The sequence below is a fragment of the Coptis chinensis genome, chromosome 7, assembly GCF_015680905.1.
Source record: "Coptis chinensis isolate HL-2020 chromosome 7, ASM1568090v1, whole genome shotgun sequence".
Classification (NCBI taxonomy): Eukaryota; Viridiplantae; Streptophyta; class Magnoliopsida; order Ranunculales; family Ranunculaceae; genus Coptis; species Coptis chinensis.
In genome coordinates this window covers 25,635,610-25,779,788 of record NC_141462.1, presented here as the reverse complement: position 1 = coordinate 25,779,788, position 144,179 = coordinate 25,635,610, and the positions used below count along the sequence as shown (strand labels likewise).

The window sequence follows — 144,179 nt, the reverse complement described above, 5'->3', positions numbered from 1 at the left end:
CAAATTGTTATGGCATAGCAGGATGCAAAGGAACCTCACTTCCTTATAGAAGAGGAGGACAATGCTTAAATGATAGATATGAGATAAGTTTTACTTTTTGTTAGTGTCTACTTATGTCCCAAGCAAATTAATTTTTTGTTATTCCCATAATGGATGAAACTCATATAGAGTTGTATCTGTTTTCCTTTTCCTATATTAGTATGTTCGAAATTTGTTTTGCAGGTGTTCTTAAATTTTTACGCGTTCCCATGGTATTTTCTATCCTTCTTATTTCTATACTTTAAGGACAAAAGATATTTTTGTTTGGGGGTGGCATAGAAACACACGTAATTTAAAGCACCTATTAGGATATATATATATATATACACACACACATACACACACATGTATACCATGGGTGTGTGTATAATATGCACCTGCTTTATAGTAAAAAAATTAAAAAAATAATAAAAAGTATTTATATTATGCACTTAGGAATATTGGTATTGTTTCTTTCTCCATGATGATATTAGAATAGAAGTTTCACATTAGCTTTTAAATTAGAATAGTTTTTAGAAATTTAGGTTAATATGTAGGTAATAGTCATTGCATCTTTCCATAAATATATTGCATGAGCATCTATGTTTGTATTGGCAGTAAATTTCTAAAATCTAGGCTAGAGTACTTATTCTACAAATCCAGCCTGCGAGAATATAGCCTAATTAAAGTCTTATATGAGTGAAATATTTGAGTAATGACATAAGGGAGAAGTAAATTCCAAATAGAGAAATTATACATCCACTTGCTTGATTATTATACTATATCCTAAGCGAGAATTTAGGCCCTTTTTGGATCGATATAGTCATAAATTCAAACCTATATGATATTATTTTCCGCTAGTCACCCCTCTGAGCTTTTCTTTAGCCTTTTCATAAACCACAAATCATTTACCCTTTTATAAGAAACAAAACAAAGTAAAAATTAGCCTACCCACTTTTGAATGAGTTTGAGAATAGAGATGAAATGAAAAGAAAAGAGAAAGACTTGTGGAAAACCAAGAATTTGTTAGTTGCTTCAAATAAGAAAATAAAAGAAAGTTTCCATCCAAAGAAAAAAAAAAAAAATAAATAAATAAATAAAATAAAAGTTAGAACTCCAAAAACAGAATCAAAGGAGTCAAAAGCCAAAAGAAAAAGAAAAAAATGGCTAAGGATGGAAACAAAGTGTAGAAGCAAAGTAAGACCAATGTTTTCTCTAGCTACATATTTTGAAGACTCTATTATCTCAAACTTATCCTTTCGAATATCCATTTCCTTCATTCTTAAACCATCACCTAATCCACGTAACACATAATAAAGACATCTAGCTCAATTAGGAATATGTTAGTGTGATAATAAGTGGCAGATGTGTTTAATCGACTTTGGCTTCCTTATACGTCATTTAGTTTGTAAGGTAAAGTGTGCCCACTGCGCACTGGAGTGAGCGAAACTTGAGTGGAAAAATCAGAGTGTTTTTGTCTTGACATATTTGTGAGGACTTACTTAATGACGCTATTCCAAAGTTTTAGAAATGGACCTGTTATTGCATTTTATAGCATAGTTCATTATATATATGTTTATCCGTAGATGATTGATTATTATGCATGTATTAGCTTAGGTTTCCAATTGATTATTATGTATTCATTGCTAGTGAGATGCATAGATATCTGAGAATAAATAAAGAAACAGTAATTTTATTTCTTAGTCGTTGTAGTATAGATGAAGTTTTTTGAGTACCTTCTCTCGAAAACTCTCATGAGGTTATAACTCATCCACTAGGAAATTCCTAGTGGTTTAAGGTTTTATTGCATATGGTCAATGCAATCGTACTTAGCGAAACAAGATTAGTTTGAACTCCATTTTTGGTCATTTATTTTAATTTATCATATTTGCTTGAGGACAAGCAAAATGTTGTTTGGGGGTGGTTTGATAAAAGTCGAACACTGTAGTTTTAACCCCTTAATAATATTACATTTAGACCAATTATGTTTATAATAAATAAGAGTTAGTACTATTTACGTGCTTTTGTGTATTTCAGGTATTGGAGTCAAATATGTGAAGAAATATATCACTTTTGCAAGAGAAAGGAGCAAAGGTTGGTTGCTAAGAAGTTCTATGGGTAAAGCTCAAGTTTCAAGGAGAAAAAGTCATTTTAAAGACAAGTCAAAGTCAACGCGGGCAGAAATAGAGCATAAAAGACAATAGAACTTCCGAAGGCCGTATCTTTGGAGTTAGACCTCGGAATTGGGCCTACTATATGTCAAAACGACCGGTTCGGAAAGAGCTTTCTAATGGTTCAAAGCTTGACTCAATCAGATGATGAAACGTGCACAAAACGGCTATTATAGTAATTTCCATCAGAAAAACCTTTTTTGGACTTAAGTAATTAGGTTTTGGGTTTGATTTAATAGCTCAAAACATAGCTCCAAGCCCATGAACGAAATTGTAAACCTAGCCCTCTCCTATATAAAGAGGACTAAGGAAAAACTCTCTCACTCTCCCTATTACTTAGAATAAGAACCCATTAGATAATAAATTAGTTTTCTTCTTTAGTTTTAAACCCTAGTTATTGTTTTATTAGCCTAGCCACCATTAATTCAAGTAAAGTTATCTTTAATAAAGTAGTTCTTCATTATGTCTTATTCTTATTCTTTTAATTATGATAGTCTAATGAATCATAGTTAAACCTCTATTAGAAGGGTTTGATTGAAGCTTTGATGAAGATTTGATGTGTTAGTGTAGAATAGTTGTAGTAAAATATTCCACTCTAAAAGGTAATTAATTCACCATGAGAATGAGTTTAAATTGCCTCACATGCTAATTATTAGTTGGTAGAGATGCCATGAATAATTAGGGATTAAAAAGACCTAACCTTGTGAAAACATAAAGATTAAGATTACAACAAATCTATGCTAGCATATTAAGAATTAATCAAGGTGGAATCAAATCCCGTTAATCTCTTCTTCTTATTCACATCTTCTCATTAAATTGCCATAGTATAGTCTAGAACATCTTAATTAGTTATTTCCACATATTAGTTTTATTAAACCATTGCTCCTCATTGATATTATAGAATTGTTTAACAGTCGAGAAATTGTTACGTTTAAGCAACTAGGAGTGGAACAAATTCTGACTCCCGTTATTGCATGATAATTGAGAGTAGAACTTTGATAACCATAGTGTAATCTAGTAGATTTCTTATTCCTAGCATAAATAATTATTCATAGGGTAAGAAACTTTCTTTTTACGTTTGTCACCTATCGCCGTCAATGCCTCTGAATAGTGATTATCCAGAGAGAGTATGGTCAAGCAGATATATTGATTATGGATACTGGAGGGTATTTGGGTGCATAGAATTTGTTCATATTCACAAGGATGAGAGATCCAAGCTTGATGACAAAGCCAAGCAGTGCATTTTTATGGGTATGGGGATGAGAAGTTTGGCTACAAACTCTATGATCCGATTAACAAGAAGGTAATCCGAAGTCGAGATGTTGTGTTCTTAGAAGACCAAACCATAGCAGACTTTGAGGATAGTGAGAAACTAGAAGCTTTCGCTAATTATCTTGTTGATTCAGAACCAAAAGTTCCTACTGTAGAACGTGTAGAAGGCATTGAGAATGCAGAGAACCATGGGTTTGAAGCTCATAATGATGATCCTATTGCTCATGATAGGATAGAACCTATTGATACAGAAAAATGTAGATGAAGTGCATGAACCACCACCTGAGCAAGCAGAAGTGCATCCTCCTGAGGCACAAGAAAATGGGGCAAGGAGGTCCGACAAAGATAGACAAGCTTCAACTAGGTATCCACCACATACATATGTTTTACTATCTGATGGTGGAGAACGTATGTACTATCAAGAGGCTCTTGAAGGTACAAACAAGAGAAGTGGTTGAAGGCCATGCACGATGAGATTGATTCTTTGCATAAGAATCACACTTATGAGTTAGTTGAGAAACCGAAAGGAAGAAAAATTCTCAATAATAAGTGGATCTACAAAGTAAAGCGTGAAGAGAATAAATAATCTACACCCAAGGCACAAAGCTCACCTTGTTGTGAAGGGTTTCGGTCAAAGGAAAGGTATTGACTTTGATAAAATTTTCTCTCCTGTAGTTAATATGACTTCTATCAGGGTGGTATTGGGTCTGACCGCAATTATGAACCTAGAGATTGAGCAACTAGATTTCAAGACAACTTTTCTTCATGGAGACCTTGAAGAAGATGTCTACATGGACCAACCATAGGGGTTTGAGATCAAAGGCAAGGAGCACCTAGTATGCAAGCTGATAAAGAGTTTGTATGGGTTGAAGCAAGCACCGAGACATTGGTACATAAAGTTTGATTCTTTTATGGTGAAGCAAGAATATAAGAAGTCTACTTCCGATCATTGTGTGTTTGTTCAGAAATTTCAGACGGGGATTTCATAGTGCTCTTGTTGTATGTAGATGATATGTTAATAGTTGGCTGAACATCAACAAGATATCAATTGAAGAAAGACTTGAGTAAGTCTTTTTAAGATGAAGGATTTGGGTCAAGCAAAGTAGATACTTGGGATGTGGATCACCGTGATGATTTCTTAAAAGAGTGGGAAGTTGTCGCTCTCTCAAGAAAGCTACATTGAGAAGGTGTTGAAGAGATTCAACATGGATCAAGCGAAGCCAGTCAGTTGTCCGCTTGGTGGCCAGTTTCGCATGACCAAAGATATATGTCTAAAGGGTGAGCATGAGCAAAGTCAAATGGAAAAGATTTCTTATATATCCGCAGTTGGCAACTTTATGTATGTAATGGTGTGCACAAGATCAGATATTGCTTTCGTCGTTGGTGTTGTAAGCCGATTTCTGTCAAATCTGGGTAAGGAACATCAGGAAGGGGTTAAGTGGATATTGAGATATCTCAAGGGCACTTCCAAGGCGTGTTTGTGTTTTGGTGGAAATAAGACCTTGCTTGAAGGCTACACTAATGCAGACATGGCAGGTGATGTTGACTCTATGAAGTCCACCTCCGGTTATCTATTTACTTTTGCAGGAGGAGCAGCTTCTTGGCAATCTAAGTTGCAAAAGTGTGTTGCCCTCTCCACTATAGAAGCCGAGTATATTGCAACCACTGAGTGTTACAAAGAGAGGCTATGGATGAAGAGGTTCTTCAATAAACTAGGGCAAAAGCAGAAACAGTTTGTAGTTCTATGTGACAGTCAGACCGCCATCCATTTGAGCAAGAATCCAAGTTTTCATTCTAGATCCAAACACATACGTGTGCGTTATCATTGGATTAGAGAAGTTCGAAGACAAGCATTTGTGCATTGAGAAGATCCATACCGACAAGAACGGGTCGGATATGATAACCAAAGTCTTTTCGGAAGGTAAGTTTGATATTTGTTGTGCCACCGCCGAAATGGTAGCACACTCCTCTTGTTGATTTAAGAATGCATGGAGGTATCCCCCCTCACTGTTCAGGATAGGGAGATTGTTGGAGTTATCCCTCACATGAGGATGAGGAAGAAGCTGGAGGAATAGGTACTGTTCGTTTAAAGAAGTCAGAGCGCGCATTCGACTTAGCCTTGCTCAAGGCACGCCATTGTCGTGAAAAAAGACTTATTTTTTTCATGATAGGTATTTTACTGGAATTGGAGTTCGAGGAAAATAAGAGAGCGCGCACGAGCTTGATTTTGCCTTACCGAGAGCGCGCCCGCGCTCATTCCTAAACTGGTCAGTTTCTATTTCTATAGTAACCACAAAAATCCCATAGTTCAACAATTTGCAAAACCAAAACCAAATTGCAAGTTTAGTATAGTAAGTTAGGTTTTGGAAAACCAAGGCTTGAATAGAAACCCAATTTTGAGTGCAATCAAAATTGAGAGAAAACCCTTGGAAAGAGAAAAGCTTGTAAGGAGAGGGGAGTGAACTAATAAGGTGGAAAGACTTGAGAGGAGTGATTGTAATCTTCTTTCCCATACTTATAGAAGGATTAGCTCTTTTGGAAGTAGGCATCATTGTTTTGACTTTGAACCTATCGTTACATCTTGTGTTGTGGTATGCTTTATTTTTCTTTGCATTATTATTATTTGTTTGTGATAATTGTTGATTGCTTGGAAGGTTGGGTTTGTTGTTGGTTGTAGTGAAAGTTTAGATTTTTGTCTGGAGTAGTAGTTTGTCCAAGTGTAAGTTATCTTAGTGGGGATCGATTGGTATCGTTGTCCTCAACATCACCAATGTGCTATTAACAAGCAATGTCAGAGCTCTTAGAGAAGTGGAATGATACTTTGTGCAAGAAACAGGTTTAGATAAGAATACAGGGGTGTATATCAGAAGCAGAACAGTTGCATGTTTTAACTGTTGATATTGGAAGTTTAGTAAAGGTAATGTAATGAACAAAGGTAAACTATCTATCCTGTCGTCCAGTCCCATTTCATGTCAATCTGGCATAATTTCAATCTAGATTGTCTCTGTGTTCGAGTCCTTGAGGTTTACTCTTTGTACTGATAGACCCACCTGACTCTCCACCCCCACCTAACCATTTCATGCAACCGGACATCCCCTAGAGCCTGTGCAAGGTAGCGCAATACACCTATGGACGGGCGTTACTGGTTGTTGTTGAATGCATCATTTTCTTAGAACAGTTTCATCACAGTGAAATCCCCCAAGTCTTTGTATTTTTTTCCTGATAAATGAGAGCTTTATCTTGGGTGCATTTAGAAGACGAAGTCTGCATGATGGAAGGCATACATGCAATCCACATAAACAAGAATAACCCATTGCATGCGTCGTCAAAGTGCCACACTGGTCAATGGTTCTGCACTCACTCAAATTACGTACTGAAAATTTTATGGCTGATTCTCTTTGCCAAATTGGGAAATACCACCACACTATACAGAACCATTCAACACAAGTTTGTGCCAATTGCTTATTCCCGAATGAAAGAAGAAATCATTCAGCATTCAATCATATACTCAATCAGGATAACAGGATTCAAACCCTCATCGTGGCAATTATTCACTACTTAAAAACTTAACAATCAAAAATTAGAAAATAGTTTGTGGTAGACCAGTAGTACAAGTCTACATGAAAAAAAAAAAGATCATTATGAAAAAAAAAAGTTAATGTCGTTTACATGTTTCCTGTTACACACCTTCGTATATGACACCACATTAAAGATTCAAAGAACTAAACATTCAGAACACAGTATTATTCAAAGACCACCCCTCAATGCAAGCACAAGATGGAGAACAGAACCCCCCTCAATTTTGTATTCCTTAGCGGTTTTGTCATCTGCAAGCTGCTTACCACCAAAGATAAGTCTTTGTTGCACTGACGGGATTCCTTCGTTCTCCTCAATCCGTTCCTTGATCCGATCAATGGGATCATCTGGTTCGATATCGATTTCAATTTCCTTTCCAGTAAGAGTCTTCACCTTGATCATAGTACCACCTCTAAGACGCAAAACCAAGTGAAGGGTCGACTCCTTTTGGATGTTGTAATCTGCAAGGGTACGTCCGTCTTCCAATTGTTTCCCAGCAAAAATCAGTCTTTGTTGATCAGTGGGAATGCCTTCCTTGTCTTGAATCTTTGCTTTGATGTTGTTGATGGTGTTACTGCTTTCGACCTCAAGAGTAATGGTTTTCCCAGTTAGAGTTTTCACGAATATCTGCATCATCTTTTTCTCCTCTTCTTCTTCTTTCCAAGTCTTCTTAAACAAACAAACAGATGGTAATGAGATGGTATAGATGGTAATGAGAGGGCTTGTTTTCAGAGTATATATAGAGCAGTGGACGACCAAATCCGAAGCGGTCTTTCTAAACCAATTGTAAATAGAAGTCGGTCTCCGATTAGTTGCCTAAACTGATAACCCTTGGACGGCAAACAAATATCGGAGTTACGAAATCTCTTAGAAATCTCGTTTTGAAATATCGGAGTTATGAAACAAGTACGGAGCTTGCTTGGAGCCCAAGTAAAAGAATCATGGAAGGCAAGAAAAAGCCTTTGTTCTCCGATACCAACTTGAAATTTAAATGATTTTTTTTTTCTTGATCAACGTAAATATGTTTGATTTTATCTCTAGGATATATGTGACTAGTATATAGCCCGTGCCACGACACTTTCAAATTATGCCCAAAAGAACCCCAACCAACCGAATGATAAAAGCCCAGCTCACAAAGCAGCCATTGTTGACCAAATCAACAATAATCTCGTACTCTTTCAAATTTACATTTTCAACTGTATATATCCTATAAGACCTTAGATCTGCCATATCATAACTTGTGAGAAACATTTGTAGCTGCCGGATAGAGCCGCAGGGCCCTATCATATCCAATGGTTGTCATTATTTTTTTAGCAAGTTGTGACATGGCAAAAAGAACGAGTCCCACCTGGTATGCTATTTTCATCCATAATGTCTGGATCCATGAGATCAAATCTTCTTTTCTAATCTTTCTTCCAACATCTGCCCTAACCGCCGCATCACTCCCACCCACTCCCACCCCTTTTCTCATCTTGTCAAGAAACCGCGACTGAAGAGGGTATTCGACAAGTTGCATAGATATCCGGAGGATAGTTGTGTGGATTCATTGGCATTCGACAGGTATTCGACAAAAGAAATGAGCATTTTTTGGAATCTGGAGGAAAATTGTACGGGTTCGTTGGTTGTCGGTGAGGTATTGAAGTAAACCTTGAAGGAACCCATAAGTTTAAGGAGCTAAACAAAAAAGTCTCCTCCCAAAAAGATTAAGGAGCTAAGGGGGCTTCACTCTTTTACTAAAAGTGAGTTGTAAAGAGAGGTTCACCCCCATAAAAGTAAGTTCCATGAACTATATGTTTGTTATGGCTGCTGAACTATATGTGGTCCTTTATGTTACTACTTCCATCTGATTCAAGGGGGGCTAAATGAATGAGTTGTCATCATGCAAGTCCACTCACATTTTCAGTCCTGTTGCTTATAGAGGTTCACGATGATCAGAGACTCCTCACTTTCTCCGTGTGTATAGTGTATTAACCTAACATGTTGAAGGCTAATGGAACAATTTTCACAGCCCTTGTAAAAGGTTTCGGTGATTAATTGTGCTCTCTTAGGCCTATACACTGTTAAGCTCTCAAGACCCTTGCACATATCACTTCTCTAAAGTGTCTGTCTCAAGCGTCTGAAGATGACACGTTTGCCATACATGGAAGTTTTTGGGTTGCTAATATTTCCTGATCTTATTGTTTCTTCAGACTGTAGTATAAGAGTATCTTTTGATCTTATTTTCTTTGTGAAGTTTTGGTTAAGAGAGTTTTGGTTAAGATAGAGTTTTGGTTAAGACTGTAACAAGTATATGACTTTACATCAGCACCACCCTAAAGAAAATGACTATGGTCTCAAAAAGTGTAGTAGATGTCCAAGTAGGGCACACTTGGTGGTCTGATTTACTGCTGTTTGCTACCGTCTAATTTTTTTTTCCCTATGTTTTATTTAATCCCGCGTGATACATATTTCGAAGTCAATGTCAACCAACATTTTTCCCTTTCCTTTATGTTTTATACGTGCTCCACTACCCCCAATGTCTTTATTATTTTTACTGTGAAAAAGGACAGTAGTGTTGTCGGTCTTCAATATGTTTTCGACTAATTATTGTTACTTTGTAAATGTTTTAGACGCGTTTTCTTGTTGTGAAGTGCGCTTTCTTCTAATTTTTTCAATTCCTTTTGTTTTATTTACTACCACCTAATTTTTATCTGTGTTTATGCCTAATTACTACTACCTTTACATACAAAATAATCATTGCTGCTACTACAAGAAAATAGGGCTTTAGCCACGGATGACCAGGAACGTTTGCCATGGGCCAAAGCTGTCGGATAATTAGCCACGGTTGTTCTCCATTGGTATTGTAATAGTTGTTGTAGCATGGATTGACGATATTTTACAACCTTTCTCCACGGTCAGTACGCGTAGGTGTTCCCACGGTTTGGACCGTTGGATCAGATCCTTGACATTATCTATTCTCTCCCACGGCTATACGGCGCCGTCATAGATCCAAAATTGCTCCAAAATTTTGGGCGCGCACCAAAATTTCCAGCCCACAAAAACTCAAAATATTCAGAGAAATTTAGAAACTAATCTCACCTCTAGATTCCACCGCCTCTGTCACTATCTCTCTCATCTTCTTCCCTTTCAGTTCGTCCACCACCACCACCTCGCTAACAGTTCGTCACTACCGCTTCTCTCACGATTTCTCTCATTAAACATCAAAGGTAATACTTACAACTATTTAATTTTTAAGTGTTTATTTTATTAAAGGTTTCCCTTTTTTTTTGTTTTGGATGGAAATTGAGTAAAGGGTGTTTTTTTTGTTGTTATTCTTGGCAACTCAAAGGATAACAATAAAAAAACAACTGGATGGAAAAAAGACAGATACCTGTATATAAACATAAAGATTAAAACTATACCTTGGTCCTGGAACAATGAGAGTACACACACAAGTGAGGGGAGCCGTTATGAGTAGCCCGAAGAACATTCTTCTCCATTATTGATAAGGGAAGAAAGAGGTATTAGGAATCAAAAAAGCAACAGTAGATATCTTATATGCAAATGACTGGATTAAGACAAGATTTCACTTATTACTTGGAAAAAAAAGACAAGGTTTCACTCCAATGAGGCAATGACATACTTATAGTAATCTGGGTTGGGGACAAAGTTTGTAGTATTCAGCAGACCATAGTTTCCGCCAATTAACGACTGTCTGCAGAAGGTCTTGTGATTGAAAGTTAATGTCATACCAAGTTGATCTAAATACACAAAATCAAACTCTTGGTCTTCATTGCCTTCAACTTTATCTTCAAACTATCGGTAAGCAAAACTCCTCTTTTCCATCTCAACTTACATACGATTTTCACATTGGAATTAAGTGCGTTGTACGTACCACCAACAAACTGATTGAAGTTGTAGTTTAATATTTGACGTACGTTAGATTAAAGTTAGTATTTTTTTAAGTTGGGGTTTTTTTTTTCACTGTTAGTTAATTGGGTTTCATTTATTTGATTTATTTATATGTGGATGTTGTTGTTCTCATTGGTTTAGTTCGGTTTGAGATTTGAGTGCTTGATCTGTTTGCTTATTTTAACTTGTATGATTGATGGTTTGCTGATAATTAAAGATAGTACTGTTAGTTTGTGATGAAAATAAGGTTAAAGTTGTAGGAACCGTTATTCCGAATGCAATATTTCTACAAACCACGAGAACCACGCGCAAAGAATTAATGGGTTCTCACGATTTGTGATTGGAAAACATACCTTTGAATCCGATTTAGATAATTCTGAGAATCCAAGCTTTATGAAATCCGAAATCAACAATCAACCTCTTGATCTTCTGTTGTATTCCTTTAGAATAGATTGGACGTTGTGTGGACAACGATCTACCAATCCCCTTCTTTCTCTCAAGATCAGAAACGAATTCAGATCTACTTTTCTTGCCTCTTTTTCAGAATCAGTGAATAGTGAATTTCGGCCAGAGAGAAAGAGTATTCTATTTATAGGCTACAACAGGGACCATGAGGAGAAATTAGGGTTGGGCCTCCTGACGGGCTTGGGCTTCCCATGTTCGCCCCAAACACACGACCCAAGTCCATCAACAAATGGCTTATTCCACTAAAGGTCATTGTTGCACTACCGCCCTAATCCCAAATTACGTGTCAGCGTGTATGGGCTCCATATTATATGCTCGTTGATCTCCCTGTGTTTAAGATATCGAATATCCGTTGATTAAGACAAGTTACTGACAACTATATTAATTAACTTCTTATGTCCTTGAGTAGTACCACTCAACCTCATTGTCATGTCGGAATAAATCCACCTGCAGGGTTTACATGACAATTTTTTTGAGATCCTCAAGGGGACATCATCAACCCGACTTCTTGCGGGACACGGATTTCTTCTATAATCAACAGCACACCTTACATATAATGTCATTACCCAATCCATCGAGTTTGTTGATTCACAAATGAATCTCACTCATTGATGATTTAAAGTAATGTACAATGCATATAAGTGCCCGTTATTATATCCGGATTAGGAGGATAAGCATCCATAATAACAGAGGCGTTTGTTCTCTTATATAGTCAGTATAAGGAGAAACAACCTCACTTGGTCATGTTCAATACGCGCAAAGTGTACTAGTGTAATCCTATAGTCAAGATAGACTAATACCAAATTATACTACAACCGCACCAATGGTTTGTCCAAATCCATCTAGGTTGTGAACGATTACTTATACTTTATAAGGTACTGATGATATAATCTTCTGTGTGTTCACACTATATCATCTACAACATAAAGTATTAGACACATGCATATAACTAATAATATATATAATATGCATAACATTTGCCCATATGATTCTCATTCAAAATATAAAGAATTAGATTTAATACAAAAGTAATGCTTTTAGTATATAACCCTATCAAAAGTTTGTAAAGTTTTGATCATGTTACTGCTATGTTACTGCTTTTGAGTGTTTTTCCTTGACTATTTGTTTCATGGATGTTTTTTCAGAGAATAATTTTTCTTTTCTAACTATATATAGCATTAATATATAACTATTAAATTACTGATTCTTTGTTGGTTTGAAACATATAGATAGAAACATATTTAATTGTTACGCATTTTTTTCAGCTCAAGAAGGTACGCCTCAGTGCTTACAGGGTTCTCTTATAGCGTTTTACTTACTACGGAGGTGAGATGTCAAACTATTAAATGTATTTTGTTATTGGTTGTATGAGTGAATAAAACAACTATGTGAAATGGGTTTATTTAAATTTCAATTTAGTTCATTTGGATATGCTCTCTTAATATATATATTTTTTTCTAATCAATGTGACCTCCTTAGATGGCCGAGTTTTAGTTTTCTTAGTTTGAGCATATTGCACACATTTATTTATTTCAAAAATGGATTTACATTGATATTTGTTTGGTTACTGTCTCTTTTGCTTTATTTGTTACATTTTTTTTTTCATTACAAATTGCTTAGGTTTTAAATACATATTTATGTGATTTTTGCTAGTCTGGTAAAAATAATTCATTTTTAGATATTTTGTTAATTTAGTTAAACATTTTTTGCTTGAGATGAGGGTTTGGGATAGGTTTATTCATGAATGGATCATGCTATTTATCTTGTATATAGTTTGAAGTTTTGAACTTGTGTGATTCTTGTTTATTTGTAGATACGTCAAGGAGGCTTTTTCTCCAACTTATAGAAGTACTTGGGTCAATTTAGACTGCCATGACACCCGCTTTATAAATGGGGTAAACTATTTTATGGACTTTGTGGTAAAAAACTACTGTAACAAGCTCTTAATGTCATGTCCTTGTCGTGTGTGTAAAAATGGAGGGAAAGCAAAAACCTACGAACTCGTGAGGTATCACATCTATAAAAACCGATTCGATCCAACTTATTTACACTAGATATTTCATGGTGAAGAAAGACATGATCCGAATGTGGAGTCCCATGGGAACTCTAATCTGCATGAGATGAATATAAATGATGCATTTACTACCGTGGTTGAAGAATTTGGTGGTGAAGAGTTAGATTCATTTATTGGAGGTCTCGGAGTTGATAATGGAGAGGCACCGGGCATTGATGATGCTGAATCAATATTGTCAGATAAGAACTTTGAAGAGGCCATGAGTGCTTTGTATCCTGGTTGCAAGAATTTCACTGTCTTAAGGTTTGTCATAAAGCTGTTTAGAATCAAAGTTACACGTAGGTGGTCTGACATAAGTTTTACCGAGTTGCTTCAGTTACTTAAGGCAGCGTTACCGGCGGATAATAAAGTTCCAAAAGACACATATCGATCTGAAAAATTAGTTAAGGAGTTGGGGCTAACTTATGAGAAGATCGATGCATGCCCAAATGATTGTATTTTATATTGGGGGAAGAAAAATGAATTGTTGCAAGAATGTCCTACTTGTAAGGTGTCGAGATATAAAATTGAAACAATTGAGGAGAGGAAAAAAAACCCGTGTAAGACTACCTGCGAAGCAGTTGCGGTACTTTCCAATTGGGGATGGGTTGAAGAGAATGTACGGTGTCAGTTGGGTAGCCAAGGCTATGTGTTGCCATTCCACAAATAGATTGGGGGATGGTGAGTTGGGTCACCCAGTTGACTCATCATCTTGGAAACACATTGATAAGACATACCCAAGCTTTTCTTCTGAGCCACGTAATGTTCGATTGGGCCTTGCCACTAATGGGTTCAACCCCTTTGGAATGCAAAGCACATCGTATAGTTCTTGGCCAGTGATGTGTGTCACATATGACCTCCCTCCTTGGCTATGTATGAAACCGCAATTCACTATGGTAGCACTGCTCATTGAGGGACGACGACAACCTGGTAATGATATAGATATTTATTTAAAGCCGTTGGTCCATGAATTGCAATCCTTGTGGGATAAAGGAGTGTTAGTCAAAGATGTTAATAGGGGTGATGTCTTCAATATGCGTGCAGTTCTCTTATGGACAATTCACGACTTCCCAGCTTTTGGGAACATCTCTGGATGTAGGACTAAGGGGAGATATGCTTGTCCCCCTTGTGGTCTAAATACATCTACTGTGAGACTTGTTCATGAGAGAAAAAATGTTTACCTTGGTCATAGAAGATTTTTGCCGCAATTAGATCCAAATAGACTTGATGTGAGAGAATCTACTTTCAACAAGGAAGAAGAGCTCAGGTCACAACCCCTGCGTTTGTCTGGGGAGAAGGTTAAAGAGTTAACTCATAATCTCAAAGTGAAATGGGGAAAGTTAAAGAAAAGGAAACGGGGAGGTGGTGACTCCGAGGATGAGGAAGATGTGGACAGTGATTCTAGTTTTTTTGAAGCAGTCAATATTTTCTAAACTTCTTCCATATTGGGAAGAACTCCCCATTCCTCATAACATTGATGTGATGCACACTGAGAAGAACGTATGTGAAATTCTTATTGCTTTGATATTGGACACGAAAAAAACCAAAGATGATCTCAATGCACGCAAAGACTTGAAACTTTTGGGGATAAAGAAGAAATATTGGGTGACAGACAATAATCGTAAAAAGCGTGAAGTGTTCTGTCTTACACTTGCTGAAAAGTCTTTGTTTTTTACCACCTTAAGAAACATGCACGTACCTGTTGGTTTTAGTAGCAATTGGAAGATTATTGTCAAGGAGGGGTCCATGGAACTCAAAGGGATGAAGTCTCATGACTATCACATTCTAATGCAACATTTGCTTCCTGTATTGATCCAACACGCATATAAAGATCGGAAGGAGGCCCGGGCTGTTATATTGAGTTTTTGTACTTTTTTTCGTGCTTTATGCTCGAGGAGAATTGATGTTGATTCTTTGGTTATACTTGAGATGGGTATGTCCAGAATCTTATGTGAGCTTGAGAAGATGTGTCCTCCGTCGCTTTTTGTCATAATGATGCATCTTCCCATTCATTTAGCCAATGAGGCCCGTGTGTTAGGACCAGTGTTCTATTGATGGATGTATGTCTTTGAAAGGTATACTTAGATCAAAAACTTTTCACATGATTATTTGGTTTTATTTCTCATACTTTCTATTTAAGTTTTGTTATATATTTAAAGGTTAATGAAGCAGTACAAGGATTATGTTACGAATAAAGCACGCCCAGAAGGTTGTATTGCTGAGCAATACTTGAAGGAGGAGACAATGATATAATGTGGAGGATATGAAGGAGGGAGTGGCCTCCTTCAAAAGCTAGAAGAGTGCACAGAGGGTTTTGAGGTAACAATGCCTCCTGGTTTGCTCGATGAAGTTGATGAAATAGGTCCTATTGGTCCAAGTAAACGTTACCTTTTAGAGGGTGTTGAGTGGGAGCAAGCACATAAGTGGATATTGAAAAGTCATCCAAAGTATGAAATGTGGGAGAAGTAAGTCTATTGCAGTTTACATGTATGTATTTTTCAATTACCAAATAGACATTTTTATATTATTTATTGTGCTTTTATTAATGATATTGAACAGAGAGTACAATCACTTCCTCGAGGTCTGCAAGAGAAACACAGGAAGAAAGTCTGGCCAATTCAAAGTACCTGAAAAAGACGAGTTCATGCCATGGTTAAGGAGACAACTTGATGTTCAAAACCCGAAAGATGACGAGCTTATAGAAATAGCAAGGGGACCAGCACGTTTTGCTATAACATATGAGAAGTATGCAGTCAATGGTTTTTTATTTGTCACCAAAGATTATGAGTTGACTAGAAGAAACCAAAACAGTGGAGTTTGTACCAAGTGCCTAACTACCTTTCGCCGAAAGTGCTAAGGATAAAAATCCTATAGAAGCATCGTTGAATACTACACGTGTGTTCTTAGGAAAATTGTTCAATCGAGTACCCAAATACGATTACAAACCAGTGTTATTCAAGTGTGATTGGGTTAAGCTCCCAAACTGTGTAAAGGTGGATAACGAGTCAAAAATGTTGTTGGTCAATCTATCCAATGTGCTTGGTTCATCTCAAATGAATGACGAGCCATTCATTCTTACTGAGCATGTATCCCAGGTCTTTTACTCTAAAGACCCAGTCAATCTTGAATGGCATGTGGTTATTGAGGTTCCAAGAAAGGTTTACTCTGATATGGACTCAACAGGAGTAGTGTCAGAAAATATAGTTGTGGATGAATCGTTCGCGAGGCCTATCATTCTAGAACGTATGGAGGATGAGTTGATCTTTAATGAACAGAATATGGTTGCTGCTATTGAGGTTATCAACCGAAGAAAAAGACCTAGAAAGAAATGAGATGTTATTTTATTATATAAAGTCTTTTGTTTCAAGAATTATATATTTAAACCTGTTTTGCTCGGAAGGTGTTTGACAAAATTCCTAAGAGAAGATTTGAGTTTAAATAATTTGTAGAGATGGACCATTTAGTGAACACTCACATGATTAGTCTGAATAGAGCGAACTACACTATTTGGAAGGCCAAGATGGAAGACTTGCTCTATTGTAAGGACTTGGCACAACCCATTGAAAATGGAGGAGAAAAACCAGAAATGATTGCTGCAACTAAGTGGAGCAAGCTTGACAGAAAAGCTATTGGGTACATTCGACAGTAGATTGACGACAGTGTCTTCTACCATGTATCCCAAGAGACTACAACTTTTGGCTTGTGGAAGAAATTCAAAGACCTCTATGAGAGGAAGTCGGCCGGAAACAAAGTGTTGCTCACTAAGAAGTTTGCCAACACGGAGCACAAAGAAGGTTCTTCAATGTCTGAGCATCTTAATGAAGTATAGGATGCCATCAATCAGTTACACTTGATGAAGATTGATATGAGTGACGAAGTTGAGGCTTTGTTACTATTAAACTCTCTACCCGACAGTTGAGAGATTTTAGCAGTTTTTCTTAACAGAGCCGCTAAGGATGGAGTTATTTCCATGGAGATGGCTACTGGGGCATTATTGAATGGGGAGACAAGAAGGGATGAAGCAGCTCCTCTCACTTAGAGATACTTATCACAGAGAAGCAGGGGAGAGGTAAAAGCAGAAAACCATCTCATTCTAGAGGTGATGACAGAAGCAAATCTAGGGGTGAAGCTAGAACTCCTAAAGCAGAGAGACAATGTTACTATTGTGCCACCAAGGGTCACTTCAGGTATGAGTGCAGAACACTGTAGAGGGATGAGAAAAATAACTATGGGCATAGATACTATCGCACTAGTCAACGATGGTCTAGTGGGAATTGTGTCAGAATGTGGTATGTGCTGTCTTAGTACCTCATGCCAGAATATAGAGTGGGTGATAGATACAAGAGCATCCTATCACGTCACACCGCACAGGGGATTCTTCACTACCTACAGTTGTGGTGAATTTGGTGAGGTAAAGATGGGTAACAGTGGAGTCTCAAAGATTGTAGGCATTGGTAATGTTCATGTAGAAACCAATGTCGAATATACCTTGACACTCAAGGATGTAAGACATGTCCCTAACATTCGACTAAGCCTAATTTCCGCTGGGAAGTTAGATGATGATGGTTTTCTAAACTCGTTTGGTAATGGGGTATGGAAACTGAGCAGAGGTTCCATTGTATTAGCCAAAGGGAAGAAAAATTTCTCTCTTTACAAGACATAAGCTAGTTTATGTAAAGCAGAAGTAAATACAACAGAAGAAGAAGCTTATTCCGAACTATGGCACAAGAGACTGTGTCATATGGGAGAAAAAAACATGGAAGTTCTTGCCAAGCGAAAAGGCTTTCATCAAAGGGGATTTAAAAATGCAGTCATTGTTTGGTGGCAAAGTGTCTTTCCAAAGATTCAAAAACATGGGACAATGTCCTTGAGCTAGTTCACACTGACTTATGTAGTCCTATAAAAGTAAAGTCCCACGGGAGAGCTTTGTACTTCTTGACTTTCATTGATGATGCATCAAGAAAGATATGGACATATAGTCTGAATACCAAGGATGAAGTACTTGGCGTGTTCAAGATTTTCCATAGCATGGTGGAAAGAGACATAGGGAAGCCTTTGAAGTGTATTCGCTCAGATAATGGGGGTGAGTACATAGGGCCGTTTGAAAAGTATTGCAAGAGTCATGGGATTCGTCATGAGCAGACCGTTCCCAAGACACTGTAACAAAATGGTATAGCTGAGAGGATGAATCGTACAATTGTAAAGAGGATGAGGTGCATGATGTCTCACTCTAAGCTACCTAGAAGTTACTGGGTAGAAGCAATGCGTACCTCCGTGCATGTGATCAACTTATTGATCAACGTTCTCTAAGTGACCTCTGTGAGGCTATCCAAACTAGGCAAGGTACAATTCTCCGTAACCAAGATAAGCTTCAGTCTAATATGGAGTTGCTAGGTGACAGTCACGAGGATCTCCAAGCTAACATGGAGACTCTAGCTCGTACTCATACGGAGCGTTGGGAAGCCATAGTAGAAGTTCTACGATGCCTGCCACCTCATGAGAGTTCTTCTTCTGCTAACTCTGGAAGGCATGAGCGTCGCCGACGTAGGACGGATGGCTCTGGCCCATCCTCATCTCGTGGCTAGTTTGTTGATTGGATTATTGTTGTTTTAGGAAATTTCCCTGTTTTTAGTAGAATTTGATTCCTAGTTATTTAGTTAAGTAGCTAATATTGGATTATGTATTTGGTTGTTATTTAAATTTCAAGTTAGTTTAAGTTTTGTCCGAGCATGCTATCTATTTTTCATGAATCCCACCATCCCAATTTGTTTGGGGGTGGCATTATTTGTTTAGCATTGTATTTTATCCTATCCACTTGTTTTTGGGATTAACATTGCAAGGTTTTAGAAATATGGTTTATGTGAGCATGTTGCTAATGTGGCATAGCTAGAATTAGCTATTGTTGTTTGGTACAACATAAAAGAATAAAGGAATTGAGATTGCTATTTTGATAGGCTGTTAAAACCATCTAGAATTGCTACTGAACATGTGCTCTCAGCAGTTTCTATTTTGGTTTTTAGAAACCTTTTCTTATTCCATCTCTTTCCTTATCAATTTGGGCACCTGCTTATTGGGGACCTTTGTTTGAGAAACTAGTGCTTTATAAATACATGGCACCCCATACACTTCACACCATACCTCACTTTCACCTCTCACTTCATACCACAAACAGCACTCGAAGCGCGCATGCCCTCTCTGTTGCCTTATAACAGAGCGCACTCACACCCAAATACCTAGAACGCAGAGTCATAGTTGAGCGCGCCCGCACCCTTCCATAGGCTATTCTGAGCGCGCACGCACCCTGACCTCAACACACCTCTAGTTCGGTTTTTTTGGGGTTTGCTGCACTCACTTCTAGGAGTTTAGTAGTGTATTTGGTTGCTATGAAATCTCCTCAAATTATACCGGAGCAGTCCTTCAAAGAATTGCTCGAGAACGACACCTATGGATACTGGTTCCGCAACTTGATTGTGCAGGCAGGAGGGCAACCTCTAATGGTAAATGCTGATGAAACATATTCTCCTGCACTTACTGCTTATTTCTATGATCATTGTAAGTTCTTTTATCGTTTGGATGGGGAACAAGTGTTCTCTGTGACCATTGATGATGTAACAATGGACTTAACCAAGTTTTTGTTAGCCTTTGCTATTAGACTGTCTATGCCTGCTGAAATCCAAAACTCATGGGGCTATATGGCTGATAATATATATATCTACAACTATGAGTATTTGCATGAGACCTATAGGGTGGGGATTTTTCGTATAGAGGACCAAGGGAAATATAACGTAGCCCTTGGTAGCCTGCCCCTTAACATGGGTACTATTATGTTCTTTATCATGCTGAATATCTTAGGGAAATGGTGTTTTTCTTCTGCGAATAACGCAACTTGTGACGTCTTTCTTGCTCTAGCTGAGGGATATATGCTCTATGACCTTCCTCAGACCTTAGTGTCTAGGTTAACAAGATCGAGCACATAGTATAAAGCATAAGTACCTTCTTATGCCTATTTTGGTTTGCCGCATAATGCTATTTTTCTTTCCTAAGCTCTGTACCCATTTCACAGATTAGGTTAGGGTTGACATTGTAAGACCCACCAATTGCATTATACGCTCTTTCCTTACGATGATTTGGCCAGGGTGGAGGCTACAACCTAATTGGGTTGCCCTTTACACCCCATCCAACCAAGTGGCGCTTAACATGTTAGCAATGGTAGATGACAAATGGCGTGAGACCTGGCAAATTGTTATGGCGTGGCAGGATGCAAAGGAACCTCACTTCCTTATAGAATAGGAGGACAATGCTTAAATGATAGATATGAGATAAGTTTTACTTTTTGTTAGTGTCTGCTTATGTCCCAAGCAAATTAATTTTTTGTTATTCCCATAATGGATGAAACTCATATAGAGTTGTGTCTGTTTTCCTTTTCCTATATTAGTATGTTCGAAATTTGTTTTGCAGGTGTTCTTAAATTTTTACGCGTTCCCATGGTATTTTCTATCCTTCTTATTTCTATACTTTAAGGACAAAAGATGTTTTTGTTTGGGGGTGGCATAGAAATACACGTAATTTAAGGCACCTATTAGGATATATATACCATGGGTGTGTGTATAATATGCACTTGCTTTATAGTAAAAAAATTAAAAAAATAATAAAAAGTATTTATATTATGCACTTAGGAATATTGGTATTGTTTCTTTCTCCATGATGATATTAGAATAGAAGTTTCACATTAGCTTTTAAATTAGAATAGTTTTTAGAAATTTAGGTTAATATGTAGGTAATAGTCATTGCATCTTTCCATAAATATATTGCATGAGCATCTATGTTTGTATTGGCAGTAAATTTCTAAAATCTAGGCTAGAGTACTTATTCTACACATCCAGCCTGTGAGAATATAGCCTAATTAAAGTCTTATATGAGTGAAATATTTGAGTAATGACATAAGGGAGAAGTAAATTCCAAATAGAGAAATTATACATCCACTTGCTTGATCATTATACTATATCCTAAGCGAGAATTTAGGCCCTTTTTGGATCGATATAGTCATAAATTCAAACCTATATGATATTATTTTCCGCTAGTCACCCCTCTGAGCTTTTCTTTAGCCTTTTCATAAACCACAAATCATTTACCCTTTTATAATAAACAAAACAAAATAAAAATTAGCCTACCCACTTTTGAATGAGTTTGAGAATAGAGATGAAATGAAAAGAAAAGAGAAAGACCTGTAGAAAACCAAGAATTTGTTAGTTGCTTCAAATAAGAAAATAAAAGAAAGTTTCCATCCAAAGAAAAGAAAATAAATAAATAAATAAAATAAAAGTTAGAACTCCAAAAACAGAATCAAATGAGTCAAATGCCAAAAGAAAAAGAAAAAAAATGGCTAAGGATGGAAACAAAGTGTAGAAGCAAAATAAGACCAATGTTTTCTCTAGCTACATATTTTGAAGACTCTATTATCTCAAATTTATCCTTTCGAATATCCATTTCTTTCATTCTTAAACCATCACCTAATCCACGTAACACCTAATAAAGACATCTAGCTCAATTAGGAATATGTTAGTGTGATAGTAAGTGGCAGATGTGTTTAATTGACTTTGGCTTCTTTATACGTCATTGAGTTTGTAAGGTAAAGTGTGCCCACTGCGCACTGGAGTGAGCGAAACTTGAGTGGAAAAATCAGAGTGTTTTTGTCTTGACATATTTGTGAGGACTTACTTAAGGACGATATTCCAAAGTTTTAGAAACGGACCTGTTATTGCATTTTATAGCATAGTTCATTATATATATGTTTATCCGTAGATGATTGATTATTATGCATGTATTAGCTTAGGTTTCCAATTGATTATTATGTATTCATTGCTAGTGAGATGCATAGATATCTGAGAATAAATAAAGAAACAATAATTTTATTTCTTAGTCGTTGTAGTATAGATAAAGTTTTTTGAGTACCTTCTCTCGAAAACTCTCATGAGGTTATAACTCATCCACTAGGAAATTCCTAGTGGTTTAAGGTTTTATTGCATATGGTCAATGCAATCGCACTTGGTGAAACAAGATTAGTTTGAACTCCATTTTTGGTCATTTATTTTAATTTCTCATATTTGCTTGAGGATAAGCAAAATGCTGTTTGGGGGCGGTTTGATAAAAGTCGAACACTGTAGTTTTAACCCCTTAATAATATTACATTTTGACCAATTATGTTTATAATAAATAAGAGTTAGTACTATTTACGTGTTTTTGTGTATTTCAGGTATTGGAGTCAAATATGTGAAGAAATATATCACTTTTGTAAGATAAAGGAGCAAAGGTTGGTTGCTAAGAAGTTCTATGGGTAAAGCCCAAGTTTCAAGGAGAAAAAGTCATTTTAAAGACAAGTCAAAGTCAACGCGGGCAGAAATAGAACATAAAAGACAATAGAACTTCCGAAGGCCGTATCTTTGGAGTTAGACCTCGGAATTGGGCCTACTATATGTCAAAACGACCGGTTCGGAAAGAGCTTTCTAATGGTCCAAAGCTTAACTCAATCAGATGATGAAACGTGCACAAAACGGCTATTGTAGTAATTTCCATCAGAAAAACCCTTTTTGGACTTAAGCAATTAGGTTTTGGGTTTGATTTAATAGCTCAAAACATAGCTCCAAGCCCATGAACGAAATTGTAAACCTAGCCCTCTCCTATATAAAGAGGACTAAGGAAAAACTCTCTCACTCTCCCTATTACTTAGAATAAGAACCCATTAGATAATAAATTAGTTTTCTTCTTTAGTTTTAAACCCTAGTTATTGTTTTATTAGCCTAGCCACCATTAATTCAAGTCAAGTTATCTTTAATAAAGTAGTTCTTCATTATGTCTTATTCTTATTCTTTTAATTATGATAGTCTAATGAATCATAGTTAAACCTCTATTAAAAGGGTTTGATTGAAGCTTTGATGAAGATTTGATGTGTTAGTGTAGAATAGTTGTAGTAAAATATTCCACTCTAAAAGGTAGTTAATTCACCATGAGAATGAGTTTAAATTGCCTCACATGCTAATTATTAGTTGGTAGAGATGCTGTAACGCCCGTATTTTTAAAATACGTTTTTATTTATTTATTAATTAATTAAATAATTTATTTTAAAAAAAAAATTGGTTAGATTGGACTCGGGACATGTGGGCCTGGTTTTGGGCTCGAGTCTGTGTTGGGCTTGGGTTTCGAACCCAAGTATATAAACACATTGTTCTGGAAAATAGGGTTCAGAGAAAAATAAAATATTAAAAATGGAGGCAGAGCTTGAAGCTTGTTTGCTGGAGGTTGGAGCGCGACGAATCGGGCTAGGAGGATTCGTCGAGCTGTTAATAAAGGTGAGTAGCTATTTTGCTATTTCACCGGATTTGTAGTTTACATATATCGGCGTATACTGTTTCGGTTTTTTTTATATTGCTCATTATCCTGTTGTATTGGACTTCGTGCCATTTGTTTTATTAAATTTTGTTAAATTTTGGATTTGTAATTAAACTGTTGAACTGTGATACTCTGAACTTAAACTGTCAAAAGCTCGACAGAGCGTTAATGGCGGCGTGGGCTTTGAACTTAAATACTATTGTAGTTGTTGTTTTGAACTGTTGTAGCTATGTTCACGCTCTGAACAGGCGCTAATGGCGTCGCGAGGAAGCGCCCAGTCTTTGTTTTGAAACCGTACTGTTGATGGCGGCCGGCAGTAAATCGCCCATTTTTATTCAAACCTTATTGTTTGTGTTGGGTTGTGGACTGATGAGGGTCGAGTGCGGGCAGTGAAGCCTCGAGGGAGGCTTTAATGGCACCGAACGCCACATTACTGTGATACTGATGGTTTTGGATTTGTGATTTTTTTTCGTTGCTTAAATTATTTGATATTGTTGTGGGTTGTTTGATAATGTTTGGTGGTAGTGGGGATGGTTGGGGGCTGTCGAGTGGAGGTGGAAGAACCTTTAATGGCAGCCGAAAATTTGTAGATCTAGGTTGAGAAGAGTTTTGATTTACTAACATTGGGGGTTTTCGTTTTCATTAAAGTGGTATGGGTTTCTATGAGGAGCAAAACCGCAGGGTTGTATTGGGTGGTCGAGTGGAGGTCGACGGTGGTCGACTTGGTGCTGGTGGTGGAGAAGAGAAGAAGATGAACAGTAACTGATTTCGGGCTTGGGCTTGGTTCTTTGGGCCGAAATTGGTTTGTTTTGTATGTTGGGCCAAAGTTCTATTATTTTGTTTGGGCCAGTTTCATTTGTTTTGATTGGGCCCGGTTTTGTTTTAATTTGTGGACCAGTTTAATTTAAAGTTTTGGGCTGAATCTAATTATGTTTTGGGCCAGGTCAGTATAAGTTTTTGGGCCCGGTTCTAATATTACTTGGGGCCAGTCCATAGGACTTAAAATAGATCTTTTTGGGTCTTTCTATGTTTAGACTTTCGGGTTCTAAGGTTTGGGCTTGTCCAGTTGGGTCCGAACTATTACCTTGGTCGTGAGCCCATGAGCCATGCACATTGACCTTAGCCATGAACCCTGGCTATGACCTTGGACCTGTTGAACATAGAAACGCCAGTTTGACTTTGACCATGCCAGTTTGACTTTGATCATGACAGTTTGACTTTGACCATGCCAGTTTGACTTTGATCATGATAGTTTGACTTTGACCATGATAGTTTGACTTTGACCGTTGACATTTGACTTTGACGTTGACCTTTGACTTTGACCATGACATGTTGACTTTGACCTTTGACCGTTGACTATGAAATGTTGACTTTTCCAGTTTTTCATACTTTTGATTATATGGACAAATGTAGTAATAAAATGTTGTCGGATATTGTATAACTTTGTTTCTCATTATCTAATTAAGATTTGACGTAAGTAGTGTATAGTGCAATATAATATTGGCACCTAACTAGAGGGGAATTTTGATAATAAGAATTAAATATATATATTTTTATGAGTATTAAATTATATACGGACTTAGATTTATAGACTTTAGTATTGGGCCTTGATTGTGGACTTTTGACTGTTTAATTGTGCTACGTTTTATATTGTATATTCTATGGACAAATCCAATGCTAAAATGCTATGGAAGCTTGTATAAATTGGTTAGTCCTTATTTAAAAAAGATTTGACATTGATGTTGTGTATTTTTGACACGTGCTGAGATAGAAACTGTAGGAGATATATTATTCCCAAAACGTTATAAAAATATATGCGATACGTTTGAAGCAATTGTGATATCATATGATATATTGGGATGTATATATTAAATGCAATAGTTTTGGAGAAATAAATGTATCACCGCTCCCTTATTATATATGTGAGATGCTACTATGAGGTAGTATATTATTGATGAATATTTGCCCACGGGAGTGTGGTGTAGTGCAATAATATATTGGCACGTGAAAGAATGAAAGTGGTTATGAGATATAATTAAGATATTTCTAAATATTGTGGCTTAGTGCAATAAGGTAATTGACCTGCATGTGATATAGTGGAATGATTGTGAGTCATTAATGTATGACACCTGAATAAATTACGTAACGAAAATCCTAGAACCTGACTACCATAACTCATGTGATCTGCCCTGTGTGGGCGTATTTGATATATAAGATGTTGTATATATAAGATGTTGATTGACCCATGTGTTGGGCAATCGTAGCCGAATAGTGACTTGATTATTCCGTTCGCAAAATAGAACGAGACGCGCGATATTTTATGCCGAATAGTGGCATTACTTATATAATGGCTTCCGTGTGAGGATTTACCTGGTGTGCGGCATCCCACTCAGGGTGGTTATGCACGGAGTGGTACATTATATAAGGAGAGGCATGTGGATGTACATGTTCGGCGTTGGGTAGCGATTGTGGTAGCCAGGGAAACTAGGTAAGACATAGATACGACGTGATTTTAGGGACACACAAAGAAAGTCTAAACTAATATAATTATGGTAATATGTTAGTAAATGATATATCTCTAGATAGATGATTGTATATGTTTGGCTGGTTAGTAGTTTAGTTAGAACCTAAGGCGCCTCGTGGAGGAACTAAATGTCTTTTTATTATGCGTATGGTATGTTGTATTAGTTGTTGGAAGTTAAGGCGCCTCAGTGGAGGAACTACCTGCCTAGATTATTGTACTTAAGGATGTTGTATTAGTTGTTGAAACTTAAGGTGCCTCGGTAGAGGAACTAACTGCCGTATGGATGGTGTATATATATGTATAATTATATGTTATATTTTATGGCTACTCACACCAGCATTTTTATAATGCTGACCCGATTTGCATGTTTGCTTATCGGGTGTGTTCATTAAATGAACACAGTTGATAAGTCTTGACAGGTTTAGTGTTGAAGAAGATTGGTTGCTGCTTGTGGTTTGCGTTAGCGTTGCATCTCAGGATATGTTTTGTTTTCCCTCGAGGTGATATAGAGTTTCAGTTGAGACAAAGTTATTTGTATTTTCATTTGTAAATTTTTGTAATGAAGAAGACTTTTGTTTAAGTTAAAATTTGTATTGGTTTTTATTATCCGCATATTTAAACTGTTTATGGGTTTTTGGGAGTTGAGAGTGCGTCACACCTCGGAGATCGAAGAGTCGGGAACAAATAATGTTTTTCCGAATTCTGTCGAAATTCGGGGTGTGACAGATGCCATGAATAATTAGGGATTAAAAAGACCTAACCTTGTGAAAACATAAAGATTAATATTACAACAAATCTATGCTAGCATATTAAGAATTAATCAAGGTGGAATCAAATCCCGCTAATCTCTTCTTCTTATTCACATCTTCTCATTAAATTGTCATAGTATAGTCTAGAACATCTTAATTAGTTATTTCTACATATTAGTTTTATTAAACCATTGCTCCTCATTGATATTATAGAATTGTTTAACAGTCGAGAAATTGTTACCTTTAAGCAACTAGGAGTGGAACAAATTCTGACTCCCGTTATTGCATGATAATTGAGAGTAGAACTTTGATAACCATAGTGTAATCCAGTAGATTTCTTATTCCTAGCATAAATAATTATTCATAGGGTAAGAAACTTTCTTTTTACGTTTGTCACCTATCGCCGTCAATGCCTCTGAATAGTGATTATCCAGAGAGAGTATGGTCAAGCAGAGATATTGATTATGGATACTGGAGGGTATTTGGGTGCATAGAATTTGTTCATATTCACAAGGATGAGAGATCCAAGCTTGATGACAAAGCCAAGCAGTGCATTTTTATGGGTATGGGGATAAGAAGTTTGGCTACAAACTCTATGATCCGATTAACAAGAAGGTAATCCGAAGTCGAGATGTTGTGTTCTTAGAAGACCAAACCATAGCAGACTTTGAGGATGGTGAGAAACTAAAAGCTTTCGCTAATTATCTTGTTGATTCAGAACCAGAAGTTCCTACTGTAGAACGTGCAGAAGGCATTGAGAATGCAGAGAACCATGGGTTTGAAGCTCATAATGATGATCCTATTGCTCATGATATGATGGAACCTATTGATACAGAAAAATGTAGATGAAGTGCATGAACCACCACCTGAGCAAGCAGAAGTGCATCCTCCTGAGGCACAAGAAAATGGGGCAAGGAGGTCCGACAGAGATAGACAAGCTTCAACCAGGTATCCACCACATACATATGTTTTACTATCTGATGGTGGAGAACGTATGTACTATCAAGAGGCTCTTGAAGGTACAAACAAGAGAAGTGGTTGAAGGCCATGCACGATGAGATTGATTCTTTGCATAAGAATCACACTTATGAGTTAGTTGAGAAACCGAAAGAAAGAAAAATTCTCAATAATAAGTGGATCTACAAAGTCAAGCGTGAAGAGAATAAATAATCTACACCCAAGGCACAAAGCTCACTTTGTTGTGAAGGGTTTCGGTCAAAGGAAAGGTATTGACTTTGATAAAATTTTCTCTCCTGTAGTTAATATGACTTCTATCAGGGTGGTATTGGGTCTGACCGCAAGTATGAACCTAGAGGTTGAGCAACTAGATTTCAAGACAACTTTTCTTCATGGAGACCTTGAAGAAGATGTCTACATGGACCAACCATAGGGGTTTGAGATCAAAGGCAAGGAGCACCTAGTATGCAAGCTGATAAAGAGTTTGTATGGGTTGAAGCAAGCACCGAGACATTGGTACATAAAGTTTGATTCTTTTATGGTGAAGCAAGAATATAAGAAGTCTACTTCCGATCATTGTGTGTTTGTTCAGAAATTTCCAGACGGGGATTTCATAGTGCTCTTGTTGTATGTAGATGATATGTTAATAGTTGGCCTGAACATCAACAAAATATCCAAGCTAAAGAAAGACTTGAGTAAGTCTTTTAAGATGAAGGATTTGGGTCAAGCAAAACAGATACTTGGGATGCGGATCACTCGTGACAGAAAGAGTGGGAAGTTGTCGCTCTCTCAAGAAAGCTACATTGAGAAGGTGTTGAAGAGATTCAACATGGATCAAGCGAAGCCAGTCAGTTGTCAGCTTGGTGGCCATTTTCGCATGACCAAAGATATATGTCTTAAGGGTGAGCATGAGCAGAGTCAAATGGAAAAGATTTCTTATACATCCGCAGTCGGCAACTTGATGTATGTAATGGTGTGCACAAGATCAGATATTGCTTTCGTAGTTGGTGTTGTAAGCCGATTTCTGTCAAATCTGGGTAAGGAACATTAGGAAGGGGTTAAGTGGATATTGAGATATCTCAAGGGCACTTCCAAGGTGTGTTTGTGTTTTGGTGGAAATAAGACCTTGCTTGAAGGCTACATTGATGCAGACATTGTAGGTGATGTTGACTCTATGAAGTCCACCTCCGGTTATCTATTTACTTTTGCAGGAGGAGCAGCTTCTTGGCAATCTAAGTTGCAAAAGTGTGTTGCCCTCTCCACTATAGAAGCCAAGTATATTGCAACCACTGAGTGTTACAAAGAGAGGCTATGGATGAAGAGGTTCTTCAATGAACTAGGGCAAAAGCAGAAACAGTTTGTAGTTCTATGTGACAGTCAGACCGCCATCCATTTGAGCAAGAATCCAAGTTTTCATTCTAGATCCAAGCACATACGTGTGCGTTATCATTGGATTAGAGAAGTTCTCGAAGACAAGCATTTGTGCATTGAGAAGATCCATACCGACAAGAACGGGTCGGATATGATGACCAAAGTCTTACCGGAAGGTAAGTTTGATATTTGTTGTGCCCCCGCCGAAATGGTAGCACACTCCTTCTGTTGATTTAAGAATGCATGGAGGTATCCCCCTTCACTGTTCGGGAGGGGGAGATTGTTGGAGTTATCCCTCACATGAGGATGAGGAAAAAGCTGGAGGAACAGGTATTGTTCGTCTGAAGAAGTCAGAGCGCGCATGCGCTCGACTTAGCCTTGCTCAAGGCGCGCCATTGCCGTGAAAAAAAGACTTATTTTTTTCACGATAGGTGTTTTACTGGAATTGGAGTTCGAGGAAAATAAGAGAGCGCGCACGAGCTTGATTTTGCCTTACCAAGAGCGCGCCCGCGCTCATTCCTAAACTTGTCAGTTTCTATTTCTATAGTAACCACGAAATTGCAAGTTTAGTATAAAAACAGAAGTTAGGTTTTGGAAAACCAAGTCTTGAATAGAAACCCAATTTTGAGTGCAATCAAAATTGAGAGAAAACCCTTGCAAAGAGAAAAGCTTGTAAGGAGAGGGGAGTGATCTAGTAAGGTGGAAAGACTTGAGAGGAGTGATTGTAATCTTCTTTCCCATACTTATAGAAGGATTAGCTCTTGTGGAAGTAGGCATCATTGGCCGAACCACGTTACATCTTGTGTTGCGGTATGCTTTATTTTTCTTTGCATTATTATTATTTGTTTGTGATAATTGTTAATTGCTTGGAAGGTTGGGTTTGTTGTTGGTTGTAGTGAAAGTTTAGATTTTTGTCTGGAGTAGTAGTTTGTCCAAGTGTAAGTTATCTTAGTGGGGATCGATTGGTATCGTTGTCCTCAACATCACCAATGTGCTACTAACAAGCAATGTCAGAGCTCTTACAGAAGTGGAATGATACTTTGTGCAAGAAACAGGTTTAGATAAGAATACAGGGGTGTATATCAGAAGCAGAACAGTTGCATGTTTTAACTGTTGATATTGGAAGTTTAGTAAAGGTAATGTAATGAACAAAGGTAAACTATCTATCCTGTCGTCCAGTCCCATTTCATGTCAATCTGGCATAATTTCAATCTAGATTGTCTCTGTGTTCGAGTCCTTGAGGTTTACTCTTTGTACTGATAGACCCACCTTACACTCCACCCCCACCTAACCATTTCATGCAACCGGACATCCCCTAGAGCCTGTGCAAGGTAGCGCAGTACAAGGATCAACGAAGGCGAGCAACGGTGGCACGGTGTGTTGTCAAAGAAGCAAAGGCCAAGGTAGCAGTGCCCAAGGGAGAAAAACCGGACATGTGAGTATGTGACCTATGGATGGGCGTTACAGGTTGTTGTTGAATGCATCATTTTCTTAGAACAGTTTCATCACAGTGAAATCCCCCAAGTCTTTGTATTTTTTTCCTGATAAATGAGAGCTTTATCTTGGGTGCATTTAGAAGACGAAGTCTGCATGATGGAAGGCATACATGCAATCCACATAAACAAGAATAACCCATTGCATGCGTCGTCAAAGTGCCACACTGGTCAATGGTTCTGCACTCACTCAAATTACGTACTGAAAATTTTATGGCTGATTCTCTTTGCCAAATTGGGAAATACCACCACACTATACAGAACCATTCAACACAAGTTTGTGCCAATTGCTTATTCCCGAATGAAAGAAGAAATCATTCAGCATTCAATCATATACTCAATCAGGATAACAGGATTCAAACCGTCATCGTGGCAATTATTCACTACTTAAAAACTTAACAATCAAAAATTAGAAAATAGTTTGTGGTAGACCAGTAGTACAAGTCTACATGAAAAAAAAAAGATCATTATGAAAAAAAAAAGTTAATGTCGTTTACAGAATATGTTTCCTGTTACACACCTTTGTATATGACACCACATTAAAGATTCAAAGAACTAAACATTCAGAACACAGTATTATTCAAAGACCACCCCTCAATGCAAGCACAAGATGGAGAACAGAACCCCCCTCAATTTTGTATTCCTTAGCGGTTTTGTCATCTGCAAGCTGCTTACCACCAAAGATAAGTCTTTGTTGCACTGACGGGATTCCTTCGTTCTCCTCAATCCGTTCCTTGATCCGATCAATGGGATCATCTGGTTCGATATCGATTTCAATTTCCTTTCCAGTAAGAGTCTTCACCTTGATCATGGTACCACCTCTAAGACGCAAAACCAAGTGAAGGGTCGACTCCTTTTGGATGTTGTAATCTGCAAGGGTACGTCCGTCTTCCAATTGTTTCCCAGCAAAAATCAGTCTTTGTTGATCAGGGGGAATGCCTTCCTTGTCTTGAATCTTTGCTTTGATGTTGTTGATGGTGTTACTGCTTTCGACCTCAAGAGTAATGGTTTTCCCAGTTAGAGTTTTCACGAATATCTGCATCATCTTTTTCCTCTTCTTCTTCTTTCCAAGTCTTCTTAAACAAACAAACAGATGGTAATGAGATGGTATAGATGGTAATGAGAGGGCTTGTTTTCAGAGTATATATAGAGCAGTGGACGACCAAATCCGAAGCGGTCTTTCTAAACCAATTGTAAATAGAAGTCGGTCTCCGATTAGTTGCCTAAACTGATAACCCTTGGACGGCAAACAAATATCGGAGTTACGAAATCTCTTAGAAATCTCGTTTTGAAATATCGGTGTTATGAAACAAGTACGGAGCTTGCTTGGAGCCCAAGTAAAAGAATCATGGAAGGCAAGAAAAAGCCTTTGTTCTCCGATACCAACTTGAAATTTAAATGAATTTTTTTTTCTTGATCAACGTAAATATGTTTGATTTTATCTCTAGGATATATGTGACTAGTATATAACCCGTGCCACGACACTTTCAAATTAAGCCCAAAAGAACCCCAACCAACCGAATGATAAAAGCCCAGCTCACAAAGCAGCCATTGTTGACCAAATCAACAATAATCTCGTACTCTTTCAAATTTACATTTTCAACTGTATATATCCTATAAGACCTTAGATCTTCCATATCATAACTTGTGAGAAATATTTGTAGCTGCCGGATGGAGCCGCAGGGCCCCATCATATCCAATGGTTGTCATTATTTTTTTAGCAAGTTGTGACATGGCAAAAAGAACGAGTCCCACCTGGTATGCTATTTCCATCCATAACGTCTGGATCCATGAGATCAAATCTTCTTTTCTAATCTTTCTTCCAACATCTGCCCTAACCGCCGCATCACTCCCACCTCTTTTCTCATCTTGTCAAGAAACCGCGACTGAAGAGGGTATTCGACAAGTTGCATAGATATCCGGAGGATAATTGTGTGGGTTCGTTGGCATTCGACAGGTATTCGACAAAAGAAATGAGCATTTTTTGGAATCTGGAGGAAAATTGTATGGGTTCGTTGGTTGTCGGTGAGGTATTGAAGTAAACCTTGAAGGAACCCATAAGTTTAAGGAGCTAAACAAAAAAGTCTCCTCCCAAAAAGATTAAGGAGCTAAGGGGGCTTCACTCTTTTACTAAAAGTGAGTTGTAAAGAGAGGTTCATCCCATAAAAGTAAGTTCCATGATTCCCCACCCCCATCTGTTTTACTGTATTGCATTAAGTTTGTTATGGCTGCTGAACTATATGTGGTTCTTTATGTTACTACTTCCATCTGATTCAAGGGGGGCTAAATGAATGAGTTGTCATCACGCAAGTCCACTCACATTTTCAGTCCTGTTGCTTATAGAGGTTCACGATGATCAGAAACTCCTCACTTTCTCCGTGTGTATAGTGTATTAACCTAACATGTTGAAGGCTAATGGAACAATTTTCACAGCCCTTGTAAAAGGTTTCGGTGATTAATTGTGCTCTCTTAGGCCTATGCACTGTTAAGCTCTCAAGACCCTTGCACATATCACTTCTCTAAAGTGTCTGTCTCAAGCGTCTGAAGATGACACGTTTGCCATACATGGAAGTTTTTGGGTTGCTAATATTTCCTGATCTTATTGTTTCTTCAGACTGTAGTATAAGAGTATCTTTTGACCTTATTTTCTTTGTGAAGTTTTGGTTAAGAGAGTTTTGGTTAAGACTGTAACAAGTATATGACTTTACTTCAGTACCACCCTAAAGAAAATGACTATGGTCTCACAAAGTGTAGTAGATGTCCAAGTAGGGCACACTTGGTGGTCTGATTTACTGCCATTTGCTACCGTCTGATTTTTTTTTCCCTATGTTTTATTTAATCCCGCCTGATACATATTTCGAAGTCAATGTCAACCAACATTTTTCCCTTTCCTTTATGTTTTATATGTGCTCCACTACCCCCAATGTCTTTATTATTTTTACTGTGAAAAAGGACAGTAGTGTTGTCGGTCTTCAATATGTTTTCGACTAATTATTGTTACTTTGTAAATGTTTTAGACACGCTTTCTTGTTGTGAAGTGCGCTTTCTTCTAATTTTTTCAATTCCCTTTGTTTTATTTACTACCACCTAATTTTTATCTGTGTTTATGCCTAATTACTACTACCTTTACATACAAAATAATCATTGCTGCTACTACAAGAAAATAGGGCTTTAGCCACGGATGACCAGGAACGTTTGCCATGGGCCAAAGCTGTCGGATAATTAGCCACGGTTGTTCTCCATTGGTATTGTAATAGTTGTTGTAGCATGGATTGACGATATTTTACAACCTTTCTCCACGGTCAAGATGCAGCGAGGGTGTTCCCACGGTTTGGACCGTTGGATCAGATCCTTGACATTATCTATTCTCTCCCACGGCTATACGGCGCCGTCATAGATCCAAAATTGCTCCAAAATTTTGGGCGCGCACCAAAATTTCCAGCCCACAAAAACTCAAAATATTCAGAGAAATTTAGAAACTAATCTCACCTCTAGATTCCACCGCCTCTGTCACTATCTCTCTCATCTTCTTCCCTTTCAGTTCGTCCACCACCACCACTCTCGCTAACAGTTCGTCACTACCGCTTCTCTCACGATTTCTCTCATTAAACATCAAAGGTAATACTTACAACTATTTAATTTTTAAGTGTTTATTTTATTAAAGGTTTCTCCTTTTTTTTGTTTTGGATGGAAATTGAGTAAAGGGTGTTTTTTTTGTTGTTATTCTTGGCAACTCAAAGGATAACAATAAAAAAACAACTGGATGGAAAAAAGACAGATACCTGTATATAAACATAAAGATTAAAACTATACCTTGGTCCTGGAACAATGAGAGTACACACACAAGTGAGGGGAGCCGTTATGAGTAGCCCGAAGAACATTCTTCTCCATTATTGATAAGGGAAGAAAGAGGTATTAGGAATCAAAAAAGCAACAGTAGATATCTTATATGCAAATGACTGGATTAAGACAAGATTTCACTTATTACCGAAAAAAAAAAAAAGACAAGGTTTCACTCCAATGAGGCAATGACATACTTATAGTAATCTGGGTTGGGGACAAAGTTTGTAGTATTCAGCAGATCATAGTTTCCGCCAATTAACGACTGTTTGCAGAAGGTCTTGTGATTGAAAGTTGATGTCATACCAAGTTGATCTAAATACACAAAATCAAACTCTTGGTTTTCATTGCCTTCAACTTTATCTTCAAACTATCGGTAATCAAAACTCCTCTTTTCCATCTCAACTTACATACGATTTTCACTTTGGAATTAAGTCGTTATGCATTACCACCAACAAAACCGATTGAAGTTGTAGTTTGATATTTGACGTACGTTAGATTAAAGTTAGTATTTTTTTAAGTTGGGGTTTTTTTTTTTCACTGTTAGTTAATTGGGTTTCATTTATTTGATTTATTTATATGTGGATGTTGCTGTTCTCACTGGTTTAGTTCGGTTTGAGATTTGAGTGCTTGATTTGTTTGCTTATTTTAACTTGTATGATTGATGGTTTGCTGATAATTAAAGATAGTACTATTAGTTTGTGATGAAAATAAGTTTAAAGTTGTAGGAACCGTTATTCAGAATGCAATATTTCTACAAACTGCAAGAACCACGCACAACGGAATTAATGGGTTCTCATGATTTGTGATTGGAAAACATACCTTTGAATCCGATTTAGATAACTCTGAGAATCCAAACTTTATCAAATCCGAAATCAACAATCAACCTCTTGATCTTCTGTTGTATTCCTTTAGAATAGATTGGACGTTGTGTGGACAACGATCTACCAATCCCCTTCTTTCTCTCAAGATCAGAAACGAATTCAGATCTACTTTTCTTGCCTCTTTTTCAGAATCAGTGAATAGTGAATTTTGGCCAGAGAGAAAGAGTATTCTATTTATAGGCTATAACAGGGACCATGAGAAGAAATTAGGGTTGGGCCTCCTGACGGGCTTGGGATTCCCATGTTCGCTCCAAACACACGGCCCAAGTCCATCAACAAATGGCTTATTCCACTAAAGGTCATTGTTGCACTACCGCCCTAATCCCAAATTACGTGTCAGCGTGTATGGGCTCCATATTTTATGCTCATTGATCTCCCCGTGTTTAAGATATTGAATATCCGTTGATTAAGTCAAGTTACTGACAACTACATTAATTAATTTCTTATGTCCTTGAGTAGTACCACTCAACCTCATTGTCATATCGGAATAAATCCACCTGCAGGGTTTACATGACAATCTTTTTGAGCTCCTCAAGGGGACATCATCAACCCGACTTCTTGCGGGACACGGATTCCTTCTATAATCAACAGCACACCTTACATACAATGTCATTACCCAATCCATTGAGTTTGTTGATTAACAAATGAATCTCACTCATTGATGATTTAAAGTAATATACAATGCACGTAAGTGCCCGTTATTATATCCGGATTAGGAGGACAAGCATCCATAATAACAGAGGCGTTTGTTCTCTTATATAGTCAGTATAAGGAGAAACAACCTCACTTGGTCCTGTTCAATACACACAAAGTGTACTAGTGTAATCATATAGTCAAGATAGACTAATACCAGATTATACTACAACCGTACCAATGGTTTGTCCAAATCCATCTAGATTGTGAACGATTACTTTTACTTTATAAGGTACTGATGATATGATTTTATGTGTGTTCACACCATATCATCTACAACATAAAGTATTAGACACATGCATATAACTAATAACATATACAATATGCATAACATTTGCCCATATGATTCTCGTTCAAAATATAAAGAATTAGAGTTAATACAAAAGTAATGCTTTTAGTATATAACCTTATCAAAAGTTTGTAAAGTTTTGATCATGTTACTGCTATGTTACTGCTTTTGAGTGTTTTTCCTTGACTGTTTGTTTCATCAATGTTTTTTCAGAGAACAATTTTTTTTTTCTAACTATATATAGTATTAATATATAACTATTAAATTAATGATTCTTTGTTGGTTTGAAACATATAGATAGAAACATATTTAATTGTTACGCATTTTTTTCAGCTCAAGAAGGTACGCCTCAGTGCTTACAGGGTTCTCTTATAGCGTTTTACTTACTACGGAGGTGAGATGTCAAACTATTAAATGTATTTTGTTATTGGTTGTATGAGTGAATAAAACAACTATGTGAAATGGGTTTATTTAATTTTCAATTTAGCTCATTTGGATATGCTCTCTTTAATATATTTTTTTTTCTAATCAATGTGAACTCCCTAGACGGCCGAGTTTTAGTTTGAGCATATTGCACACATTTATTTATTTCAAAAATGGATTTACATTGATATTTGTTTGGTTATTGTCTCTTTTTGCTTTATCTGTTACAAATATTTTTTTTTCATTACAAATTGCTTAGGTTTTAAATACATATTTATGTGATTTTTGCTAGTCTGGTAAAAATAATTCATTTTTAGAGATTTTGTTAATTTAGTTAGACATTTTTTGCTTGAGATGAGGGTTTGGGATATGTTTATTCATGAATGGATCATGCTATTTATCTTGCATATAGTTTGAAGTTTTGAACTTGTGTGATTCTTGTTTATTTGTAGATACGTCATGGAGGCTTTTTCTCCAACTGATAGAAGTACTTGGGTCAATTTAGACTGCCATGACACTCGCTTTATAAATGGGGTAAACTATTTTATGGACTTTGTGGTAAAAAACTACCGTAACAAGCTCTTAATGTCGTGTCCTTGTCGTGTGTGTAAAAATGGAGGGAAAGCAAAAACCTACGAACTCGTGAGGTATCACATCTATAAAAACCGATTCGACCCAACATAATTACACTAGATATTTCATGGTGAAGAAAGACATGATCTGAATGTGGAGTCCCATGGGAACTCTAATCTGCATGAGATGAATATAAATGATGCATTTACTTCCGTGGTTGAAGAATTTGGTGGTGAAGAGTTAGATTCATTTCTTGGAGGTCTTGGAGTTGATAATGGAGAGGTACCGGGCATTGATGATGCTGAATCAATATTGTCAGATAAGAACTTTGAAGAGGCCTTGAGTGCTTTGTATCCTGGTTGCAAGAATTTCACTGTCTTAAGGTTTGTCATAAAGCTGTTTAGAATCAAAGTTACACGTAGGTGGTCTGACATAAGTTTTACCGAGTTGCTTCCAGATTTTAAAGGCAAGTTACGGGCGGATAATAAAGTTCAAAAAGACACATATCGATCTGAAAAATTAGTTAAGGAGTTGGGGCTAACTTATGAGAAGATCGATGCATGCCCAAATGATTGTATTTTATATTGGGGGAAGAAAAATGAATTGTTGCAAGAATGTCCTACTTGTAAGGTGTCGAGATATAAAATTGCAACAATTGAGGAGAGAGAAAAAACCCGTGTAAGACTACCTGCGAAGCAGTTGCGGTACTTTCCAATTGGGGATAGGTTGAAGAGAATGTACGGTGCCAGTTGGGTAGCCAAAGCTATGTGTTGGCATTCCACAAATAGATTGGGGGATGGTGAGTTGGGTCACCCAGTTGACTCATCATCTTGGAAACACATTGATTGGACATACCCAAGCTTTTCTTCCGAGCCACGTAATGTTCGATTGGGCCTTGCCACTGATGGGTTCAACCCCTTTGGAATGCAAAGCACATCGTATAGTTCTTGGCCAATGATGTGTGTCACATATAACCTCCCTCCTTGGCTATGTATGAAACCGCAATTCACTATGCTAGTACTGCTTATTGAGGGACAACGACAACCTGGTAATGATATAGATATTTATTTACAGCCGTTGGGCCATGAATTGCAATCCTTGTGGGATAAAGGAGTATTAGTCAAAGATGCTAATAGGGGTGATGTCTTCAATATGAGTGTAGTTCTCTTATGGACAATTCACGACTTCCCAGCTTTTGGGAACATCTCTGGATGTAGGACTAAGGGGAGATATGCTTGTCCCCCTTGTGGTTTAAATCCATCTACTGTGAGACTTGTTCATGAGAGAAAAAAATGTTTACCTTGGTCATAGACGATTTTTGCCACAATTAGATCCAAATAGACTTGATGTGAGAGAATCTACTTTCAACAAGGAAGAAGAGCTCAGGTCACAACCACTACGTTTGTCTGGGGAGAAGGTTAATGAGTTAACTCAGAATCTCAAAGTGAAATGGGGAAAGTTAAAGAAAAGGAAACGGGGAGGTGGTGACTCCGAGGATGAGGAAGATGTGGACAGTGATTCTAGTTTTTTTGAAGCAGTCAATATTTTCTAAACTTCTTCCATATTGGGAAAAACTCCCTGTTCCTCATAACGTTGATGTGATGCACACTGAGAAGAACGTATGTGAAATTCTTATTGCTTTGATATTGGACACGAAAAAAACCAAAGATGATCTCAATGCATGAAAAGACTTGAAACTTTTGGGGATAAAGAAGAAGTATTGGGTGACAGACAATAATCGTAAAAAGCGTGAAGTGTTCTGTCGTACACCTGCTGAGAAGTCTTTGTTTTTTACCACCTTAAGAAACATGCACGTACCTGTTGGTTTTAGTAGCAATTGGAGGATTATTGTCAAGGAGGGGTCCATGGAACTCAAAGGGATGAAGTCTCATGACTATCACATTCTAATGCAACATTTGCTTCCTGTATTGATTCAACACGCATATAAAGATCGGAAGGAGTCCCGGGCTGTTATATTGAGTTTTTGTACTTTTTTTCGTGTTTTATGCTCGAGGAGAATTGATGTTGATTCTTTGGTTATACTTGAGATGGGTATGTCCAGAATCTTATGTGAGCTTGAGAAGATGTGTCCTCCGTTGCTTTTTGTCATAATGATGCATCTTCCCATTCATTTAGCCAATGAGTCCCGCGTGTTAGGACCAGTGTTCTATCGATGGATGTATGTCTTTGAAAGGTATACTTAGATCAAAAACTTTTCACATGATTATTTGGTTTTATTTCTCATATTTTCTATTTAAGTTTTGTTATATATTTAAAGGTTAATGAAGTAGTACAAGGATTATGTTACGAATAAAGCACGCCCAGAAGGTTGCATTGCTGAGCGATACTTGAAGGAGGAGACAATGATATATTGTGGAGGATACGAAGGAGGGGGTGGCCTCCTTCAAAAGCTAGAAGAGTGCACCGAGGGTTTTGAGGTAACAATGCCTCCTGGTTTGCTCGATGAAGTTGATGAAGTAGGTCCTCTTGGTCCAAGTAAACGTTACCTTTTAGAGGGTGTTGAGTGGGAGCAGGCACGTAAGTGGATATTGAAAAGTCATCCAAAGTATGAAATGTGGGAGAAGTAAGTCTATTGCAGTTTACGTGTATGTATTTTTCAATTACCAAATAGACATTTTTATATTATTTATTGTGCTTTTATTAATGATATTGAACATAGAGTACAATAACTTCCTCGAGGTCTACAAGAGAAACACAGGAAGAAAGTCTGGCCAATTCAAAGTACCGAAAAAACGAAGTTCATGCCATGGTTAAGGAGACAACTTGATGTTCAAAACCGAAAAGATGGCGAGCTTATAGAAATAGCAAGGGGACCAAAGACGTTTTGCTATAACATATGAGAAGTATGCAGTCAATGGTTTTTTATTTGTCACCAAAGATTATGAGTTGACTAGAAGAAACCAAAACAGTGGAGTTTGTACCAAGTGCCTAACTACCTTTCGCTCGAGTGCTAAGGATAAAAAATTCTATATAAGCATCTGCTGAATACTACGGTGTTCTTAGGAAAATTGTTCAATTGGAGTACCCAAATACTGATTACAAACCAGTGTTATTCAAGCGTGATTGGGTTAAGCTCCCAAACTGTGTAAAGGTGGATAACGTGTCAAAATTGTTGTTGGTCAATCTATCCAATGTGCTTGGTTCATCTCAAATGAATGACGAGCCATTCATTCTTACTGAGCATGTATCCCAGGTCTTTTACTCTAAAGACCCAGTCAATCTTGAATGGCATGTGGTTATTGAGGTTCCAAGAAAGGTTTACTCTGATATGGACTCAACAAGAGTAGTGTCAGAAAATATAGTTGTGGATGAATCGTTTGTGAGGCCTATCATTCTAGAACGTATGGAGGATGAGTTGATCTTTAATGAAGAGAATATGGTTGTTGCTGTTGAGGTTATCAACCGAAGAAAAAAACCTAGAAAGAAATGAGATGTTATTTTATTATATGAAGTCTTTTGTTTCGAGAATTACATATTTAAACCTGTTTTGCTGCTTTTTCTGAATTCATATTTAAATTAGTGTTTCACATTTTGACTAATTTTTTAATTCATTTTTTGTTATTTGTACATTGATCCTTATTGTATTGATCATTAACTTAATTGTATATGCAAGTGCTTGTTTAATTTGCAAAGTTTAGTTGTCGCTTTGTACTATGGCTAGTAGCATGATAAGAGCCAAAAACTGTAGTTTTAACCTCTTAACAATAATACTTTAGACCAATTATGCGAGTAATAAATAAGAGTTAATGCTGATTACGTGCTTTTATGTATTACAGGCATTGAAGTCAACTATGTGCATAAATGTGCCACTTTGGCGAGATAAAGGAGCAAGGGTTAGTTGCTAAGAAGTTCTGTGATTAAAGGCCAAGATTCAAGGAGAAAAAGCCTTTGTAAAGCCCGGTCAAAAGCTGAAAAGTCAAAGTCAATGCGGGCAGAAACATCACATAAAAGTCAGTAGAACTTCCAAAGACCGTATCTTTGGACTCATACCTCGGAATTATGCCTACCTTATGTCAAAACGACCGGCTCGAAAAGAGCTTTCCAATGGTCTAAACCTTGACCCAATCAGAGGAGTAAAAGTTGACAAAAAACCTGCTGAAGTCAGATATAACTGAAGAGGGCCCTATAGACTGAAGAGATTGGGTTTTTGGCTCGATTTTCCGGCCCAAAATATGGCTCCTCAGCCCATGCACGAAAATGTGGATCTGGTCTCCTCCATTTCAACACACAAGACTTAACTCTTAAGATAGAATTAGGTTAAGTAGCAAGTAGCCATTAGAGATAGTTATAGATCTTGTTTTCATTCCATTAATTAGTTTCATACCTTGTTTTAATTTAGTAGTTTGAATCAATTGTTATTTATTCATTAGATTAATACATATCACCCTGATCAACTTCTTCCACCGACACACCTTGTTCCTTTGCAATTTTACGGTGATAAACTTGTGCTGGTGTCCTCCCCCCACAGTTTGGTTCAATTTGCATTGCACGGTTCTAAATATTTCTAGCTCGCACTTAATGCCTACATAACATACACAAATTAAGTTACAGTTTGCTTTGCATCTTATAAGTTAGTAAGGACAGTGCATATCGTATAGTATATCGTTAGAATGTCTAAGACAATACCTTAAATTCATCTGAATGACAATGATTCACAAAAGCTTTCCAATCCTCCAAAGGGATTCCATTTGGTGCCTTCATTTTCACAATTTTTGGATCCTTACTAGCAACATATTTCTTTTTCAGTTCACCCTTGTGGCTCCTCCATGCGGCCATGACTTTTTTTCGAACATACTTATAGTCTACCCCCTTGTCTTCATTGTTACCATTAACAAATACAAAAGTGTCGTTCAAGCTTTTAATGATTATGTTATAGTGAGTTCCTTTACTGAGTTTCATCATAGTTGGCCAATCCTTATAGAAGCATGGGATCTCACAGTCCGCAAGGCGAGTAGCTTCACTAGATAGCCTGCTGACACCTTCTTTAGGAAATCAGGCTAGTTATAGATATTAAGCCAAAGTTCAATTCTCTGCCCCTCTTCCAAATGATCGGATATAGGTAGAGTAGGACCTCTAGTGTTATCTGAGCGCGGTCGTGAAGTAGAAGACCTACCTGATAATGCAAAAACTGATGATGTTATACAAAGATGAAATGGAAATAATTAACTTAGTCAGATAATCATGAATTATTAACTAATTACCAATGTTAGTGTTGGGGGAGTCCTCTAGTGGGTGAGCTGAATTTGGGGATGTGATATGATAGCCATAAAAATGAATAATTCTACTCACGAACAGAATGATAAAATTCCAACGAAAGTAAAACTACAACTATACGAAGACTATATTTATCAAAGATTTCTACTCTCGAATCTATCGAATAGAGTGGAGTCAAAGATTCGTTCCACTCCTAGTTTTTTAGCATTCAATGTTTTCTAATATTATCAGTCCTAGCCAAAGTTAATGAGAGTAATGGTGGGAATTTATACTATGATGCAAATTATACTAACAAGATACGCTAATTCAAACTACGGAATTTCTAAATTGATCGACTATATGATAAGGAATTAGGGGAGATTGATTCCACCTTAACTCGACTTAATCAACTAACAAAGATTCGTCGTGATCCAAATTTCAATGCTCTCGCATATCAAAATTGTATTTCTAATCCCTAATTATACATGGCAATCTCTACCAATTAATAACTAGCATGTGAAGCAACCAAACCCATTCTCATGGTGAACTAATTACTTTCTAGAATTGAATAGATTATCACGATGATTTCTAAGTTAACAAAGATCAAGCTTCATCAAGGCTTCTTCAACCCCCTCTAATGGAGGTTTAGCCTAGAATCATTATGCTATCATTTCCCAATGAAATTAAACAAGACATCAATAAAAGATTGTGAATTTACTTATTTCAATTCAAATGGAAATCTAATTATGCAAGAATCGATTGAAACTAACAATGATAATAACTAAATCTAGGAATCGAAACTACAATGATTAATGAAATGAAACTATATTATCAAGAACTACGTAGAAATGCACACACTTAAAAAAACTGGTACACCCCAACGACAGAGTTTGGCAGTAAGTCTTTATTTTATATGTTTTTTTCTTGGATGCTTAGTCAATGCATCATTTATATATATACACACTATTTAAAAGTGTATGCTTAGTCAGTGATACATCTGTGTTATCTATATGATTTTAGATTTTTTTTTATGTTTTCCATTGAATAGGATAAGATTTCTCAACGTTCCCCTTTAAACTCTAACACGACCTCCAACTCCGACTTTGAAGCATGCGACAATGATGTTGTGACAGAGGTATGAATTTATACTTTGCTCAATTTTATTTTTATTCCTCGAATTAAAATCTCCAAGTACACAGGTTGTTGGTAAAGACTCAAGAGGGCGCATGCGGGTCATGGGTTCTGGTGTCTCTAAGTCTTCATTTAAGCATTCGACTCCTTATAGGAAGAGATATCAAAAACAGATTAAGGTCATTGAGGAGTTAAAAAAATCAGTTTGAAAAGAAAATTGATGAGCTGAAGGACTCATTTGATGGAAAAGTAAATCAAATTAATGAAACGGTGCAGAATCTTGTCCGCCAGATGCCACCCACATGTAATTCCCTTGTTGGACCCTCTTCTTCTAGATCACATGATATATTCTCTCATGTACGAATACGTATGACTTTATTTTATTCTCATAGTAATAGTAAAATTTAATGGTTTGTGTATTTGAAATTTTAACTAATGTTATTTTATTTTATTTTTTTATCTATTTTTGAAGGGACCCGATTACATGAATGTTGACGTCAATGTGAGAGCCTTTTGGCCTTTGAGAAAGGTTGCATCTGGGAGGGTGAAACAAGGTGATCCAGCATTTAAGATTGGAGATAGAACTTTGGGGGATGTAAAATTCTTAGTTTACATTAAGGCGATTACTGTAGGTTCTTGCGAATTGCCTGAGCCCTATAATCACTTTCGTACCCTTGGTCAAGTTGGGCAGGGACATGTTATTTGGCATAAGGAATTTCTGCAGTTTCTCCCCCCTCGTTGTTAAAGGCCATTTCCCCTCTTTTAGTAGACACATAGTGTCATTTTCATCTTGGACTTGGAAGTATTTTATTTTGTATTAGTCAAGTCAGGATTTTGGACATGTTACATTGCTTTCTGGATACATTGTTTTGTTATGGATACTTCCAATGTGTTATTTTGTTTTATGGATATTTTGGTTGTGTTATATGTTGGATGAGCTTGTTTTATAGATATTTTGGTTGTGCTATATGTGGTACTTGCAATTGTGTGGTTGTTTGTTTACTTTTTAAGGTGGCAGGATTCGTTATACTAATCTAACCCCTTTTTAGCTCCGCCAACGCAAACTAGATATTTGTGTTGCTGGTCCCAAGCCCAGATAAAGGAGGAGGGAAAAGGTGGAACTGATTGGTTTTTGCATGTTATGAAGTGAAAGCAACCTCACCTGTCCCTTGAAGCATAAGAATATGCAGATTTAGTTCCCGAGTTTAATAAGAAAGTGTCTACAATTCAAGTGTTTGGTAAGTATTATGTATAGCCGTGTTACTTTGATAATTATCCATTTTTTTTCTTCCAACGAACACTGAATCTCTTGATAGTTTCTTGAAGGTGAGAATTTTTCATAGCCTGAGAGGTTTGAATTTTCTGGAGGTTCTTCTTGGAATCCAGAAAATTCCAACCAAATCCGTGATGTGGAGATGGGAATTTTTCTGCGGGCCGGTCCTTTGTAAGTACATCTACATTGATAGTGCATTAGTGCCCGCTACGTCATTAACAATAATTTTTTCTCATTCAACCTCTTTTGTTCGCTTACATCATGATTACTATGCAAGGAGGCTATGGGAGGAGCAGCAAAAACATCACAATCAAAATAAGCAACATGTGGATATGGAATCAGTACCAAGCCTGCAGAAAGAATCAGTAGCAAGTCTGCAGAAGATGACCCATGAAAAGCCGTGGTAGAATTTTAGGTGAGAAAACTTTGGAGAGAAGTTACAAAGATTCCAGCCCATTCATTGCTTCTGTAGATGCCATTCAATTTCAGTTTAATCTTTTAGATACATTTACAAAACATGCATCACTTGTGAGTGGCGCATCTCTTCTGTATGTTTTTCCTTTGAAATTTACCTTAAAGTAGTAACTTTGTGGGCAAGTTCCTTTGTCTGCTCGGATGCAATCACCATATTTTTTAGATATATATTCTCGTGGGTTCATTCTTCGGAAAGTTGAATTTGGGATTTAACACTTTCTAATTTTCCCCATGGCATATGTATAGAATGATACTCGAGCGTGTAAAACCTTTCAAAGCTGATCCCGCAAAGCAAGAAAGGTTTGAGCAGTTTCTTAAGGAGAAGTACCAAGGAGGATTTTCGCTCTACCGAGTCCGGAGGAAATAGTAAGATGTCGAGAATCGCTCGTGCGCGTGAGAGACTGGACTTTGAGGCTGCTGGTGAGGCAATTGAGAAAGGAAAGGGGATTCATCAAATGTATTATTTCCTAACCAACAGTTGGCGGAGATGTCAGCATCTGCAAGTCATGATCTGCAATTCACTTCTGGTGGTCTAGAGGTAGGTATTTTGTTATAGGTGTACATTTTACAAAGTCATGATCTGCAAGTCCAGACTTTGGATCTTCATTCACTTTTTATCAAAAATGATTGTATGCAGGAAGCAAAAGTTTCTAAAGTTGAGGAACATATACGAAGGGAAAATACATTGTTATACATTCCTCCATTTCTGTCTTTTCAATTATGTAGTTGAATCTCGTCTAAGCTCAGCTATATATTGGAGGGAAAATGGAGAGATAGGGTTGGCACTCATAAACTTCCCTTCAAACTAACAATAATTATGGTTTCATTTACAATTCTAACTTGCTTTCTATGCTTTTAGATTTTGTGTGTTGATAAGAGCCCAAAACTGTAGTTTTAACCCCTTAATAATCATACTTTTAGACTAATTATGTGAATAATAAGTAAGAGTTAATACTGATTACGTGTTTTTATGCATTTCAGGCTTCAAAGTCCATTATGTGCAGAAATGTGCCACTTTAGCTAGATAAAGGAGCAATGGTTGGTTGCTAAGGAGTTCTGTGATTAAAGGCCAAGATTCAAGAAGACAAAGCCTTTCTAAAGCCCGGTCAAAGCTGAAAAGTCAAAGTCAACGCGGGCAGAAACAGGACACAAAGTTAGCAGAACTTCCGAAGACCATATCTTTGGACTCAGACCTCGGAATTGGGCCTACCTTATGTCAAAACGACCGGCTCGGAAAGAGATTTCCAATGGTTCAAGCCTTGACCCAATCAGAGGAGCAGAAGTGGACAAAACATCTGTCGAAGCCAACTGCAGCTGTAGAGCCCTTTTTGGACTGAAAGAATTGGGTTTTGGGCCTGATTCTCTGGCCCAAAACATGGCTCCAAGCCCATGCACGATTTTTGAATCTGAATGTATAAAAACTAAAGCTTCACTCTTTGTTAATGGTAGATAGTTAGACCTAGATTAAAGATTAGATTAGTAGCCTCCATTAATTAATTCTAGATCTAGTTTTCCTTAGATTTAATTAGTTTAATTTAATTAGTTTCATATCTTGTTTTTATTTAATTCCTTGAATGATTGTTCGTCATTTAATTAGATAAATAAAATAGTTATTATTATTCAATTTTGATTTTTGTCATTTACAATTTATTAGATCTAATTTCAGTTCTTGTTATCATTCAATTCTTAGTTATTAATTAGATTTCGATTATTGTTTAGTTAAATTTCATAAAGTTAGAATCTTTGTAATATGTTGTATTCAATTTCAATGGGAAATGATGGTTTGATGAATCAAGGCTAAAACCTCCATTAGAGGGGTTGATGAAGCCTTGATGAAAACTTAGTTGTATAGTGTAGAAGCGTTGTAGAGTCTATTCCATTCTAGAAGGTCGTGTTTCGCCATGAGAATGGGTGGACGACCTCACATGCTAGTTATAATTGGTAGAAATGCCATGTTAATTAGGGATTAGAACAAGCAATTCTTACCGTAGTAAGAACGTAAGAATTGGATTACAACGATCTATTCTAGGTGATTAAGTTGGATTCGAGGTGGATTCAATTCCCCTAATTCTTTATCTAGATTCAAGAACATTAGTATTTCCATATATTTCGTAGTGACATTCAACATATTGCTTTTCATATTGCATCGTAGTATAATTCCCCTTCGTAAAGCTCTCATTAGACTTAAGACCGATTAGTTAACTATGAAATCATTCCATGCTAGAGAACTAGGAGTGGAACGAATTTGTTACTCCACGCTATTTCGATAGAATTGAGAGTAGAAATCTTTGATAATATAGGCATCATAATTTAGTTTTAGTTTACTTACGTTTTGAGTTCATCGTTCATTTCGTAGGTAGACTATCATTTTGCCGTTTATCAAATGGCGCCGCTGCCATCTTAGTTGCACTTTAGCATTGTTTTCATAGTAGAATTAGTCATTTTTAAGTCCCATTAAACCCACCCACCCTTGTTTGATTCATACTGTGGTTGTCCATTTCAGCGTTGAAAAAGTTCCGCAAAAATATACACTGAGCGCGACCGCGCCTATAAGGAGCGCGCCTGCGCCCTATAGCCTGGAACACGAGCGCGCCCGCGCCTTCCTTGAGCGACCACCCTATAGTTCTTGGACCACCAGCGACCCCGCTAAGTAAGACTGGAACAAAGGAGCTAAGTCACTGGAACAAGGAGCCAGCGCCCTATCTTGGCGGACCAGCTAAGCAAAAAATTTCGGATTTCTGAGGGTTTGTTTTGAACCCGATTTTTAAGTTTTTCAGTGTTCTAACTTGTTATTTACACTAATCACGCCGTAAACAAGACGCTATTATTCATAAATCGAAGCAAGGGACGCTTATCAGGTATTCCTTTCTTCTACACCTCGCGATCTCTCGGTTAGAGGTTTCTACTAGTATATCGAGAATTGTTTGGAGTGTTGCATGTTTAGTTAAGTTCGACTTAGTCTTGCATGAGATTAAGGTCCGGTGAAGAAAAACAACTAACGTAATTACACGGCAACGCGTCAACAAACAAGTCTATCTAGTTTCCCACCCACTACACCTCTAGCTACTATTTCACACACACACCACCGATATTATGGTGAAGAAAGAGAGACTCCTCTCTCGACTTTTATAAAGTCTTGGCGATAGCCCTAAATCTTGTATCGTTCTAGCAAACCCGATTGGGGATTTCCGCATCCCCCAAATATATTTAATTTGTTACCCGTTTTCATGGTTTAGACCATGAAAAACCTTATCGGCTATCGTAGAATTGAACAAGTCCTTACAACATTCCACCATCCTACGGTTGGTGCGGAACAAATTAAATTGAGGGTATTCCCTTTCACCTTAGGCTGATAAAGGCGTCTTGGTTAACTGCCCAAAGCGCTTTAATGCAATGGACTCGTGGGCCAAACTTGTTCATTTGTTTATAGAACATTTTTACCCACCCCTAAAGGCGGATGAAATGCTTTCCAAGATTCACTTCTTTTCGTGAGAATCCTCATGAATCATTTTCAAAGGCTTGGAATCGTTTCACCGATCTCCTTATAGAGTGTCCACACCATCACCTAGCAAAAGACACGTTAGTTCGTGCTTTTTCAAAGGACTTCTACACCACCATAAAGAAGTCCTAGACATAATGAGTGGGGGTAGTTTCCTAAGTAAAGGAGCCTCGAGAGGCATATAAATTTTTGGAAGATCGGACTAAAGTAATAATAATGGGGGGGTAGTGGACGATTACTCTGCTCCGCTAGTTCTTCTTCAACGATTAAGGCTACCGGTATGTTTGAGGTTAAATCAGATCCCGAGCTTAAAACTCTAATTGAATCCCTCACAAAAAGGTAGAGGCTATTTACGTACAACAAAAGCCTATCCCGTCATGAATGTAAATTCAAATCCATGTAGTTTCATTTGGAGTCCCGAGCATCCCGACTCAACGTCCTATAGCCTATGAACATTCTTGTTCCATTAATAGTGAACCTAACACCCCTTGGAGACAAAATCCCAACTTAGGTTGGAGAAATAACCAACAAGTCACACCTCTGGGGGCTACAATAATCAATATGTTAGGCCAACGACGGTTATAACCAAGCTCCACCACAACAAGGACAGGATCAGGGTAATTATAATAATTATAACAACCAAGTGCAACCTCGACAAAGTCAAGCACAAGGTCAATGTAGTTATAATAATTATAATGCTAATAGAGGTATCGTTCAGGTAAATAATAACTATCATAATCCGCCCATAAATAATCAACGAGATAGTTCGATCCACACCACCCCGTGACTACTTCACCCACACAACCGGATCGTCTTGACACCTTCATACAAGTGAGCCAACAACTTTTCCAAACCATGGCTCAATCTAACCAACACATTCTACAATCCGTTAATAATTTAAACCAACAGTTAGCCCAAGAGAAAGCCCAACCAAAAGGCGTGTTTCCAGGCCAAGCGATACCCAACCATAGAACAACAAACATAGCCTTTGAGGTAGACGGTAATACTAGTATGGAAACTACATCCGTAGGTCAGCTAAATGCCATCACCACTCTCCGTTCTGGAAGAGTGGTTGATAACAAAGTAACTATGCCTATAGTTACCCCATCGATACTCCACTACACCGGATATCGAACTAGATCTTGAAATAGAAACTGAAGAACCTACCCTTTGTAGAGGTACCCGGTTAAACCACAACCTAAGAAACAGAAAGCCAAGGTTACACATCAAGTCGAGCCAAACGCTAAATATAGAGCGAAACCACCGTTCCCTCGAAATTAGCCATGCTAACCGGGGATACTAACTTTGAGGAGATTAGGAAGCGTTTTCAAAAATCTAACGATAAACCTTCCTTTTCTTGAAGCTATAAAAAGCTACCTAACCACGCTAAGTTTCTTAAGGAGTTGTGCACTACTAGGCGTAAAACCAACATACCTAAAACGCCTTTCTAACTGAGCAGTTCCCAACTTTATCCGAAAATAATGGAATTGTTAAGTACAAGGACCCCGGTCAGATCCCCATCTAATGCACCTTAGGAGATTCTCACACGACGACGACCGGTATTTACTAGACACGGGGGCTAGTGTTAACTTACTCCCGTTTTATTTGTATAAACAAATAGGTCTAGAGGAGATGCAACCTACTAAAATGACATTGCAATTAGTCGATCGGTTAATTAAGTATCCTAAGGGTGTGGTTGAAAACGTCTTTGGTTAAAGTCCAAAATTTTTACTACCCGGCCGACCGTTATCCTCGACGACGAAGTCACTAATGACTCTGTACCTATCATTTTAGGGCGTCCCTTCTTGGCTCTTTGCCGGCGCTCATAAACTGCCGCGATGGTTCGATGTCCTTGTCCTTTGGCCATCTTTCTGTTGAGGTAAATGTTTTCAAAACGAGGACACAATATCCCGAATCATCTACAAATGGAGAGGTTAGCATGATCGAGAGCTTAGCTCAAGATTACTTCAAAAACATGTTTCCGGAGAAACAGATTAACAAATTCCTTTCCTTCGAAAATTCCGACTTTAATAATGACTCCCTGGTAGTAGACGAAATCGAAGAAGAATTCCTGCAACTCTTTTGCACCGCTTCTTTACCACTTCGCGAGTCCCCCTTTGCCAACAACCATTCATCCCTTAATGCTATGAAGGAAGATAAATTTTTCAATCTCTATCCCAGTGATCCTTTTGACCCACCTATTGAGGAATGTCTTGCATATATCAAGATTTCGATGATATGGACTTGAGAGCTCTAGCTGAGAATCATTCACCTTCCATCACCAATATTCCCCACCTCCACCTTTTCAAAGGAACCTCGAGTTTGCACTTTCGATCCTTTAGTTTCTCCCGTGCTTCATGATTTTTAAATCCACCTAGTAAACAAATACTTGCCAAGGATAAACCACTTGACACCTTCATTTTTCAGACTTGAGACGGTCCCTAACTACACCATGAATGAGTTTTGTGCTAAACCCACATCCTCATTTTTTCCATGATTTCCCTCTAAAACTTATCCCAATCCACCATATTTTCCACAACCATTGACTTTTCCACACTTATTCACTAGGACACCCTCTAGTTCAAAGATGAAACATAAGGTGCATGCTCGGTTATGTTATAGGTCTATCCGACTTAGCTTTCATTCCACTAGGAATTTGCGTGAGTAGGAAATCTTGGTGCTTGATTGTGTTTGGATATGTTTTCTGTGATATTTATTTATGGAACGATCCACAACTATTTTGGTTGTTGATATATGATAAACTGCATATTCATACATATGTTTAGATAAGTCTAGGGAATCGACTTTAAAAACCCAAGTTTTAGATACAATACCAACTTTCGGAGTATAGGCCAAACAAAATTTTCAAACTTAAAAAGAGTTTTCCAATTTTGTTGGGGGGGTGGCATATTTTGGTATCCATTTCAAATCATGTTGCCACCCTAAGCATGTAATGTTTACTCCAAGTAGAGTTTGTGTTAGTTAGCATGCGATACCGGTTTAATTGTGCTTCATATTATCGTTATCATCTTTACAATATTTACATTGCAGTCGCGCCAATTTTGCCACGTTTCTATGGTAAATTCTTTCCTTATCTCTTTACACTTTGAGGACAAAGCGTTGATTGTTTGGGGGTGGGATAGAAACATTTGCAAAAATTAGACACTTTTAGGATGTAAATTATGCACTTTTATTTATAAAATGTTAAAAATTATAAAAATTAGTTAGTTACATAATTTAATTGTGCTATTGAATTGTTTCATGAACCCCCTTCTCCCAAATTGTTTGGGGGTGGTATAGAAACACGATGTAAATGTTAAGCACATATTAGGTTGTATATTACGTATTATTTGTCTTAAAAAAATAAAAATAAAAATAAAAAGTTTATGCTATACACTTAGGAATATTGGTATTGTTTCTTTCTCTATGCTCTTAATAATCTAGAAGTCTCACGTAGCTTTTGCATTAGAATAGTTTTTAGAAACTTAGGTTAATATGTAGATAATAATCATTGCATCTATCTATAAATATATTACATAAGTATCTATGATTGTTTGGCAGTAAGTTTATGAAATCTAGGCTAGAGTACTTATTCTACAAATCCTGTGAGAATATAGCCTAAAGCCTTATATGAGTGAAACATTTGAGAAATGACACAAGGGAGAAGTATATTCCGAATAGAGAAATCACACGTCCACTTGCTTGACCACTATACCATGTCCTAAGAGAGAATTTAGGCCCTTTTTGGATCGATATAGCTAGAAATTCCGACCTAAGTATATTTTCCGCTAGTCGCCCCACTGAGTCTTTTATTAGCCCTTTCATAAACCACAAATCATTTACCCTGTTACAAAACAAAACAAAATAAAAAAAATTCAACCTACCCAATTTAGATAAGTCTGAGAATAGAATAAAGAAGAAAGAAGAAGAGAAAAACCTGTGTAAATAAAAGTTAGTTAATTGCTTCAGAAAATAAAGAAAAGAAGTTTCCATCCAAAGAAAAGAAAAATAGAAATAGAAATAAGATAAAAACTCCAAAAAAAAAAAAGAATAAAAGGAGTCAAAAGCCAAAGAAAAAGAAAAAAAATATGGCTAAGGATGGAAACAAAGTGTAGAAGCAAAAGTAAATAACAAGGTTTTCTCTAGTTACATAATATGAAGACTCTATTATCTCAGACTTGTCCCTTTTGAATATCCATTTTCTTCCTTCTTAAACCATCTCCTAATCCCCGCAACACCTAATAAAGACCTCTAGCTCAATTAGGAATAGGTTAGTGGGATAGTAAGTGGCAGATGTGTTTGATCAACTTCGGCTTCCTTGTGTGTTATTGAGATTGTAAGGTAAAGTATGCCCACTGCACACTAGAGTAGCAAAACTTGAGTGGAAAAATCAGAGTGATTTTTGTCTTGACTTTTATGTGAGAACCTATTTAAGGACGCTTATTCCAAAGTTTCAGAAACGGACACATTCTTGCATTTCATAGCATTACTCATTGTATATATGTTTATTAAGTAGATGATTGATTATTATGCATATATTAGCTTAGGTTTTCGACTTGATTACTCTATATGCATTGCTAGTAAAGAGGTATAGTTAATTTAGAGCATGAATAGGAAACAATAGTTTTATTTCTTAGTCGTTGTAGTATAGATGAAGTTTGTGAATACCTTCACTAGAAAACTCTCACGAGACTATAACTCGTCCACTAGGGAATTCCTAGTGGTTTAAGGCATTGTTGCATATGATCAATGCAATCGCACTCGATGAAAGCGAGTAGATAGAACTCCATTTTTGGTCACTTATTCTAATTTCTCATCTTTGCTTGAGAGGACAAGCAAAATGCTGTTTGGGGTGGTTTGATAAGAGCCCAAAACTGTAGTTTTAACCCCTTAATAATCATACTTTTAGACCAATTATGTGAATAATAAGTAAGAGTTAATACTGATTACATGTTTTTATGCATTTCAGGCTTCAAAGTCCATTATGTGCAGAAATGTGCCACTTTAGCTAGATAAAGGAGCAATGGTTGGTTGCTAAGGAGTTCTGTGATTAAAGGCCAAGATTCAAGAAGACAAAGCCTTTCTAAAGCCCGGTCAAAGCTGAAAAGTCAAAGTCAACGCGGGCAGAAACAACACACAAAGTTAGTAGAACTTTCGAAGACCATATCTTTGGACTCAGACCTCGGAATTGGGCCTACCTTATGTCAAAACGACCGGCTCGGAAAGAGCTTTCCAATGGTTCAAGCCTTGACCTAATCAGAGGAGCAGAAGTGGACGAAACATCTGTCGAAGCCAACTGCAGCTGAAGAGCCCTTTTTGGACTGAAAGAATTGGGTTTTGGGCCTGATTCTCTGGCCCAAAACATGGCTCCAAGCCCATGCACGATTTTTGGATCTGAATGTATAAAAACAAAAGTTTCACTCTTTGTTAATGGTAGATAGTTAGACCTAGATTAAAGATTAGATTAGTAGCCTCCATTAATTAATTCTAGATCTAGTTTTCCTTAGATTTAATTAGTTTAATTTAATTAGTTTCATATCTTGTTTTTATTTAATTCCTTGAATGATTGTTCGTCATTTAATTAGATAAATAAAATAGTTATTATTATTCAATTTCAATTTTTGTCATTTACAATTTATTAGATCTAATTTCAATTCTTGTTATCATTCAATTCTTAGTTATTAATTAGATTTCGATTATTGTTTAGTTAAATTTCATAAAGTTAGAATCTTTGTAATATGTTGTATTCAATTTCAATGGGAAATGATGGTTTGATGAATCAAGGCTAAAACCTCCATTAGGGGTTGATGAAGCCTTGATGAAAACTTAGTAGTTGTATAGTGTAGAAGCGTTGTAGAGTCTATTCCATTCTAGAAGGTCGTGGTTTCACCATGAGAATGGGTGAACGACCTCACATGCTAGTTATAATTGGTAGAAATGCCATGTTAATTAGGGATTAGAACGAGCAATTCTTACCGTAAGAACGTAAGAATTGGATTACAACAGTCTATTCTAGGTGATTAAGTTGGATTCGAGGTGGATTCAATTCCTCTCTAATTCTTTATCTAGATTCAAGAACATTAGTATTTCCATATATTTCGTAGTGACATTCAACATATTGCTTTTCATATTGCATCGTAGTATAATTCCCCTTCGTAAAGCTCTCATTAGACTTAAGACCGATTAGTTAACTATGAAATCATTCCATGCTAGAGAACTAGGAGTGGAACGAATTTGTTACTCCACGCTATTTCGATAGAATTGAGAGTAGAAATCTTTGATAATATAGGCATCATAATTTAGTTTTAGTTTACTTACGTTTTGAGTTCATCGTTCATTTCGTAGGTAGACTATCATTTTGCCGTTTATCATGTGTCTTCTGCAGAATGAGGCAAATTTGCAAGATAAGTGATTGACATTATTTTGGTCATGCAGAGTAAAGGGGATTGACTACAGGGTTATTCTACAAAATGAAAATCAGCTAGAGATTTCCTTCACAAGAACATGGAATTTCTCCCGAAAGGCACCCATGTTCCCTTGATTATTGACACAAGGTACACTTCATTACTGTTTCACATATCAGCTAGAGTTTAACATATCATTTTTGTTTGCTGTTGAATCTAGAAGTCGATAGCTCGTTCAATAGCCATCTGATAAAGATAAAAAATTTGTTGTTGGAGAACTCATGAATGTCTCAGAGGAGGATGATTTACATCTTTGCCCAATTCTACCTTTGTATTCAAATCTGTGTTGTCCTCTATCTACAGCCATTTGGAAGTAGGACATGTTTTGAAATATACAAAAATGTTATGGGTTTGTTTGGGTCCAATGGGAACATAGATACTAAAAGTGTAATGAAGCATTTGTTCATACTCACACAAGTGCTGTCACACAAAGAAAAGTTACGCGGAGGAATTTTTGGCAGCTTATATTATTTAGTTGCGACTTCTATTCAGTTCCATGAATAGTTAGTCAAAGGGCACCTTCCCCATCATTTGGGGTAGTATGTACAGTAATGATAGTAGTCTGGCTGATTATTTGGCTGTCCATGAAACTGGAAAACTGAATTATATGTTTCATAAATCCTCAATATTTATATACGTTAGTATGATTTATTATTATTTCTCCATTGTTGTCTAGACGGGGACGTGGATGCGAAGTATCGCGTCACACTACTTTCTTCATTTAACATGTAACTAGCCTAAAATGTACTCATGCTTAAGAAAATGAATCAGCTAATCATGAACTTTTTTAACCTATTTACGAACTCCTTTTCCCAGATCCTTAAATTAGTTAAATGTATCTTTATTGACTAATATAGTTCCTTTGAGTATATTTTCTAATAGCCAAGTTTGTTGTATTTGATTTATCAAAAGGTGAAATTTATAATCTTGGTTTGTGTTATTATATTGTCTTGGTTCTAGTTTGGTTTAAGTATTTGTGAACAGGTCCAGGGAACTATGTTTCTGATTACTGGATTTCAAAACTTTTTTTTTTTTTTTTTTTTTTTTTTTGAAGATTAAGCTAGGGTTAGGCAAACCCTCACCTGTATTTATTGAATCCTCCTAGAGTACAATCTATCATTAATCTCCTCCCTTACAATCTTGTTTGATACAAAGTCCAGAGGAGGGACAAAACAAATTAAGCTATCCTCATTTCAATTGTATAAAGAAGCTAGGTCGTTAGCTTCAAAAACCTAATTGTAGTGTTTCTCTTACTCCTACAAAAGAATTTGAATTTGTACTTTATTTATAATGGAATATTTACATAGATACCTTTGCATTATCTGATTATCGTATATAACATTTGTTGTTTTTTGTTGTCGAATGTATACTAGTGGACCTTCAGTACAGCTTTCTCTAGTGGTAGTGGTGGCACCCATTTCATCAGTATCCTGAGCATATGTGTGCATGTTTCTTGGTCCCTTGCATCACACATTCCAAATTCCCGACTTTGACCTATATGTCGTGCATTATGTTATCCTAAAAGTTTAGGCCATGAACATGAAGCATGCATTTGGAATGCTTTTCAATTAGTAAACCATTGAGCAGAAGATGCAGACATGCACTTTGAGACATCTATTCTCTTATATTACTTTGCAAATTTGCAATACTTATCGTATTGAATTGTGTCCGGATGGACCACTGGAGAATTAGAATTAAGCCTATCATTTTGTTATAGTTTTGGTTCTCTGTCAAGATTTGCGTAAGATTCTTGGCTAATTTTCCACTTGGTGGCTACTTTAATAGTTGGTAAGGATAAGAATGTTAAAAGTCGGGCTTGCTTTGCATGTTTGGGAATATATAATTTAGATTTAACTTTCCTCTGTCCCTATGAGACCTGATATAGACTCTGTTGATGTGGAAATACTGATTTGCAAGACATTACCCTGTTCATTTATAGACTTCGTGAAGATGGCTGGTTACACAAGATTTATTTTTCAAATCCTAAATTATCATGTACGTTTTTATCTGATCCCTATCGGGCAACTAAGCTCGGCTTTTCTTTTCTTTTCTTGGCAAGCTTGAAGTTCTTTATGGCTTCAATTTAAAACCTCATCATATTGCTGCTTTGGAGTGCATATCTTGTCGCCAAAATCCTTAATTTCGATCTTGCTACTCATCATGGAATGTGGCAAGAGTTCCGCATAACACCGTCCATTTTTCCAAGGTATAGAATATTTATCTTAATTCAAAGTTATTTGGAAGTATTACTATCGTAGTGAAATCTAACGATAGTTAATCTGCCAAAATAAAATTTTCTATATATTCATTTCAGTTTTTCACTTGTTTCCTCATCTCTTTTTAGGGATTAACTATAGTCCTTAAACCATGTGTTATCATTGAAATGCAGATGTGGTCAAGCGGTTGATGAGCTCTTCTAGAACGTAATTATAAAATAAGGGGTTTTACATCAAATTTGAACTTTGTCGAATTGTATGAAGAGATTTTGTCTTTGTCTTGGAGTTTGTGAAGGCTTATAGAAAGGCCGGGTTTTGTTTTGAGACCGGGTTTCTTAAACCCCTAAGAGAATTAATATAATTGATTGTGTGCAATTGAAGTGGGTCATACCTTAAGGAATATGCGTCAGTGAACTTCTAAAGAAAGCCTTGTAGTACAGTTTTTCACTTTTTCCTCAATTACATCCAACTTATCTCTTTCCCAGAAAAGAACACTACCAGTCCCATAATTAGTGGTGTCAGGGACCTGGTTCCCATTTCTCAAGGCGATAAAAAATAAATTTGGAACAGATGTGCATGATATTGAGCTTAATCCTAGGATTCCTAGCAACAGAATGTCTTCAAGGAATTATGGTCTAGTCTTGTAGCATAGGTTCAAACATGATATGTGGTTTGAAGTGCTTGTTGGTTGGTTATATACGCGATGATACAGAATGTGTTATTAGTAGAACATGTGGCATTTTTTCTCTGGAGTTTCTATACATAGCTTATAGAAATTATAAATATATGTTACGCACTTAAACATGATGAATGCGACTTGATTGGATACAATTAGGCAATGTAGAGCAGCCCAAGTTAGTGGAAACCACTGTACATTGATTAATTTAATTTCCTTTAGATGGTATTTTTTAGAGCAAGTAAAAACGAAGTGAGATGCTAATTTAAGTTTTAACTGTAGTACATAGAAATGCTCTTGCTATGTGCTACGAATTTTTTCCATTCAGCTAGGTTCCGACTTTTAGACTTATGGGATTTTGACTTTAATATCATTTCCTTGTGATTCATTTGCATGTAGATATTTGTATGCAGGTGGATGCTCATGAAAAGGTTATTAAGGCTAGGGTTCTATGAAGCTAGGACTTCAAATCATTTTCGAAAGTATTCAAGTGCAAGGGAATGATAAAACATAACGGAGAAACATGCGCGATCGAGGTGAACTAAGGCATTATTACTTGTACGGGGTGATGAAATATATTGAAAAATATTTGGAAATTCATATTATATTGAGCTTGTGGTAATAAATGTTACAAACTTTTTTTTTACTTGTATGAATATTCATCTCTTTATCTATTATTCGGCAAAGGTGATTGGGAATGTGGCTTCTTTGTAATATTGTTATTAGGATGGATAGATTATTAGTTGGATTGAAAGGCAAAAGTGGATAAAACTAGTATATATATATTATATTATTTTTTTTTCTAAACGTTTTTTTAACGGCCAATGTCCGTAGATAACACAAAAGATGTGTGTGGCTTTTTTTTTTTTACTTGAGGTACTTTTACCATAGATTATGCCACATCTTTTATCTCTCACAAAAATAATTGCAAAACGGATTATGCCACGGTTATTATCTATGGCAATTTGCCGGCTTATGCCACGGTCGAGGACTTTTACCATGGTAGTTATCTCTCGGCTATTCCGGATTATGGTCACATTATCTATGGCACTTGCGACGGCGTTTACCACGGTCCTTCGCAGTGGCAAGTTCCTACGGCTTGAGTTGTTGTGTGGACCGTCGCGGTCATTCGTTGTAGCTAACCTTTTCCCGACAGGTCAAAACCCCATGGCCTTGCGACAGCCGATAGCCGTGGCTAAAGCCCTTTACCCACAGTTTTGGTCCGTGGCTAAAAGTCAGCTTTCTTATAGTGGCTACTTTGTATGTTTTGTTAGGCGCCCTTTTTTGTTGCAAATTCAACTTTCAATGGTACCTGCAAGAAAGCAACATTCCGTTATCCCCACCTATCCTTCTATGTTTGTTTCTACATGTTTTTATTGAGTATCTATTTCTATTTGTTTCTATAGGATCCCATAGATAAGGGTAAACATCCAATAAACCCTTATAAAGATCCTTCTAACAACAAAAACAATATTTATGTTAGTTCCAGTCCAAGATGGACTCTACCTTCAGCCACCTACTCCTCAACAACCTGCTCGCTCCTAGGTATTACTATCACCAATATACGTTACTGACTTTGAGTTACCCAAATTGTCCTAACACTCTTCTATATTGGTTTCACATCACGTTTTTTTAACTCTCTTTCAAATATTTATAGCTTCCTAAGCAACCAATTCTTGACAAAGGGAAATGCCCTATGGACTCCTCTAAGGAACCTTCAAACCATAACAAACATGTCTTTGTTGCCCCCCAAGATAGGCTCAATCTTCAACCGCCTCTTGGCTTCCAGGTATTTCTTGATTGCATTGTCTTATGCTAAGTTGCATTGCCTTATTTATTCTTTTGCTTTATAAATGTGCAACGCCCATCGGATAGGGTTCCTCTATCTAATCTCCCGCCATCCAGTTCCCATGTAAGATGAGTTTTAATTAAAAAAAAAATGTAATGGCCTGATGTATTGTCTCCATAAGGTGTTTCACTGCCATTTAATATACTGACTTTATGAATCTCATTTCCCAACTTGCGAATTATTTTTCTACATTGTTGCTTATGTATATTGCATTGTCTTATCCCTTCTTTTACTTTATAAATGTCCAGCGCCCATCGAATAGTAGTGTTTCTCTATCTCATCTCCCACCATCCGGTTCTCATGTATGATGAGCTTTAATTAAAATATGATACTATAATTGCTCATGCATTGTCCAAAAGTTTCAGTTTGGCTACATATTGCGTCGCTTAGTACTTCTCCATATAGGAAAGCAAAGTTTCAGTTTGGCTGCGTATCTTTTTACGTTTGTTATTTGTGTTGGATAAGGGTAAACATCATCCAATGAACCCTTCTAGGAATCCTTCGGACAAGAAAACAAATATTTTTGTTCCAGTTCAAGATAGACTCTACCTTCAACCACCTACTCCTCAACAACATGCTCGCTCCCAAGTACTACTATCACCAATAAATATTAATGATAGCTTTTGTGTTTGAATTTGTAATCGTTAAGTTACTGTATTCATCTCATATTTGAACTCTCTTTGGTTTATATAGCTTCAAGCGCGACCAATTCTTGACAAAGGGAAATGTCTTTGGACCCTTCTGAGGAACCTTCAAAGAAGAATAAACACACTTTCGTTCCCCAATAGGCTCAATCTTCAACCACCTCTTGGCCTCCGGGTATTTTTTTCTTGCGACTTTTATTGGATTGCTAACCTGCATTGTCAATCCACATAATATTTATTTCTTCTTTTGAATTAATTATAAATGTGCAACACTCAACTGGTAATGTTCTTCTATCTCATCTCCCGCCATCCGGTTCCCACGTAGATGAGGTTTAATTAAACTTTGCTTATGATTACCAATTAATGGCCTGATGCATTGTCCATGAAGTGTTTCCCTGCTATTTATTTTTCTACACGTACTCGTGCTTATATACATATTACGTTGTCATAAAATCTTGTTGTTATGTTATGTTATGTTATGTTCATAGTATATCCATCAAGTTTAAATTATGTTTCATAGATATACATCAATCTATTCATTAATAATTGACCTATTTCAGTTTTTTGTTTTTGTTTTTTATTTCATATTTTCATACTATCTATTTTGACTTACCAATTATGCTTCATAGATATGCATTTATTGTGTTGGATTTGGACATATACTTCTATATAGATATACATATACGTTTTCCTAACACTCTTTAAATTGAACTTCTTTAGCGTTTTCGAGCTCTCTTTCAAAATATTTGATTTATATAGATTGCAATGCGACCAATTCTCAACAAAGAGAAACACCATCTGCACCTTTCTGTCGAACCTTCAAAGCAGAACATACGTACTTTTGTTGCCCCTAAGATAGGCTCAATCTTCAACTGGTCTCTTGGCTTCCCAGTATTTCTTGCTTACAGCTACTATTGCTTACAACTGCTATTGCATTGCCAATCCAAGGGGTATTTATTTCTTCTTTGTTTCAGGAATTCATTGTTGATGCATTGGCTGCCATTGAACAAATTAGATTGCGGTACTACATATTCATACAGTATTATAGAGAGCATGAAGTTGATAATAAGGATGTGGTTCTATACAATCCTTACATTTTAAAAATGATTGACTGTGCTGGGATACGTTTTGTTAAATATATTGACAAGTACCTATTCAAAAGACACAACAAAACAACAATGGTGTTGAATTTAGCTTCTGTTGGTAACTCATTTGCTCCCTACTTTTTGGGTCAACATTGACAGACGCAAGTTCTTCTCGAAATATCTTAGTGTAAACTAATTTCAAACGAAGTTGTTTAGAAAATTATGAATTTTTTGTTGTGATGTGTTGTTGTGGTTACATTTATATAAATATGTTGTTGTTGTCCTCTTTCTTCTATAAGCAATTAAATGGTTTTCAATTAGTTTGATTTGTTTAGTAATTCTTAGTATGTTGTTGTCAGAATGTGTGGTATTGATGACAAAAAAAGAGGTGACAATTGTCAATTTGAATGCTCCCTTCGCTATACTCAAAGATACAATTGTCCCCACTAGATGAGCCAATTAGGATTTCCCCCCCACTAGATGGGAAATTAGGGTCTCCCCCCTAAATACACACAAAAAAAAAAGTCAAAATGGGTTGACCGAAATTTTTTTGTGTGTATTTAGGGGAGAGACCCTAATTTCCCATCTAGTGGGGGGGGGAATCCTAATTGGCTCATCTAGTGGGGGGGGGGGGGTAATACTAGTTCACCCTACTTTTTATACTTTAGTTTTTTTGTTTATTGGATACAAGTTTTTCAGTGTTAGTGGATTAGTAGAATCCTAAAGCCGAAACTATTTAACCAATTTGATTAATTAATATCAAATTTTCGTTTAACAGTTACTGATATTGAATCGAATCTCATTTTTGAACTTCACTCTCATGTACTCAGTATAGTAAAGAATCAATGAGGCTAATTGTGGTTAGATATTTGTTGCATGTTAGATATTCCCGTCATTCTGCGTTTTCAATCTCAGTTAGAGGATGGTGTTCTCTTTCGGGAGTGTCTGAATATGATGCTTTTGCCTTTCGAATAATTTTTTAATCCCTTCAGTTGGATCTTCCCTTGCTCATCTCTTTTATTTGCCAACTTATTCATGCTTTCTATTTGTTGGAAACAGGTTCAAGATCACGAATTTAAAGGGAAATCTCATGCACATGTTGCAGCTAAAGAGTTATTCAACCATAATTGCTCGGGAAACGTGTTCAAGTTTACTGCCTCACTTGAAAATGTGAACTGTGAAATCTGGATTGAATATATAGTTTTCATGATGCAATTCGATGGTGTTGTAATTATTTGACGTAGTTGAATTGTCAGTTATTTCGTTGCTTCGTAGGCAAACCAGATTGTGCCTATAGTAGAACCTATATGAGCACACTTTTCAGTTGTGCTGACTTCTTTTTTCTTTTGTGTTACTTATCAGTTAATCAAAACTATGTCGTTATTCGAATGCTAGGTAAGTGGGTAGATTCTTATGAAATTTTATTTGGATATGGTTTAAATTTTAAGAATACTATAATTTTGTCCAATGCTGTAATTTTGTTCACGTCTGGAGGAGATAACACATGTAATTAGAATATAAGATCATCAAATTTGTGGCTCGAGGTATATGTATCTCACTAGGGTAGCTCGAGGTATATGTATGCACAATAGGCTAGCGCTCGAGGTGAGCTAAGCTTTTGCCTCTGGGGGAGTTTAGTATGTGCTAATCTTTGGTTTTTAAGATAGCGCCATGTAGGAACCGTTATTCAGAATGCAATATTTCTACAAACCGCGAGAACCACGCGCAGCAGAATTAATGGGTTCTCACGATTTGTGATTGGAAAACATACCTTTGAATCCGATTTAGATAACTCTGAGAATCCAAGCTTTATCAAATCCGAAATCAACAATCAACCTCTTGATCTTCTGTTGTATTCCTTTAGAATAGATTGGACGTTGTGTGGACAACGATCTACCAATCCCCTTCTTTCTCTCAAGATCATAAACGAATTCAGATCTACTTTTCTTGCCACTTTTTCAGAATTAGTGAATAGTGAATTTCGGCTAGAGAGAAAGAGTATTCTATTTATAGGCTACAACAAAGACCATGAGGAGAAATTAAGGTTGGGCCTCCTAACGGGCTTGGGTTTCTCATATTCGCCCCGAACACACGGCCCAAGTCCATCAACAAATGGCTTATTCCACTAAAGGCCATTGTTGCACTACCGCCCTAATTCCAAATTACGTGTTAGCGTTTATGGGCTCCATATTATATGCTCGTTGATCTCCCCGTGTTTAAGATATCGAATATCCGTTGATTAAGTCAAGTTACTGACAACTACATTAATCAACTTTTTATGTCCTTGAGTAGTACCACTCAACCTCATTGTCATGTCGGAATAAATCCACCTGCAGGGTTTACACGACAATCTTTTTGAGCTCCTCAAGGGGACATCATCAACCCGACTTCTTGCGGGACACGGATTCCTTTTATAATCAACAGCACACCTTACATACAATGTCATTACCCAATCCATCGAGTTTGTTGATTCACAAATGAATCTCACTCATTGATGATTTAAAGTAATGTACAATGCACGTAAGTGCCCGTTATTATATCCGGATTAAGAGGACAAGTATCCATAATAACAGAGGCGTTTGTTCTCTTATATAGTCAGTATAAGGAGAAACAACCTCACTTGGTCCTGTTCAATACACACAAAGTGTACTAGTGTAATCCTATAGTCAAGATAGACTAATACCATATTATACTACAACCGTACCAATGGTTTGTCCAAATCCATCTAGGTTGTGAACGATTACTTATACTTTATAAGGTAATCGATGATATGATCTTCTCATGGTGTTCACACCATATCATCTACAACATAAAGTATTAGACACATGCATATAACTAATAACATATATAATATGCATAACATTTGCCCATATGATTCTCATTCAAAATATAAAGAATTAGAGTTAATACAAAAGTAATGTTTTTAGTATATAACCCTATCACGCCAAAGGTGTGCTGATGTTATGAATGTCGTACGGCACGGGCAAACCCTAGTAGATGATATTCTACATATTTATCCATCTTGATGTATTCAATATCTCTATTTAAGCATTAGTTTTCTCAATGTAAATCATCAAATTATCAATGAAATATTCTTTGTCTAAATTTCAAGTAAAAGCAACAGACAATAATGGATTAACTTGCATATTGGTGAAGCTATTACTACAAATAGATTTGAGGTGCTAGACAGAGTTAATAATAATGGGAATCTTAATGATGATGATGATAGATTATTGGTGGAGGACATAGGAGAGAGAGAGAAACCAATTTTGAGAGCAACTAAAATTGAGAGAAAACTCTTGCAAAAAGATAATGCTTGTAAGGAGAGAGATTAGTGAAGAAAGATCTAGTAAATGTGAGATATTTGAGAGGAGTGATTGTAATATTCCTTCCCACTCTTATAAAATGTTTAGCTCTTGTGAAAGTAGGCATCATTGGCAGAACCACGGTATATCTTGTGTTTCATTGTGTTATGTTTTTACTTTACATTGGTATTGTTTGTGTAGTTAATTCCATAGCTTAGATTTATAAATGTTGGTTGTAGTGAAAACTTAGATTTCAATTGAAGTTTAGAGTGTCCATATACAAACTATCTTAGCGAGGATCGATTGGTATCATTTTCCCCACATGCACTCCAATTGAACCCGAAGAAATTGATGAATACACTATCTTGCTGCTCCACCTCAAAATGGAAAGCAAGGTTTATGTTCTGCAACCTCGTCAGTAGATTCTCATCCTTGTTCACAAATGACCATCTTGCTTGAACTAGCGCCAATTCTTCGTTATCCTATAGTGGACAAAAGGGGGATTGTTGACAATGAAGTATGAATTGAACAAAAAAGTTACAGAAATAGTAATTCCTTACAAATTTTGGAAGTTGTACCTTGAAATGGGTAACTGTCTTTTTCAGAAAATCTTGGGTGGGCTGGAAATCGGCATCGAAGATGACAACAGACTCAGAGTCTTTGACATAGATGCAATTCATGACTGACTTGAGATTGCCAGCTTTGTACCCATCTCTAATTACTCTATGCCTGTATACGATATTTGCACTCTCATGCTACCATTTATAAACCTTCTCTTTAATCAACATTTAGGTAGTAGGGTCATCATAATTATCCAGGACTTAAATCAACATGTTTGCTTTTGACCAATCTAAATTGCAGACAGCAGCAATTGATTGCTGATAAACCTGATTAGTTTGATCTTCTTATACCGGATCCAAAAGCAACCCAAACAAAGAACTAATCTGTCGGCGCTTTGAATAATGAGGAAGAGAATGATACTGGCAAGAAACTGTAAAGTAGGAGCACAGGTACTCAACTCTAACCCTGGGCAGTTTAAGCACCTATTAATCGCCGCATAAGCGCTATGCGCCACTCGACCGATCCAATCAAAAAAAAATTAGAGGCCTGAGCGGGTGCCACAAATCGGCCTATTTGTCCCGCTTAATCGAGAAAGTTTCAAGAAATCGGTCTAACAAAAGCACCGCTTAATCATTTTTCCAGTTTTGTGTGTGTGACTGTGTTAGACTTTAAGTCTACAAAAAAGCCCAAAACAGAAAAAACCCATGAATCAATATTGAAAACGTTTCGCTCACCGAGGAAAACTGGAAAACACAATCAAAACCGTAAAAAAAAAAGTGAAAAACCAAAAAAAAACCCTCCACCACTCCAGCACTCCATTGCTCAGGCGAGTCTTTCTACTTCTTCTTTTCTTTCTTCTTATTCTTCTTTTTCTTTCATATTTGCTTAGGAAGTTTTTGTATCTTATGATGTTCTACACTTATATTGCGTAAGTAGACAGTAGAGTACTCTTTCTACTTTTTCTAGCATTTTGAGGAATTAAGAAATGAGTATGAGACTGAGTATATATGAGACTAGGAGTATTTCGTATTTTCATTGTTAAATTGAGTGGCTGTGTACTGTTTTTCCTATTAGTGATTGAGTGTCCTATTTTGCTTATGATCTTTAGCTACAATGTCGAATATTGCTGCCAATAATGCTGCTCCCGCTTCTACTACTGCCGCCACCTCCGCCTCTCCTGTCCCATACACAAGAAAGTCTAATGATCCATTTTGGCAGTATGGTGAGTGTAGGGACTCCAATGTAAATAATTTTTGGTGCAAGTTGTGTAACAAGAAGTTGTCGGGGATATTTCGCTTAAAGAAACATCTGGCTCATGAGAAAGGAGATGTTACTGGATGCCCAAATGTCCCTATCGATGTTCAAAATAATGCCGCTGAGATGTTGTATTCAATAAGACAAAAAAAAACATAAAGATAGAGTGAATGCAATTCTTGCACGACAAGATGAAGACCTTGATCACCTTGATGATGATGTAGTTGAAGAAGAACACATTTTAAGTGGTGGCAATGGGAATAGCCAAGGGGTTGTTAGTGGACAAGCTGAGAAAAGAAAGGCAGCAGATAATACTAGAGGCCCTCTCGATCAGTTATTGACGGTTGATGTTGAAAAGACGAAGCAAGCCAATTTGGATAGAAGTAGCCCGCACAAAAAAGCTTCAAAGAAAAAAGCATGGATCAAGATAGCAAAGTGGGCGTATGAAGTTGGTTTACCTTTTAATGTTGTACGCACGCCAAGCTTCAAGGATGTTGTCCATGCCATTGGAGAATATAGAAGATGTAATTGGTTTACAACTTTTAGCTACTTATTTATTTCTAAAACTTTGAGAAGTATATATATGATTAATTATAATGTTATTGATCGAGTTATTGTAATTTTTTTAGGTATGTCCCTGCCTACTTATCATCATATGCGAGTGACTCTATTGAAGGAGGTGTACAATGAAACAAAAACATTTGTTGATTTGTTTAAACCACATTGGGAGCTTTATGGATGTTCCATCTTATCGGACTTTTGGATAGACGGAAAACAAAGGTCATTGATTAATTTCATGGTGAATTGTCCAAAAGGTACTGTTTTCCTTAAGTCTCTTGATGCTTCCGAGCATATTAAGAAAGCAGAACTCATTGTGGAAATGATAAACGAGGTGATAGCAGAAGTTAGGGTTAAGAATATAGTTTCGGTAAGCGACTTGAAAATCGTTTTGATTTAACTTAAATTTATAAATTGTCAATTTGCTAATGATTTTTTTATTATTAGTTTGTGACTGACAATGGAACTACAAGCTAGCGGGCGAACTTGTGGAGAATGAACATGCCACAGTGTTTTGGACTCCTTGCGCGGCACAATGCATCAATTTAATGCTTTATGATATTGGGAGTAATCCGGACACTACATTGCCAAATAGTAAGTCTGTAATTGTTAAAGCTAAAGTGGTGGTGTCCTACATTTACAGCCATGGGAGAGTGTTAAATTGGTTGCGAAAGTTGATGAAGCAGAGAGAGTTGCACAAATCTTGTGTAACTAGGTTTGCAACTTCATTCTATACATTGAATAGCTTGTGGGAGAATAGAAGCCATGTGCAGGTTTTGTTTGTGTCGGAATTTTGGAGAAAGAGTGATTTTGTAAAAAAAAGTTATTGGAAAGAGAGTTGAGAGAATAGTGGCAAATGAATCTTTTTGGAATGATATATATTTCACTTGTCAAGTGATACCCCTATTAGTTGATGTGTTAAGAATTGTGGATACAGAAGAGAAGTCGTGCATGGGATATATATATGAGGCTATGAAAAGGGTTGAGGATCAGATTGAGAAGAACTTGGGCGATAATGTATTGACATGGGTAAAAGTGAAAAAAATTATCCAGAAAAGATGGGAAACTCAGCTTCATCGTCCATTGCATGCAGGTACTAAGTTGCTTTCATTTTTCAATTTTGAGTCTAACATAGCTTGAATTAAACACTAACTAGAAATGTTTTTGTGTTGAAGCTGGATATTACTTAAGCCCAAAAATATATTTTAGTGAAACCAAAGCTAAAATGGAGTTAAATAAGACCATCAAGTCCGGGTTTTTTCAAGTTGTGGCCAAACTTATACCTGAATCTGATGTACAAAAAGCAATGGATGAGTTGAAGCACTATAGAGATGTGGAGGGGTCATTTGGAATGAAAGCTGCTATCGTATTGAGAGATACTATGCAACCTCGTAAGTTATATAATTTAATTTTAACTTGTAAAGTTTTACACTACATTACTACTTTCATTTAATTATTTCTAAGTTCTCACTACAACTTACAAATATAGATGAATGGTGGTTGCAATATGGGAGTGATGTGCCTACCCTAGCAAAGTTTGCGGTTAAGGTTTTAGCACAAACTTGTAGTGCATCACCATGTGAGCGCAACTGGAGTGTGTTTGATAATGTAAGTTTTTACTTATCTTTAAATATGTAACTAGCGTTTATATATAATTGTATCAATTTAGTTATTTATTCAATACTGATCATTTTATTCTTTTGATATTACAGTTGCATTCAAAGAAAATGAATTGTCTTCTCCAATCAAAATTGAATGATCTTGTTTACATTCAATATAACCAAAGGCTAGAGAAGTGATTCAAAGAAAGGTTGGCTAATGGTGAGAGCGACCACATTATATTGAAGGAAGTCCATGAGAATGATGCTTGGATCATTCCAAATGAAGAGCAGCTTGAAGAATTTGTGAGGGAAGGTGATGATCTCTCTTGGGACCAAGTTCTAGCGGCAAGAGGAGTTAGTGGTGCAACAACTCCTAGTATAAGGAGTGAAACTGGAACTTCATTTAGAATTTTGGATGAGGAGGATGAAGACATTGATATTGAAATTGGGGATTAGTAGCACTTAAGAGTTTAGTTTGTCACTCTGTGATGGAGCAACATTTTGGTTTGTTTTATTCACTTTAGACTTTAGAGACTAGTATATTCTATCACTCAGTCATGGAATCCATATTTTGGTGGTGTGTTTTATACTTTTATTCACTTTAGACTTTTAGAAACTAGTAGTCTGTGATGGAGTCAACATTTTGGTATGTTTTGTTAACACTTTAACTTATGCAGATAGAAGACAATATTCAAATGAGGCTATACTTATTTTTTTGGTTAAAAGCTACGCTTGATTGTTGTAGTTTTTTTTTACTTTCTTTTGTTTTAGGTTGCTATATGGGACATATGTATTATAGATTAACTAAGGTGATTAATTCCAATTAATCCCCGATTAATTGCGATTAATATGATTAATCGCTATAAGCTCTTGGAGCGACTTGCTCCCGATTAGCGCTTAAACTGCACAGTTCTAACCAAAAACCCAACGAGAATAGAAAAAATAAAAAATAGTTTGAAAATATCGGTATGGTGATATGTGTTTGTTGTGAAAAATTTTAGTTAGAGTCCACCTCACCGTGTCCACGTTAGCAAAAATGATTTGGAGAAATACTTAACAGTGCACCATGTCCCTAAGCATGTTGACGGCATGTCTAAATAACTAAATTGAATTTTTTTTGAAATTTTGTTGCTTTTTTAAAAAAAAAAAAAGTAATTTACTTTTTTTGGAAACCATAGTGAAAGTTTAGTTGTATTTTTTGTCATAATCTCTTATCCTTTCTTCTCCACTTCTTTTTCTTCTATCAGCTTATATAAACTTACAACAATTTTTTAACTAGAGAATTTTAATTGATTAATGGAATAGTTGTTGGTGTTATCCCTCACATGAAGATGAGGAAGAAGGAAAAATAGGTACTCGTTCAGGTGAAGAAGTCGAGGCCAGGCCAGATTAGTCGTCGCCTAAAGCACTCCACGCCTTGCCGCGAAAAAAAAAAAAGATAGTTTTTTTTTCAGCCTCTCACAAAACATGTCTATTAGAATTTGGGAAGTAGAAAAAATAAGAGGGCGTGCGCACGCTTAGATTGGCCTTGCCAAGAGCGCACCCACGCTCATGCCTGAACAAACCGAGTTCTGATTTTTCTACAACAAACACGAAATTTTGCCGATGCGCCAAAATTTCAGATTACTATAAAAACAAAAGTAAAGTTTTGGAAAACCAAGTCTTCAATAGAAACCCAATTTTGAGAGAAACCAAAATTGAAAGGAAACCCTTGCAAAGAGAAAAGGCTTGTAAGGAGATAGGAGTGATCTAGTAACTTTAGAGAGACTTGAGAGGAGTGATTGTAATCTTTCTTCCCATACTTATAAAAGGATTAGCTCTTATGGAAGTAGGCATCATTCATTGGCCAAACCATGGTACATCTTTGTGTTGTGGTATATTTTACTTTATCTATATTTCTATTGCTTGTTTGTGACAGTTATATCCATAGTTTAGGTTGTGGTTGTTAGTTGTAGTTAAAGTTTAGATTTTTTATTGGAGTAGTAGATTGTCCAAGTACAAGCTATCTTAGTGGGGATCAATTGGTATCGTTTTCCCCAACAAGTGATATCAGAGCCAGGTTAGATTAATCACAGAAGATAGTTATCCAAATCTTGCCCAGAAGGTGTTTGATAAAATTCTTGAGAGGAAGTTTAAGTTGAAATAGCTTGTTGAGATGGACCATTCTATAAAAACTCGCATGACTAGTCTAAATAGAGGTGACTACACTATTTGGAAAGCCAAGATGGAAGACTTGCTTTATTGTAAGGACTTGGCACAACCCATTAAGAATAGAGGAGTAAAATCAGATGCAATAGTCACGGTTGAGTGGAGCAAGCTTGACAGAAAAACAATCACTAAAAGAAAAAAGGTTTTATATCACTGTTAAAAACAGTGACAAAAAGTCTTTTGTCACTGTTTTTTTTTTTTTTTTCCAAAACCATGACGGAGTGGGGATTCATTTATTTTTTTTTCCAAAACCGTCACAAATATTTGTTCCAGAATAGCCTATCTCCACCACATAAAATGGTAACAACTACTCAAAAACCGTCACAAAAAAACGTTTCTTTTGTGACAGTTCTAGCAAAACCGTGATAAATGTTAAAAAAAATTCAAAAAAAAAAGCATGTATATATTTGAAAACAGACACATTGAATTGGACCTGCAACAAATATACACCTAAAATATAATCCATTAAAATTCAAATAACATTCATAAATGCTAACTCCATTGAACATTCCAGTAGCAAACATAGACATAAGACTTAGGTAATCAATAAGTACTTAATAATATACAAATGAATGGATTAAGAAAGAATTGTGACCAAGTCACATTCACGTCAAACTGCAACCAAAAGAGAATAGAGAGACCAAAGGAAAAGAGTCCTCCAAGATAAAGATATTCCCTACGCCTCGCTAAGGTGGCTGCTGTTGAGAAACAACCAAATGCGATTGCAGTTTCAACAAACCCGCTTATCAAAATACTGCCACAGCAATGAACAAATTTAATTAAGAGTGTAAAACTCATTAATTCCAAAAAAAAAAAAAAATTAGACATTGAGTCGTGTTCTCACAAGCATCATTTTCTAAACATTATATATGTACACACTCAAACAAACCCAATACGAGGTGAGTATCAATGCATTAAGTGAATATCAAAGACAAGTCATATAATATTCTAATCCATGAAATTATTGGCTAAAAAAACCAACTGGACAAATCCACATCATCTCCCTCTCAAGTGATACAACCATTCCATTTAGGTTAAGAAGCATGGTATGAACACAATACTCATGAAGTCATAAAAAATGCATGCAAGAAAAAACCAATGAAGGCCCATCAAAATTTTAATTCCTGATTTCTCTCTCATCATAAAAGATTAAAAGTTGTTCATCAACTATGTTTTTAGCTATGATATGATGCCACCAATCCCGTATAAGCCAACCAAGGATGCTAACAAATATGCTAAAAGTTAACTTTTTTTTTTGTTAAAAGGTAATTGATTAAATTAATTTAAAAGGAGGTTACAAGAAAAAAGAATAATAAGAAGAAGGCTGAGATGGTCTATGGTGGACGTCATCAATTGTGTATCCACCATTGACATACAAAAAGATGGTGTCTTATGCAATGAATCTAAAGTAAGTAGTATAGTGGTTTTCCAAGTTCCTCATAAACGGAGGTCTATATGTCCACCATTTACTTTCTCCCTTTGATAGAGCCGCACCTTGTCTTGCACAACTGTCCGCACCTAAGTTTGTCTCCCTCCAGGCGGACGTAATATTTATCCATGAAGATTTGGCCTTAAGCTGTATCCACCTTGCTTTGACCCTCCAGTGCATTTTATCATCTTGGAAAGCTTTGACCACCGAAGCCGAGTCCGATTCCACCCAGATACTCCTCCATCCCAAATCTATTGCTTTTGAGACTCCTTCTATTATCACAAAAGATTCTGCCATGTAGTTGGTTGTATTGCCTAAACCCCCTGCAGCATCCCCCAAAAAAACTCTGTTACAGTCTCTAAGAACCACTCCCCAGCCTGACCTACTAGGATTACACAATAGGGTGGGCTACTGGAATTACCGTTTGTGTTCTCTTGTTAAAACTCATGTAATGAACCCATCAAGTAAACACTTTCAAACCAAAAGGGCCTTGGTCAAATCCTAAAGGGCTTTCTCTAATTAAATGTGTCAACTATGAAAGTACTGAGACACTAAAGACTTGACTAAGCATCTAGAACCGTGAATTCAGTACCCGCGAAGAAAGGGATCCCATCATTCTTGCAAAAACTCCTATTACATCATTTAAGAGTCAATTGCTTTTCAACAATAGCTTATCTGGCTAAAATAGACAACTTATAACTTCCTTTTAATTCTTAAGCCTTAGGATAAACATTACATGATCAACACGTAGCATTAAAACATAGCATTCCAATATATTTATTTACACGAACTAAATTATACACACCTTGGGTCAACCTTAATGACCAAGTCAATTAAAGGACCAATCGATGCGCCTTCAAGTAAAACCAGCTGTCATCATTAGAGAAAGTCTCTTCTTCTGTTTAATCACCACAAAAACTACAATTAATTAACACCTATAACCTCAATAGCAAATATAAAAAATTAGACAATAATAATACCTCTTCATAAGGTGGTGTTGAAAGTAACCAAATCATACTACCCATACATCCAATCATTGTCAATAACCCTCCAATATTCAATATTCATTAACAAATGCAGATAAACACCAACTATTGATGCCACCAATGCACAAGATAACGTCACATATACTTGAAACAATTTCAACAAAAAGTTTAACATAAACCCTAACTTGCACCAAATTAAACAAAAAAAAAATTAAATAAAAAATTATACCAGTTTGAGATGATTTTGAACAGTTGGAGAGATTTGACGAAAGTTTTTCAATTATTAATAACTCCATCGACTCCCTCTTGATGAAGATTGAGATGGAAAGAATGAAGAAAACGAGTCCATGCCTTTTTTTTTTTTTAGAGAGAGAGAGAGAGAGAAAGGGTTGAATTTTTCTGAGACAATGAATGAAAAATAGACGAGGTGTATTGGAAACCATAAACGCGCAAGTGGGAGATCAAGCAGTTTTTTCCTTTTTTTTTCCTCGTACCTGGAAGTGTTTATGGAATGGTTGGAATTGTTGTCTGTTGGAAGGAAGGGGGAGACCGAACGTGGGCTGTGTTTCAAGTTGTTTTAGTTAGTGGACCGATATATTTGGGTCCAAGACAGCCACATAAAAGTTGGGGAATATGTAACTATTTTGGGGGAATGGTCACAAATAATACACCGCACATGTACCCTCTTTCCTATAAAAAAAACATTTGTGACCGTTTTGAAAACGATCGTCACAAAAAACATTTTAAAACGGTCACAAAAACCATTTTCTGCCATTTGTGACCGTTTTGAACAGAACAGTCACAAATAACATTTTAAAACAATCACAAAAACCCTTTTTGTACTAGTGAATTGGATACATTCAACAGTGGATTGACGATAGTGTCTTCCATCATGTATCCCAAGAGACTACTGTTTTTGGCTTGTGGAAGAAACTCGAAGACTTCTATGAGAGGAAGTCGGCCAGAAACAAGGTACTACTCATTAAGAAGTTTGTTAACACGAGGTACAAAGAAAGTTCCTCAATGTCTTAGCATCTTAATGAAGTACATAATACCATCAATTAGTTGCATTTGATGAAGATTGATATGGGTGACGAAATTGATGCTTTGTTACTATTAAACTCTCTACCCGACAATTAGGAGACTTTAGCAGTTTCTCTTTGCGGAGCCACTAAGGATGGAATCATTCCCATTGAGATGCCTACTGGGGCATTGTTGAATGAGGAGACAAGAAGGGGTTCACAAAGCAGTTCCTCTCACTCATAGATCCTTGTCATAAAGAAGCAGGGGAGAGGTAAGAGAAGAAAACCATCTTATTCTAGAGGTGATGACATAAGCAAATCTAGGGGTGAAACTAAAACTCCTAAGGCAGAGAGACAATGTCACTATTGTGCCACCAAGGGTCACTTCAGGTATGAGTTTAGAACACTGAAGAGAGATGAAAAGAATAACTGTGTACATGAAGACATGGTATAGAGGAACGAAAGCACATGCCGAGATACTGCCGCACTGGTAGACGATGGTCTAGTGGGAATTGTGTTAGATTGTGGTGAGTGTTGTGTTAGTACCTCATGTCAAGATACAGGGGCATCCTATCACTTCACACTGCACAAGAGTTTCTTCACTATGTACAACTGTGGTGAATTTGGTAAAGTGAAGATGGGTAACAGTGGAGTCTCTAAGATTATAGACATTGGAGATGTTCATATAGAAACCAATATTGGCTACACCTTGACACTCAAGGATGTAAGACATGTCCCTGACATTCGGCTAAGCGTAATTTCTGCTGGGAAGTTAGATAATGATAGGTTTCAAAACTCGTTTGGTAACGGGATATGAAAACTAAGCAGAGGTTCCATTGTAGTAGCCAAAGAGAAGAAAACTTGCTCGCTTTGCAAGTCACTAGCTAGTTTGTGTAAAGCAGAGTTAAATGCGGCACAAGAAGAAGCTTCCTCCAAACTATGGTATAAGAGATTGTGTCATATGAGAGAAAAAGGCATGGAAGTTCTTGTCAAGCAAAAGGCCTAAGCTTGCCAAACATCAAAGGTACGCATTTAAATAGATATACTCATTGTTTGGTTAGAAAGCAACAAAGGGTGTCTTTTGATAAGAGCTCAAAACTATAGTTTAAACCCCTTAATAGTATTATATTTAGGCTAATTATGTTTATAATAAATAAGAGTTAGTAATATTTACATGTTTTTGTGTATTTCATGTCTTGGAATCAATTATGTAAAGAAATATGTCACTTTTGCAAGAGAAATAAGTCAAATTGCTTGCTAGAGAAATTGTATAATTAAAACCCAAGTTTCAAGGAGAAAAAGCATTTTTAAAGCCTAGTCAAAGCTAAAAAGTCAAAGTCAACGCAGGTAGAAAAATAGCAGAAAAGTCAACAGAATTTCCATAGACTGTATCTTTGGACTCAGACCTCGGAATTGGGCGTATTATATATCAAAACGACCGGCTCAGAAAGAGCTTTCTAATGGTCTAATCTTTGACTCAATCAGAGTAGTAAAAATGGATAAAAATAGTGTTGTAGTAAATTCCTACAGAGAAACCCTTTTTGGACTTAAGTAATTAGGTTTTAGGCTTGATTTAGTGGCCCAAAACAAAGCTCCAAAGCCCATGCACGAAATTATAAACCTAACCCTCTCCTATATAAAGAGGTTTAAGGCTAAATAAAACTTGGCTACTCCCCTCTTTAGTTTAGTTGTAAATTAGGGCTCTCTCTCTCTCTCTCTCTCTCTCTCTCTCTCTCTCTCTCTCTCTCTCTCTCTCCAATTTAGTTAGAATAATTTAGCTCTCTCTCTTTTCTTTCTTTAGTTTAGTATAGTTTAAGTAATTAGGGTTTATAATTATAGCCTCTATTAAAATACCTTCAAGTTATTATTATTATTGAATTCAATTATTACTTTTTCTATTATGTCTTCTTTTCATTCTTTTGTTCATGATAGTCCTATGAATCAAAGCTAAACTCCCATTAGAGAGAGTTTGAATGAAGCTTTGAGAGGACTTGATTTGTTAGTATAGAGTGGTTGTTTAGGGTTTCAAGTTTAGGTTTTTCTTGACTTAGAGATGAGAAGAGTTTAACCTATACTAGATAATAGTGAGTTTGTTATGAGAATGGGAACAAGCTTTCTCTCATGCTAATTAGTTTATGACTAGAGATAGTATAAAGTAATTAGAGATCATTAAAGGTCTAGTCTTTATGTTTTAACCTTGTGTGAGAATATCTAGATTAAGGTTTTCTATACAAATCTATACTAGCATGTTAAGAAATTAAAAAGTGGATTACAATTTCTCTCTATTCTTCTCAATATTTTATTCAAGTCATGTTAAGAAATTAGTGTAAGTTAAATTCATATATTTAGTTTTGTAGTATAAATTCACATCCATAAATATTACTCTCACCATTGTTTCCTTGTGTTTGATTAGTTGAATTTGTTTAAGTTTAGAGAGTTAAGAGTTGAACGATTCTGTAATCTATATATTGCATGAATATATATGTGAGAGTAGGAAATAAATAATTGATAACGTAAGAATAAGTTAGAGAAATCAATTGTGTTTTTTATGGTAAATTCTTTCATTATCTCTTTACACTTTAAGGACAAAGCGTTCGATTGTTTGGGGGTGGGATAGAAATATTTGCAAAAATTAGGCACTTTTAGGATGTAAATTACGCACTTTTCTTTATAAAATGTTAAAAATCATAAAAAATAGTTAGTTACATAATTTAATTGTGCTATTGAATTATTTCATGAATCCCCTTCTCCCAAATTGTTTGGGGGTGGTATATTTAATTTTAGCACATTGTACGTTCACGTATTTAAATTGCATGTATAAATATCGAAATATAGAATCCATAGGCCTTGTTGATTTTATTGGGATGCATAATGTAATTAGGTACCTTAATTTCGTGAAATTCACTATTTCACAGAATTTCGGAAGCTAATCCAATAGGAGTCATGATAGGCGCATGCTTTATTTGTGAACGTATGGTATTATTTTATTTACGTTAGAGTCCGCTTATGTCCCAAGCGCTATTTATTATTTCATGTTATCCCCATAACGGGAGGAACTCATATAGAAGTTTCATATGTTTTTATTTCTTTATATTATTATAGATTAACCTTCCTTTTCAGGTGCTCCCATTTAGAAGCACGTTTCTATGGTCCTTTCTATCTTTTATTTTCATTCTATATTTTTGGGACAAAACATGATTATGTTTGGGGGTGGTATAGAAACACGTTGTAAATGTTTAAGCACATATTAGGATATATATTACGTATTATTTGTCTTATAAAAATTAGAAATAAAAAATAAAAAATATAGTTTATGTTATGCACTTTGAGATAATGGTATTGTTCTCTTTTCCATGATGATATTAGTCTAGAAATCTCACATAGTACTTGAATTAGGATTTAATTTTTAAAACTTAGATTAATATATAGGTAATAGTCATTGTATCTTTTCATAAACATCTTGTATGAGCATCTATGATTGTACTTGGCAATATTTTTCTGAGACTTAGGTTAGAGTACTTAATACATATCAAGTGAGCATCTAGCCAAAAAACCCATATGAATTAATATATGAGTGATGACACAAGGGAGAAATCAATTCCGAGTAGAGAAATCACACATTCATTTGCTTGATCACCTTACCATATCTTATGCGAGAATTTAGGCTCTCTTTGGATCAATATAGCCAGAAATTCCCACCTATATGAAATTTATTATCCGCTAGTCGCTCCACTAAGCCTTTCATTAGCCTTTTCACAAACCATAAATCCTTTACCCAATAAAACAAAATAAAAAAATAAAATCAGCCTACCTATCTAGATAAGTCTGAGAAATATGATAAGTGAAGAAAATAGAAGAGAAAAACATGTGTAAACAAAAATTAGTTAGTTGCTTCGAAAAAAAAAGAAATAGAAAAACAAAACAAAAGAAAACTTCTAAAAGGAAAGAAAAATAAAAGGTAGAACTCCAAAAATAGAATCAAAATGAGTCAAAAGCCAAAACAAAATAGCTAAGGATAGAAACAAAGTGTATAAGCAAAATAAGAACGAGGTTTTCTCTAGTTACATAATATGAAGACCCTATTTTCTCACACTACAAGAAAATCGATTTTTCCTCACGGATTCCCGGTATTTTTAGCCACGGTCATAAACCCTTGCATAGTTTCCTACGAATTTTGACCGTAGCAAATACATTTTTTCTCGTTTCGTGCCTTTGATACCTTTAGCCACGGTTTATCTCTTTAATTGGGCCGTGGGTGGAGCTACGGCCAAAACCGTCGGGTACAATTTTTTTAACCATGACACCTGTTATACGCGTTTCGACCGTGGGCTTAGAGCTGAAAAGTTTGGGCGGGCTAAACACTTGCTTCCCTCCCAACAGTTAAAACACTTCTAAAAAAGAAAAGAAAAGAAAAGACTGGACTGTTCCTTCTTCTCTCATCTCCCACCGCCAACAGTTAAAACACTTCATCCCCCACCGCCACTCAACCCCATTTTTCTTTTCTGTTCCTTCTTCTCTCATCTCAAGAAGGTATTTCAAGCACCGATTTTTTTTTTGCCAAAACTGGGAGAACTAATTTTTTAATTTAAATTTTCTTAGGATTTACTAAGTGGGAAAGGGATTACAAGCTTCGTTTCTCTTCTCCGAACGCGATTCCTCCATTACAAATTGAAGGTGACTTATTATGCTATTAAACATTGATTTTTTATTTGATTTTTTTTTTTCATTTTTAATCTAATATTAGATGTTGTTGTTATCAAAGTAGTATTCATTCCCTATTCTCTCTGTCTCTCTAAATTTATATTAACTGATCGCCATGTCATGTTTCTATAACCATTTGTTTTTAGGGTTTTATATCTTTTGTTGGGTTTTATTTTATGAATTTGTTTTTACTGTTTTTACTTTGTATTGAAATCATGACTTGTTTTGGATTGTGTGTTTCTTTTCTTTTTTTATTATTCTCACGTGCCGATTACATTATGCTATTTCTGAAATGTTAAACTACTGGTAATTCGACCTGCTACTTGAAAGGGATGTTTTTAATCAAGACCTAATCTATCTCTCGACCAAACACCTCAGATTATTCGATTGTCCTCAAAGTGCAACCTTTATTCAAGGTAAAGAATTTCTATTTATGTTTTGTATTTATGTAATACCAAATTCCCCTGTATATAGAACCGCTTGTAGTGCTTGTTGTTGGAACATTAGAGCTACCAACCATCCCTGTATATAGAAACTGCCGTGTCAATTTAAAAATGGTTCTTTGTAATTTCGGGACAAGTCTCGATACATTCACTTATGATATAATGTTCTGATTGTCTATAAATTTGTGAGATAGCCTATGGATTTTAGAATGTCGAATTGGAGATATTGGTGATTAGTCATTACTAGTCACTTTACTTGCTTTTTAAAGTTTGATTAGTTTTACTAGTCTAGACAGTTGTTATGAATATTTGATTTGTTTGACTAGTCTAGAGTCTGGGCATGTGCTATGAGTTAATCTTTAGTTGATTAGTTTTACTGGTCTGGACATGTCCATGAAATAATCTCTAGTTGATTAGTTTCACTTGTGGAAGTTTGAAATTTGTAGCTAGAATAGCGCTCATGAAATCAGACGCCATTTGCACATTCATTAGATTCATTTGTATGACGCATTCTTCTAGGCATTTTGGTATTGTAGATACGAACAAGATTGGATTAATGTGGTATATATGCATGGTGATATATTATTATGTCTAACATTTTTGAATGTTGTGTGTATCTTTTATTTATTCCTAGATACACCATGGAGGGTTCTACTCCAATCGATAGAAGTTGGATTGAATTAGATCACCATGATGAACGCTTTCTAAAGGGTGTTGATGAGTTTCTAGAGTTTGCAAAAAAATACCATCATAATAAGGTACTGATACCGTGCCCGTGTCGCATATGTAGAAATGGGGGGAAGGCATTGACACACAAAACCGTGAAATTTCATGTTTATAAATGGAGGTTTGATCCAACATATTTACGTTGGATTTTTCATGGTGAAAAAAGACAAGATGCACATGTAGAGTCCAATATGAATTCTAATGTGTTCGAGAATATGAATGATGCATTTACCACTGTGGTAGAAGAATTTGGTGGTGAAGACTTGGATACATTTCTTGGGGGTTTGGGAAGTGGTGTTGAAGAGGGACTAGTCGATGATGATGAAGCAGAGCCATTGGTGTCGGATAAAATTTTTGAAGAGGCCACAAGTGCTTTATACCCTGACTGTAAAGACTTCACTGTCTTGAAGTTTGTAATTAAGCTATTCCGAATTAAGGTCAAGCGTGGGTGGTCTGACATAGGTTTCACAGAGTTGCTTCAGTTACTTAAAGTTGTACTACCGCATGGTAATAAGATCCTGAAAGATACATATCGAGCAGAAAAGTTTGTTAAGGATTTGGGACTGAATTACCAGAAGATTGATGCTTGCTCGAATGATTGCATCTTGTATTGGGGAGATAACGAATTCCTGGAACAATGTCCTACTTGTAACTCATTTAGATACAAGTTTGCAACAATTCAAGACAGAAAAAAAAAAAAACGTGTTAGGCAAGCTGCAAAGCAATTGCGGTACTTTCCTATAGCAGATAGGTTGAAGAGAATGTACAATGTTGATTGGGTAGAAAAAGCAATGTGTTGGCACTCTACAAACCGATTGAAGGGTGGTGAGTTGGGTCACCCAGTTGACTCCTCATCTTGGAAACATATTGATAAAACATACCCAAGTTTCTCGTCAAAGCCTCGTAACGTTCGATTGGGTCTTTCTACTGATGGGTTCAATCCATTTGGAATGCAAAGCACTTCGCATAGTTCATGGCCGGTAATGTGTGTCACATACAACCTCCCCCCTTGGCTGTGTATGAAACCGCAATTCACTATGCTTGCATTGCTTATTGAGGGTCCAAAACAGCCTGGAAAATATATTGATGTTTACTTGCAGCCATTGGTTGCTGAGTTGCGGTCTTTGTGGGATACCGGAGTGTTAGTTAAAGATGCTAATAAGGGAGATGTGTTCACCATGTGTGCGGTGTTATTGTGGACAATTCATGACCTCCCTGCATATGGAAACATCTCTGGTTGTAGGACTAAGGGGAGATTTGCTTGCCCCCCTTGTGGTCCTAATACTTCCACTTTGAGACTCGTTCATGGGAGGAAAAATGTTTATCTTGACACGAGGCGATTTCTAGGCAATCGGATCCAAGCAGATTTGATGTGAGAGAATCGACTTTCAACAAGAAAGAAGAACATCGGGCACCACCGCATTGCATTGTGCGGTAAGAAGGTTAAAGAGTGACCGAGCATCTTAAAGTGAAATGGGGAAAACGAAAGAAAGGGAAGGGTGGTGATTCGAGGAGGAATATGATACCGGTGACTCTTGTTTCTACAAGCAAATCAATATTTTTGAAGGAGCTAAACTATGTGGAGGAGCTTCCCATCTTTCATAACCTTGATGTAATGCACATTGAGAAGAAGCGCATGCGAAATACTTCTTGCTATGATGTTGGACCACAGTAAAACCAAAGATGACATTAATGCACGCAAAGACTTGGAGCTCTTAAGGATTAAAAAGAAGTATTGGTTGACTGAAAATGCTCGTGAAGAAGAAACGTGGGTTTTTTGTGTCTATTACGAGGAGAAGAAGTTGTTTTTACTACTTTAAGGAATATCGTGTTCGGTTGGTTTTAGTAGTAATTGGAGGATTATCGCCAATGAGGGATCGTCTATGGAGCTGAAAGGGATGAAGTCTCATGATTATCACATTTTAATGCAACATTTGCTCCCGATATTAATCCAACATGCGTATAAAGATAGGAAAGAGGCTCGAAATGTTCTACTAAGTTTTTGTACCTTTTTCCGTGCTCTATGCTCGAGGAGAATTGATGTTGAGTCGCTGACTATACTTGAGATGGGTATGGTACAAACCTTATGTGAGCTTGAGAAAATGTGCCCCCCTTCATTGTTTGTCATAATGATGCATCTGCCTATTCATTTGGCATATGAGGTCCGTGTTTTGGGACCCGTGTTCTACCGGTGGATGTATGTTTTCGAAAGGTACAATAATTTTTATTTTTAATAAATAGTTAGAATTTATTTTACAGAATCTTCCTAATTCATTTTAGCACTCGAAGGTTAATGAAAACCTACAAGGACTTTGTCATGAACAAAGCACGTCCAGCAGGTTGCATTGCAGAGAGATATTTGAAGGAGGAAACAATGACATACTGTGGAGGATATGAAGGAGGGGGTGGCATCCTTCAAAAACTAGATGAAGATGCCGAGGGTTCTACGGTAACAATACCTCCAGGTTCGATTCTTAGTGTTAGTGAGGAAGACGAAGTTGGTCCTCTTGGTCCTCAGAAAAGTTATCTTCTAGAAGGTGTTGAGTGGGAACAAGCACGACAATGGATATTGAAAAGCCACCCCAAGTATGATATGTGGAAAAAGTACGTATTTTTCGTGTTGTTACAATGTAGATGTGCTTTTCAATTCCATATTTTATTTTTGTATTGTATTTGTTTTACATGAGAAATTTGCTCACTTTAGGGAGTACGATGGCTTCCTCGAAACATGTAGGAGGACCATGGGGAGAAGGGCAGGGCAGTACAAAGTACCTGAAAAAGACGACTTCATGCCATGGTTAAGGAGACAACTTGACGCTCAAAACCCGAAAGATGATGAGCTCATACAAATAGCAAGGGGACCAACACGAGAGGCCAGAACTTATGATAAGTACACAGTGAATGGGTTTTTATTTGTCACCAAGGATTACGAGATGACTAAACGAAAATCAGAAGCAATTGGAGTTTCTACCAAGTGCCCAACTACCTTTATTTCGAAAGTGCTAAGGATAAGAATCCAATTGATGGGTCTGCTAAATACTATGGTGTTATTAGAAAAATCATTCAATTGGAGTACCGGAGTATTGACTATGAACCAGTTATATTCAAGTGTGACTGGATTAAGCTCCAACATGGTGTGAAGGTCGATAATGAATCAAAGTTGTTGTTGGTCAATTTGTCCAATATATATGGGTCATCCCAAAGGTGTGACGAGCCATTTATTCTTGTTGAGCACGTATCACAAGTCTTTTACTCTCAAGACCTAGTGAATCCTGATTGGCATGCGGTGATTGAGGTTCCAAGAAGGGTATACTCTGATCTAGATGCAACAAGATTGGTGTCGGAAGAAGTAGTTGTGGATGAATCCTTTGCGGGGCTAGTGAATCAAGAACCAATTAGAATGGAAGACGAAGTGATATTTAATGACCAAGAAGACATGGTTGAGGCTGTTGAAGTTCCTAGGCGAAGAAAAAGACTTAGAAAGAAGTGAATGTATGTATCTATATATTGGAACTTAAAATAAGTGTATGTTTTTTTTTAAAACTTTTTCCTTTACATATGCGTTTTTTTTGTTTGACGTATTGCATGTCTATTTTAACTCTGTAAGGACATCTATTCAATTTTAAACATCTTGACTTGTAGCCCACATAAAACACTTGACCTGCTGAAAATATTATTAGCTATTGTGGCATTGTCTAGTGTACGTCCCATGTGTGATTATTTGTTTGATAATGCATTTTTTTTTAATATCAGGTAATTTACAATGGTTAGCAGCACATCACATGGTTCAGTTCCACTTCAGGAGTCCCTAGGGGCAAGTACATAACATTAGGCTACATAACATTTTACTGACATTAGGCTACATAACATTTTGCTTCTCTGACTTCCACCCATTTTATGATCAGGTATGTCTGCCACTTCACGGCAAAGGTCGGGTAATACTAGAGGCCCGGCTATACCGCTTTTGAAAAGGTTGAAACCGGGTGAGAAAATTGTTCTTCGATTAACTAAAGACACCTTGCAGCCTTGCTCCCCTAAAAAGGGTGTACATCACTTGTCTAGTGAAATTGCTAGACTTGTTAAGCGCGAGATCCCGATTTACTATAAATCTTTTCCAGATATGATCATAGGTTGTGCTGAGAATGATATCTTCCCTTATAAAACCATAATTGATAGTTTGAATAATATGTTTCAATTTGAGGGTGATGATGATGATGAGGGGGTTGCTTGTGATTATGTTCGAGACAAGATAATGGCTGCTTGGAGGAGTCGCAAGTATGACTTAAAGAAGACATACCTTGATGGTAAGGATCTAGAAGAAGTGAGAACAATGGAATCCCCAGAAGACATTCCTTTAGAGGATTGGAGAGCTTTTGCGGAGCTTTGTAATTCAGACGACTTTAAGGTTTGTAAACCATACCCAATCATTTTACATTACCTATTTGATAGTATGTTGTCTGATAAATTGTGATTTCTCTTTGTATACTGGTTTGATTTTTATCAATGACGTGTAGGAAAAAAGTGCGAAAAATAAAATTAATCGCGCACACCGGCACAACTTGTTCGCCATGAGATTGCAAAGGAAAGAGGTGTGCCAGATGTAGAAATTTTCCGTGGTGACCTGTACCTAGGCATGCATAGCCATGGGAAAAACAAAATTCGGAAAAGACAAGATTTGGTGGTAAGTCTTTATATGGTACCTTTGTGATTTTTCGATTTGCATACATATATGGTATTGATAACCGGAGTTGGTATGTTTATCTATCAATAGGATAAGATTGGTGAACATTCTGCCTCCAATCCTCAATCAGACCGACTTGTGATCTTTGTGGGCAGAGGTTTGAAATTTAATTGTTTTTTTTCAAAAGGTAAATTAGTCTAGAATATTAGTTATAAGCATAAATTAAAATTTTCCAATTAAATAGGTTCTTGGCAAGGATGGTAGAGGTCGATGCGGTTGATGGGATCGGGTTGCTCCAAATCAAAATTGAAGAACTTCGTCTCCTTATGTCAAGAGGAATCGAAACAAGTGAAGGCGACTTGGGACTTAGCCTTGTTTGAAAATAAACTTGATCGGTGACTAACAAATTTCAAGGGCAAGTAGATCTAACTAACTCAAACAAAGGTGCAGATTCTCTCCCGTATGATACCAATCACGCCTAGTACCCCTAATGGACCATCTTCTTCTTCGGATTCTCTTCACGTAACCACGGTTTCCAATGTATGTAATCTATTTAATTTTTTTTATGTTCTTAATGAAACATGTATACTCGACTAGTAATGTTTCTTTTAATCTATTTTTTTCGGAAAGCAATTACATTGATGTTGAAGTGGATGTTAGAGCTCATTGGCCTTTGAGAAAAGTTGCATCTGGGAGGGTGATAAATGTTGATCCAGGACATAAAATTGGTAGAAGAACCGTAGGGGAGGGCAATTTCCTAGTCTGCATTGAAGCGATTATCGAAAGCTCATGTGAGATACCGGAACCATATAACCACTTTCGAACCCTTGGACAAATTCAAGGTGGAAATGTTATATGGCCTAAAGCGTTTCTCAATTTTCTCCCTCCTCGTTGTTAGGAAGCAAACTTGAACTAGTAAGCTTCATTTTGAGTTCCATGTAAGCTTAAGTACTTTATTAGACATGTAAGGTTCATTTTGAGTTCCATGTAAGCTTAAGGTACTTTATTAGACATGTAAGCTTCATTTTGTGCAAACTTTGTCTTTCTATGGATAATTTTATTAGATGGAATAGTTTATCTTATTCATCTATTTAGTTTTATTTTTTTCATTGTGGAACTTGCATATGTATGTATGTCTATGTGTTTGATATTCAGGTGGTGGACTCTACTCAATTGTACTAACCCCCTTTTAACTCCGCCAATGCAAATTTATTTGCATTGTCGGTCCCAAGCCCGAATAAAGGAGGAGGGAAAAGGGTGGCGACTTGAAGGAATGTTGAAACTTAGGTATGTGCTATTCTACTTTGAAATATTTACATCTCACTCTTTTTAAAATTTCAAGTTCATTAAGTAAAGTTTGGTTGGCATCGAGGTGGTGGATTACAAAAAGATTGGGGATTCTTGGATCTTATTTGTTGTAACGGGCGGAAGTTCTTTTTTTCAGTGAATGGGGTGAAAGATAGAGTCTGTGGAGAGCTCTTGGAGAGACCTCATTTACAACCCAAACTGGTGGCGAGATCATGGGAAGGAAAAACTTAATGGACAGGTCAAGAAAACTACAAAGAAGCGATGTCAATAATGTAATATAATCGCTGACGGTGTTGATGTCAATAATGTAAATTTCTCAAACTCTATTTATTTTTATCACCCTTTATTTTTTTTGTTATATATATATATATATATATATATATATATATATATTTATATATATATTATATATATTATTTTTGTGTTTTGTTATTAGATTAAGTTGGTTGGGATGGTTTCTGATAGAGTTGAAAGGGCTATAGATGTTTCTTTTTCTATTAATGATGGCACTGGGCGTCTTGTTTGCCACAGATGGTGAGTTTTCCTTAAGTAGATATAAGTCATGCCTTTAGTCAACAAACCATCCCATTGTAAGAAATGAAAGCAAGAATTGTTTATAGTTATAATTTTTTTTTTCTATTTGTATTTTGGTTGAATGAGAGCATTGATTCGAAGGAAATGGAACAAATACAGTAAGTGGGTTCCTTATCAGTTTATTTTTAGAGTAATAATTTAATTACTTAATAGCATTTTCTTTTGTTTGTATGTTGATCTTTAGAGATGGAATGTACGTCGAATCTTTATAATGAGAGTCAAGTTTTGAATGAGTTGGAACAGATGTCAAGGAAGCTTCAACAGAATCAACATGAGGAGTCGGAGAGTGTTTTAGCAGAAATTGACGTGGCATAAGCAGGATGTTAGGCATCTTAAAGATGTTTCGTTGTGGAATCAGACTTATGATAAGATTGTTGGGTTGTTGGCTAGGACAATTTTATGCGATCTTTGCTCGGTTATGTACTCTATTTGGGGATTACGTGCATGCGGTCGAATTACATTTGGGTGTTTGTCGGAGTTTTATTCGGCAAGAAGGTTTTCTTTTGTTCGTAACGGCGGGACTGCTTTACGGTCCTATAGATGTCCAACGGAATCGTCAAATGGCTTCGAGGACCATTACATCGAGTTAGCTTCTAGCAGGTCGGTGCTTATAATTCGGGACCAATGGAGAATTCCAAAGAGAGAAAGGGGACACTGCCGACACGGCCGACACCACAAAGAAGTACAGATCCCTTCCTTCAGTCAGAAAATGTCACTTTTCCATGCAGAGCTAGCCCGGGAGGCTTTTTACAGAATGCCTTCGTTTTTTAGCGATTCAGCCGGTAATGCAGATGATGATATCGAGCATGAAGGTCAAGATAGCCGACTTTCGGTTGTTGCGTCACCGGGCAATGGGTTGAGAAGAGACCATTACATCAGTCTTGGTTGTTGCCAATTTCTATGGAAATAACTTATGGCCTTGAACGTATACTTATCTTTGCCGGTGTGAGCTTTGATTAATATCACTACCCTACTTATGCACCTTCTATAAGAAAATATTGTTGTATCCTAAGACATTATTTTTCGTTCGCACTGATACATTTTATTTAAAAATTAATTTTGGGGGGGGTCGATCATTTCAAGAAAATTCAAGATATCTTTGATGGAATTACATATGGAGAGCTTTTTATGGAGAACGAGTAAGCAAACTAATTAATGACTAAAGATCTATCAATAGTTGTTGCAATCTGCTTACTTCTTTGTCTATGATATGCAACTTTTTGGTCTAGTAAAGCTAGTAGTTATTATTTGGTTGGATGTAATATGTTTTATCCTGTTGGAATTTTCTCGATGATATCTTTATGTAATCCTCTATGCCGATAATCGTGTTCGGTAATGAATTTTCTCATGTCATTCATTTTGGTGCCTGCATGTATATATGTATGTATGTATAATTTTTTTGTTATTTTTTCTTTTATTTAATAATTCTGTAATCTTATTCCTCTGTTTTACAGAGCTACCTATTTCTGTAGAAGGGTTTCAGTCTTCTCATACTTTCACATGGATAATACTTGTCAACTTTGAAAGGTGCAACTAATTCTGATAACCAAATTCATTGCAAGAAAGAAATGAGTGCTTATTATTTGGAACATGCCAATGTTGATCATCTACAAAAGCACTTTGAATTTTTTATCAAGAAGCTCGGTCCTTGCTATCACTGGGTCTTGCAATCCCTACGTACGATTTTTTAATCTGAAATTTGTTGATCGTTCTTCTTGCTATTTCTAGATTTATACTTCCATCAGTCTGTTAACATGAATGGTTACTCTCCAACATGTTAGGTATGATCAGCTTCTCTTCTGAAAACGTCTCATACTTTCAACATTTTAGATTCTAGAGGGAGGATGCATCCTATTGGGTGAGGGACTTACTATCGATATGCTGCTAGTTTGTTTAAAGGAAAATCTTGAGACTGAACATTCTTTTTCAAGCTTGTCACAAACTTCAATGAAATCGCTTACCACTTCATTGAGTGCATATATGTGCACCTCTACAACTCTAAATTACAGGTAATTGTCACTTATCTCGATAAATATGTCTATCTTTAACATAATTTTGTATGCTTTTGACGCCTCACATCTACATTTTTTTATTAATGTGGTGTGTTTCCGTTTAAACCAGATGAAAGGTAGTGCACAGACTCAACTCCATGCGACCAATTCTGCCACAGGCAGGAACTTGTCAACGGGATATCAAGGAGCTGGGTCAACAGGGTATCAAGGAGCTGTTCCAAATCAATCAAGACACGAAACGAATTGGGTCTTACGTTTCCTTCCAATTTCCTTTTCTTTTTCAAATGTATTTAATGGAATGTTTTCCAATTTGTAGGTTTCTGAGCAACAATATAGCTGCAACGGAATCAGTGGGACATCTAAGATGGTGCTTGATTATTTGCAGCTCCCTGCAAACCTATAAGTTAGGCGACAAAACTAACCCCTTTTATTTTTATTTTCCTCGGACAATTATAATGATCGTGGTGCACTAGATGTGTCTGGTTCCTTTCTAATCACCTAGTGTGAATGGTCTTTGATAGTGCAGATTGTATATGTAGTGCTTTTCTAGATTTCTCCGAAGTGTCTTACTAATGAATTTTGGTCCGTTTGCATCTCTTTGCCTTAATTTCAGTGATGGCAATGCGGGGGTACATATAAATGAACTTGCCCAGCATCTTAAAGTACCATTACAGAAAATCAGGTCCCCCCACACACACACAGCTTTATGCTTTTTAGTCCTTAAGCTGTCAAAATTCAACATCTTCATCGATACTATTCAAGACTAGACAATACATACAGTTTTTTTTTTAGGACACCTTGCATTTCTGATTTTGGTATTCAATCATTTGACACAGGCATTTAAGCAAACGTTTGCCCCCTTTGGTATGTGTGAAGGTGTGATTACCGTCACTTGGAATACTATAACTGCAAGGTGTTTAAATGAGGCTAATTACAGAAGGACATTTGAATTCTCATATGAGGATGCCAAGGGGTTGGAGCACGATATGGTAACTTCAACTTCTAAATAATTGTGTCAAGTTATGCAATAAAGTAACAGGAAATATTTTCTCTATATGAAAAGAGTTCTTTATTTCTAATTGAAATTGTAATGTTCTTTCAGATAATTTGGTGGAGGATCTCTTGGGAGAATTTGAATACGAGATGACGATCCCATATTTGCTATATAAGAATGCTGCCCAAGAAGTTAATGGGATATGGTTCTACAATTCATCTGATTGTGAAGCCGTTGAAGATTTATTCATTCGCAGCCGAGTGTTTAGTGCTCTAAAAGTTATTTTCTCATGTAAGAGACTAATACTTTCTCTTTTTCTTTTTTATGACCTGATATGGCATCTGGTGGAGTAATGTTTCTAACGCTGATACTTGTCCTATATGAGGTCTGTGTGTTGAAATTTAATGTGCGTGTGACCACATATATATGAATTTATTATGTACGACTGGTCGAAGCTATCAAGAATTGATTGGAAGTATATCATAATCGACGAAGCACAACGAATGAAAGACAGGGAATCAGTTCTAGCGCGAGATCTCGATAGATATCGCTGCCAACACGTTTACTTTTTGCTGGCACTCCATTACAAGTAAGTTATCCTCTCATGTGTAATAATTAGAGATGTATTTGCAGTTTGAAATAAAATAAGCAACGAACCAAAGTGCATTTTTTTACCTTACTTTATATTGAAATTTGTGCTAGTAGTGTAATTTATGCTATTTATGGCTTCTTGCCTCTCGGTGATTGGTTAATTTGGCTAGTTACTTGAGATGTCCTCTATTTCCTTTGTTGCTTTCTCCGTACCTTGTAATTATATATATTTTTTATAGCTCAACCGCGATTCTTTCAAGATGATGAAGATGAATGGAAATGGTGATTTTGAGGTGTAGGATGGTTAGGGGAGTTTTGCTAGGTCTTTGTTGATGATTGCAGGTAAAATGACCCAACAGGAATTAAAATATCAATATTTTTTTTAAAACAATAAATAACTTTGCCACGGCCCATAGCCGTCGCAAAAGTACTTTTTCCCACGGTCGTCCACTTTACCCACGGTCAAACAACAACCAGCCAAAAACCAAAATTCACGACGCAAACACCAAATCCCACATACTAAGACCGTAGGAAATATCTTTACCCACGGCCTATAACCGTCGGTACAAATAATCTTTACCTACGGACTCAAACCGTGGGAAATACTGACCTTTTCCTACGGCTTTTCTAACGGATAAAAACCGTGGCTATACCGACGGCAATGACCATCGCAAAGACCGTCGCTATTGGTGAGCTTTACCGACGGTCATGGCTATCGGCAGACCATTCCCGACACACAAATAGCCCACGGTCCTCTGACGGTCCAAAACCGTGGGAAAAGCCAACCGTGGGAAAAGCGGAAAAGCTTTTCCCACGGTTTTGGACCGTGGCGTAAAACCTGTTTTCTTGTAGTGTCATATTTGTCTTTTTGAATATCCATTAATTCTCTTCCTTCTTTAACCAACACATATACCCCATATCATCTAATAAAGACCTCTAGCTCAATTAGGAATAGGTTGGTGTGATAGTAAGTAGTAGATATGTTTGATCGACCTCGGCTTCCTTGAATTGGATTGTCATTGAGATTGTGAGGAAACGTGTGCCCACTACACACTGGAGTTAGAAAACTTGAGTGGAAAAATCAGAGTGTTATGTGTCTTGACACATTTCATGCGAGAACTTACTTAGGCACGCTACCCAAAAGTTTCAGAAAAAGACATGCCACTACATTTTATAGCATAGTTCATTGTATAGTTGTTTATCTTAAGATGATTTGATTAGTATGCATGTATTAATTTAGGAGTTAAATTGATGATCCTTGTTTAAATACTAGTTAGATGTATAGATATCCGAGATAAATTAGGAGACAATTACTTTTATTTCTTAGTCGTTGTAGTATCAATGAAGTTTGTGAGTACTTTCTCTAGAAAACTCTCACGAGGCTATAACTCGTCCACTAGGGAATTCATAGTGGTTTAAGGCCTTATTACATATAGTCAATGCAGTCGCACTCAGCGAAACGAGAGTAGTTAGGAATATATTTTGGCCACTTATTTTAATTTCACATATTTGCTTGAGGACAAGCAAAATGCTGTCTGGTGGTTTGATAAGAGCCCAAAGTTATAGTTTCAACCCCTTAATAGTATTATATTTATGCCAATTATGTTTATAATAAATAAGAGTTAGTAATGTTTACGTATTTTTGTGTATTTCAGATATTGGAATCAATTATGTGAATAAATACCTCACTTTTGCAAGAGAAAAATTGCAGGTGCCGACTAGCAAAGTCGGTAAAACCTTTGGGTGATGATACCAGAGGTCTGGGGTTCGTACCCGCCAGCATCAAAGAGTTACTGATCTCATTTAAAAACAGGTTTATCAATAAAAAAAAAAGTCAAATTGCTTGCTAGAAAAATTATATGATTAAAGCCCCAGTTTCAAGGAGAAAAAACCTTTTTAAAGGCTAGGCAAAGCTGAAAAGTCAAAGTCAACATGGGTAGAAAAAGAGCAGAAAAGTCAATAAAACTTCCGCAGGCCGTATCTTTGGACTCAGACCTCGGAATTGGGCCTATTATATGTCAAAATGACCGGCTCGAAAAGAGCTTTCTAATGGTTTAAGCCTTAACCCAATTAGAGCAGTAAACATAGAAGAAAATGGTGTTGCAGTAAATTCCCGCAGAGAAACCCTTTTTGGACTTAAGTAATTAGGTTTTGGGCTTGATTTAGTGGCCTAAAACACAACTCCAAAGCCCATGCACGAAATTATAAACTTAACCCTCTCCTATATAAAAAAGGTTAAGGCTAAACAAAACTTGGCTACTCCCCTCTTTAGTTTAGTCATAAATTAGGGTTCTCTCTCTCTCTCTCTCATTTAGTTAAAATAATTTAGCTCTCTCTCTCTCCTTCATTTAGTTTAGTATAATTTAAGTAATTAGAGTTTATAATAATAGCCTCTATAAAACCTCCATTAAAATACCTTCAAGTTATTATTATTATTGAATTCAAGTACTTCTCTTTCTATTATGTATTCTTTTCATTCTTTTGTTCATGATAGTCTCATGAATCAAAGTTAAACTCCCATTAGAGGGAGTTTGAATGAGTTTTGACAAGACTTGATTTGTTAGTATAGATTTGTTATTTAGGGTTTCAAGTTTAGGTTTTTCTTGACTTAGACATGACAAAAGTATAACCTGTAATGACCCAAAATTTTTCCTACGGGTAAATTGGTCATTTTACGTGCTAGTTCAGTGTCACCCTAGGTAATTTCGTACTATAGGGCGAGGTTTAACATTTATATATTGGATATGAGTTTTTCTATGGATTTGGATAGTTGTTTGATTGGGCTTTTGTGTGGGCTTGGGTAGAAATATCTGTGCATATTCTATTAAACTGGGCCGGTTAAATTATTAGACTTGCTATATTAAATTGGACCTATTTTATTAGTGGGCATATAATATTAATTGGGCTTGCTCTATAGTTATTTGGTTGTTATTTTATTGGGCCTTTTTTATTAATATTGAGCATGTTCTACTATTGAGTTTGTTTTATTATATGGGTCTTGTTTGGTTACTTGGGCTTACATTATTATATGGGCTTGCTCCTATAGTCTTAGAAAAAAAAGGAGAGATTGGATAAGGACGAAAAAAAGAAGGGGGAATAAGGGAAGAGGACTCTCACTTTCTCGCTCGCTTGCTCTCGAGATCTTTTGGGGGAAAGACTCACTGATCTCTCCAATCCCTTGTTTAAGTTTTCCCTCCAAATCTTAAGAAACGGTAGCAAACCATGTCACTATCACATATGATAAGAAGATGATTGGGTGCAGATCAAAAGGGAATTGAAGAGGATTGTCAATAAAGATAAACTTTTACATTAATTAGTATTCCAAACACCAGGTAAGTAGAACTTTACTCTATTCGAAGTACTGATTTTCATGTGGTAGGCTGCAGAATTCTGCACAAGGCTATTACACTGTACCAACTTTAAGCTCGAATTTGTCGTATTTAGAGTTGGTTTTAGGTTTCAGTGACCTAGGAGGAAAGTTAGTTCTCTGTATCTAAGTGCTAATGGTTCCAGTTCATGGTATTGGATAACTAAGTTGGGAGTGGCGGATTTTAAAAGGTGGACTGTTGCAACTTAATTTCTTGTGCACTAAACTGTTTTCATAACCAATTTTAACATAGAGTAAGAGTAAGAGTTAGATATAGATTAGGATTTCCTACATGTAAAAAGTAGTATAGTAAGTCTAATTTTAAACAAACCAAATTTTGTTGGCTTTTGGATATCCGAGTCGAGAGTTACGCATGTTCGAAAATGGTATTCTAAGCTGCCATGAAAACTGCACTAGACTGATTTGACGTCCATTGTTTTTATATAGTTCGAATTAGAATTAGGTCTGGACTCTCTATATAAAATAGTTAGTTTTCTCTATCTATTTTCTAATTAACCAAGTTCCTTGCAATTGGACATATGTGCATTAAAAAAGATGGGCAGTTACAACTTATTTTTAGGCTCGTTGTAATTCCAGTTATATATTTCATCGTATGGATGGCATATACAGCTTTCAATATGTGTTGTTTCAATATATGTTTTATATTACTGTTGTATCCTGACTTTTGACATTATAAGTTTAGAAGACATTCTATCTTGGCAAACTAACATGTAGTTAAACCAAGAGAGATAATTAGAACATGAGTGAGGAGCCCATGCCGCCTTCCTCATCAGAAATGGCTTAATCCATTCCCATAAATCTTTACCTCCCAATAAGAGAACTACGATTGGCTTGATCCCTAAATGGGTACGTAGGCAGCCACCCGGCTCAGCCGCTTCCATAGGAAAACCCCCACCCCTTGTAACAAGGAAATCGGTTATTCTATATAGGTTATTAATGTTTAATTTGGTTTTAACATATGATTCTATGTGTTAAGCATGAACTTAACCTCATAATACGTAGTATCTAACCATAGTTATTGACATTGATCGTTTAAGTGTTTTCTTAAATATTTGTTTATTAATTAAGCACGCGGAGACTTTTATAAGAAAAATGGTAAGCCAAGCATTGCGATGGAGCTTAAAGGTAAGCCATTAAGTAAATCTTGTCAGCTGTTAATAAATTTAATTCACGTTGATTATTATATAATGGCTAACCATCTAATATTGCGTGTTAGAAAGTGTTAAATGACAGGGACAAACAGGCTCCCAGAAACAGGAAAAGGCGTATGTGCTCACTAAGAAAAAATTTAACGTGAAGCGTACTCTGATCGGCTAAGACGGTTCTTGTAGCTGTTCTTATTCCTAAATTATTCATTTAAGTTGTTTTGTAATAAGTTAGTATTTCTTTATTGTCTTAATAATGAATCCATATTAGGACGCATCCATTAGTTAGAAATTATGACATGGATTAGTGTTCAATTGTGAAAGACCGATCTAGGGTATGAGTTTGATTTCGGGGCGCTGCAGCTACTTGATTTAACTAGCATTTGTCGAGATGGTTAAGTAGTCGGTGCCACAAATCAATATCTTTTAGTAGTTGGGTTTACGGCTGAGGTTTTAATATCTTAAATTGAAGTATATTATTTGATTTTCAGGTTAAGACAAGTTTTAAATTTATGAAATGTTAGAAATACAGAGGAAACTCTGCCGAATTTTTTTTAAAACGCGATGTTCAGAAGGGGTTTTATATTTTAGTTCTAGTTTGGACTCGTGTGAGTCAAACCTGCTCACGTCTTGGTTTATTAGATTGTTGAATATTCAGATTGAGTTCTTTTACCTTAATATTCAATTGTCTAAAAAATTGGGGGCATTACAAATGGTATCAGAGCATGACTCTAAATCCAAAATGGGCAGAGTACCATGAATGTTCATCTTTTCTTATAATATTTTAATATTTGATATTCTTTGAATTTCACGTGTTCTTAGACCTTTGTTCAACAAGTTGTTGTTTTTCTTAAAGTGTTTGATGCGGATACATTGGACCTGGATTTTCAAGCTCAAAGGTAATTAGCAGCGTAATCAACATAAAAGTTATGCCTCACTTCCCTATTTATTTCTTCAACATATTATAATTGTTTATTCATTCAAAAACAAAAAGTTTGTGTGTGAAAACAGATTTTCACAAAAAATAGGGTCTAGTATTAGGTGAATTTAAATTATTTAGAGCATGTTCATGGGTTCGTTATCCCATTTCTTGTGACATAAATGAGATTGATTTTGTGTGCGGAAGGAGAAATTCCAGTTGTATGATTTGTGTGTAAGTTTCTTTGATCTGGACATGGTGGGATTAGTACATCATGACCGAGCCCGACAGAGGGAGTCATAGATGATATTGTAATTAACGCATGTCAGGTAAAGTAACTTGCGGCACAGTTAATGAACAAAACCATTTTCTTAAAATCTATATAGTTGGGTGCGTAAGTTTCTTTGATCTGAACATGGCTGGATTTGTACATTATGACCGAGCCCGACAGAGGGAGTCATAGATGATATTATAATGAACGCATGTCAGATAAAGTAACTTATGGCACAGTTAGTGAATAGAACCATTGGCAAAAAACTATATATATATAATTATTTTGGAATAACCAGAAATACAATAATATACTACTATTCTTATCACGAGGTGATTTAGAAAAGAATTTGTGAATTCCTATAAAGAATGAGTTGTTGTCATATGCCGGCGATGACAATTCATTCTAGGAGTTACAACTGTGGTGTACACCTTTCAAGGTGAATGGGCCAGCTTTAAAGGGATGCATCACAGGGTGTAGTCCAAGAATTCCTTTTCTACTTTTCTAGATGACCTTGTTTGTACGTGGCACGCTGTCTGGTGCTTAGTTTGGTGGAGGATTCACGCTACCTCGATGAGGTTTAGACGCGAGGGGTGATTATATAGATTCACTCCTGGATTGGCTTCAGGTATCGAAGCAATCTGCAGTCGTCCAATGGTTGACCACTGTAAGTTAGGTGACAGCCCGTATGGGGGTCGTGGTCATAGGGCGACCTAAGCCCTAAAAGCTTTGGGTTTTGTGTGTAAGATCACAACAATGGCATTTCAACTCTCTGCCGGTAAAATCAGGAAATAACGGTGTATGGTTCACACTGGAAAATACTAAACCGAGATATTGCCTGGGACTGGGGCTGAGTACCAGTTGTATCCTCACCTCTCTAATAGGATGCAGCGGCCATAATATTGTTATGATGATTGTATTAGGTAGGTATTATAGCTATATAGTATATGCATATTCATGTTGCATGTGGCATGTGGCAAGTTGTGTATCAGGTATTGTTTCGACAGTTGGTATTTCATTACCCTCTGGTGTTCTGAGGATGATTGATTTTCTATGAGGCGGATGGCCAATAATTCTGTTGAATGATAGGGTTGGTTTTCTTGCTCTTGTATGTTTGGACTTTAATTTTCTGGAGATTATACGGGTTTCTATCTGTTGGAGTTTTGTCTTTATGTCTGACTAGATAGAGTTGATTTCTCAGCGGTGTGATATTTTGGTTGGGTCTTTTATATTTTGGTTATTGTTTCGCTATCTGACACTTCCTCTTTTTGTGTGTTTAGATGGTGTATGGATGATGTAGATAGATGATGATCGTTGAACAAAAGAGAAGCGTATCAAAACCTAATTATCCCTCACTAAGTAAAGGATGAGTAGGGTATCGTTCCACTTTTAAGTGTATGTTATGAAGAAACGTGATTTGGAAAAGGGGGTTTGAGGGATTAAAAACTAATATTGTAGAGATTGTAGATTCTAATGCTAAACTAAGCTAAACTAACTAAACTATTGAGAATTTATAAGAGAGAGAATTCAAGAGATTAGAATCCACCAATACTTTTAATCTATGACCTTCTGCTTCATGGTTGTTCTTACAAGTAGACTACAATTAGGCAATCGAGCGAGTGCCGATGCCCTTTTGGATGAAACATCGTTAACAATTAACTCTACTTAAGGTTGTTCTTATGTTTATGCTATTAATATCTTCTTTCCTTTTATGTAAGCTCGGGCAGCCATTCAATGTATTACCAAGAGCAACATCAAGGAGTACTTCCTAATAGGGCAGCCATTCAATGAATCACCACTTAAAAGGCAAACACAAAGAATACTTCCCTAGGCAGCCACTCCCTGAGCTACCCCTTCTAAGGCAACACAAAGAATACTTCCCTAACTCTAAAGAATTACACTACTAGAAGAAAAGTAAAGAACACTAGCATGATATTAATATTGCAAAACATAAACCCTATTCTATACTTCCATCCCCGGTGTGGGCAATGGAACTAATAACTACAAACATAAAGAACTAACTCGATTGAAGAACACCATGAACCGGAAGAATCATTAAACCTTAAAGCGGCTTCATCTCCTCCCTTGAAGGAGAAGATTAGCCTTCCATATAGAAGGAAGAACACGAAGAACGAGAAGAAGAAGAGTTGAAGAACATAAGACTAGAAAGACTAATTTATTAAGACTCAGCTAGTTAAAACCGATCTTTTATTATTAATCTCTCAAGCCTCAAGTTAGGAGACAAGAATATAAGTGAATTGGCCCATTACATGAGGCACTTAGGTCCCTCTATTTATAGGGGTTACAATGAGTTCTAGAAGCATTCCAAACCGTCATTTGTTTCCTAATACAAATAGGTTTCTTTGAGTCCGAACCGTCTTCAAAACCGAGAAGGAATTGGCTCTGATTGTCGATTCATGCGTGCGGACGCATTATCCATCGCCCCAGACTTAATCAATACGTCTCGGGACGCCGATCTATCGCCCCGGACGCGTCAATGCGTCACGGATGCTCGATCCATCGTCCCGGGCGCGTAAGTTTCCGATTTTTCTCTTACGCTCTATCCTTCTATCCTCTTTTTGCGGGCTTTGGTCCAAGCAACGAATCATTTGGCCTTGGGCTTCCAAATAGACTTTAAAATAGGTCCAAGTCGCATATTTAATAGCTCCAATTCCTTGGCCTTCTCCATGATTGTCCACGGACCTCCCATGTGATCATTAATGCTCGAATTGCTTCGTTTTACCCCATTTTCTCTAATATTCTACAAAACTCTCTTTTCCTGTAGAATCTTAAAACACAACTTATAAACACTATTAGTCCACTAAGATGGCTAAACAAGAGGCATAATCGAGGGTTAAATAGCACTTTTTGAGCACTTATCACAACTCCCAACTAGCCTTTTGCTAGTCTCTTAGCAAATAAGATAAAAATAGATAAGTGATCAAAATCATATCCTAATAACAAAAATAAAATCCTAACTCACTTCAAGCAGGCATCGCGATTGCATTTACCATATGCAACAAGGCTTTAAACATTTAAGTTCCCAAAAGGGACGAGTTATAGTCTCGTGAGGGTTTTCAGGTGATATACCCCAAAAATCAATCAATAGCATGTTTAAGAATGATAGTATTTTTGAGAGAGAAATTCCTTACCCACTTAGTGCTTACCTAATAGGCGGTCTCCATTGCTAACTACATTTCTGCAAAGACTCATAGATTATGATGGGAGATAGTAAAATTGACAAAATTCTCAATCAAGGCTTATGTGTGTACTTAGTCAATCTCCTATACTCTCCTATCCAAGAAACGGAATCCCTAGTTTACCATAGGTAGATAATCTCGACTTTCAATCCTCACGGTCATACTCTCGAGAAAAGAATCTCTCGGAAGATGGTCTCTACTATTTTACCTCATGTATGTGGGGAAAAGAATAATGCATCTGAACATCCCACATACTACCTTGAAAAACAGACTTGAATAAAATTAGTCTCATGGAAAGAATGTCAATCACATATGAAGTGTCGGGTCCTTCACTTTAGCATCCTCTCACCTATTCTAGACTTCGTACCATCTTGTAATGATAAGTCATGGGTTGTAACTTGGCTTGGGTATTGGTTTATGAAGGAAAGGTAAAAAGGATTCTAAGGTTGTTTCGAAAACACTAAGGTTTTTTGCTTCTTTCTTTGGAAGATTTCTTCAAATTCTGTATTGCAGAGAAAATTCTTCCTTTATCTTAGCTTTTCCATCCATTACTTTTTTTTTTTTTTTTTTTTTTTTTTTTTTTTTTTTTTTTTTTTTTTTCGGTGGTATATCCTTGATTAGTCTTGGATATGCTTGTTTTCCACTAGCTTCTTTCACTTTGAGCGAGAATGATGGGATTCATTGTATCTCTCGGTATTTCCTTGTAATCTTCCTTTTTGGTCTTTCTTTCCTCCTTGTGCCCCTCGTATTCTCGAAACATATGGGTATGGCTGATAAAGATTTTGGCTATACTTCTTGTCTGGAGTTGGGTGAAGGGTGAATAGTAGAGGGTTTTATGAAAGAAAATGGCTTATTGTAAGGCTCAAAAGGGTTTAACATGATGGTCCTACTAGGTGGGATAAAAAATTTGAATGGGTTCACTACTTGACTTATCAATTATGATACTGCTTTTTGAATAGACTACAAGACCTAATGGCTATCTCCCAGTTGATGTCGCCGTGATTAACCAAATTAAAGAATAATGAGACTATATTACAACGACATAAAGAACTGAAAGATGATGAGTCACTAAGACTCGGATTTTTCGTAAGAACTCTCCAAAAAATGAGTATAAAGCTCAAGTCTCACGGGCTAAGTCTAAAAATTCTACTTTCAGTTTACTAGGGGTTTAAATCTCTCTTCTAGCAAAAGTACACAAAACTGACCAAGTATTATGGTGGTGCCTTGATAAAGAATTCTATCAATAAGAACTATGTCCGAGCATAATAAATAGTCTAAGCGGTAATGAAATCAATAATATCAACTATCTATCAAACTCAGCACTAAGTAGTATAGAATCTATATCCCAGACTCATCATTAAAATTCATTTTTCTCATCATCGATAACAAAAATATTTTTGTTTTTGAAAACTAATTTTGAAATTCATTTCTCAAGTACACCCTCCCCTACTTATGCATGCATTGACCTCAATGTATAAAAAGTAAATGAAATGGATGAGAAAAAGGTAGGATATTACCATTGATGCGAATATCATAATTAGTTCAAGAAACAAATTTTTAGGTCTTTTTACGTCAGATCCCCAAGACATAATGTGAGTCTTTTAAAGTCGGATCCTCAAGACTAGAATTCCCATTCAAAACTGATCTCTCAACAACATGCTTACTTCCTATAGACATTTTATACTCGGTCTACTAGAGTTATGAGACTTTGACTCGGCTTGCAACTCCTCCTCAATAAAAGGACAAAGTTATGAAAATCGAGGGGCTCGGCTATCGGTGGCACTTATACTAATGAGATCATAAGGAGTCAAGCTTTACGACGCTTGGCTTCCTCATGCAAAAACTTAAACTAGACTGAGTAAATGAGGTTCACCAGCGGGCATAGAATGTAATCTTTAAGGTGTGTAGGTAACTTACCCCAATTTTCCGCTTCAACGATTGGTCCGATAAAACCGGATCCTTGAGAAAAATGGCCTCCACGTCTCCGGTGGGTAACTCGAGAAAAGGCTTTAGTCGATGAGCATTGACTTTGAAGCGAGTCCTTCTCTTTATGTCTTCTACTTCAATAGCTCCAAAGGTGTGACATGTCTTACTATAAGCGGTCCCGATCCATCTAGATCTCGACTTTCGGGGAAAATTTCTAGGCGAGAGTTGTTTGACGAACCTACGTCGGGTTCAAATTCTCTCTTCAGAATTCTTCTATCATGTAATGCTTTAGTCTTATCCTTGTAAATCCTCGACTTATCATAAGCATCACTTCTCAATTCCTCTAATTCAGCGATCCGAAGCTTCCTCCTTTCTCTGCTTGATCTAGGTTGAAATTCATCTCTTTCTTTGCCCAATAGGCTTTATGTTCTAACTTCAGCGGGTAGATGCCACGCTTTTCCATATACCAAGCGATAGGCGACATCCCTATGGGTGTTTTGAATCTTTGTTCGTATGCCCATAGTGCATCTTGGAGTCTAAAAGACCAGTCTTTCCTAGATGGATTTCTTGTCTTCTCGAATACTCTTGATTTCCTATTCAAACTTACGCTTGACCATTAGTCGAGGATGATATGGTAAAGCTAGCTTGTGAATTACTCCATACTTTGCCATAAGATTCCCAAATACACGGTTCTGAAGTGAGAACCGTTATCAGCGATGATGGCTCTCGGTGTTCCAAATCTTGGTAGAATGTTCTTCTTGAGAAAGTCCACGGCGACTTTATGATCGGGCGGTCTTCGTAGGAACTGCTTCAATCCATTTTGAAACATAGTCCACAGCAAGTAGAATGTAGGTGTAACCAAAAGAAGGAGGAAATGGTCCCATGAAATCTATACCCCATACATCAAAGATTTTGAGATAAGGATCGGTTGTTGAGGCCACTTGAACCTTTTCGAGGTTTTACCCATAAATTGGCATCTCGGACATGCTTTGCAATAAATATTTGCATCTTTAAAAGAGTAGGCCAATAGAATCCAGCTTGTAATACCTTGTCTGCAAGATGCGTTGCGGGCCAAAGTGTCCTCAAAGGCTGATCATGAGAATGATAGAATGGATTCTGTTCAATTCTCGGGATGCATCTTGAATAATTTGATCGAACACTTCTTGAATAAGTATGGATCATCCCAAAAATAATATCGGCCTTTGAGTAGAATAAATCTTTTTCTTGCTTGCTCAATGTGATGGTACCTTGTCGGTCACAAGATAATTTGCAATGTGGGCGTACCATGGCACTTCGATATCTTGAACAAGCTGTTCATCGGGGAAAAGTCTCCGATTTGTAAATTGTCTTCCGTATTCTCCACTAGCAATCTAGAAAGGTGATAAATAGCGACATTCTCTGTTCCTTTCTTATCATGTATCTCCAAATCAAATTCTTGTAAAAGTAGTATCCATCGGATCAATCTTGGCTTGGCATCTGCTTAGCGAGTAAATGGCGCTTAAGGCAAACATGGTCGATATAGACAATCACCTTTGAACCTATCGGATATTGTCGAATTTGTCAAGAGAATAGGCGGCGGCTAAGAGTTCCTTCTCAGTGGTAGAATAATTAATCTGAGCTCCATTTAGAGTCTTGCTAGCATAGTAGATTGCATATGGCACTTTCTTGTCTCTTTGTCCTAGAGCGGCTCCTATAGCATAATCGGATGCATCACACATGATTTCAAATGGTGGCTACAATCGGGCCGCGAATGATTGGTCTTTGAAGTTAGTGCTTCCTTTAACTTCATAAAAGCTTCAACACATGATGTATCAAAATCAAAGACAATATCTTTCCCTAACAGATGTGGCGGTCTTGCAATTCTGCTGAAATCTTTGATAAATCGGCGGTAGAATCAGCGTGACCTAGGAAGGCACGAATATCTTTGGCAGTTTCGGTTTGGGTAGATCCTTTATAATATCAATCTTCGCTTTTGATCTACTAGAATTCCTTCCTTTGAAACTTGGTGACCTAGCACTATCCCTTCCTTTACCATGAAGTGACACTTTTCCCGATTCGAGAACTAAGTTGGTATCGCGAACAAGCGTTTAAGGACTAAGGAGAGATGGTGTAGGCAATCCTCAAAAGATGATCCAAAACTGAAAAATCGTCCATAAAACTTCCATGTATTTCTCCACCATGTCGTCAAAAATACTCATCATGCATCATTTGAAAAGTGGCGGTGCATTGCATAGACCAAAAGGCATATCTGACGGTGGCGAATGTTCGAATGGACATATGAATGTGGTCTTCTCTTGGTCCTCGGGTGAATATGGATTTGAAAATATCCCGAGTAACCATCAAGAAAGTAGTAGTAAGCTTGTCGACTAATCTTTCTAACATCGATCGATAAATGGCAATGGAAAATGGTCTTTCCTCGATCGCTATTCAGCTTTTCATGTCGATGCAAACTCTCCATCCGGTCTGAATCTGGTTGGAATCAACTCATTGTTCTCGTTCTCGATCACTGTGGTTCCGGACTTCTTTGGCACAACTTGAACTGGACTAACCCATTGACTATCAGAAATAGGGTAGATAATGCTGACGTCAAGGAGTTTGGCGACCTCTTCTCTAACTACTTCCTTCATTTTCGGATTAAGCCTCCTCTGTGGTTGCTTAGAAGTCTTGGAATCCTCTTCCAGATGAATCCTATGTTGAACTATCATAGGGCTGATCCCCTTGATATCATCAATTGTCCAACCTATAGCTGACTTGTGTTCCTTTAAAAGTGCTACTAACCTGGATTCCTGCTCCTTAGTCAAATCTGATGCAATGACTACTGGGTAGGTTCCCAAATCTCCCAAGAAAACATACTTGAGTGTAGACGGTAAAGGCTTCAATTCTAGCTTAGGTGGCTCCTTCTTAAGCTCTTTAGGTGGTCCATCAAGCATAGGTGATTCAAGCTTTTCTTTGAACTTGATGTCATCCATGACAGGTGATGAATCCAAAATCGCATTGATTGACTCAACACTAAGTTCCTCACAATCTGAGTCTGTCAGAGCTTTCAATAACTCATCAGCAGGATATGAATGAGTCAGATAATCCTGTGATAACGCTTCAATCATGCATACCTCGTTCACAGCACATACTTCCTGTGGTTGCTGTAACATATGGAAAACATTGGTCTCGACTTTCATATTACCAAAGGATAACGTCATATTACCGTTTTGACAGTTGATGAGTGCATTTGCAGTGGCCAAGAATGGTCTGCCTAGAATGATTGGTATTTGCCTACCAGATGTAGGTTACGTGGTCGAAAGTACTATGAAATCAACCGGATAATAGAAATCTTCGATCTTGACTATGGCGTCTTCAATTAGTCCTCTAGGTATCTTTCGATCTATCTACCATTTGTAAAGTAACATCGGTCGGTTTTAGATCCTTCAAGCCCAACTTCTCATAGGCGAAATATGGTAGAAGATTCACACCGGCACCCAAATCTAATAAAGCTTGTTCCTCCAAAGAATCTCCAATTCTGCATGTAGCAGTTGGACTTCGGGATCTTTCGGTTTCCACAACCGATAGATTTTGTAGATGCGATGAACATCTTTGGCGATAAAAGCTTCTTTTCGAATGTTGGTCTTCTTTCTTTACTAGATCTTTCGGGAACTTGGCATAAGAGGGAACTTGCTTGATGGCGGTCGAAATGGGATATTAATCTGCAAATTCTGAAATACATCGCAAATCTCCTTATCTTGGTCATCTTTTACGGTATTCACTAGTTTGAAGGAAAGCGGTCTTTGGCGGATTCTTCAATATAGGTTCTCTTCTTTTTCGAGCGGTTGGCTTGGTAATAATTAGTGGAGTGGTGGTGGAGTCACTCGTGATGGCTTCTTCTTACTTACTTCCACAGTAGTTCCTTCAACTTCTTTGCAGCGGTTTCTTCCGGTGGTGGCACAACACTAGATATATCACGGAATGTTAGAACTGGGTGGGATGGTGGGGACATAAGTTACCTTAGGCTCCGAGAATCTTTCTGGTTCATAGACAATCTGTTATCAACTTTCTTGCGACCTCGAGTGGTGACAGAATTAACTTGGGCATTCGACCGAGTAATCTCGGGTTATCCACCGCAAGATACCTCTTCCTTTCGGTTGGCTCGGGCCGGGCTTGGTAATGCTCCTTTTGATCTCTCTGTCAAGCGGCGGCGATTTGCCCTATCGGCCTTGAATGACACTAAAGTTATTCTCCAACTTCCGGGTTCTTTGATTTGTCTGTTTTATTTCATTGATAATGGTGGTGATAGCTTCTTCCGGATGTGGGATAACTGCTTTGCTTGGACCGAGGCGTAGGGGCAATATATCCACTCATAAGATCCGGTACTAACTCTCTGTTTGTGTTGGCTTGGTATTCTTTGGTTACGGTATGGTGTTGATTTACGTATGGTTCTTGGGCGGTTTTGGAACCGAGCATCGGGTTGGTTCGAACCGATTTGGTGATTTTGAAATCACGGAGGAAAATTCCTCGATTTGTATTTTGTGGCTTCCAATAATTACGTCCCGATTGAACCGGGTTATTTCTTCCTAAAGAATTGATACTACATGCCTCTGCATTAGTATCCGGATAGTCTGAACACTCTTGATGGTGTGGCCTTCATCGAACATAGCTCACAAATGGTATAACAAGGCTTGGATGGTGAGGTTTAGCTTGGAAATTGTTTGGTTTTAGAGGATTCATGGAGAACCGATCAAACTTCTTGTTCAGATTTTCAAGTCTGTTGATAGGCTTGCCATAATTGATAGCATTGCTTGATTTGGGTCTTCTTGAATTTGGTTGCCAAATTTCTCGGACTTCCACCCTCCACTCTAGCTACGTCCTCGTTGCTAGTACTCCATTGTTGAGTGTCTTGACTAAATTTCGAGAAAGTTGTAAGCTTCCTCTCCATCCAATGATGTAAACTTACCCTTGATGCATTCAGTATCATTTGCTTGTTCATAGTAGAAAGTCCTCGAAAAAAAAAATGAGCGGTGTGCTCTTATCATAACCATGATGTGGACATGAGACTAGCAGATTATTGAATTTCTCCCATCTTTGATGATATTCTTGATCCACCTTCCCTTTGAAATTGCGATGGCTGGCTGCATGGCATCATCTTACAGGGGTGGGTAGAACTTGTTCATAAACTTTTTCTCAACTTCTCCGGTTGTTGATTGAATTGATCGGTGTGCGGTTAACCATTCGGATGCTTTTACCTTCGGTGAGAGTGGAAAAGAATTAACTTGATACTCTCATCCTTGATATTCGGTTCTTGAAAGTTTCGAGGGATGATAGAAATTTGTTCATGTGAACATAAAGGTGAACATTATGCGAACCATTGAACTTTGGAAGCATAGAGATTACCGATGCTCTAAGTTCAAATTGATTAGCTTCGTCTCGGAAAAACAATACTGCTGGGTGGGTCTCCAATAATTGGCGAATAGAAGTCGCTCAGCTTCTTCCTCTGTTGTGCTTGCATGGGTGGGATAGCTTCAGGATTATTGGTGTCCAAAACACCTCCATCATTGCTTGCGGCCATTGTATCAATCTCATCTAGTATTCTTGTGAGTCGGTTGTTAAACCTTGTCCACTGTTGTGTTCTTACCGGACGATGATATGGACGACGGGGCATACACTAGAAAATTTTGGATGGTAGATCTTGTCTTTGAGATGTCCTTCAAGCTTCTTTCTTAAAAGGATGGATGATGCGGCTAAAATTACCTCAAGATCCAAAATTCTAATCTTGAAAGAAAACGTTAAACATAGACAACTTAAAACGGCAGCGGCGCCATTGACACTTCCTCTTTTTGTGTGTTTAGATGGTGTATGGATGATGTAGATAGATGATGATCGTTGAACAAAAGAGAAGTTCATATCAAAACCTAATTATCCCTCACTAAGTAAAAAGGATGAGTAGGGTATCGTTCCACTTTTAAGTGTATGTTATGTGAAAACGAGATTTGGAAAGGGGTTTGAGGGATTAAAACTAATATTTGTAGATTGTAGATTGTAGATTCTAATGCTAAACTAAGCTAAACTAACTAAACTATTGAGAATTTATAAAGAGAGAATTCAAGAGATTAGAATCCACCAATACTTTTAATCTATGACCTTCCGCGCTTCATGGTTGTTCTTACAAGTAGACTACAATTAGGCAATCGGCGAGTGCCGATGCCTTTGGATGAAACATCGTTAACAATTAACTCTACTTAAGGTTGTTCTTATGTTTATGCTATTAATATCTTCTTTCTTTTTTTATGTAAGCTCGGGCAGCCATTCAATGTATTACCAAGAGCAACATCAAGGAGTACTTCCTAATAGAGGTGACCATTCAATGAATCACCACTTAAGGCAAACACAAAGAATACTTCCCTAGGCTGACCCACTCCCGAGCTACCCCCTTCTAAGGCAACACAAAGAATACTTCCTAACTCTAAAGAATTACACTACTAGAAGAAAAGTAAAGAACACTAGCATGATATTAATATTGCAAAACATAAACCCTATTCTATACTTCCATCCCCGGTGTGGGCAATGGAACTAATAACTACAAACATAAAGAACTAACTGATTGAAGAACACCATGAACCGGAAGAATCATTAAACCTTAAGATCGGCTTCATCTCCTCCCTTGAAGGAGAAGATTAGCCTTCCATATAGAAGGAAGAACACGAAGAAGCGAGAAGAAGAAGAGTTGAAGAACATAAGACTAGAAAGACTAATTTATTAAGACTTCGACTAGTTAAAACCGATCTTTTATTATTAATCTCTCTCGCCTCGAGTTAAGGAGACAAGAATATAAGTGAATTGGCCCATTACATGAGGCACTTAGGTCCTCTATTTATAGGGGTTACAATGAGTTCTAGAAGCATTCCAAACCGTCATTTGTTTCCTAATACAAATAGGTTTCTTTCGTGAGTCCGACTTTGTCTTCAAAACTAAGAAGGAATTGGCTCGATTAATGTCGATTCATGCGTCGGACGCATTATCCATCGTCGGACTTAATCAATGCATCGGACGCTCGATCTATCGTCGGGCCTTGATCAATCGTCTGGGCGCTCGATCCATCGTCCCACGATAAGCCGATTTTTCTCTTACGCTCTATCCTTCTATCCTCTTTTGCGGGCTTTGGTCCAAGCAACGAATCCTTTGGCCTTGGGCTTCCAAATAGACTTTAAAATAGGTCCAAGTCGATATTTAATAGCTCCGATTCTTTGGCTTCTCTCCATGATTGTCCACGGACCTCCCATGTGATCATTAATGCTTTCCGAATTGCCGTTTTACCCCATTTTTCTAATATTCTACAAAACTCTCTTTTTCACGTAGAATCTTAAAACACAACTTATAAACACTATTAATCCACTAAGATGGCTAAACAAGAGGCATAATCGAGGGTTAAATAGCACTTTTTGAGCACTTATCACTATCTCGAAAGTTGGATTTCATATTGGAGTTGGACTCTTGGACTATCTGATGATGACTATCATTTCGACGTATTATCTTGCTCTCATTTTTCTTTTATTCGACAAAGACTGATATAGTATTTCATTGGAATTTTGCGAGATCCACCGATGACATCTTCTCTTCGTGCAAGTTGGAGCTGTTCTTGGCGCTCGTATATATATTTAGTGGTTTCTCTATTGGATCATCATCTGGATTTATTAATTTGTTAGTTCTCTCTATATTATTGGAACTCTCTCTACAAGCTATCGTTCGTGGAGTTATATGGCTACTATCATCATTTCTTATGTTCAGCTGGAACTTCTTGGTGTTATTGAGGTGACAATATATAATCTAGTTCTTAGCTGACTAATTATTAAGTCCGTTGCATCTATTATTGGAGCGTATTATACACTATATCATCTCGTCTTTCTATCTACATGGAAGACTTAGTATTATTCTTGTATATGGATTTCGGGCGTTATCAGGGCAACGCCATATGGTAGTAATTTCTTCACCTATTACCACTATCATTTTTAACTATTTTCGTGGCAAATTATATAGTCATCAAATGGAGTTCTTACTAAGTCTTATATATTGGAAGCGAACAGCGAGGTTAGTAACTTTAAACATTTACTTGTCAATTAAATGTAGGGTTAGTTAGACTTAACAACCCCTCTTCCAATTTTGAAAATATTAGTGATACCCCCCAATTGCAAGATCTAACGGCTATGAGATGAATTCTTTTTTTCAGATAAAGAAATCTGGCCGTTGGATGTTACAAACGGGGGTATCACTAATATTTTTGAAAATGGGGGTAACACTAATTGCAACTATTAATGTGGGGGATAAGTCTAACTAACCCTTAAATATACTCATGGTCTTCTTGTTAATTTTGAAGTAATATATATGACTGGGATAATGGATATGGTATAGTACAAGTTTTAAAATCACCACTTGTTATTGTGCTTAATCGGCTATGTCTATTTTGAAAGTTGGAATGTTCGATGATATGAGACTCTTATTGTGATGGGGTTGAATGAAATATTTGATCTTATTATGGTCTTCCTTGGAGTTTGTTGTCGTTTTTCTGATTTTAGCTAAGTGATTAGTGGTTGTAATGGAAATACTTAGTCGCTTCATAATATTTGGTTGACTTTGTCTATTTCTATGATGACACGTCCTTGTCTGTTTTAGGTTATTTGTAACTCGTTAATATTATTTTTGCGGTACGTTTATTTATTCAGACTTTTTGTACTATTATGGGAAGGGAATGTGTGTACTGCTGTGTTCTTGGGTTAGATTTGATTAGTAATTCATATTCGTATTCTAATTTTCCTTGGGTGGCGGCATTGTGAATTGATATTCCACTCTACCTACTTCTGTGAGTTCTGTCTTCTATGTTGTCGTGGTTTAAATTCATGGATGCTAGCGTTAGCATTTTGTATAGATTGTGTTGTACCTATATAAGAGTTTAATTTCGGGAACGAAATTTCTCTAAGGAGGGTTGGAGGGTTGGATGTCGAAAAAATGACCGTGAATTTTAGAGATATCGGATATCTCGGCGATATATTTTTTGGGTAAACCATGGTCATTTTAACGTAGGAGGGTTGGAGGGTTAGTTTCCTCTGAGTAAACCGGTCATTTTACGTCTTAGTTCAGTGCCACCCTAGGTAATTACGTACTATAGGACGAGGTTTAACATTTATATATTTGATATGAGTTTTGATATGGATTTTGGATAGTTGTTTGATTGGGCTTTTGTGTGGGTTTGGGTAGAAATATCTGTGCATATTCTATTAAATTGGGCCGGTTAAATTATTAGACTTGCTATATTATATTGGACTTATTTTATTAGTGGGCATATAATATTAATTGGGCTTGCTCTATAGTTATATGGTTGCTATTTTATTGGGCCTTCTATATTAATATTGAGCATGTTCTATTATTGAGTTTGCTTTATTATATGGGCCTTGTCTAGTTACTTGGGCTTACATTATTATATGGGCTTGCTCCTACGGTCTTAGAAAAAAAGGAGAGATTGGATAAGGACGAAAAAAAGAAGGGGGGAATAGGGGAGGAGGACTCTCACTCTCTCTCTATCTCTCTCTCTCTCTCTCTCGATCTTTTGGGGGAAAAACTCACTAATCTCTCCAATCCCTTGTTTAAGTTTTCCCTCCAAATCTTAAGAAAGGATAGCAAACCACGCCACTATCACATATGATAAGAGGATGATTGGGTGAGGATCAAAAGGAAATTGAAGAGGGTTGCCAATAAAGAGAAACTTTTCCATTAATTCGTATTCCAAACACCAAGTAGAACTTTACTCTATTTGAAGTACTGATTTTCATGTTGTAGGCTAAAAGTTCAAGAACACTTGTGTTGAATTCTGCACAAGGCTATTGCACTGGACCGACTTTAAGCTCGAATTTGTCGTATTTAGAGTTGCTTTTAGATTTCAGTGACCTAGGAGGAAAGTTAGTTCTCTGTATCTAAGTGCTAACGGTTCCAGTTCATGGTATTGGATAACTGAGTTAGGAGTGGCGGGTTTTAAAAGGTGGACTGTTGCAACTTAATTTCTTGTGCACTAAACTGTTTTTGAAACCAATTTTAACATAGAGTAAGAGTAAGAGTTAGATATAGATTAGGATTTCCTACATGTAAAAAGTAGTACAGTAAGTCTAATTTTAAACAAACCAAGTTTTGTTGCCTTTGGATATCCGATTCGGGAGTTACACATGTTCGAAAATGGTATTCTAAGCTGCCATGAAAACTGTACTAGACTGATTTGACGTCCATTATTTTTATATAGTTCAAATTAGAATTAGGTCTGGACTTTCTATATAAAATAGTTAGTTTTCTCTGTCTATTTCTAATTAACCAAGTTCGTTGCAATTGGACATACGTGCATTAGAAAAGATGGGCAGTTACAACTTATTTTTAGGCTCATTGTAATTCCAGTTATATATTTCATCGTATGGATGGCGTATACAGCTTTCAAGTGTTGTTTCAATATATGTTTTATATTACTGTTGTATCCTGACTTTTGACATTATAAGTTTAGAAGACATTCTATCTTGGCAAACTAACATGTAGTTAAACCAAGAGAGATAATTAGAATATGAGTGAGGAGCCCATGCCGCCTTCCTCATCGGAAATGGCTTAATCCATTTCCATAAATCTTTACCTCCCATTAGGAGAACTACGATTGGCTTGACCCCTAAATGGGTACGTAGGCAGCCACCCGGCTCAGCCACTTCCATAGGAAAAACCCCACCCCTTGTAACAAGGAAATCGGTTATTCTATATAGGTTATTAATGTTTAATTTGGTTTTAACATATGATTCTACGTGTTAAGCATGAACTTAACCTCATAATACGTAGTATCTAACCATAGTTATTGACGTTGATCGTTTAAGTGTTTTCTTAAATATTTGTTTATTAATTAAGCACGCGGAGACTTTTATAAGAAAAACGGTAAGCCAAGCATTGCGATGGAGTTGAAAGGTAAGCCATTAAATAAATCTTATCAACTGTTAATAAATTTAATTCACGTTAATTATTTTATACTGGCTAACCATCTAACGTTGCGTGTTAGAAAGTGTTAAATGATAGGGACAAACATACTCCCAGAAAACAGGAAAAGGCGTATGTGCTCACTAAGAAAAAATTTAACGTGAAGCGTACTCTGATCAGCTAAGACAGTTCTTGTAGCTTTTCTTATTCCTAAATTATTCATTTAAGTTGTTTTATAATAATTTAGTATTTCTTTATTATCTTAATAATGAATCCATATTAGGATGCATCCATTAGTTAGAAATTATGACATAGATTAGCGTTCAATTGTGAAAGACCGATCTAGGGTATGAGATTGGTTTCGGGGCACTTCAGCTACTTGATTTTACTGGCATTTGTCGAGATGGTTAAATAGCCGGTGCCACTAATCAATATCTTTTAGTAGTTGGGTTTACGGCTGAGGTTTTAATATCTTAAATGGAAGCATATTATTTGATTTTAAGGTTAGGACAGGTTTTAAATTTATGAAATGTTAAAAATACAGATAAAACTCTGCCGAATTTTTTTTAGAATGCGATGTTTATAAGGGGTTTTATATTTTAGTTCTAGTTTGGACTCGTGTGAGTCAAACCTGCTCACATCTTGGTTTATTAGATTGTTGAATATTCAGATTGAGCTCTTTTACCTTAATATTGAATTGTCTGAAAAATTGGGGAGTTACATAACCTAAACTAGATAATAGTGAGTTTGCCATGAGAATGGGAACAAGTTTTCTCTCATGCTAATTAGTTTATGACTAGAGATAGTATAAAGTAATTATGGATCATTAAAGGTCTAGTCTTTATATTTTAACCTTGTGTGAGAATATCTAGACTAGGGTTTTCTATACAAATCTATGCTAGCATGTTAAGAAATTAAAATGTGGATTTCAATCTCTCTCTATTCTTCTCCATATTTTATTCAAGTCGCGTATTCAATTGTTTTAGTTACATTAGTATAAGTTAAATTCATATATTTAGTTTCGTAGTATAAATTCACATCCATAAATATTGCTCTCACCATTGTTTCATTGTGTCTGATTAGTTGAATTCGTTTAATCCTAGAGAGTTAAGAGTGGAACGATTCCGTACTCTATATATTGCATGAATATATATATGTGAGAGTAGGAAATAAATAATTAATAACATAAGAATAAGTTAGGGAAATCTATTGTGTTTTTTACGGTATATCATCTTTCCAAATATTCCCCTCTCACAGAAAGGAAAATATCCTTGAGTATACACAAATTTATGTGGCCCTTTGAAAATGAAGTCCTACAGGGGAGCTTTGTACTTCTTAACTTTCATTGATGATGCGTCAAGAAATATATGGGCATATAGTCTGAAGACCAAGGATGAAGTTCTTGGCGTGTTTAAGACTTTCCATAGCATGGTGAAAAGAGAGACAGGGAAACCTTTAAAGTGTATTCGCTCAGATAATGGGGGAGAGTACATTAGGTCGTTTGAAGAGTATTGCAAGTGTCATGAGATTCGTCATGAGCAGACCGTTCCCAAGACACAGCAACACAATAGTATAGCCGAGAGGATGAACCGTATCATTGTAGAGAAGATGAGATACATGATGTCTCACTCTAAGTTACCAAGGAGTTACTGGGTAGAAGCAATGCGCACAGCCATACATGCGTGATCAATCTATCGCCTTCGAAGTCACTAAATAGTGATTATCCAGAGAGAATATGGTCAGGCAGAGATGTTGATTATGGTAACTTGAAGGTATTGGGTGCAGAGCATTTGTTCATATTCCCAAGGATGAGAGATCCAAGCTTGATGATAAAGCCAAGCAGTGCATTTTTCTAAGTTATGGGGATGAGAAGTTTGGCTACAAACTTTATGATTCGATCAAGAAGTAGGTAATCCGAAGTTGAGATGTTGTGTTCTTGGAAGACCAAACAATAACAGACTTTGAGAATGATGAGAAGTTAGAAGCTTTCATTGATGATCTTGTTGACTTATAACCAGAAGTTCCTACTATGGAACGTGTATAAGGCATTGAGAATGCAGAGAACCATGGGTTTGAAGCTCATGATAATGATCCTATTGCTCATGATGAGATAGAACCTATTGATATAGAAGATGCAGATGAAGTGCATGAACCACCACCTGAGCAAGAAGAAATACATCTTCCTGAGCCACAAGAAGATGGGGTAAGGAGATCCGAGAGAGAAAGACGAGCTTCAACCAGGTATTCACCACATACGTATGTTTTACTATCTGATGGTAGAGAACCTATGTACTATCAAGAGGCTCTTGAAGGTACAGACAATGAGAAGTGGTTGAATGTCATGCAAGATGAGATGGGTTATTTGTATAAAAATCACACTTATGACTTAGTTAAGAAACCGAAAGGAATAAAAGTTCTCAAGAATAAGTGGATATTCAAAGTCAAGCATGAGAAGAATAATTCACATCCAAGGCACAAAACTCGCCTTGTTGTGAAGGGATTCGGTCAAAAGAAAGGTATTGATTTTGATGAAATTTTCTTTCCTGTAATTAAGATGACTTCTATCAGGGTGGTATTGGGTCTGACTGCAAAGATGAACCTAGAAGTTGAGCAACTAGATGTCAAGACACCTTTTTTTCATGGAGATCTTGAGGAAAATGTCTACATGGACCAGCCATAGGGGTTTGAAGTCAAAGGCAAGGAGCACCTGGTATGCAAGTTTGAAAGAGTTTGTATGAGTTGAAGCAAGCACCGAGATAGTGCTACATAAAGTTTGAGTCTTTTATGGTGAAGTATGGATACAAGAAGTCTGCTTCCGATTATTGTGTGTTTGTTCAGAAATTTCCAGATGGGGATTTTATAATGCTCTTATTGCATATGGATGATATGTTGATAGTTGGCCAGAACATCAACAAAATATCCAAGCTGAAGAAAGACTTGAGTAAGTCCTTTGAGATAAAAGATTTTGGTCAAACAAAGCATATACTTGGTATGTTGATCACTCTTGACAGAAAGAATTGGAAGTTGTGGCTTTCCCAAGAAAGCTATATCGGAAAAGTGTTGAAAAGATTCAACATGGATCAAACGAAGTCAGTCAGTTGTCCACTTGGTGGCCAGTTCCGCATGACCAAAGATATGTGTCCAAAGAGTGAGTATGAAAAGAGTCAAAAGGAAAAGATTCCTTATGTATCCGCAGTGGGCAACTTCATATATGCAATTAATAGTGTGTACAAGACCGGATATTGCTTTCCCAATTGGTGTTGTCAGCCAATTTATGTCAAATCCAGGGAAAGAGCATTAGGAAGGTGTTAAGTGGATATTGAGATATCTTAAAGGCACTTCCAAAGCGTGTTTGTGTTTTAGTGGGAGTAAGACCTTGCTTGGAAGCTACACAGATGCAGACATGGCAGGTGATGTTGACTCGATAAAGTCCACTTCCGGTTATCTATTTACTTTTGCAGAGGGAGCAGTTTCTTGGTAATCTAAGTTACAAAAATATGTTGCCCTCTCCACTATAGAAGCCGAGTATATTGCAGCGCCAGCCACTGAGTGTGGCAAAGAGACGTTATGGATGACGAGGCTCTTCGATAAACTAGGGCTAAAGCAGAATTAGTTTGTAGTTCTATGTGACAATCAGAGCGACATCCATTTAATCAAGAATCCGAGTTTTTATTCTAGATCCAAGCACATATATGTGCGTTATCATTAGATTAGAGAAGTTCTCAAAGACAAACAATTGTGCATTGAGAAGATCCCTACCGACAAGAACGGGTCGAATATGATGATCAAAGTTTTACCGGAAGGTAAGTTTGATGTTTGTTGTGCTACCGCTAGAATGGTAGCACACTTCTCTTGTTGATTTGGGAATGCATGGAGGTATCCCATTCCTTTGTTCGGAAGGGGGCGATTGTTGGTGTTATCTCTCACATGAGGATGAGGAAGAAGGAGGAATTGTTTGTGTGAAAGCAGGATTATTGTTTGTGTGAAGAAGTGAAAAAGAAGATATATTTTTTTTCAACCTCTCATGAAACATGTCTACTGGAGTTTGGGAACTGGAAAAAATAAGAGGCGCCATTCATCATGGTCTTGCCAAAGTGCTCCCCCGCCATGCCCGAACAAACCGAAGTTCGATTTTTCTCTGATAAACACAAAAATTTTTCTTGAGGCAGCAAAATTTCATATTACTATAAAAACAAAAGTTAGGTTTTGGAAAACCAAGTCTTGAATAGAAACCCAATTTTGAAAGCAACCAAAATTGAGAGGAAACCCTTGCAAAGAGAAAAAGCTTGTAAGGAGATATTAGTGATCTAGTAAGTTTGGAGAGACTTGAGAGGAATGATTGTAATATTCCTTCCCATACTTATAAAAGAATTAGCTCTTGTGAAAGTAGGCATCATGGGCGAACCACAATATATCTTTGTGTTGTGGTATGTTTTACTTTCTCTATATTTCTATTGCTTGTTTGTGATAATTATATCCATAGTTTAGATTGTGGTTGTTGGTTGTAGTTAAAGTTTAGATTTTTTATTGAAGTAGTAGATTGTCCAAGTATAAGCTATCTTAGTGGAGATCGATTGGTATCGTTTTCCCCAACAATAACTTATAAATTTTCTAGCTCCACACAGCAATCATTATTTGAATAAATCTGTAGATTAAGACAGACTAACGTAGAAAGAAATATATTGCTCCAAAAGAATGGATAAATGATAACTTACGATTTTATAAACTACATAAGGTACTCTCTTGTATGGAAGGCCCCATAAGGTTGGTCTGGAATTCTCTATGCTCTAGTCTGCTGTAATCGTCCCCAAAGTAGACACTGCCATTCAAGGTACACAAAAAATGGTGCCCCCCTTCCTCTTCAGCTACATTTGTTTAAAAGGCATCTAGCAGCTGTTATCACCGTTAAGTGATCCTGGTAGCTCATCAGAGTTATTATGTGGTTATGCCGCCTTCGCTCAACTTTCCCTCTTTCCTAAGTATCATTACCTCCATTACAACTATGAAGAAAAATCTGCTGCAAGTCATTTTCAGCTACATCACTTGCAAAGTATGATGGTTTCAAGCAAGGAGCATCGGTATTAGCTTGATCTTCATCTCCTTTTTCCGTTTTACTGTTTCTCCCCTGCATCTTTCCTCTCCTATTTGAGTCCTTGCCCAACTGGCCAACTCTTCTCTCTTCCCCTTTGGATAGTTGCTCCTTACTATCGTCAGTAGTAAGGTGGTTTAGCTATTATTCTTGAGGCATGATTTTTGCATTCTCTGCCATTCAAATAGCTTCCTTCCATACAGCTTTCATGCTCAAACCTGCTGGAAAACATTGTCCGACTTCTTTGAGTCAGATCCAAGTGTTCTTCAGTAACTTATTACTGGGCAAATTTGCAGATAGAAGGGATCATAACCTTGAAATATGTGTCTGTTAACCGCTTAACCTGTATCATGCATTTATTTTGTTGTCTCTGGCAATCAGATTTTCTGTAGCTACATATCCTACACTCTTCAGACAGATTCTATCCAACTGCACCCTGTATTCCTTCTAAGCCTCCTCCTCTTCATCATCTTCTTCAGCTTTTCTGCATCTTTCCACTTCCCAACATCAGCATATAGGTTCGATAGCAGCAAGTGGCTCCCAGCACTTGCAGGCTCAAGTTCATACAGACTATTGGCTGCTATTTCTGCAAGCTCAATATTCCCATGATTTCTACACGCTCCTAATAATGCTCCCCACACAAATGAATCAGGCTTGACGGGCATACACTTGATCAAATCATAAGCCTCAATGAGTTCACCAGCTCGGCCTAGAAGATCCACCATGCACGCATAATGCTCTAACCTTGGTGCAATTCCATGTTCTTTTTGCATCAGATGGAACACATTCCACCCAACCTCAACCAATCCAGCATTACTACAAGCTGTAAGGGCTGCAACGAAAGTAAGATAATCTGGCTTTATTTCTCTCTTCTCTAACATTTGATTGAAAAGAGCAAGTGCTTCATTGCAGTACCCGTGATTCGCAAATCCAAAAATCATAGAATTCCAAGTAACTGTATTTCTCTCTCTCATCTTGTTAAATAACTTGGTAGCTTCAAATATATATCCACACTTTGCATACATGTCAACAAGAGCGCTGCATACAAATATATCTACCTCAACACCAGTCACCAAAGCATAACAATGAATCTCCTTCCCATGTTTCAAATCTGCAACTGTCGCACAAGCAGGCAAAAGACTACTAATCGTGAACGAAGTAGGCCAAACTCCAGCACCCATCATCGTTTTAAACATAAGAAAAGCTTCATTATTACAAAAATTCTGCACAAACCCAGATATAATCGAGGTCCAAGAAACAACATCAGGTTCAATACCCTCAACCTGCATCATTTTCAACAGTTTCAAAGCCATTGCATCATCACCTACCAAAGAAAAACCTGATATCAATGCATTCCATGTAACTAAATTTGGTCTCAACCCAACTAACTTCATTTCCTCTACTAAAACCAATGCTTCTCTTGCACATCCATGTTGAGCATAACCCGAAACCATAGAATTCCAAGCCACTAAATCTTTCTCAACTATCCTATCAAAAACTAGTCTAGCCTTATCGACTCTACCACATTTAGAGTACATATCAATCAATGAACTATAAACAACTACATCAACGTCAAACAAACAACGTAGAATCACCCCATGTACCTTCATTCCAGTTTTTCCATTCGCAATGTTCGCGCAAGCTCTAAGTGTACTAGGAAGAATGTATTTGTTAGGTTTTAAGCCTTCCCTTTGCATTTCCACAAAAAGTTTTATAGTCTCTTTATAAAACCCGTTCCGCGAGTAGGCCCCGGTCAATACGATCCATCGACTGATATTAGTTTGAGGAATTTGATCAAATAGTTTGAGGGCATTAGAAATTTGTTTGCATTGTGCGTAGAAGGCTATGAGTTTGGAACATAGGTAAGTTGAGTGTACAAGACCGGTTATGATAAGGTAAGCGTGGAGTATTTTGCCTGATCGTAGAGCACGATTACGCCCGTAGATTTCTATGTAGTTTGAGTAATAATCCGAGGATGAGTGAAATTTAGAGTGGTTTATTAGGATGTTTTTGCCGGGTCTAGAAATGAAGTGGTACATTGCTGAGGTTGCGTTGGAATTATTGTGAAATTTTTCAATATAAATCGAACCTTTGTAGTAGGAGTGTCTCTTTTTGCCGAATTTTTGATTTTTTCGAAATCCGACCTGAAATTGGTTTGGCATTGGGTGTAGTTTTCATGGGCCGATTTTCCGATTTTCGAAAATTCCGAAAATAAATTGGATCGGATTCGGATATAACTCTAAAAACCGATCCGATCCGAAAGTTCCGATATATAGTCGATCCGAATTTTCCGATATTATTGCCAATTTATTCCGAAAATATGTACTTCTCTCACTATCCACTTGATTAGATCTCGACCGTTCATTCATTTTCTAGTTTTTTACTTCTAAAAACAAAACAAAAACATAACCTAGCCGCTACTTCCCCACTTGAATTTGGACCACTCCACTGTCATTACACCGTCTGCTATAACAACAATGATATGAAAAAAAATGTCATTGAGTCATACAATGACTTCCAAACCAATCCAAAAGCCAAATTCCAATAGATAGAATGTTATGTAAAACTACTTAGAGTCCAAGACCAGAATCTATTATTCATGCAGACACTTCACGTTTCAATTTTCACACACAAAAAAATATTGAAACATTACAAATACCCAGACCTCAACAGAATGTAATGTTTGCTGTTGGTGGCTGCATGTCCTTTTTCTCATTTTTTCTTGGATCACTTGTTTGAATGAAAATGGGTTTTCTCAGTAAACAAGTGCGTATTGTTGTTGGTACATTGGTGTTGTGGACATGGTTTTCTCTTCCTACAATAAACATAGGCGTATGATATTCCAAAAATAATTGAAAGTAAAGAGATCTTTGAAAATTTACTAAGTATTCTGAAATTTTCGAGTTATTCTGAAATTGGAAATATATTTTGAATCCGAAAAAAAATTGGATCGGATTTGGCTACTATATTAGGTTCCGAAAAAAAATCGGAAAAATTCCGGAACGAGGTTAATCCGATCCGAAGTCACCTACTTTGTAGCAAGTAATTGTTTTATATTTCGAGATTTTATGGGTCAATGTTGAGATTTAAGAACATTACGGTTTTTGCAACTTGCAAGGCCCAGGCGATGATTGTCAATTTGTCAAGCCATCTTGTGCCCACGCGATATCCGTGATGTGTAAGGCAGACTGAGAATTGAGAACATCACTAGTTCACTACATGAGCTGCACCTACTCAGCATTGCGATTTACGTCACATCACTCATTTATTTGGACTTGTTTGAGTTATGTACTAAGATGATCTGAGCTACCACGAGAATATCCTTATAAGGATGAGTGTTCCGAGACCGTTGGATCCGAAATCTAACGGTCAAACTCAAGATACCAATGGGCCCATCTCATCTAATCCTTGAAATGAGCATGCCTATAAATGGTGTTAGTATCCCAGGCTAAAAGTAACCAAGAAATCATTCACCAAAGTTCTTAGAGCAAAAAACACTTGTTCCTTAGTGCAAGAATTAGAAAATGAGGATGGAAGTTGTTCTGGTTGTTTTCTTGATGTTCATAGGTACGATAAATTGTGAAAGATTGATATTCAATGGACGACCGCTACTCCATCGCGTAACAAATGAGGAGACTGTAATGCTTTATCATGAGCTGGAAGTAGCTGCTTCAGCCGATGAAGTGTGGAGTGTCGAAGGTTCGCCTGAGTTGGGCTTGCATTTGCCTGACTTGCTCCCTGCTGGTATATTTGCAAAGTTTGAAATTACTGGTGATGGAGGTGAAGGTTCGATCTTGGACATGACATTCCCCCCAGGTACATATTTCATCCATTGTAATCAGAAAAATTCATTCGACGAAAACCAATTCATAGTTATAAACTTGTTCCTACTAATTTTTTTCGGATGGGCTAGTTACAAGCTAAGCAACTACTTTATTGCTATGTCTTACTGATAATCTTGGCCGTCTTATGCAGGCCAGTTTCCACATCATTACAGGGAGAAGTTCGTGTTCTTCGATCACAAGAATCGTTACAAGTTAGTAGAAATGATCGATGGTGATTTTTTCGATCTAGGTGTTACATACTATATGGATACAATCCGAGTTGTTGCGACAGGCCCTGATTCTTGTGTCATCAAGTCTTCTACTGAATACCATGTGAAACCCGAGTTTGCCAAAATCGTCAAGCCACTTATTGACACTGTTCCACTAGCTATCATGTCTGAAGCGATCGCAAAGGTTGTTCTAGAGCACAAACACAAGAGTTCAGAGTAAATTCAGTCAATCTCAATCTGAAGTCCTATGAGTAGTGAGGCAGCATCTCAATTATTTGTGACACTTCTATGGCGTTCAGAGAATGCACTTTTTGAGTGTAATTATATTGGAAAAAGTATGAAGAAATGTTCTATTATGTATTCAGTTTGATACTAGTCTGTGGTCTAATAGAGTCTGATGTAGTGATGTGTATCAACATAATTTTGCAAAATAATGAACTGTACAAGATTTCCTCAATTCGGCTTTTAAGGACAAAAATAATTAACAGTATCAAAGTTGGGTTTATTTTCCCGAATATGAGAAAATTAGTCAAATTTGTGAAAAACTTCATAATCACAAAGAATCAGTTAAATTTGGTAACGCGCGGACAATTACGTTTACCAATTGACAGAAAATCAATCAATATGGATGGGCTAAATCAGAATTTGAGTGTAAAACAAGTCTTTCATTATTATTAAGATTTGTGTGTAGACTAGAAGGTCTACATCCAGAACAAAAATACAAGAAATTGAGATATATATATCATTCCTCCTAGTTTCAACTGTTTAGTATAACCAATAACAATCTCAAAAATGAATTTTATGGTGTACTAATCTGGTATCAAAACCTTTCAATATTCACCTCAATGCTGAGAACCCTTTATCTGAAATCTTTCCTTAAAGACTCCGAACGACTCCTGTGCAACAAATCTAGACCATCTTCAACCGCTCTTCTCTTCCGAGGATTTACCGAGTTACCCAAACTAGACAAAGAACAAAACTTATCATTTGTAGACGAATTGTGTTGAATAGCTGGGTAGAAAAGATGGGTAATGTCTTCTAGGGGCTTTCTAATACTTCTTCCTCTCTTCTTGTTATTGGAAGAAATGGGGTTGGTTTGTTTGAAGCTTAAAGGTGGGATGTTGTTCTCCTTGCTATTGTTTTCACAAAGAGATATGAGCTCCATTCTTGCAAATAGTAGAGAGTGAGAAGTGAAAGCAATGAGGTGTGAGCATATGTAGTGGTGGGTTTGGGTTCTTTTGGAGGGGAGATTGAAATTTTATTTTTGAGTGTTTTCATTTTTGGATGGAGGGAGAAGGAATTAGTTTTTTGCTTGCAAAAAGAGCAAGTCAAATCTTGAATTTTAATGAGAGAGAAGGAGAGGCAATCAATTTGGGCCTTGCTCTCAAACTTAAAAAGAGCCAAAACACGCGCATTTTAAGTTCTAACTGAAAAAGTTACCCGCCAGGCGCCAGCCAAAAAATAACCGCGAGCGAAATATAGTTTGGCAATTGGGTACTGTTTTTCAGCCAAACCACATGGGCCAAAGAGACACTTAACCAAGTCACTCATTCACCCACCACTCTCTTCTTCTGTAGAGCAAATGAAACATGGCTGTTTCGTCATCTATATCATTATCTCTAAAACCTTTAACTTCCACATCTTTCTTAAAAAAACCCACCTTCCAAATTACCTCAATCTCTATACTACCCACCTCACTCTACTCACATAAGACCAAATTGACAAAATTCCCACCTCAAAAAACTTCACACAAAGTTTGGAGAGTTTCTGTTGGAACTGAAGATGTTTTGCCATTAGAATCACCAATTGAGACTACCCAAGAAGTAATATCAGCTAATAGTGGTGATGGTGTGTCCAACATTATATCTGTTCTTCTTTTCATTGCTTTTCTTGGTCTCTCAATTCTCACCGTTGGGGTAAAAATATTAGAATTTTATTGAATTTGTGAACTTGTTAGCTTGTATATGGATGTAATGGACTAAATTAGTGATTTTGTGACTTGGGGTGTTTTTTCTTCAGGTTGTGTACATTGCTGTGACAGATTTCTTGCAGAAAAGGGAGAAAGATAAGTTTGAGAAAGAAGAAGCAGCTAAAAACACTAAAAAGAAAGGTAAGAAAGGTGCTTTAAGAGCTAAAACTGGGCCTAAAGGATTTGGGCAAAAGATTGATGAAGACGTTGATTAAATTTGTATTGTTATACACTTGTAAGCATCAAATTATTTTGTATTCTGAATTTCTGATATGGGGTCTTCACATTTTGCTCCTAAAGTTTTTTGAGACTGATGTCATATTTCTTCATTATCAAAATTTGAAACTATTAGACTTTATGTTTTTCTTTTGGTAAATGATAACTGTAGTGGTAGAATCGGTGATATAAAGGATTGGGGTAATATTGGCCAGAGGTAGGCTGTGGTAGGAGAAACCGGAGTGCAGAGGGTCAGCAGAAGGATGGGCCTGAGATAAGATATGCGGAGGGTTCACGAGCACCGGATCAGTCTACGAACTCTTAGGTACACGGTAGAAACCCTACACGTGGGAGAAGAGTGAGCGTGGGATGAGGAAACAGGTGGACGACTATGATAGAGGGTCAGGGGTATAAAAAGAACAGTGAGAGAGAGAGAAAGAAGACTTTTCGGTGAATTGAGGGGGTGAGACCTAAGGAAAAAGAGATAAAAGTGGAAGGTAGGAGAGGGGTTCCACCATTTGGCGTCGTTTGTGGGGAACGAAATCTAAACAACTGGAGAAATAGCAACAAGAGTGAAGAGAGGAGTAGGAAGGCCAAAGAAGGTGGCGGTTGTAAAGGAGGAGGGGGAGTCAGTGAGGAGCGATAGGGGAGAGCAAGGCGGAGAAGAGACCACCGCGTCGGTTTCAGAGGGAATATGACTATTACATAAGGAAATAGTGAGATTGAGGGGAAGAGAATGACGGACTTCGGAGGGAGAAAGAGACCATAGAGGAGTCGGAGAGAGAGGCATTTGAGTCGGAGAAAGAGGAGGAGAGGAGGCCCAACTTGGTGGACAATGTGGTGTATGGACTCACGAGGGAGCAAGTGAGGGAAATTATTGCCAGTGACCTAAAAGCGAATCTGGAGCAAGCTAAGGGCATAAGTGAAGCGGCGAACCAAGTGGTGGCGGGGCTGAACTGCAATCCATTGGTTGACGCAGTTTGGAAGTCTGAAGTTCCAAAGGGGTTCAACCAGCCCAGATTTGAGAGGTATGACGGGAAGGGAGATCTAGCAGATCACATCCACCACTTCCGACAACAGATGTTGTTGTGGTAAGAACCTCGGTATGATGGACTGCGATGCATGATGTTCCCCGCAAGCTTAAAGGGGTGGAGCTTCTGATTGGTATTACCGGTTGTCGTTGAAGAGCATAAACAACTTTCAAAAGTTAGAGCAAGCTTTCGTGGACCACTTCATACACCAGAACAAGCGGGTAGTAGATATCGCGGCTTTATTCAATGTGAGACAGAAATCCGCAGAGTCAGCGAGAGATTTCTTGGACGAAAGAACCGCGGTTATTGCATTTGAAAGGGGGTTACGCCCGGGAACGAGGGTACATAAGTCTGTGGCCAAGAACGAGATCGCGAGATTACAAGACCTATACCCGAGGGTAGAGAAATATATAAGATATGAGGACACTATGCAAAAAGAGATTAAGAGGTCGGGGAAGGCCGTATTGTCATTAGAAGGAAGTGATGATCGCCAAAGATATGAGGCATCAGACAAGGAAAGCAGTGGGTATCGGGGCTACTCTTCGCAGTCCGAAAGGGGGAGAAACGAAATCAGGAGGGAGAACAGGGAGAGAAAACCTTGCCAGGAAATGGAACATGCACCGTTAAACCGACCACTGAGTGAAATATTGCCGATGATTCAGAATTTACAGGGCTATAAAGGGCTGCGAACCAAACCAGAGGAAATATCAAGTAAGCTTTATTGTGTCTACCATCAGATATAGAACCATGAGAAGAATGAATGCTACGCTCTTAAGTGGTTAGTACCTAGAATGATAGGGAAGGGGTTGTTGAAAGAGTTTAAAACTGGGAAGGAGAAAGAGGAGCAGGTACCAAACCAGGGAAGGATACTGGGGACAATCAATGTCAATTTTAGTGGAGAGATTTTGAGTCACAATGCCCACCGAGATAGGATAAGACGAACCGCGAGCATCCAGCAAGTCAATGAAGCATCAGGACACTCACGGCCAACCCCATGGACCACGACTGAAATGGGAAGCATAGTGTTTATTGACGCGAACTTGAAGGTGGTCGACTCTCTGCACGAGGACACATTGGTAATCACAGTGGCAATGGGTAATTACATGGTGAAAAAAGTATTAATTGATTGCAGCAGCACCATGGATTTGTTGTTCAGAGGGACAATGGAGGAGATGAAGATAGACCGAATTGACAGTCACTACAACTCGGTCAGAACTCGTAAAGACGGGACACAATGACTCCGTTTTAGCATGAGAGATCGACCTGCTAGAAGAACGGCGTGACTTAGCCGCCGTCAGAGTCGCTTCTTATCAACAAACTCTGAAGAATTCCTACAATAAGCGAGTGCATCTTAGATCTTTCCAGCCTGGTGATCTAGTGTTAAAGAAGACGCAAGACGACTCCAAATTAGCACTTATGTGGGAAGGCACATACATTGTGGAACGCGTTGTAGGCAATGAAGCGTACTGGATAAAAACCCAAGAGGGGAAATTGTTGCCTCGCCCTTGGAATACTTATTTGCTGAAAAAGTTTTATCAATAGAACCACTGATGTTGTATATTCTGTTTTTCATTTAACATAAACTCAAGATTAAATTTCTTATGTTGCCTATTACAATCTACTCCATTTACTTGCATTGAAAAGTCATATAATTCACACCGGAAGAACGACCAGTACACTTACTTGGTTCAACACTCTCAGCGAGCCATACGCAATCATAAGCTAATACGCTCTCCGTGAGCAGACAGCTCTCTGGAGCTTACAGGCTCTACAACCTCTCCAAGTCTTGTTAAGTCGAGGACCTATACTTCTAGGATCGACCAAACAAGAACGCTCTCCGTGAGCAGACAGCTCTCTGGAGCTTACAGGCTCCACAGCCTCTCCGAGTCTTGCTAAGTCGATGACCTATACTTCTAGGATCGACCAAACAAGAATGTTCTTCATGAGCAGACAGCTCTCTGCAGGCTCCACAGCCTCTCCGAGTCTTGTTAAGTTGAGGACCTATACTTCTAGGATCGACCAAATAAGAACACTCTCGGAGCGGGCGACTCTGGAGCTTCCTGAGCTCTCCGGCCTCTCCGAGTCTTGTTAAGTCGAGGACCTATACTTCTAGGATCGACCAAACAAGAACGCTCTCCATGAGCCGACTCTGCGGAGCTTACAGCTCTCTGACCTCTCGAACCTAAATTTCGTCGAAGAACCTATACTTCTAGGGTTGACCATGCGAACGCGTTCTCCATGAGCGATGACGCTTTTATAAGCCAACACGCTCTGCCTGAGCAAAACACTCTCCTGAGTATTACTTCTAAGCTCAGAATAATGCACCTAGTGGAGAACTCTTAATTCTAAACGCAAATTATCTAGAATGTTCCCAACGTTTCTTCTCTTATAACATGATGAACAAGGAAGAAAGCGTTAATCACAGGCAAAACGTGTCTCTAATCTAAGTCTCAAGCTCCTCAGTTATTTCAAGCCGCATACATAATAAGCAGGATGCTAACTACAAGCAATTAAGCAGAAACATACATTTCGAGGCATAATTGTAGCAATACTTGACCACGACCACAACAACTAGATCCACCGATCTGCTGGGATTATCCAGGAAATCCAGATCGGTGTCTATTACAAATTTAACAACGCATCGAACTGCCACTTCCGTGGAAACCAGTTCTCTGTACCAAAATAGCGAACTGCTCAGGCAAACTTGAAGACACAGCTCTATTGTTAACTCTCATATAAGAGAGGAGAACGTAAACAACACTTACAATGTTTCGCTGAAATAGACAAAGGTAGATCGCATCATCAAATATCAGTTAAGACATGCTTATCTTCTGGACCCGCGCTAGTAGAAGTAGTGTGCCGTGCAGATCTCAGCATCACGCGCATACCTTGTCCCTGCTCCTCGCCTGCAATCGCTTTCTTCAGGGCGTCATACTTCTCATCCAGAGCGGCATATGCGACACAGGCCTTGGTATACGCCTTTTGTGCTTTGCGCGCTACCCTTTGGCATTTTTTAGCATATGCAGTCACCTCAGCTAATTCCCCCTCTAGATCAGTCATATCAGTTATCAATACAACATTCTCGGCAGCAACATTCTGATACTTGTTGGTCATCACTTCCAGCTTCCTCTTGTCAGCCCCCCACGCAGCTCGCATATATCCCAGCTCGACGTGAGGGTTATCATCAGTCTCGACATTTTGCACAGCATCTTTTAGTTTATCGTACCCTGCAAGAAACTGCACGAACAAAATTAAAGATCCAGATTGCCATGGAGACAAACACAACAACTTAGCACATCATGAGCTCACCAAACAAGCGGCCATATCCATCGTCCCCAACAGCGTCTCCATGTCCTCATCTTTCACCTCCACCTTGTCACCATCCAACACGATCTCCTTCAGAACGCTAGTTGCTATGGGTGCCGAGTGGAAGCTACAGTCCGAGCGTTTAACCATACACTTCTTCCCCGTCTTCCCCAGGTAGTAGAATTCGCTCCCCACATCTCCACATCGCGGGGACGAATTCTCACCAGCGACTTGGCGACCTTGCCTCAGGTCCCTACGCTCCGCAGCGTGACGATTAGTGTCGCCTACCCGCTGTGGCGACCTAAACACAATGCCGCCAGCCGGACGACCAGCTCTCCTAGGTCGCTTGTTGCCCTTGGCTCCTACAGCAACAGCCTTCCTCTTACCATGATCACCATGCATATGAGGGTCGAACTCCATCTCTTCCATTATCAGAGGTGAACTCTCTCTCATACTCCTTTCTCCTCTCACATATGGGCGACACCTTGCTATGGTCAAACCTACGAACAGAGATACTACTTCATGAGTTAAAGCTATACACCAACTCCTTCTCAACGGAGTAACATTCACAAATGGAAATAAATGTACCTGTAGAAGCAGCGACGAAGGTAGTGCACAGCGATAGGGCAGAGAGGAGCTAAGACAAGAAGCCAAGCAAATACCTTTTGGTATTCTACGAACAGTTTATTTAGTATGAAACGTCTTTTCCCTAAGCGCTTCATAATTATCTTGAGACGCCAAACGTCATCTGCCCACCATCATTACGTTCCTTGAACCGCTCGTTTTCCTACACGTGTCACGCACGTGAGGGAATACTGCCGTTTGCGGTACTGAACACAACACAATACGTCCTGCTCTATGTACAAGGTCCCAGCGATTTGGTGGCATCATTAAGGGCGACACCTAAAGCTAAAGACAATTTAACGATAAGATGTTCATGCAAGCTTACCGGTTATTTGCAGGGCAGTTATCACCGCAGTACATCCGACATGCATAGTTACAGCAGTATCACCATTCGTAAAATCCAACCAAGCAAGCGACACACACAATAGGGAAACAACCAACAAGCATAACATATAAACAAACAACGACCTGTTCAGACAGGCCATTACCACAGTTCGTTCTTTAGCCGAGTTGCTGAGCCTACTTAGGAAATCCAACCCGGCTAAGCAATACTCGTCATCACATGGTTACCCCAAACCAGTACGGGATACCAGATCGTTCAAAGTCATAGCACATAAAAGCAAGAAAAGCGAACTGCCCAGGTTACCCCAGGAAACCAGCTCTATTGTATCACAGCTTATAAGCTGACAGAATAACAAGACAAACTTACAACTCGCCATCTCTAGGCACAACAATTAACTTTTCAGGCACAAGTGACTCGTCAATTTTAGCATCCCTCCCATCCACCACAACAGACACTCCTTCCAAGTCCAAACTCATGAGCACATCCGGATGCAAATGCCTTTTAGCTCATGCGGTATCCACGACCTGCGCACGACCATCGAAGAAGCAAAGAGCCACCGACATCTCCTTGCACTGTTCCCGCGGTAGTGCGAGACATCCCCGCGTCGCGTCCTCCTTCAAAGCTTTATAGTCCACTTCCACTCAACAAAGTCGGCATCCAGTGCGTCATAGGCCTTCGTGGCGTCTTGAGCAACCTTCTTTGCGATTGTAAGGCATACTGCTCAAACCTACCAATTTCCACGATCATTTGCGGGACATTCTCTTCAACTCCTGTAGTTTTTGCCTCGGATCTTACGCCCGGTATCTTTCAAAGATCTTGGCGGACTTCGAGTTTGATGTGCTTCTTCAGGTCTTCAAGCTCCTCACATTCCATCTTAGCGGCATCTTAAACATTCTTCAGCTCATCTGACAGCTTCACCACACTTCTCTATCTGCCTCCGCAAATTGAGCAATCTCCTTCAACTTTTAAAACCCACTTACAAGCTATAGTTACACACATATGTTAATAACCAGGTCACAGCAGTGTACATAAGTGAACAGATACATCAAAGGGGGACAAACCCACGTACCATACATTGCGCGACTTCCATCCGCTTCAGGTTATCAGCCAGCCCTCTCTCATCCAGCTCCTTACGGTTACCGTCCAAAGCTATATGTTCTAGCAGACAGACCGATACCTTACTCGACCTGAAGCTACAATCACTTCGCCTCATAGTTCGTTGAACCCCATTGTCGTATAAATACACAAATTGTGATTCTAGGTCATCAGCAACCATAACAGCTTTTCCACTCGCTTTGCGGGGAGTCTTCGCTTTCGCCAGCGGACTCGGTTCTCGGCCCAATCGAGACGGACTAGACCCCGCCCCAAAGGTGGCCAAGTCCATGACCTGCTCCGGTCGCACCCGACTCCGGCGAGAAACCGTAGTACCAGCCCGACCACTACCAGAACCGCCACCTGCGCTGGAGCTTTCCCCAAGAGCGTGCCGCGCTACTTTGGCAACTCGGGCAACATCTTGCTCAGATGCGTCATTTCGTCTCTTCTCCGACCTGCTCCTTGCACGAGGGTTGAAGACCACCGTCTCCAACTCTACAGGAGCATCGATTGACCCCTCTTCAGGTCGGGAGCTCGACCCACCAGCCCCTGAGGCACCACCTCCAGCGGGTCATCTCGAGCCGCCACAGGCCCGATTCCTATCTTCCCGCGTTACCAAATCACTCGTACGCGTCTCCATCACCCCTCGCCTTGTCTGACCTCGAGCTCGGTCCTTTTGAGTTTTTCTTTTTTCAAGGATCGCAAGCCCACCCCTTTCCACAAAGAAATGAGCAACTTCGGCGCCTTTCGCTTTGTTTTTTTGTTTGAGTCACCCGAACCTCTCTATCTCCCGTGCGGGTTCGGCGTTTTCCGCGAAAAATCTGAGACAAAGCAAAGACATGGGCCAGTTAGAACAACATTAAATCATTAAGTAAAGCGACAAAAGAAAGACATTCCTACCCACCGGATATGTTACAAATCCTAGTTTGCAATCTACATCCACTAGCACAGTAGTTGCTAACTAGCGAACCTCTTTGTCCAGGCCTCGTTGCTCACACCGTCAATCACAGCAGAACACATCATCATCGTTTGCAAACTAAAGTTCAAATTACCATATCGCCTCACAACATAATGCTCAATTATGTCGGATACCCCTATGTTGTATTCCCCACTCACATTCAACAGGTCAAACACCCTAAACAGTCGCCAGGTGTTACCAACAAACTGACAAGGAAACTTCCAACAACGAGCCAAGAAGTCACAAACCAGTTTCGAGAACGGTATTTGCATAAACGCTCTCAGCTGGCCCTCACAAATGATTACCCCACCATTCGGCGGGTTGTACTCCTCACTACGTACATTTTCACTCAACCGTGGTTCATATATCTCCAGGTCGGGAACGTTGATCCCATAAGCTGCCCTCAGTTTGGGGAACGAGCTCGCAGCACGACGATCCACCGTTCTAGGGGGCAACTCACTTGATGACGACATCTCCCCTCGACCTGACGTACTGGCCACATCACCTTCCGACCCAGATCGAGTATTACACTCATCTACCCTAACTTCCTCATCCAACTCAGTCTAGATGCCAACACTCATCGATTCTTCATTATCATCCTCATACTCACCACAACTTAATGAAACCTCCCGAACCTCTTCCAACCGAGTATCATCAGAATCAGACATTATGACGTCTCTTTTTTATCAATTACTCAAGCTTAAACCCTACAACATAACACTGACCTACCTACTCAACAAATCGCACTTGAACAAGAGGAAAGCAAATTGAAAATGAAAAGGTAACAGCAGCAGAAGCACTCACTTGAGAAACCCTAGCTTGCGTTTTTGCTGGAGAAGGAAACAGAAAATACCTTTTCGATTGTCCCAAATTTGATTTTGTACAACCGCCCGTTCAATTACAAAGAAATTATGATTACAACCTATGCTCTATCCCGCACACGTATTCCAAGGACCTGTCTTTTCAAAAGTTCCGAATAACGCGGCGACACGCTTTTTACCAATCGATTACGATCGCACGCCAATCACGGGCCAATTTCCCTTTCCCCGCCAAATCATCATGCCACATGATTCAAATTCTGACATCTCGGTCGGATCGTCCACCCACTTCGCTCATGCTCCACATGTTCTTAGTTTTTTCTCTCGCCAGATCGTTTCCATGAACATAAACAATCCATCGAGAGGGGTGTCGGTAGGGAGTAATATCCTCATTAAGGAATATTGCACACGCGCGGAGCATAAGCGAACTCAGGACATCGACCTCCAAGGCCGATCTGTGAGCAGCTCTCTTGTGTAGAGGAGTAATATCCTCATTAAGGAATATTGCCCACGCGCGCAGCATAGGCGAACTCAAGACATCGACCTCCAAGACCGATCTGTGAGCAGCTCCCTTCATGTAGGTGGTACGCTTAAGCTCGTTCAAGGATGTCTAAGTACGAACAAACGGCCAGAGACAGAACTCCTCAGATAAAGTCACCACCAGGTGTAATCATTACCAAAATCTTACTTGTACTTCCCACCACTGGGAAATAGGGACTATCGCGCTAACTCCCAATTAGCCCACGACTTATACTAAAACCAGCCCAACACTCATTCATAATCTCCATCCTACACATGTGCAAGAGATACACGTGTTTCTAGGATCATCACTTCCTTAGGCCTATAAATACCACCTACTTGAACTATGTGAGACCTGATTCCTCTCTCCCCTGAAAAATCAAGAGAGGATACGTAGGCAGCTCGCTCCTCAGCGAACTCGGTCTCTCCAGAAAACCTCCACCCATTTTCCTCTCTTCATCACATCTAAAGAAAAACCTAAACGCCCCTTTACATCCTTGATTCAGGTACAGAGATTCAGACTTCCTAGTTGAAGCTTCTGGATTCGGGCGATGAGTCGCCTCATGAAGACCACTCTACCAAAAGTCCAAAACATAAGACTCCAGAAGAACCAACTCTTCCACAAGACACTCTCGCCGTGAAACATTATCTGATTGACCATTGTTCACCTTCACTATCCACTGTTTTATTCATTAATCGATTTAACAATTTACACTACTTTCCGAGAAAAACAAAAGTTGAATAACAAAAATGGGGAGTCCCAAACATGGAGATTTGACTCCATTTAGAGAAGGGAAATTTTCCAAATTGTACCCGGAGACAACACTTTGTCGGTAGCATGTAGACAGGCTGCCAGGGACTCTCAAGTTGAAAGTTCACTACTTTAATGTGGTTTAAACTTTAAACTGGAGTCATATGATGCCTGTACATAGGACTTAGGACAAGCATTTGATACAGAGGGTATTTCTTGTGGGGATTGCCTTGGCAAAAAATTCAAGCACGCGAAACCTTGGTAACGACAGACCTAGAATATGCGATTTGAGACTGTCCCCCAAAATATTCTGTCCACGGGATCAATTCGAATTTTCCTACACATGCAAGATAATACTTGATTGGTATGATACTTGATCCAGTTCAAAAGTAAATAATAGTATAGTGGAGACTTGAGGTGGTATTGATACGATAATGAATACTTGCTTACTGATATGTGCCAGTGATAAAATTATGTATGCACGCATGACACATGGACACAAGGTATTATCTCAATACATGACAATTATGTATGCACGCATGACACATGGACACAAGGTATTATCTCAATACATGACAATGGTGACATGAGAAATTCATATCTGTGGAGTTCTATCCGAGGCCTATCGGCTATCATCCCAGGGTCGTTGCAAAGATAATTTACATTATAAGCTCGTTGATCATTTTCCCATTGGTCAAGAGGGTAAAAAATGCAACTCTCAACTCCAAATCACCGAGAAAGAGAGCAGAGAAAGATCTTCTTCCCTCGCAGGAGGATTCGGTAGACATTTATTGCAGGGAAGCACTATCAGAGTAAAATTAGGGAAAGAGAAGAACATCAAAAGCCGAAAAAGATTCACGTACCAGCATTTTGTAAACTATTAAGTAAAGTTATGCCAAAACAACAAAATTGTGCATAAACATCAATAACATTCCCCAAGAACAAAGTATGCTTACTTTTTTTCTTAGATAACCCATATAACCAGACTATGCTCCGATCAAGTAATCCAAATTCCATGAAATTCATGACGGGGACTGGGAACAAACTAACAAGAACAAACGGAGAAAACGAGAACCTTCACAGAATTTTAGTTCTTCGCAGGAGTCAGATAGAGAAATGTCAAAGCTCTATAATTCGCTATTATAAAACAAAGAAATGAATCAAATAAACACTTCGTTCAACACAACATTAAAAATCAGTCGATAGACATGAAAGATTACACAAATTGGACAACAGCTCCCAAGCAGCCTTTAGGGTTTCTAATTTGTAAAAAGTGAATAACTGGATTCAGCTCCAAACCCGAAATAAAATAGCTCCAGACCCAAAAACTAAAGATTTAGTTATTGATAATTTAGAAGAGTTGGGCTCTTTATCATCCGGAATTTAAGAATGTTAAATTTGTTTTATGCAGTTTGTTCTAATAACTATGCAATCTAGAATATCTATTAACTCTTACATGACCCAGATAAGAACGCAAACTCGCCAGAGAAGTGAATATACAGAAAATTTTGTAATTTCCTACTCCAATATCTTGACCGACTCAAATAGTTTAGTAACTGAAACCGAACACAATGCTGCCCAAGTTTCGGAACAAGATCTAATAAACAAAACTTCCCCACAGCATGTTTCCACTGATTTCACACTACAAATAAATAAAACTCCAACCCTAAGAACAAAACTTCCCCACAGCATGTTTCCACTGATTTCCCACTACAAATAAATAAATGGTTAACGAACATTACCCCCACTAGATGAGCCAGACAATTAGGATCCCCACTAGATGGGAAATTATAGTCTCTCCCCAAATACACACAAACAAACACAGTCAACCAAATTGATTTTTTTTTTTTGTGTACGGAGAGACCCTAATTTCCCTATCTAGTAAAGGAGAAATCCTAATTGGCTGGCCAGTGGGGGTAATACTAGTTAACCCATAAATAAAACCCCAACCCTACAACCGGCATGACACTCATCGTATTGCATCTGTATCACAACTGGGGATAAATATAAACTATATTAAGCATCAAGCACGTACGAACATGCTAATGTCAATTGCCACATAAAGTGGTCTTTTCATAATACTTGCAAGAAAAATTCGCATACATCAAGAAACCTCATGAGACCTAACTTCAGAAAGAAAATATATTTAGAATTAATACACCAAATAATCGATAGATCATGAACACTGATCTAGTAAAATCTGACAAATGTCTAATTCTGTAACCAACCTGATGCCTCCCATAGATCAAACGTGGACTTTAATTGGAATTAATCAATGGGATAACACTTGCATAAGATTTTCCGTCCCATATACTGATATACTACACATACAAAAAAAGATATGCGTACTAGAGTGAAAATGAGATCACACCCAAAATGTTACAAGTGAGAAATCCGAGATTGAAATAGTATTAAAGGGTCCATTTCCTTTGGAAGACTAATTTGCTAGGAACTCGTATGGGCATCGACAAGGGAACGCTTGGTAGTTGAACACATTTTTAACTGCACTGTTCAACTCCACACACAATGAGGCCATCGTCAACTCTCCCTGTTTAAGGCCCTTTTCACTAAAAGAAGAGAACGAAAAAGGTTTTGGCTGGTACTAAATAGTAACTACAAATCCGAAGCCAACACCTGAGGTCAAACACACCCTACTAGAAATGGAACACGAGAAAGTGTTAAGCCAAACACCACCACTACGAAACCATCTGATTAATGGTAAAATCAGTGGCAAAAATGATTTAGCAATGTAACTGAAACTTTTGGAGGACAGAAAAATCAAGAAATTTGAGCACAAACCACTGGTAACACTGCCAGACCACTTGGGAAGCCAAACAAGCAAAACTAGCTCGACACCTAGTTATCATAGACATAAATTGCCACTGGTAAATGCCCCGAAAAAACACGTACCATTTTATGAACCACCTATGCATACAAAACACACAATTTGCCCATTTGATCGTCAAAATAGTACAAAGATGTGATATACAATAAGAATTAGAAAATAAGAAAAGTGTCGTGATATATCAAAATTAATAACTACGCCAGCACTTCACTAAACAGAATAAAACTCATTATCAAATATGGGGCTAACCTCATCAGAAAATGTACTTAAGGAAAACAACCAATCCCATAGGTGAAAGAAAATTCTTGGCCTCGCCTAACAACAAAGCTCTCACATGGCGACATTTGTACAGCCATATCAATAGTTCACTACTTCCTTTTTTCTTTTTACACCCTTAAACTTGTACACTCATTTATCTCCTCTGCTGGGGGCATCAGGCGTATTCACCATCTGAGCCTCAGCTAAGCCTGATTCTAGGTATATCCTCAAACTACACAATTTACAGTTTGCAGTACAAGCAACAACTTTATTATGAATCAGCTCCTACCCATCCAAATAGATGGATAGAGCGAAAACTAGACATGGAGAAAGATGGATGAGAGAAGACAAAGGAAGCTCTCACTAGCCTCAGTTAGCTGTACAACTGTCTTTCTACGCCTTTATGGTATGTATGGAGACTGCATCCCAATTCTCCTTTCTGGAAGGAAAAGAGAAAAATAACAATTATAACAGATACCTTTTAACACAGTGGGTGACAACTAATATTGGAGAAAATATCATAACACAGAAAGTAAAGATCCCAGAAGAGTAGTGTCATGTCAAACAATGACAATAGTTCCAACCAATACCATCCATATTGCTTAATCAAGGAGAAACTTGGTTGATAATTCATGGTTTGCAATTTTATAGTTATATGATAATTCAACTTTGTCACAGTAGGTTGTGGGTTTTCACAGCTTCACATCCTAAGACGGTATTTTCTGTGAAAATGCTATAATGAAATTACATTGATGAAGGGCACACAGAGGAACATGTGTGTGTGTGAGAGAGAGAGAGAGAGAGAGACAAGCTTGTACCTCCAGCCGCAACAAGCTTCTCTACACGTGCAACTATATGCTTCCCGTAAGTGTACTTCTTAAGTGCATTCAAGTGGACCTTTATTCGGGAGAGGATCAGTTCACGCTGCTGGTCATCACAAGTCTCTAATACTTTCTGTACAACGTAATTTGCAAACTGATCTTTCATCATTGCCTGAACACACAAGTAAAACGAGAAGGAACCAAGGATTACATCAGTACAATAGTCAAATAATCAAGTGTGCAAAGAACAGAAGTATTACAAACACTTTCATGCATAAGCATTGAATTCTTTAGAATATGGAAACACATGAGAGGGGGGCAGCAAAGCGAAAAAAAAGCTTGTTACATGGACACGCCATACTTTTAAAAATAACCATATTTTTAAAAATAATCAGCGTCGGATTCGTATCCATGTGTCCATGTTGGACACATATCAAACACATTGTATGTGATATACGTCAATCTTTTATGTCTCAGCGTGTCAGGCACTTTATATCCGTGTCAAAGTAACTTGGAAAAAAATATTGAAGCCGTTCATGAGATTTCAAAACTGATAAAGATGACTAGATAGTTTAAGTGTGCAACAAGGGAGAAGAATAACATTTAAGAGATTTAAAGAGAAGCAGTGTCTTTTTTCTCCCAATCGAGTTTAAAAATATAATTGGTTGTGTTGTCAGAGGAAGCAGATAATGCACAGGATTCAGATCACGAAGAAAGGGCAACCTGTAATGGCTCATTTTCATCGGTGGAGCCAAGCATCTCATTCACCAATATCTGTCGTTCTGCGGGACCACCAAAAGCTAAGCATTTTTCCACAACATTCGAAGCAAACTTCTGCTGGCTCATTTCAACTATCTGCCCAGCCAATTTTGTTATTATAGAAGTGCGCTCATGAGGCTTTCCATGCTCCAGTACATGCTGTTACAAAATGCAGGCAACAGTCAAAATCTGGAAAATAAAATGTACAAAATAGAGAAAGGCCGTTGAATTCAATTCTCAGAAGCAGACTGCAAGAAAGAATCGATATAGGAAATGATAATGGGAGTAATGAGTCATGAGCATTCTAAGAGTTCCCAAGTACTACAGCTGTCTTACGGTTGAAATTGCACACTGCATGTGCTGATAATTGGACTGAACTAGCTATTAGCAACAATATCAGTAATTGGATTATGCTCCACTAACCGCCACTCACCTAATTTGGTACCAATTCTAAAACATTTATCTCTGTACCTAGATAGTTATTTATTGATGGAGACGTTTTGACATAGATGGAAAAAAATATCTACATAATAAAAACGATGTACTTGCTAAGTCAAATCCCTATGTTATTTATATTCCAAATACCTTTTAAGGCTATGCATAGAAAGTTGAAAAATAAACTGATATGAGAACTATACATTTAATGGCTGAAAAAATGGTATTGAACTTAAATGCGCGACAAAACAATGCAACTAAAGAAAATCCTATTTCCTCGAGAATTAATTAACTAAGTGTGCAGGTGAGTGTCATCATAATTTGGCAGAAGAATACGGATCCCACAATACCATTCCAGAGGACCAGAGAAAGCACTAAATGCATGTTACTTGGGGTGAAATTATAGACAGAAAGAGACTTGTCATAACATAAGGTTGAGCTTCTAGAACAACTACTTCCAAACGCATATGCTTGACGACAAAAGAAAATTTTGACGCAAAAAGAGCTTCACATTTGAAATCTAATGTTTAACACCTCATCTTAGTCAACTTAAGGTTACAAAATCAGAAGTCCGAATGAGACAAGGTCTTATTCCAAGTAACTTACTAAATGACCATATAGCTGGAAAGCTAAATGCACTTTAACAATGTTTATGGACTAGCATGCAGCTTTGGCAATTAAACAGTTTAGAACAAACCTGAACAACATAATTCCCATATTGGTCTTTTGCCAACTTGCAAACAGAATTCATTATCTCGTCCATCATGATTTGCTGGGTTTTGGGATCGTCACAATGCTCTAACACTCTCTGGCATTGAAGGAAAGACTAATTAACTGCATATAAAAAAAGACAGTAACAATCTGAAAGTCTGAAACAAATAATATCTAAACCTGGATCACGCGACAGCCGTATGGATGGGTAGATAATGTCACAACTTGATCATAAAACGATGAGACAATAAACTCAATAGCATCTTGTGGGATGCACTCAATGCACTTCTGTATGACATGGTTCCCATTCTGATCACGTACACAACGCATGATATGACCATTAAGCTCTGCAACCATTTGAGTCTGCTGGTCCAAATCAACAACTTCTATCGCCTGCATCATGGATTCAACTTCTTAGACCAATATAGCAATTCATTCCACAAAAACCAAGAAGATCAGGTAGATGGAGAATACAGTTAAGTAAAACATATTAATATCTACTTTGGCAGGTTAATGCCTAAGATTATTCCAGTGATTTGTTGTAGTGAGAGAAAAGATACTGGGAATTGATCTTCACAAGAATTATGGTACTTTACCTTCTGGATTACCCGACAGCCATACATTTGAAGGCTAAGTGTTAGCACGTGCCCAGACAGCTGGTTTGCCAGCTCTCTTCTTTGAGATGCAGTTCCATGCTCAAAAAACTGAATGAAATCTCTGATAGTTAAGCTAATGTGCAAACAAAAAAGATTTAATCTCAGATACTTAAGCCAATTGTTCCCAACATGTAGTATACCTTCTGGATAACATAATTACCAAAGACGTCAGTCATCAATGAAAAAGCTTGAGGCATAATCTCCTGGAAAACCATGTCTTTCTCTTCTGTAGTGGCTGTTTCAAGCTTTTGCTGAATGAATCGGCTTCCATATTGATCAGCACTACTCAAAGAAGATGGAAATGGTACATTTAGAAATACTTCAATAGGGTCCTGAGTTCTGACACAAAAAGATTAAGGAGTAACACGTACCTAAACTCAACGACGTGGCCTTCAATTTCTAGAAGTTCGAAGCATTTAGTCTTGTTGGTTTTAAATTCTTCCAGCAGAGAGGATGCAAAACTTTCATCCAAACCAGATTCTGAGTGCCATGATCCCATGACACCTCCAGATAAGTTCCTCATTCCAGAAGGAAAACGCATGTTTCTATCATTTTGCCTCAAAGGGCTACCAGGTCCAACAGGAGAAACAGGACTTGCCAGGGGGCTTCCGGGGTAGGACATACCAAGACCAAAAGCAGGGTTTCCATAATAATTGTGGTTCAGACCTCCAGATTTTCCTAAATATGGGACATTATACTGCGACTTCTGAGGTGAAAGTAAAGCCCCCAGATAAGCTTTTTGGAGACCAAGTAAATCCACATATGGATTGCCCACATAGTTCCTATCCATCGAGGGGTCACCTAGGGCTGCAACCTGTGCTGCATATTCGGCGGTCCTCAAATACTGGAGATACAAAGGATCCACAAGGGGCACTTGAAGTGCCCCCGCTGCCATATGATTTCCCATTCTGCTCATATTCTGTGATTCTGCTGCTCCCATCAAATTTGCTCCAGAGGGTAGGTTTACTCCAAATGCCCTAGGGTCCATACCCGCAGCAGCCATTGCAGAAGCTGCAGCAACATTTTCAAATAGCGGAGGTAAATTTCCGTTTCCGAGTTGGCTGGCCATCATAGATGGCAACACAGAATTGAAGGAATGTCCATTAACACCATAGTTGGCAAAAGCTAAATTTGCACTATCTACATTCTGATAGTGAGAAGGAGAACCCCCAGGACTGTTAAGAGTGGGCATAGAAGGCCCTTTCCGGTAAGAGTTCCCGGAAGATACAGCAGGCTTTAGGTGTTCAACTTGCTCATCTGCCATCATCGAGTTGTTCAGTTCCACTGAAATCCCATTGCTTTTACCCAGCTCTGGATAGGATGTAGCCGACTGAGGAGCAGCAGACATACGTAAATGCCCAGACTCAGACTTTTTTAAGTATGGACTTTGATTGACATGGTTCTGACCACCTTGCAGACTGAGAAGAAAATTCTGGTGTTCCTCAATTTCCTGCTGCATTTGTTGATGCAGATGACTTTCATCATCTACCGGACCATTATTTGACAGGCTCATGGCTGATATAGCAGCTACCAGGTCTGCGGACTCATTCATAGCAGAAGAGATGTTACTGAATGAATTTCTCTTATCTGAAGCGCCAAGTCTCCCTCCTCCCACTGGTGGAAGGCCAGGGGTAGGAGCCCTATTAACTAGTTGAGGGTCAGGAGTATTGCTTCTTGACAGTGACGCACCCAATGCAGAAGCAAAAGTATGAGAAGCTGGACCACCAATATTCTGCATCCCCGATATGCCTTGACCATTTGTAGATCGCATTGAATCTCCAGAAGCCAATTGATGCAGATGAGCAAGCTGTGCTTCAGTAGAAACCAGGGTGTCAACGCCATCGTTGAAGGCATTCCTGCTAGCTGGACGAGAGAGGTGCCCCGAGACACTATTTACACGCCCCAAATCATCCTGCATCAAAAGTAAATGTTTACAACACCATAATAGTCAAATCGCAAAACAAGAGAACCTCAAGGCTCCTTTTAGCACAGATGGTGTTAGCATAGCTTTGTGAATATTGTAAACTTGGACAAAACCACAACTAAGAAGGTTTTATATTAAGATTTTGCGTCTATGATTTTTTTAGCACATTCCGATTATGATCAAATTCCCATTAAAAATGTGCTGATTAATCCAACAACAACAACAAAAAACAAAAACAAAAAAACATAATTCGTATTCAAACAATAGTCTGAACTAACCCGAATTACAGACTGAGCAGTTTCATATACTATACTAGTTTAACTAATGATATACAAACTCACTCAGGAGTCAGGACAATGTAGACGAAAATTATGATCAAAGTAACAGACAAACAAAATCTAACATGGTTCCTGTTAGAATAGTGTATGAATGACAAATGTAGGATTTCATTTTCCTTTGAAACCAGCATTTAGAGAAATGCAATAACATGCATTGTTCAACCACAGTAGTACCAGAGAGTGGCAAGATACCAATGTATTAAAAACTAAGGACATATTTGTTAACTGAAACTTCAAACCAAACATTGTCCCAAGGAACTATTTGAGGAACAGGAAGACACACAACATCTTATTGCAAGCAAACAAAGGTTATATTACTTATGGTCAGTATACAACAAAGCTTGTCACAAAGCATTGGAGAATGACAGAATGACCCAACCTTCGCTAATCAATTCTCTTCTTTCTCCAGTAACATGTTAAACATTGACAAATACTAATCAAAACAAACAAGTATTCCATATCAATGAATGACAACAGCAATAAAAATAAAAAAGAAAGAAACTTTCAATCAAACCAATACATTACAAACCATTAGTAGTAAAAAAATATTCTTTTTTTTCAATCAAACCACTATTCCACAACAAGAAAAAACCCAAAACCTCAAGTAACAAACAAAAAAACAAAAAATAAGATTTATTTTCACCTGAAAAATATCAGCAAAACTCTTCTGTCTACTCCCAAGTCCTAAACCAGACAAACCAATCAAACCATCACCACCCCATTCACCTGAAGCTGGTTGTTTCCTAATTTCCACCTCACTCTCCTCACTATTCTGATTATAAAACCCACCCGGCTGCGAAGAAAACAAGGATCGACTCCCTTCATCCCCTCCACCAACTTCCTTAGTAACCTTCCTTCTATCACCAATCCCACCTAAACCACCCCCACCATTACCACCACCTTGTAATCTCTGTGCAAACCTTCTCTCCTCCTTCGACATCAAAGGCGGCGGTAGCCTAGGGTTTAAATTAACATTTGAGTAGTAATATGAAACATAAGCAGGATCAGACCTTATTTCTTCTTCACTCAATGAAGAAAAACTTTCATTTCTAAGTCCCACTCCCCCTCCCCCACCATTATTATTATTACCAAAAACACCATTCACAGCTGATAATGAACCTTCAATTGTTGGTGGTGCTGAACCACTTCTATATATATTATTCAACTCTCTTTCTCTTTCTCTTTCACTGTTGTTATTTGATTGATGATGATTATGATCTCTTAACAACATCCCTATCTCTTCATATGATCTCATATCTGATAACATGTTCAATGGCCTCTCTGTTACCATTAATAAAAAAAAAAGTAAATAAATAAATTTCAACTAATTTTCACCAAAACTTTAACAAAACTTCAAAATATTTCACACCCAAGTTTTTCTTAGCTATAAAGTTTTGATCTTTTATCATTCAAGCTCATTTTTTTTTTCGAAACAAAAAAAAAAAAAAAAAAAAAAAAATACACTTTTTTATATAGAAACAAAATATTGGGTTATTCTTAACACTAACTGTGAAGATTACACATTAATGAGGAAGATTGGGTATGTGAAAACAAGATTGCTCCATTTTTTATTCTGTGAGTTTTGAAGCTTTTTAATGGGGAGAGAAGAAGAAGAAGGAAAGAAACAGAAGTAAGTTTTGAGAGTGTGTTTTAAAAGAGAGAGTGATAAGCACAAATGGTTAAGTGAATTATAGCCGCTGGATGAAAAGTTTAAC

General features: G+C 37.5%; 6 protein-coding genes, 3 long non-coding RNA genes and 2 pseudogenes across 11 annotated transcripts; 7 read left to right on the top strand and 4 right to left on the bottom strand.

Moving 5' to 3' along the window:
- Positions 1-6,979: 6,979 nt before the first annotated feature.
- On the bottom strand, positions 6,980-7,865 carry LOC147486816 (ubiquitin-NEDD8-like protein RUB2 pseudogene; annotated as a pseudogene). Its single transcript, XR_015201951.1, has one exon. The product of XR_015201951.1 is annotated as a ubiquitin-NEDD8-like protein RUB2 pseudogene (transcript).
- A 23,410-nt stretch (positions 7,866-31,275) lies between these two features.
- LOC147486815 (ubiquitin-NEDD8-like protein RUB2 pseudogene) lies at positions 31,276-32,004 on the bottom strand (annotated as a pseudogene). The gene has a single exon (XR_015201952.1). The product of XR_015201952.1 is annotated as a ubiquitin-NEDD8-like protein RUB2 pseudogene (transcript).
- An 11,677-nt stretch (positions 32,005-43,681) lies between these two features.
- Positions 43,682-44,323, top strand: LOC147486814 (uncharacterized). Its single transcript, XR_015200868.1, has 3 exons — positions 43,682-43,738; positions 43,891-43,977; positions 44,042-44,323. It is a non-coding gene; the product is annotated as an uncharacterized LOC147486814 (long non-coding RNA).
- A 1,841-nt stretch (positions 44,324-46,164) lies between these two features.
- On the top strand, positions 46,165-55,774 carry LOC147486813 (uncharacterized). The gene is made up of 3 exons (XR_015202286.1): positions 46,165-46,258; positions 46,358-46,498; positions 55,655-55,774. It is a non-coding gene; the product is annotated as an uncharacterized LOC147486813 (long non-coding RNA).
- An 11,358-nt stretch (positions 55,775-67,132) lies between these two features.
- LOC147486812 (uncharacterized) lies at positions 67,133-69,888 on the top strand. The gene is made up of 8 exons (XM_086573856.1): positions 67,133-67,241; positions 67,435-67,797; positions 67,903-68,201; positions 68,475-68,538; positions 68,727-68,924; positions 69,007-69,222; positions 69,321-69,439; positions 69,679-69,888. The coding sequence occupies exons 1-8, from the start codon at positions 67,133-67,135 to the stop codon at positions 69,886-69,888; spliced, it is 1,578 nt and encodes a 525-aa protein (XP_086429982.1).
- Positions 69,889-79,198: 9,310 nt separating this feature from the next.
- On the top strand, positions 79,199-87,845 carry LOC147486811 (uncharacterized). Its single transcript, XM_086573855.1, has 8 exons — positions 79,199-79,607; positions 79,677-79,751; positions 80,109-80,194; positions 84,701-84,765; positions 84,853-85,352; positions 85,462-85,536; positions 85,719-85,785; positions 87,715-87,845. The coding sequence occupies exons 4-8, from the start codon at positions 84,711-84,713 to the stop codon at positions 87,843-87,845; spliced, it is 828 nt and encodes a 275-aa protein (XP_086429981.1). The 5' UTR covers positions 79,199-79,607; positions 79,677-79,751; positions 80,109-80,194; positions 84,701-84,710.
- Positions 87,846-90,484: 2,639 nt separating this feature from the next.
- On the top strand, positions 90,485-91,439 carry LOC147486810 (uncharacterized). The gene is made up of 3 exons (XR_015202999.1): positions 90,485-90,531; positions 90,645-90,827; positions 90,992-91,439. It is a non-coding gene; the product is annotated as an uncharacterized LOC147486810 (long non-coding RNA).
- Positions 91,440-117,610: 26,171 nt separating this feature from the next.
- Positions 117,611-120,643, bottom strand: LOC147486809 (pentatricopeptide repeat-containing protein At5g59600-like). The gene has a single exon (XM_086575038.1). It carries the CDS (start codon positions 120,196-120,198, stop codon positions 118,447-118,449), a length of 1,752 nt encoding a protein of 583 aa, XP_086431164.1. The 5' UTR covers positions 120,199-120,643; the 3' UTR covers positions 117,611-118,446.
- Positions 120,644-121,290: 647 nt separating this feature from the next.
- On the top strand, positions 121,291-122,547 carry LOC147486808 (S-norcoclaurine synthase 2). The gene is made up of 2 exons (XM_086570283.1): positions 121,291-121,852; positions 122,012-122,547. The coding sequence occupies exons 1-2, from the start codon at positions 121,561-121,563 to the stop codon at positions 122,308-122,310; spliced, it is 591 nt and encodes a 196-aa protein (XP_086426409.1). The 5' UTR covers positions 121,291-121,560; the 3' UTR covers positions 122,311-122,547.
- A 1,063-nt stretch (positions 122,548-123,610) lies between these two features.
- On the top strand, positions 123,611-124,415 carry LOC147486807 (uncharacterized). Its single transcript, XM_086570284.1, has 2 exons — positions 123,611-124,006; positions 124,110-124,415. The coding sequence occupies exons 1-2, from the start codon at positions 123,680-123,682 to the stop codon at positions 124,272-124,274; spliced, it is 492 nt and encodes a 163-aa protein (XP_086426410.1). The 5' UTR covers positions 123,611-123,679; the 3' UTR covers positions 124,275-124,415.
- Positions 124,416-136,768: 12,353 nt separating this feature from the next.
- LOC147486806 (pumilio homolog 2-like) lies at positions 136,769-143,923 on the bottom strand. The gene is made up of 9 exons (XM_086572508.1): positions 143,108-143,923; positions 140,574-142,114; positions 140,343-140,484; positions 140,143-140,250; positions 139,727-139,939; positions 139,533-139,643; positions 138,365-138,559; positions 137,639-137,813; positions 136,769-137,259 (listed from the first exon to the last, which is right to left on the bottom strand). The coding sequence occupies exons 1-9, from the start codon at positions 143,753-143,755 to the stop codon at positions 137,222-137,224; spliced, it is 3,171 nt and encodes a 1,056-aa protein (XP_086428634.1). The 5' UTR covers positions 143,756-143,923; the 3' UTR covers positions 136,769-137,221.
- Positions 143,924-144,179: the final 256 nt, after the last annotated feature.

What these genes read in the sequence shown, in the direction of transcription:
- LOC147486808 (XM_086570283.1), top strand. Translation starts at nt 121,561, where the DNA reads ATGAGGATGGAAGTTGTTCTGGTTGTTTTCTTGATGTTCATAGGTACG. An exon ending in GGACATGACATTCCCCCCAG is followed by an intron (nt 121,853 to 122,011) that starts GTACATATTTCA and finishes CGTCTTATGCAG; the next exon opens with GCCAGTTTCCACATCATTAC.
- LOC147486809 (XM_086575038.1), bottom strand. Translation starts at nt 120,198, where the DNA reads ATGCCAAACCAATTTCAGGTCGGATTTCGAAAAAATCAAAAATTCGGC.
- LOC147486806 (XM_086572508.1), bottom strand. Translation starts at nt 143,755, where the DNA reads ATGGTAACAGAGAGGCCATTGAACATGTTATCAGATATGAGATCATAT. An exon ending in GTAATTATGTTATCCAGAAG is followed by an intron (nt 140,251 to 140,342) that starts GTATACTACATG and finishes GATTTCATTCAG; the next exon opens with TTTTTTGAGCATGGAACTGC. An exon ending in ATGGGAATTATGTTGTTCAG is followed by an intron (nt 138,560 to 139,532) that starts GTTTGTTCTAAA and finishes ATTTTGTAACAG; the next exon opens with CATGTACTGGAGCATGGAAA.
- LOC147486811 (XM_086573855.1), top strand. Translation starts at nt 84,711, where the DNA reads ATGGTTAGCAGCACATCACATGGTTCAGTTCCACTTCAGGAGTCCCTA. An exon ending in TGAGATTGCAAAGGAAAGAG is followed by an intron (nt 85,537 to 85,718) that starts GTGTGCCAGATG and finishes ATCTATCAATAG; the next exon opens with GATAAGATTGGTGAACATTC. An exon ending in TGTGATCTTTGTGGGCAGAG is followed by an intron (nt 85,786 to 87,714) that starts GTTTGAAATTTA and finishes GTTGATCTTTAG; the next exon opens with AGATGGAATGTACGTCGAAT.
- LOC147486812 (XM_086573856.1), top strand. Translation starts at nt 67,133, where the DNA reads ATGTCGAATATTGCTGCCAATAATGCTGCTCCCGCTTCTACTACTGCC. An exon ending in CATTGGAGAATATAGAAGAT is followed by an intron (nt 67,798 to 67,902) that starts GTAATTGGTTTA and finishes TAATTTTTTTAG; the next exon opens with GTATGTCCCTGCCTACTTAT. An exon ending in GAGAGTTGCACAAATCTTGT is followed by an intron (nt 68,539 to 68,726) that starts GTAACTAGGTTT and finishes TCACTTGTCAAG; the next exon opens with TGATACCCCTATTAGTTGAT.
- LOC147486807 (XM_086570284.1), top strand. Translation starts at nt 123,680, where the DNA reads ATGGCTGTTTCGTCATCTATATCATTATCTCTAAAACCTTTAACTTCC. An exon ending in TCTCAATTCTCACCGTTGGG is followed by an intron (nt 124,007 to 124,109) that starts GTAAAAATATTA and finishes TTTTTTCTTCAG; the next exon opens with GTTGTGTACATTGCTGTGAC.